The sequence below is a fragment of the Schistocerca serialis genome, chromosome 3 (genome assembly GCF_023864345.2).
Source record: "Schistocerca serialis cubense isolate TAMUIC-IGC-003099 chromosome 3, iqSchSeri2.2, whole genome shotgun sequence".
Taxonomy (NCBI): Eukaryota; Metazoa; Arthropoda; class Insecta; order Orthoptera; family Acrididae; genus Schistocerca; species Schistocerca serialis.
In genome coordinates, this window is record NC_064640.1 from 269,022,601 (window position 1) to 269,166,779 (window position 144,179).

The 144,179-nt window shown below is 43.1% G+C and overlaps 1 protein-coding gene across 1 annotated transcript; it reads right to left on the bottom strand.

The window, feature by feature from the left end:
• Window positions 1-18,226: 18,226 nt before the first annotated feature.
• On the bottom strand, window positions 18,227-101,401 carry LOC126470782 (basic proline-rich protein-like). Its single transcript, XM_050098791.1, has 8 exons — window positions 101,397-101,401; window positions 94,530-94,611; window positions 94,236-94,305; window positions 90,190-90,287; window positions 89,884-89,965; window positions 88,966-89,063; window positions 78,742-78,752; window positions 18,227-19,823 (listed from the first exon to the last, which is right to left on the bottom strand). The coding sequence occupies exons 1-8, from the start codon at window positions 101,399-101,401 to the stop codon at window positions 18,227-18,229; spliced, it is 2,043 nt and encodes a 680-aa protein (XP_049954748.1).
• Between the last annotated feature and the right edge of the window lie 42,778 nt (window positions 101,402-144,179).

Consider the following 144,179-nt stretch of genomic DNA (forward strand, 5'->3'; position numbering starts at 1 on the left):
CAATGTATAAAAAGTGTACTGAATTTATCGCTACCACAAATAATATACAAGGTGTCCGTGGTTAAAGTTCCACTTTCGAAACCCTGTAGAAAGAGAAACGCTGCTCGGAGTGACGTCAGATTTGAACAGCATAATTATTATTGATGAGGGGAAAATTTTATCGAGGAAAAAAAATTAATTGAAATTTGACCAATAGATGGCGCTGTAAGCGTCAGAATATGCACACCAACAGACGCGTGGCACACGGCTGTTCCTCAGTTTGCGTCCGAGAAGTCCAACATCACTGTCTCAGTGAAGGATCACACGCTGCTAGCAAAGCTCGTTTACGAGAAAGGTGACCGTCGGCCTGTAGCCCTGCAGAGGTTCCGGACACTCAAGGGTGTTAAAAAAGCCACTGGTCCGATGTTTGCTGAGCGGCTGGAGAAAATGATTACGAAACTCGAAAACACATGTTATTTCGAAGTGCGGTGTGGTAGACGGAAGAAAGCAGTTGCGCCGACGTCTGTCGAGGTATGGCCACAGCATTGCAGGTGGAATGGAGCAGTGGTGTACAAATATGAAGTGCACGGGGAACTGCCCGAACGTCGGCTATGCCTGCGAACGTGGTGCATAAAATCCTACGAAACATCCTGTATTGCTATCCATACAGAATCACCCACGTCCAGGAGCTGCTTCCGGCCGACCTGCCAGCAAAACAAACTTTCGCTCTGGAATTTCTTGCTTGAATCGAAGCGGACAATGAATGGCCATGGTAGATTCTGTGGACAGACGAAGCCCATTACATCTCCAAGGACATGTCAATACGTATAATTGCAGAACATGAGCTATGGAAAATCCTCGCGTACATCAACTGGTTCCACTTCATACTGCAAAGTTGACTCCGTGGTGCAGGTAGACGGCAACGTTTATCGTAGCGCTGTATTTTTTCGAGGAGGTGAGCCCTGCGGGCCCTGTTACATGTACCACCACTGGTAAGTGCTATGACAGACTTTTGTGGACCAACGTCATTCCAACCGTGGATGTGTGGGTAGGATTATTTTTAAGCAACGCGGTGCTCCTCTGCACATTGCACAGCCACTGAATCGGCAGCTGCAGAGGCATTTTAGCCATAATTCCCCTACAGCTTGGCCGCCCAGATCACCTGATCTTAATCCGTGTAACTTCTGGCTGTGGGGTTATCTGGAAGATGTTCTGTTCAGAGCTCCCTATTTCTCGATTTCAAGTTGTGACAGAAAACGGTGGACAGCATATTGAACATGTGATGCGTTAGTCTCACGTCAGTTAGAAACCGATGTCATTTTGCTTTTTATGTGGTTTTGGGCCGCAAGACAATTAAAACCTAACTTAATTTTGTTTTTTATGACGTTTGTGGCCTCAATACCGTTATTAACTGGTGTTCCCATCTGATGTGGTACGACCTTGCCGTGGAGGATGGGCTTACCTAACTAACTGTGCCGACTGCCGAACTATTGCAGTCATGCATATTGAACAGTAGCATGTGTAATGTGCAACTCAAAACGTAGTCATCATGTTGCGATTAATCTGTCATTTGTAGCCGACCCCATTTTCGTTAAGACGCTTACAGCGCACCTATTTGTAAGATTTTCGTTGATATCTTTCTTGTGTAACGTTTCTCCCTTCGTTAATAATATTCTGTTCAAATCTGACGTCTCTCTGAGCAGTGGTTCTCTTCCTACTGCGTTTTGAAACTGGAACTTTAGTTGGTTGGTTGGTTGGTTTTGGGAATGAAGGGACAAGACTGGGAACTTTAGTGATGGACACCCTACGTAGTGGGGAAAACTGTGTTGTGGTACAATTTGTTAGTGCGGGATGCCTACATCAGGGGCAAGTATGCACTCAGGGGCAAACCTATTGTTCTCCTTTGATTGACAGATCATTAACCTATTGTTTCACCGCCCCCTCCCACCCTTCGCACCCCTCAGAAAACCTCCCACTCACCCCCTCCCCCTCACTGATACAGGTACACTTTCAGGACAGACTTATTCGAAAAGCCCCCTCTCAATCTTATCAATTTGATTAACTATTTCATTAAATTCATCAATTAACTAAACCATCCCCCTCTGGTAACCCCCCCTCCCAGAAACTGGTGGGGAAAAGACCCAGCTGATTGGTCACTTGAAGGGAATTCGATTGCAGTTTATGGAATATTATTTAAACAAGTTAGAAATGTGTAATATATTGCTTAAATATTAATGGCAGTGTATGGAATATAGTTTATTTATTTAGTTAAAGAATTTTTTAGGAAATCGATTGCTGTGTGTGGAATATTGTTTATTAAAACAATTTATGGGATTCAAAGCAGTGTATGGAATATACGGAAACTGGGGGCTCTGTGGTTGAGGGGAAGGATCTCATAACAGGGTATATTGTTTATTTATAAAAAATTCAGTTTTCTGGTCTTGGATTTCTCTTCCTCATCATTCTCTGCTGTTTCGAAAGATGTGGGTCTTGCAAGAAGTAATTACATGGGAGCAAATATGTTGCATAACCTAATGTAGAGCACTATACTCTAGGTGTCTTGAGCTAATGTTTGGCCCTTTGTCAGCACTTAACCTGTTGTTCTGTTAAGTGGTTTTCCATCTCACCACCATCACCTTAATCTACTGTACCACCTTCGATACCAAATTAACTAATTAGTTATGTCCTCCCAACATATCTTGTACGCTTTTCGAATTTCACATGCCTTTGAATGCCACTTCTGGTGCACTCTTCTTTGTCACCCACCCCAACCCACTCAACTATTGTACAGTGTTCTCCATAAAAATTATGCAAATTGACCTACTGTTGTGCATTTAACGTGCTGTTCTGTTCCATGTCACGCACCCACCCACCTCCTCCCCTGAACTATTGTACCTCTAGCACCACATTGATATAAAAATTAATGCAAATTAATTAAATAGATATCCTTCACATGCATGGGGCAGTTCTTTTAGTTCCCAGCGTGCTATTGGTGGGGGATATCGATGGAATATAGTTTAAACAAAAGATCGCTACTAAAGACACATCCCACCACTGGACACCCGACGCCGCCGACTCCGCACACGACCGCGGAACTCAGGATACAGTGGTGGGCCCCTCGAAGTGATGATGCGGCCATCAGCTGCCGAACCACACGTAGATGTCAGTTTGGGCCCTGCAAGGATGAGGCGAAGGCATCTCTTTCTTATATGATACCCGAGGAATAACTGTGGAAACACGTGTTCACCTAGGCACTGTTGCTGGCGCGATGACGCCCAGCTGTGATTCCAGCGCCGACAGAGAGGTTTGCATAGCGGCTCACCCTCGCAGATGCAGCTAAAAGGTTCTAAATGTTATACGGCCATCATATGTCTCCGTAAATAACAGCCAAGTCTCCCTCTGGATGCACTATACAGATCTGTTGCAATGCATCCCAGAATAACACACATTGCATTCTTCCTAGCAATCCTAAAAGGACAGCCCGTCCCGCTGACACATAGTGGCGAGATGTTTGTGTAGCATGACTGGAATTTTCGGTGTCCTACAGCTGCTGGCCTGGAGATGTCCTAATGCCACAATGACAGATGAAGGGGGAGCATCCCGCCAGAGGTGGATGGTCTGCTTCAACTTGCCTCTCAGAACTTTCCATAGATACTTTGCCCTGCATCTTATTCAAACCAGTCTGTAGAGGCTCCTATTTCCAAGCACAAAGGACATCTTGTGAATGAATGGAGTATTTTGATCTGATCTTACTGAATTTACCCGCCAAATTAATGATGCTGCCAGTGTGTGAGCACTGTCCGCCAATTTTTTCAGCAGACGAGACTTCCAGTGACAAAACTATTTTGCACAGATCGCCATATTGCACTGAAATTTAAACCAAGCAAAAGTGGTCCACAGATCATCAAATACATTCCACGTACTCTCCGTGCTGCTGTGTAGCGCCGATGCAGGAAACTGCATCCGTAAACGGGGTCCATGACCGCAGCCATGGAGGCGTGTGTCTGACAGAGAGAGGCCAGACGGCCATGGAACGATCACCCCACTCCATTAGGATCCGAGTGGTAGGAGTTCGAACACTATCATAACTCCCAGCGCAAACACCTGTCGTACTGAATCTAACTCAAATTTCTGCAGAGCATACATGCGACACACACGATCCCAAAGTCAAATAAACGCAAACTGGATATTATTTCACTATTTCCCCGAACAGGGGGAGCCACAAGCCAAATCATCATAAGTCGGAAGCTTCCTCAGACTCTCTGAACCAGTGTACAAAGGATGGGCAAGAGCTAGTTCGGAACAAAGGCGTCTGATGAGATGCTGTTTCCGGTCCCAACCTGCTTGCTTGCTGATGTGCCTTCTATGGCCATCTCCAGACTCACAAGAATATTGGGAATCAGGTACATATTTATCAGTGTAACTACAATTAAATTTTAATATTGCTACTGCGGTCTGACACCGAGAAATGTACTGGAAATGTCTCCTGACAGCCGTGATTCTGGAACGAATCTCAGTGTCTATAGCACACATAATTTTCCACATAAAGAAATCTTTCATTCCCCTGACAGCTTTCCATGTGCTGAATCTATACCTCTCTCACGATAGCACACACAGTAGCGACCTCAAAACACTTGTACATGATTTACACCATGTGACGTCTAGTTTTCTGTGAGGGGCAAAGGTTCAGAATGCGTTAATGTCAGTTTAGAGCCCGACACAGACCTCGAAGTCATGGTTGAAAAAACAAAATATATGGCAGTGTACAAACCGTATTACAACAGAAAAAAAAACAATGTTTCAAACTACGACACAGGGAGCCTCTCTTGCAACTGACAGTGTAGACTGTGCAATACGTCATTCTCCTACAGTGCAGGTATTGACACTTTACTGTGCAATGGATCAATACCCGTGTATTAAATAGGATCGCCACATGTGCTCAATACCAGCACACAGACGATATTTGTTTTCGATATATTGGAGGAGAGAGAGATGTGGTAAACAGCTTATCGAGTTCTGTATTGGAGGAAATTAGTGGAGCTTTTATACACTCCTGGAAATGGAAAAAAGAACACATTGACACCGGTGTGTCAGACCCACCATACTTGCTCCTGACACTGCGAAAGGGCTGTACAAGCAATGATCACACGCACGGCACAGCGGACACACCAGGAACCGCAGTGTTGGCCATCGAATGGCGCTAGCTGCGCAGCATTTGTGCACCGCCGCCGTCAGTGTCAGCCAGTTTGCCGTGGCATACGGAGCTCCATCGCAGTCTTTAACACTGGTAGCATGCCGCGACAGCGTGGACGTGAACCGTATGTGCAGTTGACGGACTTTGAGCGAGGGCGTATAGTGGGCATGCGGGAGGCCGGTGGACGTACCGCCGAATTGCTCAACATGTGGGGCGTGAGGTCTCCACAGTACATCGATGTTGTCGCCAGTGGTCGGCGGAAGGTGCACGTGCCCGTCGACCTGGGACCGGACCGCAGCGACGCACGGATGCACGCCAAGACCGTAGGATCCTACGCAGTGCCGTAGGGGACCGCACCGCCACTTCCCAGCAAATTAGGGACACTGTTGCTCCTGGGGTATCGGCGAGGACCATTCGCAACCGTCTCCATGAAGCTGGGCTACGGTCCCGCACACCGTTAGGCCGTCTTCCGCTCACGCCCCAACATCGTGCAGCCCGGCTCCAGTGGTGTCGCGACAGGCGTGAATGGAGGGACGAATGGAGACGTGTCGTCTTCAGCGATGAGAGTCGCTTCTGTCTTGGTGCCAATGATGGTCGTATGCGTGTTTGGCGCCGTGCAGGTGAGCGCCACAATCAGGACTGCATACGACCGAGGCACACAGGCCCAACACCCGGCATCATGGTGTTGGGAGCGATCTCCTACACTGGCCGTACACCGCTGGTGATCGTCGAGGGGACACTGAATAGTGCACGTTACATCCAAACCGTCATCGAACCCATCGTTCTACCATTCCTAGACCGGCAAGGGAACTTGCTGTTCCAACAGGACAATGCACGTCCGCATGTATCCCGTGCCACCCAACGTGCTCTAGAAGGTGTAAGTCAACTACCCTGGCCAGCAAGATCTCCGGATCTGTCCCCCATTGAGCATGTTTGAGACTGGATGAAGCGTCGTCTCACGCGGTCTGCACGTCCAGCACGAACGCTGGTCCAACTGAGGCGCCAGGTGGAAATGGCATGGCAAGCCGTTCCACAGGACTACATCCAGCATCTCTACGATCGTCTCCATGGGAGAATAGCAGCCTGCATTGCTGCGAAAGGTGGATATACACTGTACTAGTGCCGACATTGTGCATGCTCTGTTGCCTGTGTCTATGTGCCTGTGGTTCTGTCAGTGTGATCATGTGATGTATCTGACCCCAGGAATGTGTCAATAAAGTTTCCCCTTCCTGGGACAATGAATTCACGGTGTTCTTATTTCAATTTCCAGGAGTGTAGTTTGTAACTTTTTCTCTGTTGGATGGTACAGAATAACGATGATAGCATGTTGGGGTGATAGACATAAATGGGCCCTGAGGGACACGGATCTCCTTTTGACTACAGTACCTGTGTGTAGTTTGGAGACACACCACAATGCAGTAGCAAAATCCACGTCCTCCGCCAAGTTCCCATACTATCTTTTATACTACGTCATGTTACAGTAGTGGGCTTCATTTGGCACTGACCTTACACATCGTACACTGTTGGCGGAGCTCAACAACATGTTCCCATTTCCACCGAATGGTCAAAACACGGACCTGTCGCACTAACCCAGCTCACTCTGTTTGTACACATGTTGCAGAAGGTGCTAGATATAGTTCTCTCCATCTTCTGCTCAGTTCTGACTTGAATTGAAACGATCGCATGTGCGTAGCTGCAGGAGTGTCAGCAGGTGCCAGAGGCACAGGGACTGCCTAAAAATCCACGTTGAAATTCTTCTGTAACAGACAGGTTCGAAAAAGGTGACTCCTTTCGCGATATGAGAGTACCAGAAATATGAATCACTAGTGGCTGTAATCATTAAAGGACTTTTCCATAGGATACAACGCAAGTATGTGATGGAATGGAAAGACTTGATTCCGAAACAAAGATAGCATTTCTACCAGAGAGCGTAACACTAGAGATCTGAAAAGCCTGTGCGCATTTCTTATGACCTCAATCAGCACACCATCCTTCTCAATCAACCTTCGCCTATATCCCAGTGGATATACCGCAGAACCTCTGACATGGCATCAAGACAGAATACATTATAAATACTGGAGAAATATCTAGCGGCATGAGGGAGTTCCAAATACCGTTTTCATAATACGTTCCTTAGCCAAATCACTTTCTAAATTCGGTGATTTTATCAAGAGATTGCATCGTCGGCGACGTGTAACCGTAGTGTTAGTCCGATAATATACACTCCAGCGATCTCTGCCTATATTTAGTGTCTGAGTATTTGTCTGGAAAAACCACTTCATTCAGAGGTAATGCCTTACCTCGACTTACGAAGCTAGTATAGCTTTCAACATGGATAATTGTGTGCGCCTGCAGAACCACCACCAATTGTGATAGTAATATAGTTGTTGCGATCGTGTTTTTTTAACATCTGGTGGTTTAAAGACAATTACGCCTCTCTATCTACAGGATAGCGCACGAAATGTGTTACCAAATGTTTCTTTCACAATTTACGACGCACATTAGATATCCCGCTGGGATCTCTACAGCAGTACCAGCAGAGCTTGGAAAAACAAATGAGTTACGAAATGACGTGTAATTCACGATACTGCCGCTAGGACACTAGTAAGCAGCAATGGCTGACAATGGAAGACTGACGACACAGCAACGATCGGCAATTGTGTTACTTTTTCATGAAACGAAAAAGCCTTGTTGTGACTCAGAGGCGTTTTCAACAACAGTTTAACACACGATGGGTTCCTTGCAAGAAGACCATCCATAGGTTGTACGATAAATTTGTACAGGAAGGAAAAGTACTGGAAGCAAAGCGACCTCGGCCTAAGCCTGTTTGTTCGCCGGAGAATACTGAAGCGGTACGAGTTGCTGTACAGAGAAGTCCCGGAAAATTGTGTAGAAAGGCAGCAGTGCAACTGGGAATATCCAGACGCTCTGTTCAACGCATTCTTAAAAGTGACCTCCAAATGTACCCATACAAGATGACCTGTGCACAGAAGCTCACTAAGGAACACAACCAGCAGAGACTACTGTTTGCTCAATGGGCGGAGGATAGGGAAGAAACTCTCAACAACGTTTGGTTTTCAGACGAGGCGCATTTTCATTTAGACGATGTTCAAAAAATGGTTCAAATGGCTCTGAGCACTATGGGACTTAACATCTGTGGTCATCAGTCCCCTAGAACTTAGAACTACTTAAACCTAACTAGTCGGCCGCGGTGGTCTAGCGGTTCTAGGCGCTCAGTCCGGAACTGTGCGACTGCTACGGTCGCAGGTTCGAATCCTGCCTCGGGCATGGATGTGTGTGATGTCCTTAGGTTATTTAGGTTTAAGTAGTTCTAAGTTCTAGGGGACTGATGACCACAGCAGATAAGTCCCATAGTGCTCAGAGCCATTTGAACCATTTTGAACCTAACTAACCTAAGGACATCACACACATCCATGCCCGAGGCCGGATTCGAACCTGCGACCGTAGCAGTCCCGCCGTTCCGGACTGAGCGCCTAGAACCGCTAGACCACCGCGGCCGGCATTTAGACGGTGTGGTTAACAAACAAAATGTACGCTTTTGGGCCACTGAAAACTCACAAGTGCTTCATGAACGACAACATTATGCTCCGAGGATTACAGCGTGGGCAGCAATTTCCGGTCACGGAATTATTGGACCCTTTTTCTTTGAAGAAATTGTGAACAGCGAGCGTTATTTGAGCATGATTCGCAATAGCTTCGTTCCACAGCTTCTTGCTACTGCCTTGCCCTTCAACACGCAAGATGGAGCAAGGCCACATAACTGCAAACACTGTGTTGGAGATTTTACCCGAGCATTTCGATACGCGGATCATTTCACTCAGGTTTCCAGGTCGCTTCAATGACGGATAAAATTGGACCCCCAATAGTCCAGATCTCAATTCATGTGGCTTTTTTCTTTGAGGGTACCTAAAGGAAAAAAATTTCCCGAAACGTCCACGTGATTTAATGGAGCTCAGAAGACTTATTCTTCAAGCTTGCAGTGAAATTAAGGAAGACATGTGCCGTAGGGTAATCACTAACTTCAGTATTCGTTTGAAGTAAGTTAGGAAACGGAATGGTGGACATATTGAGCATATGCTGAGTTAGAACAAACCTCCATGGACGGCTGTTCATTGTAGTATATGTTCCTTTCAGATTGTATTGGCAATAAAGTTGATATTCAAAAACAAAATGGTAACACATTTAGTGCGCCACCCTGTAAGACACAGTGGTACCACTCGCAGGAAAAACTTATGAGACATGTCTGTCCACCCATCGCTGATTTTCGGTCAATATTATTTCACATCGCTAGCAATCAGTTATTGGCAGAGTATTATACTTACTAGTAGGGGATGTGTGATAGGTTCGCCTTGAACATCAGGCTTATGAAGTATGTGTGTGTGTTTTGCGATATGTGCAAAGGAAATGACTTTGTCTAGTCGTAAGGAAGGTATGGATCTGATGTGGAATACTGTGATAGCAAAGGGAAAAATATTTCAAGTCATAAGAATGGTACAGATATTTCTATTTCCAAGTCCACAGCCATCAACAGGGTGTATTTCCGATACTTCGCTCATTGTCGAATGTCGTCCAATTGAGACCGCGATCTTAATATTTAATTGTAAGTATAGCGATCAAATATGCATGTGGCCGGTTTCCTAGGACGATTCTGTTTGGAGGTGCGTGGCGCGTGGCGGCGGTGTCCTGTGGCGTGAATGATTCACGTTCCCGCTAACGGCAGGAGCCGTCCGAATGGAAAGGCCTGTTGAGTTACAGGAATGTAGCTGACTTAACGGTATCGTCCTCTAGACGGCCGAATAGCGAACGAATACGTAGTATGTGTTGGACAGCTTTCGTGATCGCATGGAAATTTGAAAAGATTCAATATGGACGTGTGTTTGCGGTGGGTCATTATTCAAACCCATGTAAATTGTCTGGTTGATTGCTTCTGCACATTTCGCGCCTTTATTTAGTTGCGAGGACACCGATTGTGGTATGTGCATCTAGCAGGTGAAAGATGGGTGGAAGACAAGTTTGCTGGTTCTCTAGACATGAGAAACACCTTAGTTGGCTTTGTAAATTTTGGGGACGATTGGGAATGTGTTACATCATCGACGGCGGTATTTGCGAGTGGAAATATCAGTTTCCTCTATTTTTTTGAGTTTTCACGTAAAGGTCTCCGCAGACAGGATAAGTTTCTAGTTACTCATTGGTTTATACCACGCTCCAGCTCCGTAAAGTTTCGGATTTGTAGATAAATAATTTCCAGCCTATACCTTCGGACTTATACTGTGCAAGTGATACTGCTATGCAAGAGATATTGCTATTTGCTTGATATCGAGAAGTATCGCGTAAAACGTATAATATTCTGGCAAATCACGTGAAAAAAATGTGTTATTGTAATTCCAGAGCCTGTAGATGGGTATAGAAAGCAAGCAAGTGAGCAAACAGGTCGGGGGCCAGAAAGTGACGCCGTTGTGACGAGCGGAACCGACCCAGCCTTTGTAGAACAGTCTTTGCGGTATATGTACAAGTGTCTTGTGGTCGCTACTGTGTGTGCTATCGTGAGGGAGGTGTAGATTCAGCACATCGAAAGTCGCAAGGGGCATGAAAGATTTTTTTGACGGGGAAAATTGTGTGTGCTATAGATATTGAGATTCGTTCCAGAACCACAGCCATCATAAGGAGACATTTCCAGTACATTGCTTGGTGTCAGACCGCAGCAGAAATATTAATATTTAATTGTAGTTACACTGGTAAATATGTGCCTGGTTTCCAATATTCTTGTGAGTCTGGACATGGCCGTAGAAAGCACAGCAGCAAGGAAGTTAGTCAGAACCGGAAACAGAATCTCATCGGACGCCTTTGTTCCAAACTAGCGCTTGCCCATCCTTTGTACACCGGTTCAGAGTGTCCAAGAAAGCTTTCGACTTTTGACGATTTGGCTTGTGGCTCCCCTTGGACACGTAAATAGTGAAATAATACCCAGCTTGCGTTGTGTTACCTTTGGGACCGCGTGTGTTGCGTGTATACTCTGCAGAAATTTGAGTTAGATTCAGTACGACAGGTGTTTGCTCTGGGAGTATTGATAGCGTTAGAACTCTTAAAACTCGGATCCTAATGGGGTGGGCGGATCGTCCATAGCCGACTGGCCTCTCTCTGGCTGACACATGCTTCCACGGCTGCCGTCATAGGCCTCGTTTACGGCGCCAGTTTAATCTGTTGGTGCTGCACAGTGGCAAGGTGAGTACGTGGGATGAATTTGACAATCTATAGACCACTTTCGGAGGGTTTAACTGTCAGTGCAATAGGGCGATCTGTACAAAATAGTTTTGTCGCTTAAAGTCGCGCCTGAAGAAAAAAATGGCAGACAGTGCTCCCACACCAGCAGCATCAGTAATTTGAAGGGGAAATTCAGTAAGAGCCAATCCGAATACTACATTCATTCACAAGATGTCCTTTGTGCTGGGGCATAGGAGCCTCTACAGACTGGTTTGAACAAGATGCAGGGAATGTATCTACGGAAAGTTCTGAGAGGCAAGTTGAAGCAGACCATCCATCTCTGGCAGGATGCTGCCCCTCATCCGTCATTGTGGCATTAGGACATCTCCAGACCAGCAGCTGTAAGACACCAAAAATTCCAGTCACGCTACACAAACATCTCACCACTCTGCGTCAGTGGGATGGGCTGTCATGTTAGGATTGCTAGGAAGAATGCAACTTGTGTTATTCTATGAAGCATTGCATCTGATTTGTGTAGCGCATCCAGAGAGAGACTTGGCTGTTATTTACATAGACATGTGATGTCAGTATAACATTGAGACCCTTTTAGCTGCATCTGCAAGGGTGAGCCGCTATGCAAACATCTCTCTCAGCACCGGACCCTCAGCTATGAGTCACTGCGCCAGCAATGGTGCCTAGGTGAACACGTGTTTCAACTGGTACATCTCAGGTATCGGTATGAAAGAGACGCCGCCACTTCATACTTGCAGGACCCGAAGTGACATCTACGTGTGGTTAGGCAGCTGACAGCTGCATCATCACTTTGCAGGGGCTGCCGATGCATCCCGACTCCTGGGGGCATGTTCAGGATTGGCGCCAGTACTTGTGAATGATATCGATTTAATTAATATGCATAAACTTTTTATATCAATGTGGAGTTAGCAGTAGAATAGTTAAGGGGAGGAGGTGGGTGGGTGGGTGACATGGAGCAGAACAGCAGGTTAATTGCTCAATAGTACATTAATTTGCATAATTTTTATGTAAAACACATCTATCTACATCTACATCTATACTCCGCGAGCCACCTTACGGTGTGTGGCGGAGGGTACTTATTGTACCACTATCTGATCCCCCCTTCCCTGTTCCATTCACGAATTGTGCGTGGGAAGAACGACTGCTTGTAAGTCTCCGTATTTGCTCTAATTTCTCGGATCTTTTCGTTGTGATCATTACGCGAGATATATGTGGGCGGTAGTAATATGTTGCCCATCTCTTCCCGGAATGTGCTCTCTCGTAATTTCGATAATAAACCTCTCCGTATTGCGTAACGCCTTTCTTGAAGTGTCCGCCACTGGAGCTTGTTCAGCATCTCCGTAACGCTCTCGCGCTGACTAAATGTCCCCATGACGAATCGCGCTGCTTTTCGCTGGATCATGTCTATCTCTTCTATTAATCCAACCTGGTAAGGGTCCCATACTGATGAGCAATACTCAAGAATCGGACGAACAAGCGTTTTGTAAGCTACTTCTTTCGTCGATGAGTCACATTTTCTTAGAATTCTTCCTATGAATCTCAACCTGGCGCCTGCTTTTCCCACTATTTGTTTTATGTGATCATTCCACTTCAGATCGCTCCGGATAGTAACTCCTAAGTATTTTACGGTCGTTACCGCTTCCAATGATTTACCACCTATGGCATAATCGTACTGGAATGGATTTCTGCCCCTATGTATGCGCATTATATTACATTTATCTACGTTTAGGGAAAGCTGCCAGCTGTCGCACCATGCATTAATCCTCTGCAGGTCCTCCTGGAGTACGTACGAGTCTTCTGATGTTGCTACTTTCTTGTAGACAACCGTGTCATCTGCAAATAGCCTCACGGAGCTACCGATGTTGTCAACTAAGTCATTTATGTATATTGTAAACAATAAAGGTCCTATCACGCTTCCCTGCGGTACTCCCGAAATTACCTCTACATCTGCAGATTTTGAACCGTTAAGAATGACATGTTGTGTTCTTTCTTCTAGGAAATCCTGAATCCAATCACAAACCTGGTCCGATATTCCGTAAGCTCGTATTTTTTTCACTAAACGTAAGTGCGGAACCGTATCAAATGCCTTCCTGAAGTCCAGGAATACGGCATCAATCTGCTCGCCAGTGTCTACGGCACTGTGAATTTCTTGGGCAAATAGGACGAGCTGAGTTTCACATGATCTCTGTTTGCGGAATCCATGTTGGTTATGATGAAGGAGATTTGTATTATCTAAGAACGTCATAATACGAGAACACAAAACATGTTCCATTATTCTACAACAGATTGACGTAAGCGAAATAGGCCTATAATTATTCGCATCTGATTTATGACCCTTCTTGAAAATGGGAACGACCTGCGCTTTCTTCCAGTCGCTAGGTACTTTACGTTCTTCCAGCGATCTACGATAAATTGCTGATAGAAAGGGGGCAAGTTCTTTAGCATAATCACTGTAGAATCTTAAGGGTATCTCGTCTGGTCCGGATGCTTTTCCGCTACTAAGTGATAGCAGTTGTTTTTCAATTCCGATATCGTTTATTTCAATATTTTCCATTTTGGCGTCCGTGCGACAGCTGAAGTCAGGGACCGTGTTACGATTTTCCGCAGTGAAACAGTTTCGGAACACTGAATTCAGTATTTCTGCCTTTCTTCGGTCGTCCTCTGTTTCGGTGCCATCGTGGTCAACGAGTGACTGAATAGGGGATTTAGATCCGCTTACCGATTTTACATATGACCAAAACTTTTTAGGGTTCTTGTTTAGATTGTTTGCCAATGTTTTATGTTCGAATTCGTTGAATGCTTCTCTCATTGCTCTCTTTACGCTCTTTTTCGCTTCGTTCAGCTTTTCCTTATCAGGTATGATTCGACTACTCTTAAACCTATGATGAAGCTTTCTTTGTTTCCGTAGTACCTTTCGTACATGATTGTTATACCACGGTGGATCTTTCCCCTCGCTTTGGACCTTAGTCGGTACGAACTTATCTAAGGCGTACTGGACGATGTTTCTGAATTTTTTCCATTTTTGTTCCACATCCTCTTCCTCAGAAATGAACGTTTGATGGTGGTCACTCAGATATTCTGCGATTTGTGCCCTATCACTCTTGTTAAGCAAATATATTTTCCTTCCTTTCTTGGCATTTCTTATTACACTTGTAGTCATTGATGCAACCACTGACTTATGATCACTGATACCCTCTTCTACATTCATGGAGTCGAAAAGTTCCGGTCTGTTTGTTGCTATGAGGTCTAAAACGTTAGCTTCACGAGTTGGTTCTCTAACACGGTACAATAGTTAGAGTGGGTGGAGGTGGGTGACAAAGAAGAGTGCACCAGACGTGGCATTCAAAGGCATGTGAAATTCGAAAAAGTGTACAAGATATGTTGGGAGGACATAACTAATATACCCTGTTATAAGATCCTTCCTCTCCTCCACAGAGCCAACAATTCCCATATATTCCATATTCTGCTTTGAATCCCATAAATTTCTTAAATAAACAATATTCCATTCATTGACGAAATTGTTTTAGCAATATCCCACACACAGCAATCGATTTACTGAAAAATTTTTCAACTAAATAAATAAACTATATTCCATACACTGCCATTAATCATTAAACAATATTCTGTACATTGTCTAAATTGTTTAAACAATATTCCATAAACTGCAATCGAATTCCCTCCATATGACCGATCAACTGAGTCTTTTTCCCGCCAATTTCCGGGAGGGGGGGGTACCAGAGGGGGAGGGTTTAGTTAATTGATGAATTTAATTAAATACTTTATCAAATTGATAAGAATGAGAGGCCACTATTTGAATAACTTAGACCCAAAGGTTTGCCTGTATCTGTGAGGGGAAGGGGTGGGTGGTAGGTTTTCTGAGGGGTGGGAAAGGTGGGAGGGGGCAGTGGAACAATAGGTTAAGGATCTGTCAATCAAAAGGAAGGATCCTTTTAGTCGAACAATAGGTTAAGGACCTGTCAATCGAAGGAGAACATTAGGTTTACCCCTGGGTGCCTACCTGCCCCTGATGTAGGCAACCCACACTAGCAAATTGCACCAAAACATAGCTTGTCACACTACTACCCTGTACATAAAATAGGACTAGAATTGCACCAGCTTTTATGTGGTGACATTCGGTAGTTTCTGGGGTTGTTAATTTGATACTTACTCACATCTCATTTTGATTAAGTGTTCAAATTTATCGTTATTCGCCATTAACTATTCAAACCTTATGATAACTACTCACCTACATGTAAGGATTCGAATTTATTAGCCCATACTACCACTATACTTATTTTTCAAACTGTTTAAACTGAAATATGTACTTTAAGGGCAGTTTATGAGGCTAGGAAACAACCTTAAATTGGCCTACAAAGTTACAGCACATGCACACATCACGATATTTTCTGTATCCTCTCTTTGATTGATAGGTTCCTGGGAATTACGCCGGATAATATTGCAGAAACCGCACAATATTCCAGCGAGACAACTGCCTGCCATCTTCAGGTGCTAGTGCTACTGTTGCATCGCTTTTTTTCCCTTGATTGTTATTTTAAACACCTTGTACAAAGGTGGGCTGTCAGCAGCATAATATGCCGCTCTTCAGCCGCGAGTGGTAAAATAAATGACATAAAGTAGGTACAGATAATACAATAAAAATGGCGGGTAAAAACTGTAGACATGAAAAACAAAATACATGAAGCCGTTCACGCTGGACAAGAAAAAAACACTCAAACCTGTTGACACGGTGCACAAAACACGGACGACTGCGACGGCACAGGTGAACGGTGGTGGCGTGGCGGCGAAAGAACACTAAACACAAACACGAAGGCAGGCGCACACACTAGACACTGACAGCGATGATCTCCAGTGCACGAATGTCCACTCAGCGTGTCAGAGTCCGGGGACCTGCCAAGAGAGGAGGGGGGGGGGGGGTGGGAGAGGGAGAGGGGAGAGCAGAGATGCCACAGGCAGGGGAGATTGGGGGGAGGGAGGAAGGGGGAGGGGAAGCCCGGGGGAAGAGGGGTGGAGGAAGGGGGGAAGGGGGAAAAGGAGAGAGAAGGGGGGAGGGTGCCCAAAGGAAAAGACACAGGAAGTAGGAGGGGAGAATCAAAGTTGATAGGAGGGGTAGATGGAGCGGAGGAGGACATCATCGGGGAGGGGGAGCTGGCGGAAGCCACCTTGGGAGACGGTAAGGAGGGTGGAGAGATGGAGACTGGGTGGGACATGGGAATACAGGTGTGGCAGCGGGTGGGGGTGGGAGAGGATGGGTGAGACAAGGGGGTGAGGAGGATCGAGTTTACGGGAGGTGTAGAGGATCCGTATCTGTTCGAGGAAAAGGAGGAGGCTAGAACGGAATTAGGTCATACAGAATCTGTGTGGGGGAGGGGAGGCAGATGCTATATGTGAGTCGGAGAGCATGGCGTTCAAGGATCTGAAGGGATTTATAAAAGTTAGGGAGGTGGCGGAGATCCAGGCCGGATGGGTGTAACAAAGGGTAGGGCGGATGAGGGATTTATAGGTGTGGAGTATGGTGGAGGGGTCCAGACCCCATGTATGGCCGGAAAGGAGCTTGAGGAGACAGAGTCGGGAGTGTGCCTTGGCTTGGACGGTCTGGAGATGGGGGGCCCAGGAGAGGCGACAGTTGAGGGTAACGCCAAGGTACTTAAGGGTGGGGGTGAGGGCGATAGGACGGCCATAGATGGTTAGATAGAAATCGAAATCGAGGAGGCGGAAGGAAGGGGTGGTTTTGCCTACAATGATCGCCTGGGTTTTGGAGGGATTGGCATAGTTAATGGGAAGGGCGAAGGTTTGGAGCTTGAAGAGGAGACCGGAATGCCATACGTTAGAGGTCCAGGGAGAGGAAGATTGCAGAATTAAGCTGTTCGGAAAGGAGATGAGTGAGGTGAAGGAGAAGGTCATCGGAAGAGAACGATGGCCGAAAGCCACACTGGGTAACAGGAAGGAGGCGGTGCTGGCGGAGATGCTGGTTGATGCGTCGGGTGGAGATGGATTTCAGGACCTTGCTGAAGACCGAGGTAAGGCTGATGGGATGGTAGGAGGAGATGGCGGACGGCGGCTTACCAGGTTTAAGGAACATCAGGATATGGGAGGTTTTCCACAGTTTGGGGTAGTAGCCGGTGGACAGGACTACATTGTAGAGCCTGGCCAGGGTGGAGAGGAAAGAGACAGGAGCTTCATGAATGTGGTGGTAGGTGACACGATCATGACCAGGAGCCGTGTTGCGTTTTGTGCGGAGTGTAGCAATGAGATCCTGTGTAGTGATAGGGGCATTGAGTTCCGTGTGTGCAATGTTGTCCAAGTACTGGAAACCAGGTGCGAGGGGAGGGACAGAGGTGTCAGTTCAATCGTGGACATCCGGGAAGAGGGAGTAATCGAACTGGGGATCGTCGGGGATGGAAAAGACATTGGAGAGGTAGGAGGCAAAGTGATTGGCCTTACTAAGGATGTCAGGGAAGGGGCGATCATCATCGGGAAGAGGATAGTAGGGGGAGGGTTTAGTTCCGGTAAGGCGACGGAAGGCTGACCAGAACTTGGACGAGTTTATAGGAAGGGTGGCATTTAAACGGATGCATCTCTGTCGCCAGTCCCGGCGTTTCTTAGCAGCAAGCAAGTTTCGGATGTGTCACTGGAGTTGCCGGTGGCGTCGTAGTGTGTCCGGGTCACGCATGTGGAGGAAGGCATGGTAGAGACGGCAGGATTCATCGAGGAGGAGGACGGTCTGTGGGGGTAAGGTAGGCTGGCAGGGACACCGCTGCTGCCTGCTGCTGGCTGCTGCTAATGCAGGCTGGGACCACTGCTGGCTGGGACGGCTGCTGGCCGGGACGGCTGCTGGCCGGGACGGCTGCTGGCCGGGACGGCTGCTGGCCGGGGCGGCTGCTGGCCGGGGCGGCTGCTGGCCGGGGCGGCTGCTGGCCGGGGCGGCTGCTGGCCGGGGCGGCTGCTGGCCGGGGCGGCTGCTGGCCGGGGCGGCTGCTGGCCGGGGCGGCTGCTGGCCGGGGCGGCTGCTGGCCGGGGCGGCTGCTGGCCGGGGCGGCTGGTGGCCGGGGCGGCTGGTGGCCGGGGCGGCTGGTGGCCGGGGCGGCTGGTGGCCGGGGCGGCTGCTGGCCGGGGCGGCTGCTGGCCGGGGCGGCTGCTGGCCGGGGCGGCTGCTGGCCGGGGCGGCAGCTGGCCGGGGCGGCTGCTGGCCGGGGCGGCTGGTGGCCGGGGCGGCTGGTGGCCGGGGCGGCTGGTGGCCGGGGCGGCTGGTGGCCGGGGCTGCTGGTGGCCGGGGCGGCTGGTGGCCGGGGCTGCTGGTGGCCGGGGCGGCTGGTGGCGGGGGCGGCTGGTGGCCGGGGCGGCTGCTGGCGGGGGCGGCTGCTGGCGGGGGCGGCTGGTGGCCGGGGCGGCTGGTGGCCGGGGCGGCTGCTGGCCGGGGCGGCTGCTGGCCGGGGCGGCTGGTGGCCGGGGCGGCTGGTGGCCGGGGCGGCTGGTGGCCGGGGCGGCTGGTGGCCGGGGCTGCTGGTGGCCGGGGCTGCTGGTGGCCGGGGCGGCTGGTGGCCGGGGCGGCTGGTGGCGGGGGCGGCTGGTGGCCGGGGCGGCTGCTGGCGGGGGCGGCTGGTGGCCGGGGCGGCTGGTGGCGGGGGGGCGGCTGCTGGCGGGGGCGGCTGCTGGCGGGGGCGGCTGCTGGCGGGGGCGGCTGCTGGCGGGGGCGGCTGCTGGCCGGGGCGGCTGCTGGCCGGGGCGGCTGCTGGCCGGGGCGGCTGCTGGCCGGGGCGGCTGCTGGCCGGGGCGGCTGCTGGCCGGGGCGGCTGCTGGCCGGGGCGGCTGCTGGCCGGGGCGGCTGCTGGCCGGGGCGGCTGCTGGCCGGGGCGGCTGCTGGCCGGGGCGGCTGCTGGCCGGGGCGGCTGCTGGCCGGGGCGGCTGCTGGCCGGGGCGGCTGCTGGCCGGGGCGGCTGCTGGCCGGGGCGGCTGGTGGCCGGGGCGGCTGGTGGCCGGGGCGGCTGGTGGCCGGGGCGGCTGGTGGCCGGGGCTGCTGGTGGCCGGGGCGGCTGGTGGCCGGGGCGGCTGCTGGCGGGGGCGGCTGCTGGCGGGGGCGGCTGGTGGCCGGGGCGGCTGGTGGCGGGGGGGGCTGCTGGCCGGGGCGGCTGCTGGCCGGGGCGGCTGCTGGCCGGGGCGGCTGCTGGCCGGGGCGGCTGCTGGCCGGGGCGGCTGCTGGCCGGGGCGGCTGCTGGCCGGGGCGGCTGCTGGCCGGGGCCGCGACCGCTGCTGGCTGCTGGAAGGACCGTTGCTGGCCGGGACCGCTGCTGGCTGCTTGAAGGACCGCTGCTGGCCGGGACCGCTGCTGGCTGCTTGAAGGACCGCTGCTGGCCGGGACTGCTGCTTGCCGGGACCACTGCTGGCGGGGACCGCTGCTGGCTGCTGGCTGCTGGAAAGACCGCTGCTGGCTGCTGGCTGCTGGAAGGACCGCTGCTGGCTGACAAGCTGGCAGGCACCTGTAAAACCTATCAATTCGATTAGTGAACGATGTCACAAATGAAGGGCGGTATCCTTTCGAATTACCGCCGGAGATGTGTCGCGTCGCTGAGAAGCTCGCCAATTGATATGCTGGCTTTTTAGAACAGCGCAGGCGCCAGCGGGGCATAATGTCATCGAAGAGCAATCGTAGACAGCGTCGAATACCAGAGCCCTCTACTGGAGAAATGGGTCGCGGTCTGCGGAAGCGCGCCGCGACGCGGGAAAGTGCGGCCGGGAGCGACGGACCCCGTTCGCGCGCGCGAGGTGTTGGCTTCCCATCTGCGTTGACTCGGTGCGGTTGCTAATCTGCGGCTTGCCATTCCCTAGTGACGCTAAGGCTGGCTCCCAGGCTTTGCTCAGGTGATATCCCGTGTCTCTGTTTAATAGGTCACTGCTTATACGTATTTCGACCGCCTCTTTGATGATGGAGTCCCAGTATGTGGAAGCATGTGAGAGGATCTTAGTTTCTTCATAATTCATGCCGTGTTCCGTGTCAAGGCAGTGTTCAGCAACCGCAGATTTCTCTGGTTGACCCAACCTCGTGTGACGTTTATGTTCGTCGCATCTGTCTTTGACCGTACGACACGTCTGGCCAATATAAGACTTCCCACATTGGCACGGGATTTTATATATTCCTGGTCTCCTCAGGCCGAGGTTGTCTTTAACAGAGCCCAGCATTGATTTCACTCGTGCTGGAGGCCGGAAAACACATTTAATCCGGTATTTCTTGAAAATTATGCCCATCTTAAAAGACATGCCACCGACATACGGTAGAAAAACCAACCCCGTGATGTTCTCTGCTTCTTCAGGCTGTTCTTGAGGCTTGGAGCGTGCTGGTCGAAATGCATTCCGGATCTCCTTCTCGGAGTACCAGTTCTGGGCAAACAGAGCGGAGATGGCTAAGCTCTGTCGATAAGCTCTCCTGATCTGAGATGGCTCTCGCCCTATGCACTAGCGTCCGTAATACACCGCTGCGCTGTGAGGGACAATGACAGCTCGTAGCTTATAAATACAATTCTGTGGTTCGTAGAAAAGGAGACGGCTCCTTGGGTCACAGTGTGTCCCGAACAAGTTAATAAGTGTATGGATTTGAGACCAGGAAAGACGGTCCACGCGAAAATTGCAGCTAATCTCTTGTTTTACTTTGCAATTTAGCTGTCCTGGACACCCCTGTGGTAGTAGGAGACAAACGGATACTGTAGTTCATCGCTAGCTCTGGGATAACGTGACCGCCTGTGAAGTGAAGGCTTCTTTGGATCGCTGGACCGGTCTCGCTGAAGGTCACGTTTTGTAACAGAGCTACAGGCTGCCAGATCGAAAATCAATCTCATTTGTTTTATTTATGAATTGCCACATTTCCATACTACTTGTGAGTGACGAAGGACAGCAACTAAACATAGACCATTTGAAAGTAAAGAGTGAGTAGCATCTTATTAATTCGTGCAAATACAGGCACGTTTGTGTTACAGATACGTTATGTTTTATGCGACAGACTTCCGTCCAATAGTACATATTTTAATAGCGTTTTCCATTGCTTTATTCAACACAACAGTAAACATCAGAGAGAAATTAACCATCTAATTTGTCTACAAGAAGAAAGAAGAAGCTGAATGCTGACGAATACTTCTTTATTTGGGCCAAAGTAGGCAATAACAATTGTAAAATAAAAATTACTGGAGACTGCATATTGTATTACGGACAATAAAAATTCCTTATCTGCTTTCCTAATTCCTTATCTTTTTTTTTTTAAAAAAATCACTTACGTACGCCATTAGCACATGGTTACGCGCTAGGCGTAGTGTGACCTTGAGGCAGCTGATATGTATTGTCTGGTGATGAGGCCTTTGGGCTACCTTAAGAGAGCGGACTTCGCCTCCGGCGCGGCCTGGGCGGCGCGGTCCCTCTAGTATAACTAGGGAGCGCGCGCGCTATTGCTCCGCGACCGAAGTTGATAAGCGGGCTGTAGCTGGCCGAGCAGTCGTTGCTCGGAGGAGGGGGAGCTGATAAACGTCACAGTTCCGGCCTGCCGGGACTGCTCTGCGCCGCAGCACGCGGCATCATTCGCTCTGTGGCTGTCGACGCGTACGGATGCTTTGCTCTTGGGTGTCACTGTGTGTTGGCTTGCAACGTTCACTTGTGTTAACGTACCACTGCAATGCCTTTGCGACGTGGTTATAGTCGCCGTTTGCGGCGCAGTGTTCCTGTGTATAAAATGTTTGACAACACTAAGTACGTTTACCGATTCCACGCCTGTAGAAACCGACTGTATTTGAGTTAAAGATACCGTCAAACCGGACTTTTCGTCCGGAAAGGGTTTTCTTGGCGGTTTTTCGATTAGGACTGGGAAAGGTGAACATGTGAGGGCTTAAGATCGGAAGAAGGATTGCCTGATGGATTACTTCTCAAAGAAAGTCCTTGATAATTTTGTTTGTGAAATCAGCAGAGTGTGTTCTCGTTTAGCAGCAACATGTGATGAAGATATGTAGGTCGGGTTTCTTACGCTGTGCGTGAAAGGTTTCTTAGTCGTTGTCAACAAATGCCAGTAACGAAAGACACGACCCTGGAGGAGGGGGGTGGGGGGTTAGTATTGCACAAAACACCTTTTTAGCCACCAAACGCAAAATATTATGTTCACATTGCACTTTTCTCAAGTATGTGTCATTTTTAGGATTAAGCGATTAATTTATTCATAAGAAGTTAACATAAAGGCATAATGACTCGCCACAGCAAGGGTATTGCACGGGAATTGTCAGTGAGTGAACTGATGACGTTCAAGCAAAAGTGCAGTAATAGTCACTCCCTTGACTTTTGTTGCTTTGAATTAGAGTATGCAGTACTCCTTCTCCCGACTTCCGAATCTTGCTTATTGAATGAAAATATTTCACGATGATTAAATGATCGCAGTTCATCACATTTATCCGCGCGGGATTAGCCGAGCGGTCTCAGGCGCTGCAGTCATGGACTGTGCGGATGGTACCGGCGGAGGTTCGAGTCCTCCCTCGGGCACGGGTGTGTGTGTTTGTCCTTAGGATAATTTAGGTTACGTAGTGCGTAAGCTATGGGACTGATGACCTTAGCAGTTAATTCCCATAAGATTTCACACACATTCATCACATTTATGCTATCGAGACTTCCTGAATGAGGAAAATCATTCATGTCAGAACGTTGAAACAAGTAGCTCATTTCTAATGCGTTTGCACTCCCTCTTACTTATCTTCAGCCGGCCGTGGTGGCCGTGCGGTTCTAAGCGCTGCAGTCCGGAATCACGGGACTGCTACTGTCGCAGGTTCGAATCCTGCCTCGGGCCTGGATGTGTGTGATGTCCTTAGGTTAGTTAGGTTTAAGTAGTTCTAAGTTCTAGGGACTGATGACCTAAGATGTTACGTCTCATAGTGCTCTGAGCCATTTGAACCATTTGAACTTATCTTCAGCTATTACATTACTATCTGAACAGCACAGCAGAAATACTCGTTCTCAACAAAGTAAGATCCTCTAAGTAACAACACACAACACCGTCATGTTTTCTAAATCATTCTCTGTATCCGGAACCCGACTTTGGGACAATCTTCCTCAAAATATCAGAGAAATTAACTCACTTCCAGGCTTCAAAAAGCAGCTAATGGCTCACCTTCTCTCGCAATAGCTATCTCTCCCACATACTGGTCTGCAGCCCACTCTCTTCAATCCCCCTCCCCCTACAACTATTCCCTTCTTCTCGCTTACAGAGTTATTTACTTAAATCAATTCCTCTCCTAACAGCCACTATTACTGTCATTCCAATTTTCGGTCTTCATCCTTTCTTTTTCTGACAATACTAAATATGATTTAAGTTGTTCTAAAATAGTCTATATTATTTTTAATGCACTTTGTATTAATATTACTGTTATTATTGCCATTTATCCTTACTTTCATTATTGTTAACTATTATTATTATTACTATTATTATGCTTATTATCATCTCTACGATCGTTATCATTTTCATGAATGTTTTGGTAATATATCTGTATGTGTTGTTCGTGGTCAGATGTAAGAGAGGGCCTTAAGGCCCTAATCTGGCCAGGCGAAATAAGCAAATAAATAAATAAATAAAACACTCGCCCAAAACACAAAACGAAAGTTCCAAGGTTCCTCTGCTGCTTTCACCGCTCTTTCGAACCCAAAGCGAGTAATATATCGTAAACGACAGACGTTATTCCACTTGCAACTCTATATTAAACCTCTTGAACAACGTTCTCAAGTTTCAAGCATACAAAATCCAGTACATACATGCAAGAGTAATGCTAGAACTTCAAATAAGAAAATGACAGTTGATAAATACACTCACAGTGCCGAGCCGCGTCAGCTGGTCGGACGGCGATCGGCCTCAGGCGGCGGGCAGCGCATTGCCGGTAACCGGTGGCCGCTCTATGGAGAAGAAACCCTCGAGCCTAAACTGTTCTCATCTCGACGCAGGCATGAGCTTTTTCGCGGAATTGTCTCTGGAAATTTTGGTATTACTAGTGGGTTAAAAAGTTACGCGTATTATCTTTAGAGGTTCCGTGAGACTGATAACTTTAGGAGACACCCGAAATGCGATTTACAAAAACTTCTGGAATGGTATGGACTCACACTCGTTAATTTATGTCTACGTTGGACGACCATTACCATTAGATCACGAGCTGATACAGCATTATAACTGTTCGTTAAGAATAACTGCACTTCCTTCATACACTTACGCAATCTACAGTGTTGCCACATCGTTCATATGGCTGTATTTTGAATTCTGGAGGACGGCCGGTTTTATTGGCCGCCTTAAGAGAACGACTCCGCCTTAACCTCCGCAGCGAGATTTATGTATAAGACTGTACACTGGTGCGCAAAACGTAAGGACGAAAGTAGCTTCGTAATTAACTGTCTCTACCGCATGGCACAGCTCGATGAAACTTGGACCATTCATAGGAAAAACTGCTACAGTGTAATACAGAAGGTAATTTAAAATGGCTCTGAGCACCATGGGAGTTAACATCTGAGGTCATCAGTCCCCCAGAACTTAGAACTACTTAAACCTAACTAACCTAAGGACATCACACACATCCATGACCGAGGCAGGATTCGAACCTGCGACCGTAACGGTCGCGCGTTCCAGACTGAAGCGCCTAGAACCGCACGGCCACAACGGCCGGCCAAGGTGATTTAAAGAAATATGCAATGTGACGAAAAAATGACACTTTTACGCAAAGACAATAATTACACCTAATTCACTGCGATTAATGAAGATCTTCTGGACATAACAAAAGGCAGGACAGCGTCCGAACAGGTTGTGTGATCACCGCAGACGTGCCTGATGTGCTCCCACGCTGCTCACAGGGTTGGTAAGGAATTCTTGTGGTGGGGCGTTCCATTGCTGCACAAGTGCGATTGACATTTGTTGGGTGGTTACTGGTGCATGGGGACATGCTGCAATAAGTCTCCCCCGTAAGCATCCCACCTGTGCCCGATTGGGAATGGGCAGGCCAGTCCAATAGCCAAATATCCTCTCATTCTGTCAATTTAACTATTTTTCGTTAGTACTGTAAATCTCTCTTTCGAAGTATTGCAAAAAATGTCGCTTATTTCCCTATCTGTGTATGAGTCACAACAGCGGTAATTTCTTACTTTTCGTGTTGTTGAAGACGACTGTCGACGACGATGTCATTAGAGATGGTTGAACAAGCTTGGAATGGAGAAGGCTGAGGAAGGCAATCGACTGTACCTTTCGAAAGAAACAACCGCGATATTTGCTTTAAGGGAGTTAAAGAAAACTCAGAAAACTTAAATTCCGATGACCTAAAGGGCCATTTGAACCACCGTCCTCCTAACGTTTTACCACTATGCAATATCGTACGGTAAATTTTCTGTGGAGATTCATAATTCCTTCTCCCAAAAAATCGACAGGAAAGCACGGGAATTAAAGCCCAACGGTGATTGACAGATACTAAAGTATGCAATGCAATGTTCGTGCAAATCGTTCATTTACGCAGTACCTTAAGATGCAACGCAGTTCACAAAAACTGATTTTAATGTTCTTCTCGTTCATTAATGACGCGTCTATGCGGCTGCTGCAATTTCCACTCTTCTTGACAATTTCTGCAATGTTTCGGATACTAAATGGAGTTGGGCAAAGTGAAAAATCCGGCTTCTCTAAACCTATGAGTGAGAATAACAGTTAAAAACTTAGTAAACAGTAATGAACTGTAACATTTCTAATATAAGAATAGAAAAAAACATGTATACCTATAATTCTTCAAAAAAAGTAGTTTCAATAATATCAAGTATCATGCATTCGTAGTTTTCAAGAGTTTATACAATGCCGACTGCAGAGTTAATAAAATTTTATTGGAAGTATGAATTAAAAAACGCCTTCAGTCATAACTTTCCGTATTCTATTAAGTACACGATGCATTTCCGACCCCATGGGTCCATCGTCAGGTGTAATTTGCCTTCATACATGCTTTATTTTTTCTCTTGAATGAGGTGAAATCCTTATATTTGTCATGAAAAGGTTTGATATTACGTTATGAATTTCGTAAGTCAAACGGCGAAAATACGTTCGAAATAGTGGAAGAGATGAACAGTGTAAACTTTCCACACAATCCAACAAAGGCGTTCTTCTCTCCATCCTGTTCGTACATATCACTTCACTCAAGAGGCAGATTTGCAACACATGTTTGTAAACAATTTACAGATATTTTTGTACATGGTGTGATCAAAGATGAATTTATTCGTATGCTAAGGACCTAATTATTAAACAATTGCATATGCAGAGAATAACTTTAGAATAGGTTTTTAAATTACTTAAATAACTGTGAAAAATTATGTATGCTGCTGCCTATCCATCACTTGAGCCGTAAATTAAACACGGAATTTAGTATCGTGAGTAAATTTGGCTTGGCGCAAAATTTTTTCTCTATGTAGTGCTTGAACAGCTTAACGTCACCCTGCTTTTTCGAATCCAAATATTACAGACGGTTCTGACCTTATTGACAGTGTCAGTACGTAGCTATGGATTAGTGATCGTGATGTCATCACAGCGGCGATGATTACTAAAGTTCATAAATCCGTCAAGAAAACTACGAGAGTTTTTATGATGGAAAGAGTAGATAAGCAGATGTTAGCATCCTACTTAGACAATGAATGGACATCACTTAGATAAAATATGATGGGCGTAGGAGAATTATGGGCAAAGTTTAAACTGATTATAAGTCACGCTCTGAAGAACTATATGCCCAATAAGTGTGTTAAGAACGGAAAAAAACCCCACCGTGGTTTAATAACAAAATTCTGAAAATGCTGAGGAAGCAGAGATTATTGCACTCTCGATTCAGTGAACGGCGCGGAAATGTTGACAGGTAAAAGTTAGAAATTCGTGTGTCTGCAAAAATATCGATGGAATAAACATACATACAGTCACTTCTACTATCATACTTTAGCGAAAGATCCTGCCGAGGATAACCACGAAGAAGGACAATATAGACCTAACATAGTTTGATCATCGCACAGACACCCGTATGGATGACATAGAAATAGGCGCCCTTGGCGTTGAGAAGCAACTAAAAGAGTTGAAAACAAATAAGTCGCCAGGTCAGGATGGAATCTCAATCCGCTTTTACAGGGAGAGTACCATCCGGCATTAGCCATTTACTTAGTTGGCATTTATCGCGAATATCTCGCCCAGCGTGAAGTCCCAAGCAACTGGAAAAAAGGGCAGGTATCTTTTGCAAGCAGGGCGATTCCGTGACGATTTTATAAATTTTCAGGGGTGACAGAGTAGGGTAACGATATCAGTTTGAGGTAAGGGACGCTAGTCGAAAGGTAGAAGCAAAAATATACTAAAGGTCCACCTTAGCCGCGCGCAGCACTCAAACTAAGGTACCCAACTTCAGAATCCTGATAATAACGTACAGAATTCCCACTAAATATCCCTCATTACCCTCAGATAAATCCAGCTGGTGTGGCCGAGCGGTTGTAGACGTTTCAGTCTGGAACCGCGCGACCGCTACGGTCGCAGGTTCGAATCCTGCCTCGGGCATGGACGTGTGTGATGTCCTTGGGTTAACTAGGTTTAAGTAGTTCTAAGTTCTAGGGGACTGATGACCTCAGATGTTAAGTCCCATAGTGCTAAGAGCCATTTGAACCTCAGATAATTTTCCTCTTTGATAGACTAATAAAGACGCACGTAACTTCACCTCAGGGAGCCCGAAAAGCCTAAGTCTACGGTATAGTAATAATGAATTCCATTTGCCTGCACAACAGTTGTTCGGAATAGCGTCCTCTAGCTTCAAGGCAGGCATGGTATCGCCGCGCAAAGTTCTGTAGTACCCGTTCTAAAATCGCTGGTGTCATTTGAACAGTGACGCAATCAGCGAGAATTCTCGTCAGGAGATCCACTTTAGTCTCTACAGGCGCCTCGCACACAAGACTTTTCACATAGTTCCACAAGAAAAATGAAGTTGGGTGAGAAACGTGCGAATCAGTACCTCCTCTGCTCATCCACTTTTCAGGTGATGTCTGACCCAGGTGTTTACGAATCCTCAGTGCAACGTGAGGTGGAGCTCCACCACGTTGGAACATATCCGTTGAGGAATGTACAACAGAGATGTACAAAGAGATAGTCTGCTGCTGAAAACGCGAAGTCGACAACGAGTTTGTTGACTCTGACACCACAATCGAGCTACAATCAGCGACTATGGCCGTATACGGGACACTCAAGACGTGTGTGATCGCCCACATCGTTGAAATGCCCGAGAAGAAGACATCAGCACAACAGCGTGACAAGGCGATCAATGCGCTCCTCCGTGATCTGCCTCGGATTTACGGTGAGGTGGCAGTCTAAGACAGGCTGTTGTGTGCTGGTTTTCTAGGATGCAGCATTCAAGCTGCATCGCAGCCCAAACACGATGAAGCCATCGCTGTTTGCCGTAGCCTTGCAAATGGAAGACGATATCTTCCCGCTGAGGAAGCCCACTTCCCGCTGAGGAAGCCCCTAGGCTTTCTGATCCAAGTAGAAGCTCTTCCACTAAGCTTGGACCCTAAGCCCTAGTGCCTCGGATACCAAGAAGAGGGCCATGTGGCTAAGTTTTATCGCAATGCTCTGAGATGAGTCAAGTGTGATAGGCATGACAGCCGCGCCTGTGACAGAAGAAGAGGCTCCGACATGTGCTCACTGCGGTGGGTCACATGGCGCAAATTGGCTCGGCTGTCCGGTCATTTCTGATCACAGCCGACCCACGGACAAGAATACCAGAACGTAGAAGAAATGCCACCGAAGGGGAAGACGCCGACAGAAGACGACAGCATAACCAAGAGGCGAGCAGATGATCGCCGTTTTCGTCGATTGCGATAGGCCGGAATATCCCACAAGTGGCAATAACGGGGCGACCCGGCCACAAGCGGAAAAAAGGACAGTGCTGCCAACACCTGAGACCACCGACCGCGATCGCCCGGAACACCCAACCGGTGTCAGTTGTGGAAGGGGGAGGCGATCGCAAGCGCAAGGGAGTACAGTGCTGCCACCACCTAAAAAGGAGGAGGAGATGAAGGCAACGACCATCCTATTTCCAAGATTGGTCGAGACAGCAATTGCGCACCTCAAAGACACCATGGCAGAAGAGAAGGACTCATACAAAAGCCCTTCGCCACAGAGGCTGAAGAAGGCTCCCGCCAGTGCGGAAACAGCACGCGGCACTTGCGGACGACTTCCGTATCACAACAGACGGAATCTACCTGCAAATAGGCGAACGACTCGACGGGAAGCAAAGCTGAGCCAGTGGAGCTCCTCCTTCAATGGTCAACAACGTGCAGGAGCGGGGGCAGTCGCAGCACGTGGCACAACCTGAAGAGATGCTCGGGAACGAGCTGCAACCGCGAGGGACCTGCTGCTGTGCCCAGTCAGCACACTGAAGTAGTGGTAACAGAGCGCCGCAATGATGTCACCTACAGCAGCTATAGTGCTGCAGCGCAGATTCAGACTGATCTCTTTGCGACTAACAGAGGCTATGACACGACTATAGAGCTGCATGATACCCGCTACTAACATGACCTATCCTTGCGTGATTTGTCGCAGAAAGGAAGAAAGACCACTACTGCCATTATTACGTGTCCAGTCTATCGCTTAGGCTTTCTTCCGATGGCAATTACCATGCCAGTTTTTTCCCTCTGCCCTGGAACCCATTATTCTTCGAACATTTCCGTCCATTTTCTATCTCCTGATTGGCCCGTATTAGTAAGTAATCGTACCCAGACGTACGGACTACATCACGGTGCTGCATCCTGTAATAACCTCTCGATTCAAATGCAGAGATCACAGTAGAACATTTGTGCCGAGTGGCTTCACTAAAAAAAAAAAAAAAAAAAAAAAAGTATTAGGCGAAACATTCATTTCACATGGAGCTGATCGAGCAATGATTGCAGGCGCTTCATCCACTCGCACAGGCATTGTATCTTCTTCGGTCGTTGAACTGTGATATCAGTTGCCCTGTTTCACTTAATTATTGGAATAGTATTGGAAACATGGTGTGAGCCGGATGTCTTCTACATAAATATTTTGTCCTGTTCAACCTTTCTGCTTCTCTATTGCACCCATTTTATTGTCCATGTCTGTAAGTACCGTCATCGGTACAACTCCATTTGGTTAGGCTGATAAACGTTAGTACTACAACTTGTAATCTCGGATTGCCGTCTACTACACTACAGACACTGTACATCAGGACTGCTCATAACAGTACACATTACGACATCTGCATTGACTTAGTTATCGTCCAAACCCCTACACCTAAGTGTTCATCGGTATTGCCTACTCTACAATCTTATCATCATCAGTACCGGTAAATGTATTTCACAGTTAGAGGCATAAGAAAGACTTACGCTTACAGCTACTGACTCGGTTGTTTCCGGACCAGGGTCCCTTAAGCCAAATTGATACATTTATCCTTGTCCATTATCACTGAAAGTTTGTAACATCATCACGGAATCACCGTACATAGGAAGGGTAACAGAAAGGACCCACAAAATTACAGGCCAACATCTTTAACATCCATTTGCTGCAGAATTAACGAGCATTTTCTAAGTTAGAATATAATAAATTTATTCAAAGCAGAAAATATTCTGTCCTCATGTCAGCACGGGTTTAGAAAGCATCTCTCGAGAAATTCAGCTTGCCCTTTCCTCACACGACGTTCTGCCAACCATAGATGAAGGGTAACAGGCAGATACCAGATTCCTAGATTTTCGAAAGCGTTTTATACAGTGCCCCATGTAACACCTACAACGCCTCTCGGTGTTAATAAACCAAAATAGCTCCCAAATGAGCTCCCATGCCCTCGAAATATAAATTCAGAAAATGTCCCAAGCCCCTCCGCAAGTAGTAATTTACGAAATAGAAATAAGAGACAAATAGAGGGAAATCTATAGTAGAAAAATAATAGAAAAAGAAAAGAATTTTAATCATAAATTTTGGAAGCATGGGAGGGGGGAAAAACGATAGAAATGGTTAAATTATTAGTTATTTTTATATATGCGAAAATCAATATTATAGTCACAGAACGTAGGTCTTGAACACCAAAGATAGCGTTTACTAAAGTATAAATAGACATACAATGCAATTATGATACTCTATCCTCTAGTCTGTTCGAAGTCAATTAGGACGTACAGCTTTAGGAAGCACCAATAGGAGCTTTATTAAACTAGGGCGCAAGAATAAATCGCGGCGAGATTGTTTTTTGGGAAACATTAATTTCAGATCAGAATTAGAACTTTTGTCGTATTAGAGGAACGGGGAGGTGATCAATAGTCTCTCTGACTTTAACGTCACTTCGTGTGAAGATTTAAATATTTTGCGGAATTAACGATTTTTAGACAGATTCGGACTTTGTATGGTGATAGTGGAAAAGCTTTACTTCACGCGACTAGTAATCATAATTCGTGACAGTTTATGAATATTAAACGGGAACAATCTTTTTATCGAAGGTGACAGAACATTGTTTAGTATCTCTGATATTGACTGGATTCCAGATTAGATACTTATTCAAAGTACCCCTTTGAATGCGATCGTGTGAATGAACTGATTTATTAATAATTATTGTTAAATAAAATAACGTGTTAATTTGAAACTGACTATTCGTCTTGAACTTTGCTTCGATTTAGGTTCGTAAATAATTAGGTTACGTGATTTTCACCAAGAATAAACTGCAGACTAGTAACTGAAACAAGTGAACGAGAATCTATTGAAAACACTAGTATTAATTTACTAGTGGTATTTTTTCCTTCAGAACTGGGAAGACAATACGTGTAGTGACCCACTGGGGTTAATTTAAGAACTAGCCGGGATAAAACAAAACCCCTCAACACCAGTCAATGTATAGATAAATTAACATTCCTACTTTCATGCAAGATACGGAAGTCGGGATAGAAAAAAGGGTCGCTACACCCACTGCGGAGTGCTAACGAAGAGACAAGAATGCGGAATTAGTTCTCAGAAGCGTGAGTGGCTAGAAGACTTCTTAAGTAATGGAACCCAGTAAGTTGTCCTGGACTACAAGTGTTAATCAAATACAAGGGAATCGTCAAGAGTGCCCCAGGGAAATGAGATAGAATCGCTACTATTTTCAATATACGTAAATGATTTGATGAATAGGTTGAGCAGCAGTCTGCGACTATTTGCTGATGACACTATAGTATACGGAAAAGTATTGTGTGACTGTACGAGGATATAGGATGACTTAGATGAAAATGCTCTAAATGCAGAAAAATGTAAGTTCATGTAGATGAGTAAGAAAAACAATCATGTAACGATCGAATTCAATATTTGTGGTGTGATGTGTGACACAGTCACGATGATTAAATATCTAGGCGTAACGTTACATAGAGGTATGAAATGGAACGAGTATGTAAGGTCGGTAGAAGGGAAGACCAATGGTCGACTTCTCTTTATTGAGAGAATTTTAGGGAGATGTAGCACATTAATAAAAGAGATGGCGTGTAGAACACTAGTACGACCCATTTTTGAGTACTGCCCGAATGTTTAGGAACACGATCGCATTTAAGGAAGACATTGAAGCAATTCAGAGGCGTGCCGCTGGATCCGTTACCAGTGGGTTCGATCATCACATAAGTATTATGAAAATGCTCCCTGAACACAAATAGGGATCCCTGGAGGGAAGAGGACGTTCTTTTCGCGAAACACTATAAAGAAAATTTAGAGAACTGGCACTTGCGGATGACTGCAGGACGATTCTACTGTCGCCAATGTTCATTGCGCGTTAGAACAAGATCAGAGAAATTAGAACTAGTACGGAGGAAGTAGACAGCCGTTTTTCCCTCATCTGTTTACGAGTGGAACAGGAAAGGGAAGGACTAGTAATGGCCATGCGACGTATGGTGACTTGCGGAATGTGTACGTTAATGTAGATTCAATGGTTATTCGCCTGACTTGTCTATGGACACACTCGCAAAGCCCTTTACTACACCCACTCCCCAATGAATTGCGGGATATTGATGTCGCTTGAAATCTCCAAGGCAGAATGCATGCTCCTTAGTATTGTTCAAACACATCCACAAGGTGGGTTACATCTCTGTCTATAGCCTGTGCGTTCCCCAAAATAGAGGATTTTCATTTTAATTCTTACGTGTTTGGATTTCCTCATTCGTTATGTCGTTGCCTGTGAGTCTATTGAGAAACGCGGAGATACTGAATCATTCTGCAGAGTTTCTACCGCAAATACAAATATTTGTTTGAAATTAATTCACCGAATGAGAATTCCTTGACGACAACTGTATTACACTCCTGGAAATTGAAATAAGAACACCGTGAATTCATTGTCCCAGGTAGGGGAAACTTTATTGACACATTCCTGGAGTCAGATACATCACATGATCACACTGACAGAACCACAGGCACATAGACGCAGGCAACAGAGCATGCACAATGTCGGCACTAGTACAGTGTATATCCACCTTTCGCAGCAATGCAGGCTGCTATTCTCCCATGGAGACGATCGTAGAGATGCTGGATGTAGTCCTGTGGAACGGCTTGCCATGCCATTTCCACCTGGCGCCTCAGTTGGACCAGCGTTCGTGGTGGACGTGCAGACCGCGTGAGACGACGCTTCATCCAGTCCCAAACATGCTCAATGGGGGACTGATCCGGAGATCTTGCTGGCCAGGGTAGTTGACTTACACCTTCTAGAGCACGTTGGGTGGCACGGGATACATGCGGACGTGCATTGTCCTGTTGGAACAGCAAGTTCCCTTGCCGGTCTAGGAATGGTAGAACGATGGGTTCGATGACGGTTTGGATGTACCGTGCAGTATTCAGTGTCCCCTCGACGATCACCAGTGGTGTACGGCCAGTGTAGGAGATCGCTCCCCACACCATGATGCCGGGTGTTGGCCCTGTGTGGCTCGGTCGTATGCAGTCCTGATTGTGGCGCTCACCTGCACGGCGCCAAACACGCATACGACCATCATTGGCACCAAGGCAGAAGCGACTCTCATCGCTGAAGACGACACGTCTCCATTCGTCCCTCCATTCACGCCTGTCGCGACACCACTGGAGGCGGGCTGCACGATGTTGGGGCGTGGGCGGAAGACGGCCTAACGGTGTGCGGGACCGTACCCCAGCTTCATGGAGACGGTTGCGAATGGTCCTCGCCGAAACCCCAGGAGCAACAGTGTCCCTAATTTGCTGGGAAGTGGCGGTGCGGTCCCCTACGGCACTGCGTAGGATCCTACGGTCTTGGCGTGCATCCGTGCGTCGCTGCGGTCCGGTCCCAGGTCGACGGGCAAGTGCACCTTCCGCCGACCACTGGCGACAACATCGATGTACTGTGGAGACCTCACGCCCCACGTGTTGAGCAATTCGGCGGTACGTCCACCCGGCCTCCCGCATGCCCACTATACGCCCTCGCTCAAAGTCCGTCAACTGCACATACGGTTCACGTCCACGCTGTCGCGGCTTGCTTCCAGTGTTAAAGACTGCGATGGAGCTCCGTATGCCACGGCAAACTGGCTGACACTGACGGCGGCGGTGCACAAATGCTGCGCAGCTAGCGCCATTCGACGGCCAACACCGCGGTTCCTGGTGTGTCCGCTGTGCCGTGCGTGTGATCATTGCTTGTACAGCCCTCTCGCAGTGTCCGGAGCAAGTATGGTGGGTCTGACACACCGGTGTCAATGTGTTCTTTTTTCCATTTCCAGGAGTGTAGATACACGGGGTGAGTCATTAACTATTTCCACCAACAATAACTCCGAAAGTATGATAGGAGCTGAAAAGTATGTCGGACAAAAGTTGCACAGGACAACGGGGGCCATAATATATCATTGGTTTTTTGTTGCTAGGTGGGGTCGCTTCAGTGATATGAAGGTCAACTTTTTTTTTTTTAAATGGGATGCTGTTGTTTGGTACTTATTTTCAGATAGCGACTATCGAGACGAATCCAATGATCTGTAGCAGTAAGGTCTTTGAAGGTCAACGAAGGTCAAAAAGGTGGCATGAACGTCCATTTACAGAACGTGTTCGAAGTGATGACTACTGGTATCAATGCAGTGCTGCAATCTTCTTATTATGGATTGAGTGGTATTCCTCATCACATCGGCACTTATCAAAGCACATGTTCTGACGATTCTCTCTCGTATATCGTGCAAATAGTAAATATTCCTCGAATACGGCGTCTCCATCTAACGTGCCTTTGACATGTAAACACCATTCGACTGTTTCGCAATACGACACTAATAGGAATGGTAAAACTAGTATCGACGAATCAAGCGAATGTGAATGATGTATTCCTTCGAAGAACAAGTCGATATGCTTCTCATTTACGGAGAATGCCAAAGAAATTCAGTGAGAGCTAGAGACTTATACGCTGTAATATATCCTCAACGTACTCACGCTGCACGTCGTACATTTAAATACGTGTATGATAAATGGAGATCAACGGGATCTTTAACGCATCGGAAACAGTAGTGACATATGAAAAGTAGTGTTCGACCGGGACTGAAACCCAGATTTGTCACTTAACGGGAATGGTCGCTTTAATTACTTTGGATATTCTTGCACGCTCTCCGGACTGATTAAAACCTCAATATGTTAACATGGTATTCTCCTCGTTACAGGATTTGAAATAATTGTTGCCAGAATAAATAGAGCGTATTAGCTGATACGGTACACCTAATGATACATGTAGTTTGAGACTATGGTGTGGGAGGAAGTGGAATCACCTTCACAGGAACGAGGAGTCATTTAAAGTCGGCAATGTCTGCGAATCTAAAACGATCCTTGCATATTAAAGAAACTTAAATAATATATCTTCATAACTAGTTATATCAATGCATACAACATCATGGCTCAGATTACATGAATGGCCGACAGATAGGCACCAACAAAGACAGTGTGACAAGAAAATAAACAAGTAACTTCTCAACAAGTGAAATCATTTAGATGGATGCGTCTCGGGATACATTATTGAACTAACAGTAATGTTTACTATTTGAATGCTTATTAAAGATCAGTGACCAGTCTGCTTCAAAACAATGATTTTCAAACGAAGTTAACTTGAATAGTTGCTTGAGGAAAGAAGATTTGTGAACCATAGGAGTTTGAGAGATATGAGAGAAGGAATAGGTTGGTAATTTCAAAAGATGTGGAGATTGTCATAACCATAGTAGATCAGATTCCCAAATGATAAACGACGTGCTGCGACAGTAAGGGGCACTGCTACCATCTGACCCACACTGAGTTGCCATCGTTTACCCTGCATGTATTGTACGCCGTATTCACGTGAACAGACCACATAAAACAGCAAGAAAGCAACAGAACATCGCCGGCCGCTATGGCCGAGCGGTTCTAGGCGCTTCAGTCCGGAACCGCGCTGCTGCTACGGTCGTAGGTTTGAATCCTGCCTCGGGCATGGATGTGTGTGATGTCCTTCGGTTAGTTAAGTTTAAGTAGTTCTAAGTCTAGGGGACCGATGACCTCAGATATTAAGTCTCATAGTGCTTAGAGCCATTTGAACCAACAGAACATCTGCTTTTCACGTGACCGTCAGAAGGACGTAATACACTTCCGGACAATTTCTTTTCTTTGCAGTAATTCTACAATCAAACAGCTACTTCAAATAGGCGCAGAGTTCTGGGGAAGGTTTAGATATCCTTTACATACAAGACCGTGGTGAAAAGTAATGGCTTCAATATTTTTGTGTGAAAACCCTTAAAGCTTTTTAAGCAAAAAACGTTAACATTCTCATCATCATCATCAGCCAACTCAATCATTAAATGATGTGGCCGCTTCGAGTCGTGGATTCAGGTAGGCTTTCGGCAGTCCTCTCCAAGTGGAACGGTCTTGGGCAGTTTTCTGCCAGGTGCTACCAGCGATCTTCTTGATATCTTTGTTCTATCTGTCCGGTGGTCTTCCTCTAGGCCTCCGATGCTCTCTCGAACTCATTTCCAGTACTAGCTTCGTCCATCTGCCGTCATTTCTTCACGCGACGTGGCCAGCCCACTGCCATTTCAAGGAGCCTCCTGTCTCTAAGATGTCCTTAACTTTCGTCACAGACCGATATCATCAGCCCTTTTCCTATCCTTTCTTGTATAGCCCAGCAGTGATCTTTCCATGGCTCTCTGTGGTGTCCTAAGTTTCCCTTTTGTAAATGAGTTCTGTGTCCATGTCTCGCAACCATACGTGATACTGCAAATATGTAGGCATCAGGAATAAAGATTTAGGATGTTAATAAAGTTGGCTTTATTTAAAAGGCCTTAAGAATTTTCACGCCCGTGCATAAAGATTTTAAACCATCTGTGCATTTACAAAAATGTGAGATGACAAAAATGGTTCAAATGGCTCTGAGCACTATGAGACTTAACATCTGAGATCATCAGTCCCCTAGAACTTAGAACTACTTAAACCTAACTAACCTAAGGACATCACACACATCCATGCCCGGGGCAGGATTCGAACCTGCGACCGTAGCAGTAGCGCGGTTCCGGACTGAAGCGCCTAGAACCGCTCGGCCACAAACGGCCGGCGTGAGATGACATTTGAGGTCTCCGAGGATATGGTCACCTCACAGTTCATGTACCCAATTAGTAAAGAATAAAGAATCTTTCTTGGAGGTCAGCAATTTTTGAGTTGTGCCCACAGTCAGTTACATCATGCCAGCATAATGTTATAGAAAGTAACGGTTTTGAATGAGTTTGTTCTAGATCCTAATTTAACAAGAAATTTATTAATGAAACAACTAATTGGAATGCTATCAAAGACCCAAGACACTTTTTGGATTTTAGTTTTTTTAAAAAAAAACTGGCACATAGAGTACATAAAAAAATTGTGTCGTATGTCTGCAAATTTCTGCTGTCTAATTGCAGTGCTATTATAAAAATGAACTGAAGAACAAAGAACGCTGATATACTGCAATCTAAAATCACCAGTGAAGTGTATTTAACTGGCGTTAATAGTAGACATTTTTTTTTAAATAGAGACTTTTTGAAAGAGGAATTCTGGACTTGTGTTACAGGAAATAATGAGCACGTTAGTTCATGTCCACTTTCATAGACAGTTTCATGTAGATATGTACAAGATATTATCAGAAATGTTGAAACACCACTAAATCCTGTGCTAAAATATCAATCGGCGAGTGATACATTTTGATTCATGTAGCCAATAATAGCTAGTTAGTAACTACAGATTAAATGCCAACCACCTGTCTAAGTATCTTCCGTACAGAAACGAATTAAACTTTGTTAAACACCATTTCCAACTGAAATGAATCAAGCACCCATATTAGAAAAGCAGAATAAAAATTATATATTTCATGTGATCAGGTGATAGCATTCATGTCCTGCGTTACATCAGAACAGGTTTTCACATATACAGTATTTTTACGACATCGTTACCTAAGAAAATCCAATAATTTTAATATGACAAACAGCAATAAAATGATTTGAGTACTGATCAAGAACTAATAAAGTTAATACTGTCAGTAGGCTACTTCCAATAGCGCTGTTTCCGCCCCTAATAATGATAATGATAGTATTAATAATAATGTTAACGGAAGACGTAAAAAGTGTCTGTAGGTGTACAAAATCGACGGTTTCTGATATAGCGAGTTCTAGGTAAATAAAATTTAAGTAAACTGGACCAGCTAAGGACACTGGGAAACGAAGAAGATCTGCTTGAAAAGAAGGCTGTAATAGGGTAACGAGCGCGTCCGGGCACAAAGTTAGACATTGTTTTTGCTCCAATAGATATGGCACTAACTGTCACCTGATTGTCTCAAAAGGTGCGCATCGTTCTCGGGCAGACCACGGGCCTTACTCCGATCGCCTGTAAAAAGTTGAGGAAGGTTAGTAATATGAGCGGGAAAAACAGAACAGTTGAACACGTTGTGTTTCGATTAAAAAACAACAACTGTTGTGGGCTCAAAGTAAAAGAACATAATGTAAACTTGGTATTGTAAGACGTAGAAGAATGATTGTCTTGAAACCAATTTATTTTTGTGCAAAACCACATATAACTTCTTAAATTACGTGATTACTGTGTTTGGCCGTCACAGGCGATCATCAGATCATAAGACAGATGCCTTACTTCACTTCATCTATTGAGGAAGCCAGTGGTTGAGATGAATTAAACTGTATGTGATATGCCGGAAAGTGAATTATTTTCAAAATAACCATTCGGACAATCACTGGCGTCTCAGATACGAGTAAAATGTTCTTTCCCAGTTGAGACATGTGTTTAATTGTATAGATTAAAGGATTGTGTTTTCTTTGAAAGCGGAACATATGTGAATTTCAAATCACCGGTCAATTTAAAGTTACAAATAACTAACAGCTTACTGCATGAGAGTCACAAACTGCTGCTGTCAGTCTGGCTTATTACTTCCGAAGCTATCGCCACGGAGCGGCGTAATCTCAGAACGTACCAGCAGGCCAGGCGCTTAGTTCCAGAAGAATGCCAGTGGCTTCGGCTGGGCGCCGATATCACGGCCGTGGTATTCTAGCAATGGAGAACCGGGGCAGTGCACATTGTCTGCGTCTGGCGGCCAGGAATACCTCGATCACATCCGCAGATGGCGGAACACGTGGCACAACTGAGTAGTGATGAAAAGCTAAATACCAGCATGGAAATCCGGTCAAGTACGGGGAGTCACCAGGCGCTCTACAGTGCACCAAATAAGAAGTTATCGATTGTAATTGGTGGATTTCTTCCTTGTTTTCTAATAGTTCCTTCATATACAGGGTGAATCAGGAGAAAATGTACATACTTTGAGGAGCGACAAAATACTTGAAATGGACATATGCCCTATAACAAATGGATTAGGAGATAGACCACATTTAATATCACTTTTGTCCGTTTTTCTTGAATAACTCGAAAACTGCACCCTCCAGCGAAAACCTGTCGCAGTACAGTATTAATTAACATTAAATTTGTGGTGTCACCGCCAGACACCACACTTGCTAGGTGGTAGATTTAAATCGGCCGCGGTCCATTAGTACATGTCGGACCCGCGTGTCGCCACTGTCAGGGATCGCAGACCGAGCGCCACCACAAGGCAGGTCTCGAGAGACTGACGAGCACTCGCCCCAGTTGTACGGACGACTTTGCTAGCGACTACATGGACGAAGCATTGCTCATTAGCCGAGCCAATAGTTAGAATAGCCTTCAGCTAAGTCAATGGCTACGACCTAGCAAGGCGCCATAGCAATTGATAGTTATCGTATGAATTGTCTCATCAAGAACGCTGTATACAAATGATGGATTAAAGTTAAGTATTCCAGCAGCTACGTACTTTTCTTTATAGCATTCATTACTTCTCCTGTTTCAGACCTCAATCGCCTGCTTGCCTAATGGCCGCCTCCCTTAAAAAATGTGCGTAGTGTTGGCAAACTGCCAACACTACAAAATTTCTTGCAAAAGAGATCCTATTCACTTTTTCTCTGAGACTAATAGTTTGTGCGAGAATACTGAAAACTTCAAGCGCCGCATATGCGCTGGAGCTTAGGTAATTTTTGTAGGCCAGTCTGGACGCGGCAAGATTACCGAGAATGTTTTACAAATAAGTGCCGTCGAAAAATCTTCGTTCCCAGTCTGAAGTAATTTGCCGCTCAGATAGGCCACAAGTATCCTGTATGAAACTGTTCGTCTCGACTCCCTCTGGGCTACTGTGGTACGTTGGAAACAATGAGAATGTTTGAGTAATACAGACAATAAATAACAACGCACATTAATCGTGTTCTGTCTCGGAAACCATTTGGAAAAATTTGGTTATTTGTGGTAAGTTCTGTAGGACCAAACTGCTGAGGTCAACGGTCCCTAAGCTTACACCCTGCTTAATGTAACTTAAACTAACTTACGCTAAGGACAACACACACACCCATGCCCGAGGGAGGATTCGAACCTCTGACGGGTGTAGCCGCGCGAACCGTGACATGGCGCCAAAGACCGCGCGGCTATATGTTCACACGAAGTTTTTTTTATTCAGGATCACTAATACTATCAAGCGTGTACCTTTCCTCCAGACTCACGCTTTATTTTACCTTCTGCTCTCGTGTCTCTCCACTATGCATCTGTAATGCATCTATCTACCTTTTGGTTCCATTAGTCTTTAATGTGAACACCTTTCGAACCAAACGTGGAAATTAGTACACCTCTGAGGTTAAGTTTATCTTGTAAAATGTAGCAACACAGTTTACATTCAGATTCGTCAGTATCAATATATGAAACACGCTTTTCCGGTAGCTTTCAAAGTGTAGGCGTCCGGGACGATGTGCAAAGACTGAAACTAAGGAGCTGAGATAATTATTACTGTTAGTCGTTAATCGTCCTGACTGATTGATGGGTTGGCCACAAAGTTCCTGTGCATTTCTGCGGGGTAACTGCAACTTGAATTTCTCAAACATAGGGAAGAAACATGAAGTGCAACAGCTACGTAAAGTACAAGTCAATATACAAGGAACAACTATAATTTCTCGTTTATTGTGTGTGAAATCTTATGGGACTTGACTGCTAAGGTCATCAGTCCCTAAGCTTACACCCCTAAATTATCCTAAGGACAAACACACACACATCCATGCCCGAGGGAGGACTTGAACCTCCATCGGGACCAGCCGTCTCGTTTATTACATCCCACATGAAACCAACAAAGGGTGGAGAAGACAAACGATAATAATGGCAGATTGGGAGATGGGACGTCAACTAAGTATAAGTCGGAAATGTTCCATTTCGGAGCTACGCCCATAAAACTATAGCCAGTCAACGAAGAGCCCTCCGAAGTTTGTCCTGTAAGCGAATGGTTTTGGGTGTGGCTAGTTGTCCGATTTCGTCCTACTACTCAGCAGCTATAGTATGTTACCAATGTCAAATTTATAGGATACCAGAGGCAGGAATTACGAACATTTGATATAAAAATTGTGTTGCGGAAGATTTTTGGTCCAATGTTGGACTCAGAGACGAGTGAATGGAGGAACTGTCATGACTATGAGATAGATAAACTGTATCGAGATGCCAATATAGCAAGAATCATTAGAAATCAGCCGGCCGGAGTGGCCGTGCGGTTCTAGGCGCTACAGTCTGGAACCGAGCGACCGCTACGCTCGCAGGTTCGACTCCTGCCTCGGGCATGGATGTGTGTGATGTCCTCAGGTTAGTTAGGTTTACTTAGTTCTAAGTTCTAGGCGACTGATGACCTCAGAAGTTAAGTCGCATAGTGCTCAGAGCCATTTGAACCATTAGAAATAAACGACTACTGTGGTATGAAAATGTGGTTCGGACGGAAGGCAACAGGTGGCCACGAAAGCTAGTAGACTGTATCTCCACAGGTAGAGGTCTCCCGGAAAGGGCAAGGAAGATATACAGGGATATTTTCCTGAATACCTATAATAGTCAGCGATAGATGAGGACGGATGGCGGGTGGCAGCTATTGACAGAAGACGATGGAGAAGGAAACTTGGTTCAGCGTGTGGTCCTTTGGGCCTGATGGCGTAAAACTAAAAAGAATTTTTGCTTTTCCACCATTGTCTTTATTTACAATTACTGGTATAGGCCTCTACCGTACTTGTTAGAATGAACGTTCATCCATGTCCTTTGTATGTTACTACTTTACTGTCCTTCAAAGTAGTCACCGTCGTTCTGTATAGCCCGTTGCCAGCGATGTGGAACGCGTAGTATACCGTTAGCAGAGCCTGTTCTGTTGATGGTGCGAATGGAGCATTCTACTACCTGTCGAATCTCTGGAAGAGTTCTGAAGCGAATGCCACGAAGTGGTTCCTTCATCTTCGGAATCAAATCAAAGTCACAAGGACCTAAGTCCGGTGGAGTATGGTACATGGTACAGTACTTCCAAGTCCCATCGACCGATCAGAGCAGCCGTAGCTCGTGCTGTATGCGCACACGCATTGTCGTGCAAACTGATGTGTGAGTTGAGCAGAAAGTGTCGCCACTTCTTTCGCTAAGCTGGTCGCAGGTGGTGCTCCAAAAACGAACAGTAATACTGTGCATTGACGGTCTGCCGTGGAGGAATGTAATGTGTTATGATAACACCATCACATCGTACACGAAAATCACCATAACTTTAGACCGCTCCATTCGCACCATCGACAGAACGGGCTCAACTAACGGTATACTACGCCTGGCAACGGGGTCTACGCAACGCTGGTGACTACTTTGAAGGACAGTAACAGGTGCAAACATGTAACCCCGTTTGTATCGGTTGTGAATAAATAGTTGCCACTATTTAAATTCCAACCCTCGTATGTCTGTTATACCCGGTCCAGTCGCATTAACACCGTTTATGTTCGACATCAGCTGGAAATAACCACTCCAATACGGCAGATGCCAGTACCAGTAGTGAAGTATATACACTCCTGGAAATGGAAAAAAGAACACATTGACACCGGTGTGTCAGACCCACCATACTTGCTCCGGACACTGCGAGACGGCTGTACAAGCAATGATCACACGCACGGCACAGCGGACACACCAGGAACCGCGGTGTTGGCCGTCGAATGCGCAGCATTTGTGCACCGCCGCCGTCAGTGTCAGCCAGTTTGCCGTGGCATACGGAGCTCCATCGCAGTTTTTAACACTGGTAGCATGCCGCGACAGTGTGGACGTGAACCGTATGTGCAGTTGATGGACTTTGAGCAAGGGCGTATAGTGGGCATGCGGGAGGCCGGGTGGACATACCGCCGAATTGCTCAACACGTGGGGCGTGAGGTCTCCACAGTACATCGATGTTGTCGGGAGTGGTCGGCGGAAGGTGCACGTGCCCGTCGACCTGGGACCGGACCGCAGTGACGCACGGATGCACGCCACGACCGTAGGATCCTACACAGTGCCATAGGAGACCGCACCGCCACTTCCCAGCAAATTAGGGACACTGTTGCTCCTGGGGTATCGGCGAGGACCATTCGCAACCGTCTCCATGAAGCTGGGCTACGGTCCCGCACACCGTTAGGCCGTCTTCCGCTCACGCCCCAACATCGTGCAGCCCGCCTCCAGTGGTGTCGCGACAGGCGTGAATGGAGGGACGAATGGAGACGTGTCGTCTTCAGCGAAGAGAGTCGCTTCTGCCTTGGTGCCAATGATGGTCGTATGCGTGTTTGGCGCCGTGCAGGTGAGCGCCACAATCAGGACTGCATACGACCGAGGCACACAGGGCCAACACCCGGCATCATGGTGTGGGGAGCGATCTCCTACACTGGCCGTACACCACTGGTGATCGTCGAGGGGACACTGAATAGTTCACGGTAGATCCAAACCGTCATCGAACCCATCGTTCTACCATTCCTAGACCGGCAAGGGAACTTGCTGTTCCAACAGGACAATGCACGTCCGCATGTATCCCGTGCCACCCAACGTGCTCTAGAAGGTGTACGTCAACTACCCTGGCCAGCAAGATCTCCGAATCTGTCCCCCATTGAGCATGTTTGGGACTGGATGAAGCGTCGTCTCACGCGGTCTGCACGTCCAGCACGAACGCTGGTCCAACTGAGGCGCCAGGTGGAAATGGCATGGCAAGCCGTTCCACAGGACTACATCCAGCATCTCTACGATCGTCTCCATGGGAGAATAGCAGCCTGCATTGCTGCGAAAGGTGGATATACACTGTACTATTGCCGACATTGTGCATGCTCTGTTGCCTGTGTCTATGTGCCTGTGGTTCTGTCAGTGTGATCATGTGATGTATCTGACCCCAGGAATGTGTCAATAAAGTTTCCCCTTCCTGGGACAATGAATTCACGGTGTTCTTATTTCAATTTCCGGGAGTGTATAAAGCGTGTCAGGAGGACGTGGAAAATAGTGAAGTAGTTGGCGAGAGAGCATGTCATTGGCTTTCGAGCCAAGAGTGGAAGTATTTCCGAAATGGCTAAGTTTATAAACTGTTCACGTTTCGTCGTGGTTAAAATACACTATGCGTGACATAATGGCGCTATCCAAAACTGGCGCCGAGGCGACTGTGGTGCACCATGGGCCATAGATGACAGGGGTCAACGACAGCCTAAGGGATGTGTACGGGTGAATAGACGTGCAACTGTTGAGCAACTGACCACCAAGATGAACCATGGGGCTACGAATGGTGTCTCCTCAACAAACGTTCAGCGAACAGTGCTGCGTATCGGCCTCTGCGCAGTCACCTGGTTCATGCACCCATGTTGACCACTGTTCTGCCTTGGGCATGAATGTGTGTGATGTCCTTAGGTTAGTTAGGTTTAATTAGTTCTAAGTCTAGGGGACTGATGACCTCAGGTGTTAAGTCCCATAGTGCTTGCAGCCATTTGAACCATTTGAACCACTGTTCCTAAACGACGAAAGCTGAATTCTGCACGCCAATACCGCAACTGGCCGTCCACGGAGTGGTTACAGGTGGCGTTTCCAGATGAATCACATCTTATGCCTCATTGGACAGATGATCGTTGGAGTGTACAGCCCCTTAATAGGCATCGGAAGGGTTCAGGCCGGTGAAGGTATCGTTAAGTCTGGGGAATGTTTTCGTGGCATTCCCGTGGTGATTTCGTCATCTGGGAAGAGAAAATGGATCAACATAAATATGCATCTGTCCTTGGAGACCATGTCTACCCTACATGCAGTTTGTTTTTTCCTCGGCACGATGAGATCTACCAGCAGAACTATGCAACGTGTCCCACAGTTCGCAGCGTATGTGCGTGGTTGAGAGAGCGCGAGGATGAGTTTACCATGCTCCTCTGACTACCAAACTCCCTGGATTTAAATCCAATCGAGAATCTGTGGGACCACCTGGATCAGGCTGTTCGCGGCATGGATTCTCACCGAGAAATCTGGCGCAGCTGCCCACGGCAATGGAGTCGGCATGGCTCCATATTCCTGTCGGCACCTTCAAGGACCCCACTGACTCTTATCCTGCACGTCGCACTGCTAAATATGGTTATGCAGTCTTTGACCGCTGGTTACATTAGTGGAATTAGCTGAAGTTTAAACTGGATATTGTAATGGAAGAGCTGACTGAAATATTGCAGCAGTTACGTGTAGACGACTATTACCTTTTAGATGTGGACATGATTATTAACAAAACGGAGATATGTGACTACTTAATATTAAACCACAACTTCTGCATGGTAGAAGACCGTCAGGGAAGCCGCACTGTGATTATGAATAACGATAAGATATTTGGAATAGATTGCTTAACGTGGATTACATCTAATTGCAGAGTAAAGATAAATAATAAATTTATGTCAGTTTACAAGCCCAGGTGTGAATAAAGTTATCGGTAACAACCTTACAATTTTTATAAGATGTCCAAACATGCGACTACGAGAACCCTTTACGTCCTCTTTGGCAAAGGATCGTGGTATTATCAGATTGGAGGCTACAATATACAACTGCAGGACTGATCGTGTGTTTGATCTTGTTTAAGTGTATTACACTATAACAAAGAGTACTTACACTGTGCTCCACAGTACTCTGTGCCAATCACATACATGTGGCGTCAGTTAGCTACTAACGTACAGAACAGCTGCTGTGTGGTGTTTAACAACGTTCTGTAGTTTGTCTAGTGGTGCAACAAGAACACCCATAAATTGACTGTTTTACAAGTTAGTCTGCCAGACACTCAAGAATGGGAACAATTACAAGTTACATTCCGTCTGCATACAGTTATAACTGTCTAAGTGTGAACTATGTGGAGATTCTTAACACTGACTCCAACAAAGATTATGTAAGTGTTACACAGAACTGTTATATTAAAGCAGGTGATACATATTTTTCACACTCTAGGACACTGTTCCCCACTATACCATAAATTTACGTATTGCCGAATTGGGTCTGGTTCCCACAAGTGTTATAGAAAAGAAATAATATGTCGAACAGATTTAAACCATTCCCTGTTATGGAAATCACTTCCCTAAGCACAGTTGATGTGTTATGTGCATAAAAAAGAAAACGACATCGAAGTGAAGAAACGAAAAGTGGAGTATATGGCGAAGACAACCGCCATAAAGGAAGTGCATAAACTGCAACTGGAAAAAGATATATCTATTTCAGAGGTGCAAGCAAGGTTTAAAAATTGCTTTAAACACACTGTATGGAGAAATCTGGCTACGCTGGGAGTATAAAATATCGGTATTTACAGTAGACAGCGCTGGAAATTTGTCACTTGTTGGAGCGCTGACCGAAATCAATGGAAACGAGAATGTTTACTGCATTAAAGGATACACGACATTTTTTTTATAGATGTACATTTCCATTTGGTTACAGTATATCTAAATGTGGCACTGAATGTTGTGCACCTAGCAACAAAACAGCCATTTGCGGAGTTGAAAACCGATGGAATATCCATATATAATGGGCAATCCTTTGCAAAAGTTATAAGTTTCAAATTCCATACAGTAATTCCGCCAGGATATATAGGACAAGAACGGTTGGCGTACACACAAGATGTGGAGCGCTTTAACAATAATGTCAAGGAGGAAATAACAGATAAAATTAAAATCCCCGAAGCTCTCGTCTAAAAGAACTGCAATAAGAAACAGAGCTAATTGTTAGAGCCATAAAAGAGATAGTTTACAGAAACAAAAATAGATATGTTATAGAATTCGAAAACATACCTACTACGCACCTGTCAAATTACTGGCTGGAGAAAGATATATCTGATTCAGATGTGGATTTAAGCTATAAGACAAAAATTAAGCTCGATGTTATTAAAACTACACCCAACAAACCTAAATAAAGAATTGTTTTCTGTATGTAAATGTATATGCAGATATTAATAAAGATTTTGTACTAGAATGTTTCCTTGTTTTATTTGCTAACCAGCTAAAACTCCTAAGACATTTCCTATTTACAGTGATTTACGTGCATGTATTTCGTGTGGGAGAAGTGTGTTGCTGGATGACATTGAAGTGTAGCAAAAGCTAGTTAGCTGAAAGCGTAGCGACCCCCTTTCCATACCTATAAGTGGCCACTTCCAGCTGCTGTTCCGACATTAACATGCATACATCCGCTTGTTGTTAAACGATATGTCGTGATGATCAGTAAGATCGATTCGACAGCTCAACACGACATAGTCGCTTCCCTTCAATCATGCGAGCCCATGTCTTTTCGGTTTACGTGGCTGATACGCAACGCAAAATCATTATGTGGATGCTTCTAGGATCGTGTAGGTTAGCGTACTCCATTCGAATATGTAACGGAAAAAAGGCGCTGGGAGAGACAATATAGCCCTCCAAAAAATATAAGGCTGAATTTGGATATGTATGGAAGTGTATAGACAACCATTGTTTTACTCGATCAGAGCATGAGGTTCGGATGGAAGGGTAGAAGATATTACTGATGCGGTGTACCCTCCATCAAGCACTGTATAGAGGCTTCCAGCGTATTTGTTTTACATGTAGAATGTTCGCAGGCGATAGAGTTGCCTGCAAGCAGACGGGAAGATTTATGGTGGGGTAGGTAGTTGACCTGAACCTAACTAAACCAGTTCTACACTAATGAGACTAGATATCCAATACGCTGTCATCGAAAGTGTTAACTGCAGTATAATACCTAGCAGTAAGCATCTGAAGCGAGATGAAGCATCTGAAGCGAGATGAAGAGGAATGCATATGTCGGGATCGGATTTATATGCTGGAATCTTAAGAGAAGCAACCCAAGCATTAAGAATTGTCAAGTCGGTGAGTTAAAGCAGAAGAATATGTCACACTCATATTCATTTCCATGGGTTATTAAGGGGGAGGGGGATGTAATTCGCCCACTAAGAAACGGCACTGCAGGAGACGAGTGACTGCAAATCCCATCCATATGTCACCTGTCTACACTTCTGATTGAGGTGTAAGCAGTACTAAGTTGTCTACTATTGCTAGAGGAAACAGTGACATTCCTTTGGTTTGGCTTGTACTTGTTGGTTAATTGCCGCTTGGTGTACGATATGTGGATAAGCGTGTGAGTACTGGGTTGGCTTCTAAACGAATAACTACCACAATGCATATGCGTACTACCGGGGAGGGGGTAAAAATGAGCTAAGCTGTGATTAAGTCCCGAATCTGCCCCTACTCTCGCAGTAGCTCTGAATAACGGGTGCAGGTGTGGGGCTGCTGCTACAATGTAAATGATTCAATGGTTAGTGTATTGGAAGCTCTGTGATACTGTCAGATATATTAAGGAGGAACGTGCAATTAGAAAATGAGATGATGTCATTCTCACGAAACGCTATGTTGTCAACAAAGACTCTGACACCGTTACACTGTCGTATTTTTAGCGTAGTAATCATAGGAAGACGATAAATGAGATTAGGACACGTACCGTGTGATATTTATTGACAGTCATTCGATATCAATGAATTGTAGGTATTATGTTTTTGAATTTCGTTGCGCAATCCTCGTTTATTCAGTATGGGTGTGAATTTCATACTATACGTTCGAGTGCTATTTTCTCGTTGTGACAGCTCTCTACCTAGTCGGTGATGGATGTGGGAGTAGACAGCCTTTTAACTAATGGAACAGTGCTGTCGGAACGTGCTGGAATTTCGAGAGATTTAGCAAGGATCTGTGACTTGGCGGGTGACATCTCGTAGTCATCAAAATCAGGCAGATTCAAATGCTTTATATCAAAGACTGGAAGGTTCGTGAGAATATAGCGGGTACTGATACTTTGACAAAAGGGGAGTTTAGGGGAGAAGTCTTACTGCTTCTTCTAAGTGTTGTAGGCAAACAAAAGTGGTTCAAATGGCTCTGAGCACTATGCGACTTAACTTCTGAGGTCATCAGTCGCCTAGAACTTAGAACTAATTAAACCTAACTAACCTAAGGACATCACACACATCCATGCCCGAAGCAGGATTCGAACCTGCGACCGTAGCGGTCGCTCGGCTCCAGACTGTAGCGCCCAGAACCGCACGGCCACTCCGGCCGTCTGTAGGCAAACATATTGCAGCCTCTCACACACGTCTTGCGAAGTGACTGCAGTGAGAAAACTAGAGGTTAGTACGAAGGTTCTTACTGAGGGACGATCAGGAGCAAAAGTTCCGTCTTTTGTTTTCTCGATAAATAAGAGACAACATTCTCCAGTGAGTTTTGTGTACCTACAAATAGATGGGCTGACATCTTAATAGGTAGACTATATTTACAACTACATTTATATGCATACTTCAGTCGTTTCCTTTTCTGTTTCACTCACAAATAAAGCGAGGGAAGAAAATACTGCCTATTTATGCCTCCATATAAGCGCTGATTTCTCGTATCTCGTCTTCATTGTCCTTACGTGAAATGTATACTGGCGGCAGTGGAATCCTTCTGCGAAAAGTTTCAAATGTGGGTTCTCAAAATTTTCTGAGAAGTGTTCGAAAGGAATATCGCCTTCCCTTCAGAGATTCCCATTTGAGTTCTTGAAGCATCCGCCCACCAATTTGGTGGGAGCCACTAGGAACACTACCACAGGACTGTATTCTGAGGGAAACCCTGGTCTGAAGTATCATGCACTTTTGGGATTGGATGGTCAGCCGACAGGTATTTTGCTATTGTTCCCTGGGTCAGCCTTTCCGGCATATCTCGAAAATACACCTCAGAACAACTCAGCTTGCAGATGGGAGGAGCAGAAGCATATTGTTCAAAATATTGGTATTTAACTCAGCGACGTTTAATATGCCTGTCCCTCTGAGCAAGATAGGACAGTTCCTGTGAATCTGGAATCATTAACGGTTGTCCGGCACGGTTAGTGGTGGCTTGTCGTCTGCGAGCAGTACAGCCCTGACATGTGGGCAGAGGTTCGCATCCCGGTGTCAGTGTTGACTGTTCACATGTGATCCGCTGGCGGTGGTGGGGGCGTGGCTGGAGGCGCAGCAGGGGCGGGGAAGGGAGAGAAACATCCTGCTGACCCCATAGACCGGCAGGTCTCAGCAGGATTGATTCGGGAGCAGTATACCACCATTCTAAATGTCTCACTTCCAGCAGTATGAAAGGAAACCGACAGACAGACTGTAATTAGCGTTGGATATCTTGAGAGATTGCAGGGCACCCTCACTTTTGATTCAGTGTTATGCCGCGTCATGTTCTTAGGGAATATGATCTATATTGCAGTTTCACTTCATACATCATGATGAAATGATGGGCAGTAGTTAATGCTCTTGCTTGCATGCTCTAGGGAAGGAATGACGGTAAGCTTTACCTGCGTTCAAAGGAATAAGGTGCCGATTTAAACGACTGCAGTAGAAGCACAGTGGCGGTGGGCCCAGGGAAGCGCGTTTTTTCTGCAGAACCTTGGTGGAAACATTTCTGGAAGGCCGAGTTTCGTGGTCTCATTGTGCAGACACGTTGGTTGGCGCTGGACGGTAGGCATCAACCTCCAGGTAGACTGACTAGCGCCGAGAAGTCGCAGCAGCAATGGCCAGCGCATTGTAGACTGGCAGTAAAGCAGAGGATGGGCCCTTGTTAGGCAGGAAGCCGACAAGACAACTGTGAGCGTTCTGTGAATTTCCTTCGGACGGGTCACTGAAACCCAGACCGAGTACTTTCATTTTTCAGGCGCGCGCCATTACTTATAGATTGCGGCCGTCCATGACTTCAGTCGCCTAACGTATCGTGGTGTGCCGCCCCGACCAGCAGAAGGGTAAAGTATTTGCTTCCAATATATGTTTCTGAGCACCCTGTTTTATCGAACCATATTTTTATATTTTGGAATAGTAGAGAATAGATGCTTGATGGTGGGGTAGTTTTTGTGCCATAGCCCGGATTTATGTATATGAAGTCAGATAAAGCGATTAGTGTTCCTGTCAGTGTCGTGTGTCGATCCTAAGCTGATCACTTTTTCCACCATAAACTCCACGTTAGTGAAAGCGCTTGTCAAATAAAAATGTTTGTGTGACGTTTCTTCAGTCATTTTTGTTGTCTTGGGATGTTAATGATGAATAAATCTACTGTCATTTAGATCTCAACTTCTCCCTGTGTTCTGATTAACAGTACCTTGCCTTTTTCGTTAAAGTCCAGATTCTAAAGGAGAGTCGCAAGCTTGCAATCTTCAGCTGTCTGACGACCATACCACCCATTTTTGTTTCGGAGGAAGTGACTACCTAGCCTGTGGGAACTCCCCAGAGACGTCACAGAAGTGACTATAGTGGCTACCTGGCGAGTGTAATCCGACTGCAGGAAAAAAAATTACTTAGCATGCAAACGGACTCACATGCTGAATTTAATTCAGTCTGATATCAATGGTGTGTTGCCGGCTGGATGGAAGTGAGGGCAAGAGTGTCACACATATGGTCTGAAAGTTGGAGCGGTAATCAGGTGTAATTTTTCGTTCTGGGGAGATCTTTTAACGAAATTTCAATCTGCCACCTACACAGAGAGATGTGGCTATCGTTGTAAAAATCACCTGTTTACCGAATCCATGAAGTGTTACGTAGTATTAACCTAATATTTACAACTTAACTAAGCTGCAATTTGGTCACCTTAAGAGATTTTGTAGATGACGAGGCATTTGACTAACTTAAGAGAGTTCGAAACTGAACATGCTCTTAGCACTTTGTCATGAGCCAAAAATCTGATTAATAATCTAGTCCTGTGATGCAGGACATTACACTTGTTAAACTGATAATAACAGATTTTTTTGCCGAATGAGGGGTACTTAGAGAAAATGTAGCCTATGTCAGGATTTTCACACTAAAAATTAACAAGTAACGATATTTCAGCGATGTGAAAATGCTCCGATTTCTTCCGTCTTCAAAAGCAACGTGCGTAAAAGAAAGGAAGCTAAATTCTCATCTTTCATTGGGTAAAGTGGATTTTTTAAACTGGGGAGATAATGTCGAGGATGGCATTAAAGTTAGAACTCTATGTCCAAGCCACATCTTCTTGTAATGCAGTGTGCTAACAGTTAGCGACGCCGGTGCCGGGCCCTTCAGGTACACAATACGCTCGGTAGATGGCGTTGGACTAGACTGGAGGTGACTGACCAGTTTTTCGTCTTGAGCCACTGTGTTCAAGTAAGGTAATGAGCACTACACTCACAAAAAATATTGCACGATGTGTTTCTTACGTTTCTGTTGTCTAGGATGCGACTTATGACTCATAAAAAGGTATAAGTGCGTTTCAAACCTCAGTGCTGTTGCTACATGATAGGGAATACGGATGTAGAACAACGCTGGGACCCTAGGTTGCTGTCGTAATATTATTGCTCGTATTTATGGCCTTCCGAGCAGCTACTCAGTTGTAGATCAGTGGAAGAATAATCTACCAAGAAAAATATAATTAACGTTATTCACTGGCTGATACAACTTTCTTATTACTTTTTATGTTAGACTTACCTGTAGCTATGTTCTACTAGCATTTTTGTCGACTAACGCAACATTTTCCAATTGTTCTTTTGATGTGATCTTTAATGAGTCGTATCACTTCAACTGTGTATTTTAGTAACACACAAGTATCTTATGAAATGCACCAAATACAGTATATAGTCACGACACGCTACAAGTGGGCTATTGTATTATAGTATTGGCTTACCATGGGGATCGGACTCTCTAAACTCTGGTTTGGTGAAACTGTGCTTCATTACAAACAAATTCATGACCAAATAAACAATTTCGTAATGCAGTCTACTTTGAAAATGAATAAGGGATTATTCGGTTGCTCACAATTACAAAAAATTGCCAACTAATAAAATATATGCAAATGTTGTATAACTGAACATCAGTCACGGCAAAAAACCACTCAAAAGATCGTATAAAAATTACAACAGCGTAATAGCGACCAACTTAAAGGTGAACACTCTGCAGTGGGGATCTTGGCCGCTGTTTGTAGTCACAGAACTTAGGTATGGAACTGAGTAATTGCTGATAACAATCCTGTGAGTTATTTGGAAAATTATGTGATTCACAACAACTCAACCTACAAGAATTATTATGGAATACAGAACACATCCATGTAATACATTGTGCAAGTCTTTTGTGTAAGATAAACACACACTGTAGAAAATCTGCTAAAACAAATCTGCTTTGAGCAATCATCGACAAAACTTGCCTTCACACCTGAAAATGGGCACACAAAGAACGCAGTATTTATCACTCTTAATGTGGAAAACTATGTTAAATCCGAATTACTTCATCGTCTGCACGGTTTGCAATTATTACTAGACAAAAGGACGAGCTTTGCATCATGTCTGCACAAGGGACTTAAGAAAGTATTCAATAAATGACTTACGAAACTAGAAATGAATAACAGCAAATGCAAGTAAACGAACTACATTGACTTCAAATTAAGTATACAAGGGACATGAGGCTCTTGGCATCCAAGGTAAATGCGAAACATAAGCTGACAATGTCATTAATCACACATATTCAAATTTATATACATGACTCCATGCAAAATGTAGACTGATTGCTTCAGACTGAATGACTAGAGCATAACTAGCTTCAAGCTCACTAGAAACATAAGGACTTTGAACTTCTGTAACATCTTGTGCCTAATTAAGAGCTCGTCTTCGCAAATCCTTTATTGTATGATTATATGATAGCGGAACAAACACTGGTAGCAGTTACTTCTGTAAAATATCTGGGAGTATGGGTGCGGAACGATTTGAAGTGGAATGATCATATAAAATTAATTGTTGGTAAGGCGGGTACCAGGTTGAGATTCATTGCGAGAGTCCTTAGAAAATGTAGTCCATCAACAAAGGAGGTGGCTTACAAAACACTCGTTCGACCTATACTTGAGTATTGCTCATCAGTGTGGGATCCGTACCAGATCTGGTTGACAGAGGAGATAGAGAAGATCCAAAGAAGAGCGGCGCGTTTCGTCACAGTGTTATTTGGTAACCGTGATAGCGTTACGGAGATGTTTAACAAACACAAGTGGCAGACTCTGCAAGAGAGGCGCTCTGCATCGCGGTGTAGCTTGCTCGCCAGGTTTCGAGAGGGCGCGTTTCTGGATGAGGTATCGAATATATTGCTTCCCCCTACTTATACCTCCCGAGGAGATCACGAATGTAAAATTAGAGAGATTAGAGCGCGCACGGAGGCTTTCAGACAGTCGTTCTTCCCGCGAACCATACGCGACTGGAACAGGAAAGGGAGGTAATGACAGTGGCACATAAAGTGCCCTCCGCCACACACCGTTGGGTGGCTTGCGGAGTATAAATGTAGATGTAGATGTAGATGAAATTGTCACAAGTTTGGCTGGCTCTGAGCACTATGCGACTTCACTTCTGAGGTCATCAGTCGCCTAGAACTTAGAACTAATGAAACCTAACTAACCTAAGGACATCACACACATCCATGCCTGAGGCAGGATTCGAACCTACTACCGTAGCGGTCGCTCGGCTCCAGACTGTAGCGCCTAGAACCGCACGGCCACTCAGGCTGGCTGTCACAAGTTCACCACGCGAAACTGATAGAAAACAAAACCATGCGATACGAGTTCTACATGACTTAATTTAACACCTGGCCTATCAGCAACCATTTAAAAATATGGCACTTTATCGCCAAAACGTCTGACTGCTGCTCCCTCCACCGACATGTGTAGACCCGACTCCCATAGACAATTTGTTTTGAAACATCTACCACTACATGATTACTCTGAAATTCACAATTCAGTGTCTGACAGAGGGTTCATCGAACACCTTCAAGCTATATATCTACTGTTCCATTCTTTAACAATGCGCGGGAAAATCGAACACTAAAATCTTTCCGTATGAGCCCTGATTTCTCCGGTTTTATTGTGATAATGATATCTCCCCATGTAGGTGGGTGCAAAAAAAGAAAAAGAAAAAAATATACCGTACAGATGAAAAATTTGGAGACTGAAATTTCATGGGAAGATCCCGTTGCAACGAAAAATGCCTTTGTTTTAATGACTGCCATTGCAATTCGTGTATATGTCCGTGGCCCTTAACATTAAAAAAACGATCAAATCTATTTTTTGTGGTCAGTAAATTCAGCATTATATTCTGCAAATAAAGATCTACAAAGGATTAGTAAACATAAAAGTTTTGGACTTTTTATTGGTCAAATGTTGAAAATTTATGATTTCCAATTGTCATTGATAATATTAAAAAAGGTCAGATTTAAATTAATGTATCTAATAATCTTTACTTATGTTATGAAAAATTTCTAGTATATCCATTGCAAATAACTCACTGTAAACAAGATTAGTATATTAATCTGTTATATCTTAAAGATGAACACATTTCACATTATTTTTGGATTATAAATTTATCAGGACTTGTTCAAACCAAATTACGAATAATGAGCATGCAAAATTTATTTGTGGGATGTGTTTACTATATTTCAGTGATAAAGAAAAATTGGATGTTGACATTCTGAACTGTTTCAGTTAGTAAAAAATTAAAATCTGAAGGTTGTAAATTTTCAACATGCAGTGACAGTTCTATTAGTTATTTATGCTGATTATGAAAGCTTGCTTTTAAAATCTATAACTGTAGACTAGATCTGGAAAAATCAAACACAATAAAAGGTAAAAAAAACCTGAGCCAGATTGTTTTGGTAGTTATATTAAATATATAAATTACAAAAAGCCATTTATAAATTAAGGATGAAATTGAATAAGATATATATCTATGGATGAAAAAAATTTTAAAAACTGGAAAAATATATTCTGAAATTGAAGAAATAATACTACTAACAAAAGAAAAATGTCAAGATATTATTAATCAGAATCAGAATCAGTAATATCATTAATCACAAAACGCTAAGATGTTCATCCTCATGATCATTGAACTGGAAAATATGTAAATTCATTATGTAGTAATTGAAATTTACAACTAAAATATCTAAATTTTGTATCTGTTTATTTAGATAATTTATCATAGTATATTTCACATTTCTTCTAAATCAACTTAGTTCTGATGAAAAAGTAATAGATAGCAAATAATGAAGATAAATTTGAAAATGATATCTATTCATAGATTTAAGTGTTTGGTTTCAAGTTACGATAAACATTAAACAAATTTGAGAATAGATTCAATGTTAAATACCAGAAATTGTTTTCTAGGTAATTTAGTAAATTTAGTAATTCAAAAGGAGTTTATCCTTGTGATTATATAGATAGTTGAAAAATCTGAAGGAACATCTTCATACAAAAGGTAAATTTTATGATAAATTAAATGAATAAGTTATTAGTGATGATGATTATAAATATGCAAAACTAGTAGTTTGGGATTAATTTCATATAAAAAGACTTGGTGAAAATGATTGGTTTATATCTTAAAACTGATGTTTTGTTATCTGATGTGTTGTAGAAACTCTTGGAAAAATTCTTATGATCTAGCTCTATCATGGTGTTTTAAGGTGACAAGTTTAAGTTTGGATTTGTTGTTAAAAATGAGTAAAGCTAAATTACAATTATTAGATGATTGTGATATGATTCTAAAAGAATTAGAAGTGATACTTCTGAATGTTGTGAAAGCTATATCAAAGCAAATGAGATTAATATTGAACAAAGAAATCAAATGAATAAGGTATTAAAAGCAAATAACTGACATGAGTGGGCTAAAAATCAGTATTTGCCATATAATGTGTTTGAATGGGAAAGTCCAGACAATTCAGCTCCATGCGCTCTCTCTCGCACACTCAAGGTCACGCGCCACTAGGTCACGTGACTCACTGTGCTGCCATCTATTGAGCTCCCAGAGAACCCAGAGAGCATCCCAGGGTGCCCCAGAGAGCTACAACACCAAGAAGAATCGCTTCTCGGCTTTTGGCAAGATCAATGTGTAGTATTGTGGCCCTTAAAAGGGCCTTTTTTTGAGAACTGCTTCAATGGTTATATAGAGTACAGTCACCCACAATACGACAATCTTCCAAAGAGGAAGAACCATGAGCCTTAACCCATAAGTGAATGTTAGAATCAGAATTTATCTTAACACGTCTACGACAAGTCAATGATAAACTCCCATGTGGCATAAGACACAATGTTGCTCGTATACAAAACACTTGTAAATGTGGACGGCACTCTTGGTGCTGCTGCATCTACAGGTAAGGGGAAGAATGTTCTTAGGGGCGTAGGTAAAACTGCTCAATTTGTTCTTTTGAATGGGCCTACCTTATTTTGTGGCGCGAGATTTAATTTTTCTTTGATGAAAAGTACTACCTCTTCCAGCTTGGGTAATGGTTGGATTACTGTTGCTTTTGTTGCATGTAACAGTGCAGGGAGACCTGGTTTGGAGTCCTTTGAGACTCGTGAAATCTTGGCTTACCGTACTATACCTGTTTCAGAGATTATTATCTCTGGTGAGGGTTCTTATCTTATGCCACATGGGAGTTTATCATTGACTTGTCGTAGACGTGTTAAGATAAATTCTGATTCTAATATTCACTTATGGGTTAAGGCTCATGGTTCTTCCTCTTTGGAAGATTGTCGTATTGTGGGTGACTGTACTCTATATAACCATTGAAGCAGTTCTCAAAAAAAGGCCCTTTTAAGGGCCACAATACTACACATTGATCTTGCCAAAAGCCGAGAAGCGATTCTTCTTGGTGTTGTAGCTCTCTGGGGCACCCTGGGATGCTCTCTGGGTTCTCTGGGAGCTCAATATTTCAAATAATTCTGAACATAGATATATTTTTGTATATTTAGTATATCAAAAATATTGATGTTGTGCATATAAAGATATACCACTAACCCCTGAAAATAACAGTTTGTCTGAAAGTAAAGAAAACATTATAAACAATTTGAGTGAGAAACAAAGTTATGTCATTCACTACAGAAATCTTAAACAATATTTATCTCAAAGAATGAAGATAGCAAAAATATATAGGGTTTAAAATTTAAGCAGTCTGATTGGTTGAAGAAGTGTATTGATTTAATTATGGAGATAAGTACTACAGCAAATAATGAATTAAAAAAAATTCTACAGGTCATTGAATAAGTCAGTATGTGGAAAAACGGTGTTACATATTAGGAACAGAGTGGATACGAGTTTAGTTCAAAACGCAAAACCAAATTTCAAAGGAAGAAAAATCTTCCTGCAATTTACACAAATAAGACAAGTATTATATTTCTTTAAAAAATTCATATATAATTTTCACTATCATGTTACGGAGAAAAATAGGATTTTGTTATCAAAATACTGACACATTTATAATATAGAAACAAAAGATTTTTATGGAGATATGAAGAAAATTCTTGATAAATTTTATATGAGTGATTATGCAAAAGATAATATTTACAACATTCCTCAAGTAAATAAAATGTATTAAAACATTAAAATGAAACATGAATGTAATGGAGAAATAGTGGAAGGATTTTATGGTTTAACATCAAATATGTATGATTATGAAACTGGTGATATTTAGGAGGAAAAATCAAAGGAAATTAAGAAATATTTTGTTAAAAAATAAAAAGCTTTCAAGATTATAAAGACTGTTTAATAATACTCAACAGTACATAACTATGAATTCTTATTCAAAGTAATAAATATGTAATTTATTCTGTTGAGCTTCATAAAGAAACATTAAGTTCATATGATGTTAAAAGATATATTTTGGACACTAAAGTAGACAGATAATCATATGGACATTATAAAGTTGTATAAATACATAAAAATTAGACTTACTGCAATTTTAATTTTTACAAAATTGACATGTAATATAGCTATGTATTCCATTGCAAAACATGTCAATGATATCTCCTTTGATTCTTAAGCTATATTCTCTGCTGATATAATCATTTTTCAACGCATAATGTCAATAATGCTTTAAAAAACATTTTAACGTAATTTTCAATAGAGAATGTCTATGTGATAGTTAACATCTCCTTAGATTTATCACATGACACTTTCGATGTTTCTTTTAAAATACAATTAATTTTAAAATTTCCTAAATCTTTGATTATATTGAAGAGATCCATTTATACTGAATAAATTCTTTTTAATATAAAATTTTTAATGGTGTGAGTTTGAGAAATCGGAAAAATTATTTGTAGTTTTACTGAATTTTTACAATTTCCTATTAATATATTCAACAAAGAAAGATTTACAAATGAGAATATGATTTGAAACTCTTGTATCAAGAACATATGGTAAAAATTTTAAGATTTGGAAAATAAACTGAACATTCAAAATTATTGGTGGAAATGTACCAACAATAAACAAGATGTTTTAAACACACAAGAAACTTTAAAATGTCACAAAAACTGATGATTGTCGTTCTGTTTGGACTTTTTTGTTACAAAAATCAATTTTGGCACAATAATGTATTTTGCTTGAAATCTCACGATTTTCTGTAGTTTCTCCTTAATTTTTAAAAAAATTACATTTTTGAGAAATTGTGCAAGAAGAGAAGTAATATATTTACTCTCAAGTTATGCTCAAGATACCTGCAAAAACATCCTGACGAAAATTCGTCTAGTTATTTTAGAGAAGCATGTTCAGACAGACAAACACATAGACTTAAGCTGCTTCACTGTACTGAGTGTATCTTCTTCTAAGTTACCCATGATGGCAGTTGTTCTTGATTCGAAATCTGGAATATTTACTTTATCTTCTTTAGTGGAGGGATTTCAGACAACATGTTTGCTAACTGCGTTAGTAGCACTGTCAATACATTATGAGTACAATTGCTATCGCACAGTAAAGGTATTGACTACCTCTTGCCGCTGATGTGTTGTACATATGACCAGATCTCTTTACATTTTTTGCCAGATTTCGAGATAGAGACACTATTAAAAGTATCTCACATTGAAGATTACACTTATTTTTAGCTTCTGTGAAACATCACAAATCTTGGAGATTTTGTGTACTTCTTAATTTAGCATGATTTTTTCATTGCTGTTATAGTGTCCTTACCTGTTTTGTGCACCATGGTGGATCACTACCATCTCTTATTAATTTACTTGGTATATAAAATGTGTTGACAGAAGTCATGGGATATCTCCAAATATTGTGTTGGATCTCCTTTTGCCAGCATAGTGCAGCAACTCGACTGGCATGGACTTAACAAGTCGTTGGAATTCCTCTGCAGAAATGTTGAGCCGTGTTGTCTCCATAGCCGTCTATAATTGCGAATGTGTTTCTGGTGCATGATGTCGTGCACAACTGACCTCTAGAATATGTTCCATAAATAGGTATAGTGTCCTTACCTGTTTTGTGTACCATGGTGGATCACTACTGTCTCTTATTAATTTACTTGGTATATAAAATGTGTTGACAGAAGTCATGGGATATCTCCAAATATTGTGTTGGATCTCCTTTTGCCAGCATAGTGCAGCAACTCGACTGGCATGGACTTAACAAGTCGTTGGAATTCCTCTGCAGAAATGTTGAGCCATGTTGTCTCCATAGCCGTCTATAATTGCGAATGTGTTTCTGGCGCAGGATGTCGTGCACAACTGACCTCTAGAATATGTTCCATAAATAGTTACAGTGTCCTTACCTGTTTTGTGTACCATGGTGGATCACTACCGTCTCTTATTAATTTACCTGGTATATAAAATGTGTTGACAGAAGTCATGGGATATCTCCAAATATTGTGTTGGATCTCCTTTTGCCAGCATAGTGCAGCAACTCGACTGGCATGGACTTAACAAGTCGTTGGAATTCCTCTGCAGAAATGTTGAGCCATGTTGTCTCCATAGCCGTCTATAATTTCGAATGTGTTTCTGGTGCAGGATGTCGTGCACAACTGACCTCTAGAATATGTTCCATCAATGCTCGATGGCATTCATGTCAGGCGATCAGGGTGGCAAAAAATTTCCTCGAATTGTCCATAATGTTCTTCAATCGTATTACGAACAGTTGTGGCCAGATAACATGACAATGGTGTTTGGGAACATGAAGCCCAGGAATGGCTGCAAATGATCACCAAGTAGCCAAGCATTACCATTTCCAGTCAATGATCGATTCAGTTGGACGAGAGGACCCAGTCCATCAGATTTTAAAAGAGACCACGTCATTATGAAGCCACCAACAGCTTGCACAGCGCTTTGCAGGAAACTTGGGTCCATAACTTCGTGGGGTCTGCACCACACTCGAACCGTACTGTTAGCTCTTACCAACTGAAGTCTACACTCATCTGAGGAGGCCACGGTTTTCCAGTCGTCTAGGGTCCCACTGATATGGTCCCAAGCCCAACAGGGGCACTGCAAACGATGTCATTGGTTAGCATAGGCACTCGGATAGGTCATCTGCTGCCATAGTCCATTAACGCAAAATTTAGCCCTATTGCCTTATCGGATACGTTCGTCGTACATCCCACACAGATTTCTGCTGTTTTTTCACGGAGTGTTAGTTGTCTGTTAGCACTGACAACAGTACGCTAAAGCTGCTGCTGTCGATCATCAAGTGTCTTCGGTTACAGATAATGCTCCAAATCTGGTATTCTCGGCACGCTGTTGACACTGTGGATTTCGAAATATTGATTTCTCCAACGATTTGCGAAATAGAATGTCCTATGCGCCTAACTCCAATTACCAAACCGCATTTTAAGTCTGTTAATTTCCGTCATGCGGCCATAATCATGTCGGAAGCCTTTTCAAATGAATCACCTGAGTACAAATGACGGCTCCGTCAATGCACTGCCCTTTTATACCTTGTGTACGCGACACTATCGGCATCTGTATATGTACATATCGCTATGCAATGAATTTGTCGTCTCAGTGTATCTCTCAATTGCCGTCGATACTATTTCTTTGAATTTAAGCCACTTCTGGTCTACACTTACATAGCCAAATTTGTAGAAGTGCAAACTGTCTCTTAGGAAGATGTCAGACTACTTAAAAAAAATAGATGTACCACGAGTTTGTTTATGATGCATGTGGGTGTTACAGTATTCAGACTTGATACAACTCCGTTGTTGTCACTCATCCCTACATCCATCATGATGCTACCTATTTGCTCAGGATTATATGTATATATAATCAACTATATTTTCGCAACCATTTACGTATAGAATGTGCTCCTGAACTTGAAGTTCACGATTTCAGACAACTTTTTATGCCTACCACCCACTTTAAACATGTATTTTCGCCAACAAGTGGAGAGTAGATTAAAGTCACCGACAACTGCAATTGCATGACGGGGGTTCCTATTGAAATGAGTTCCACGTTTTCTGTGAACACTTCATCAACGGTATCATCTGTGGCGGGAGGGGGGGGGGGGCGGGGTCGGTAAAAGGAAGTAGTCAAATATATAATCTACCCATACCAACTCAAAGGAACTATCTACTTCAATTTCACTACAAGGTAAACTACTTCAGACAGCAATACACACTCCAATAGCAACTGTATTTAGTCTAGTCTTTCTGGACACGGGTAGGACTTTTGTAAAGCTTCGGTTAAAATTATCTCTGACTTTAGCCATAATTCTGTACCTATAACGATACGAACTTCCGTGCTTTCTATTAACGTTTGGAGCTGTGGTTCTTTCCCAACACGGCTGTTTACAGCTACAGCTACTTACAACTACAATACCGATTGTTCCTAGGAAATTTGGTCAACATCAAATTGTGTGGAAAAATATGAACTTCCTGCCTTTTTCAAATAGCAGAATTGGGGATCAGCACCAACAGTAATGTCTCAATGCGACTACAAGGCCGCAAGATGTGAAAACATTGATGATGCAGATGTCAGCTACGACACAGTTTCAGCATAAGAATCATACTGATGCTGACAGACAGCAATTTCCAAGTCTCTTGTCAGCACTAAAACTGCACTGTCATTGATTAAGCTGAACCGAGTACGTACGATTTGAACAAACCATGAAAGGGAGCAAATAAGATCCAGTAAAATTTCGGGTGAACTGCCTGATGTCTGCAACTTACTATCACGATATTCTCGTGCAGAGTCTTTTGGCAGTCTTCATATAAACAGTAATGGAAATGCGCTGAGCTCACGTATTTAAAACTCCGCTGGTACATGCGTGTTGTATCCAGTTCACGTTGCGTAAATAGTGAACTTCGTCAGTTCCACTGAAGAGTCTGTCTGTCCTGGTGGCAAATCTTTTTATGGAAGATTTTGAGGAGCGAGCATTCGCCTCAGCTATTTTGAAATCAACAGTATTTTGGCGATACGTTGTTGACACTTTTATAATTTGGTCTAATGGTTTAGATGGCCTCCGAAATTTCCTTCACCATCTAAAACCCGTACGTGAAAACATGAAGTTTACTATAGAGATGGAAAAAGACAATTCCTTGTCGTTTTTAGACGTTGTGGTGCGACGTAAGAGCAGTGGCAGACTTTGACATTGGAAGTCTCGAAAGCTCACTCAGACCTACACTCCTGGAAATTGAAATAAGAACACCGTGAATTCATTGTCCCAGGAAGGGGAAACTTTATTGACACATTCCTGGGGTCAGATACATCACATGATCACACTGACAGAACCACAGGCACATAGACACAGGCAACAGAGCATGCACAATGTCGGCACTAGTACAGTGTATATCCACCTTTCGCAACAATGCAGGCTGCTATTCTCCCATGGAGACTATCGTAGAGATGCTGGATGTAGTCCTGTGGAACGGCTTGCCATGCCATTTCCACCTGGCGCCTCAGTTGGACCAGCGTTCGTGCTGGACGTGCAGACCGCGTGAGACGACGCTTCATCCGGTCCCAAACATGCTCAATGGGGGACAGATCCAGAGATCTTGCTGGCCAGGGTAGTTGACTTACACCTTCTAGAGCACGTTGGGTGGCACGGGATACATGCGGACGTGCATTGTCCTGTTGGAACAGCAAGTTCCCTTGCCGGTCTAGGAATGGTAGAACGATGGGTTCGATGACGGTTTGGATGTACCGTGCACTATTCAGTGTCCCCTCGACGATCACCAATGGTGTACGGCCAGTGTAGGAGATCGCTCCCCACACCATGATGCCGGGTGTTGGCCCTGTGTGCCTCGGTCGTATGCAGTCCTGATTGTGGCGCTCACCTGCACGGCGCCAAACAGGCATACGACCATCATTGGCACCAAGGCAGAAGTGACTCTCATCGCTGAAGACGACACGTCTCCATTCGTCCCTCCATTCACGCCTGTCGCGACACCACTGGAGGCGGGCTGCACGATGTTGGGGCGTGAGCGGAAGACGGCCTAACGGTGTGCGGGACCCGTAGCCCAGCTTCATGGAGACGGTAGCGAATGGTCCTTGCCGATACCCCAGGAGCAACAGTGTCCCTAATTTGCTGGGAAGTGGCGGTGTGGTCCCCTACGGCACTGCGTAGGATCCTACGGTCTTGGCGTGCATCCGCGCGTCGCTGCGGTCCGGTCCCAGGTCGACGGGCACGTGCACCTTCCGCCGACCACTGGCGACAACATCGACGTACTGTGGAGACCTCACGCCCCACGTGTTGAGCAATTCGGCGGTACGTCCACCCGGCCTCCCGCATGCCCACTATACGCCCTCGCTCAAAGTCCGTCAACTGCACATACGGTTCACGTCCACGCTGTCGCGGCATGCTACCAGTGTTAAAGACTGCGATGGAGCTCCGTATGCCACGGCAAACTGGCTGACACTGACGGCGGCGGTGCACAAATGCTGCGCAGCTAGCACCATTCGACGGCCAACACCGCGGTTCCTGGTGTGTCCGCTGTGCCGTGCGTGTGATCATTGCTTGTACAGCCCTCTCGCAGTGTCCGGAGCAAGTATGGTGGGTCTGACACACCGGTGTCAATGTGTTCTTTTTTCCATTTCCAGGAGTGTATAATTACAAGCTACTAGTTGCAGTCATCCGGTACAAACAATGGGCGTTTTAAAGATCTTAATCCGCCGGGCCCATACCTTCTTGGATGCCGATATCTGGAAACGAAACTGGAACACCTGCTAATTGTGTTCCTGAACAAGTGCAGTGAGCGTTACAGACTTACAAATGAAAGAGCAAGGAAGAGGATGAGGACTTAAAAACGATTGCTTATCTATCACAAGCATTATGTGATCAAAAGTATCCGGACACGCCCTAAAACATACGTTTTTCATATTAGATGCATTGTGCTGCCACATGATGCCAGGTACTCCACATCAGCGGCCTCAGTAGTCATTCGACATCGTGAAAGACCAGAATGGGGCTCTCCGCGGAACTCACGGACTACGAACGTGGTAAGGTGATTGGGTGTCACTTGTGTCATACGTCTGTACGCGAGATTTACACACTCCTAAACATCCCTAGGTCCACTGTTTCCAATGAGATAGTGAAGTGGAAACGTGAAGGGACACGTACAGAGCAAAAGCGTACAGGACGATCTCTTCTGTTGGCTAACAGAGACCGCTGACAGTTGAAGAGAGTCGCAATGTGTAATAGGAAGACATCTATCCAGACCATTACACAGGAATTCCAAACTGCATCAGTATTCATTGCAAGTACTATGACAGGCGGGAGTTGAGAAAACTTGGATTTCATGGTCGAGCGGATGCTCATAAGCCACACATCACGCAATAAATGCCAAACGACGCCTCGCTTGGTGTAAGGAGCGTAAACACTGGACGATTGAACAGTGGAAAAACATTGTGTGGAGTGACGCGGTACACAATGTGGCGATTCGATGTCAGGATGTGGGTACGGCGAATGCCCTGTGAACGTCGTCTGCCAACGTGTGTAATGCCAACAGTAAAATTCGGAGGCGATAGTGTTATTATATGGTCGTGTTTTTGATGGAGGGGCAGGCTCCCCTTGTTGTTTTGCGTTGCACTATCAAAGCACAGGCCTACAATGACATTTTCAGCATCTTCTTGCTTCCCACTCTTGAAGAGCAATTCGGGGATGGCGCTTGCATATTTCAACACGATCGAGAACCTGTTCATAATGCACGACCTGTAGCGGAGTGGTTACACGAGAATAACATTACTGTAATGAATGATGACTAACTAAAAACCTCAGCTGCCGACAGGTGTTGTTGATATACCTCGATGTGGACAGTTGAAAATGTGTGCCCCGACCGGGTCTGCCAAGTAAGCAGGAGATCTCGGGTTCAAGTCCCGGTCAGGGCACACATTTTCAACTGTCCACATCGAGGTATATCAACAACACCTGTCGGCAGCTGGGGGTTTCAGTTAGTCATCATTTATTCCAAGGAAAAGCTGCACGGTCATCAACAGTATTCTGTTCTTTCGAGAACACGTATATTACTGTAATGGACTGGCCTGCACAGAGTCATGACCTGAATTCTATAGAACGCCTTTGGGATGTTTAGAAACGCCAACTTTGTGCCAGACCTCACCGACCCACATCGATACCTCTCCTCAGTGCAGCACTCCGTGAAGAATGGGCTGCCATTCCCAAGGAAGCCAAACAGCAAGTGATTGAACGTATTCCTGCGAGAGTGGAAGCTGTTATCAAGGCAAAGGGTGGGCCAACACCATACTGAATTTCAGCATCACCGATGGAGGGCGCCACGAACTTGTAAGTCATTATCAGCCAGGTGAAAATATTAGGAAGGCATATAGTTAAAGTAATCTTTCGTCCTCCTTCCAAATTCTCTACGCTACTGGGATCTGTCATATGCGACATACAGTTCGCAAGGCAAGTGTTTACACGATTCGGTGCGAATGCGGCAGATCCTATACAGGAAAATCGACAGGCACTGTGCGGGATCGCACTAAGTAACAAAAAAATGTTCAAATGTGTGTGAAATCTTATGGGACTTAACAGCTAAGGTCATCAGTCCCTAAGCTTACACACTACTTAACCTAAACTATCTTGAAGACAAGCACACACACCCATGCCCGAGGGAGGACTGGAACCTCCGCCGGGACCAGCCACACAGTCCATGACTGCAGCGCCCGAGACCGCTCGGTTAATCCCGCGAGGCGCACTAAGTAACATCAACGGCATACTTGCCTCCTCCAAGCCAATACGTCCACTATCACCACACAGTATCTTTCCACTGATAATTTGATGAAGTACAATGGAACAAAAATTGTGGCCAATACGTCGAATGTTTAGAAATCAAACGTTAATGAATCAGTGGAATCCCGACCGTCTGAGTACCTTATTAATCGAGACGGTGGCATCCAGTTAAATTCTGCGCGGAATCCTGTGTTAGAAAAACTTTGTGGTCTGCGTCTCCTGCGTTGTTCTGCGATTTTGCTATACGAAGACAATCGCTTTTATATCGAAGAGGCGAGCTTTCACCACGGTGGGAGCGCGGCTCAGCGCACAGAGTTGCGGTAGGCACATGCACTCAAGCAGTGCATGCGCACCGCAAACTGAATACAACACACGTATCGGTATGGTATTAAATACATGAGTTCGGTGCATTTCCGTCGGTATTCATGTAAAGATGACCAGAAGATGCAGCGCCGAAATATAGTGGCAGCAAGTTGCAGTCATCCTTCAGTTCGTCCGAAATATTACGGAACAATCTGTACACAGGGAAAATTTAAATTTCACAAGATTCAGTGAGTCATCATTCAGTTTATCGCATTTTATATGACAGTCGTTTGCATTTCGTTCCCGACTTGAACATAGTGAAGTAGGAGTAATTGAGAAATAGTGCTGTCAATGTGGAAAAACCGTTTGCCATTTTATTAACACATGGCTGCTGCAGGGCCTGGCATGAACAGCCTTCACATTATTAACAACGTGGCTCAACAGCCACTGAAAGGTAAGAACGTATTGCGATAAGATGTCCATGAGTTTGTTTACAAACATTTGGTTTTTATAACAGTGGTTCAAATGGCTCTGAGCACTATGGGGTTAAGTGCTGTGGTCATCACGCCCCTAGAACTTAGAACTACTTAAACCTAACTAACCTAAGAACATCACACACATTCATGCCCGAGGCAGGATTCTAACCGGCGACCGTAGCGTTTATAACAATGATTTGTCAGTTATGACAGTCTCTGTGCAAGAGTATAGAAGCAATATTTCTTTTGCCAGACGGCTTTTGCTTGAATTTGTTAGAACGTCGTAGTGGACGGAGATACACATACGTTTTCATTTGTATGCAGCACTTTCAGCTCGCATATTACGCTTTTGTACATCTCAGGTCAGTGATGACTCTCTAATAAATTGAGGCAAATCATATCTGAAAACAAACATTGCCTTTATTCAGTTGCAAACATTCATAACATAAAAATCATTAATATAATATTTACAGAAACTGAAGACTGGCAGATCAACAACACTAAACAAGCCGCATACACGAGGATCAGGATTAATATGGTACCTTAAGATGAATTTTCGATTACTATGGACCTGTGCTGTTATCGCCGCGATACTACTGGATGTATTAGAACATCAGTTCTGCGCTACTGCGCCCCTTATAACTAAGTGCGTCCAGAGAATTAAGTAAGGTGGGATGCAAGGTATTATTCAGGAAGGTCAATATCCTAGCAGATAGTACTCGCAAAGAACTGTTGGGTGGAAGCAGTAATGGATATGTTAAGTCCAGCGTTTATAACAATGATTTGTCAGTTATGACAGTCTCTGTGCAAGAGTATAGAAGCAATATTTCTTTTGCCAGACGGCTTTTGCTTGAATTTGTTAGAACGTCGTAGTGGACGGAGATACACATACGTTTTCATTTGTATGCAGCACTTTCAGCTCGCATATTACACTTTTGTACATCTCAGGTCAGTGATGACTCTCTAATAAATTGAGGCAAATCATATCTGAAAACAAACATTGCCTTTATTCAGTTGCAAACATTCATAACATAAAAATCATTAATATAATATTTACAGAAACTGAAGACTGGCAGATCAACAACACTAAACAAGCCGCATACACGAGGATCAGGATTAATATGGTACCTTAAGATGAATTTTCGATTACTATGGACCTGTGCTGTTATCGCCGCGATACTACTGGATGTATTAGAACATCAGTTCTGCGCTACTGCGCCCCTTATAACTAAGTGCGTCCAGAGAATTAAGTAAGGTGGGATGCAAGGTATTATTCAGGAAGGTCAATATCCTAGCAGATAGTACTCGCAAAGAACTGTTGGGTGGAAGCAGTAATGGATATGTTAAGTCCAGCGTTTATAACAATGATTTGTCAGTTATGACAGTCTCTGTGCAAGAGCATAGAAGCAATATTTATTTTGCCAGACTGCTTTTGCTTGAATTTGTTAGAACGTCGTAGTGGACGGAGATACACATACATTTTCATTTGTATGCAGCACTTTCAGCTCACATATTACGCTTTTGTACATCTCAGGTCAGTGATGACCCTCTAATAAATTGAGGCAAATCATATCTGAAAACAAACATTGCCTTTATTCAGTTGCAAACATTCATAACAAAAAAATCATTAATATAATATTTACAGAAACTGAAGACTGGCAGATCAACAACACTAAACAAGCCGCATACACGAGGATCAGGATTAAGATGGTACCTTAAGATGAATTTTCGATTACTATGGACCTGTGCTGTTATCGCCGCGATACTACTGGATGTATTAGAACATCAGTTCTGCGCTACTGCGCCCCTTATAACTAAGTGCGTCCAGAGAATTAAGTAAGGTGGGATGCAAGGTATTATTCAGGAAGGTCAATATCCTAGCAGATAGTACTCGCAAAGAACTGTTGGGTGGAAGCAGTAATGGATATGTTAAGTCCAGCGTTTATAACAATGATTTGTCAGTTATGACAGTCTCTGTGCAAGAGTATAGAAGCAATATTTCTTTTGCCAGACGGCTTTTGCTTGAATTTGTTAGAACGTCGTAGTGGACGGAGATACACATACGTTTTCATTTGTATGCAGCACTTTCAGCTCGCATATTACACTTTTGTACATCTCAGGTCAGTGATGACTCTCTAATAAATTGAGGCAAATCATATCTGAAAACAAACATTGCCTTTATTCAGTTGCAAACATTCATAACATAAAAATCATTAATATAATATTTACAGAAACTGAAGACTGGCAGATCAACAACACTAAACAAGCCGCATACACGAGGATCAGGATTAAGATGGTACCTTAAGATGAATTTTCGATTACTATGGACCTGTGCTGTTATCGCCGCGATACTACTGGATGTATTAGAACATCAGTTCTGCGCTACTGCGCCCCTTATAACTAAGTGCGTCCAGAGAATTAAGTAAGGTGGGATGCAAGGTATTATTCAGGAAGGTCAATATCCTAGCAGATAGTACTCGCAAAGAACTGTTGGGTGGAAGCAGTAATGGATATGTTAAGTCCAGCGTTTATAACAATGATTTGTCAGTTATGACAGTCTCTGTGCAAGAGCATAGAAGCAATATTTATTTTGCCAGACTGCTTTTGCTTGAATTTGTTAGAACGTCGTAGTGGACGGAGATACACATACATTTTCATTTGTATGCAGCACTTTCAGCTCACATATTACGCTTTTGTACATCTCAGGTCAGTGATGACCCTCTAATAAATTGAGGCAAATCATATCTGAAAACAAACATTGCCTTTATTCAGTTGCAAACATTCATAACATAAAAATCATTAATATAATATTTACAGAAACTGAAGACTGGCAGATCAACAACACTAAACAAGCCGCATACACGAGGATCAGGATTAAGATGGTACCTTAAGATGAATTTTCGATTACTATGGACCTGTGCTGTTATCGCCGCGATACTACTGGATGTATTAGAACATCAGTTCTGCGCTACTGCGCCCCTTATAACTAAGTGCGTCCAGAGAATTAAGTAAGGTGGGATGCAAGGTATTATTCAGGAAGGTCAATATCCTAGCAGATAGTACTCGCAAAGAACTGTTGGGTGGAAGCAGTAATGGATATGTTAAGTCCAGCGTTTATAACAATGATTTGTCAGTTATGACAGTCTCTGTGCAAGAGCATAGAAGCAATATTTATTTTGCCAGACTGCTTTTGCTTGAATTTGTTAGAACGTCGTAGTGGACGGAGATACACATACATTTTCATTTGTATGCAGCACTTTCAGCTCACATATTACGCTTTTGTACATCTCAGGTCAGTGATGACCCTCTAATAAATTGAGGCAAATCATATCTGAAAACAAACATTGCCTTTATTCAGTTGCAAACATTCATAACAAAAAAATCATTAATATAATATTTACAGAAACTGAAGACTGGCAGATCAACAACACTAAACAAGCCGCATACACAAGGATCAGGATTAAGATGGTACCTTAAGATGAATTTTCGATTACTATGAACCTGTGCTGTTATCGCCGCGATACTACTGGATGTATTAGAACATCAGTTCTGCGCTACTGCGCCCCTTATAACTAAGTGCGTCCAGAGAACTAAGTAAGGTGGGATGCAAGGTATTATTCAGGAAGGTCAATATCCTAGCAGATAGTACTCGCAAAGGACTGTTGGGTGGAGGCAGTAATTGTTATGTTAAGTCCAGAGCTGTAACCCATGTAATGGTTGCTGGAAGGAGAAAAGTCAGTTCTGAGGTGTTGCACTTTGCACCATTCAGCATTGTCCCACTGTCCCATAATTCCTAACATTCTGTATCTTTTGACTGTTCCTGCTCGAAGCAAGTGGCGATAACAGCAGCTGGGTCCTATACTGAGTACCCAGTAAGGTCATGACTTCTGAAAGTATGTCGTGGGGGGTTGCCACACGGTCTGAGGCCCCTTGTCACGATCTGGGCAGCTCCCCCCGTCGAAGGTTCGAGTCCTCCCTTGGGCATGAATGTGTGTGTTGTCCTTACCGTAAGTTAGTGAAAGTTAGAATAAGTAGTGCGTAAGCTTAGGGACCGATGACCTCAGCAATTTGGTCCTATGAGACCTTACCACAAATTTCCAATTTTTTACTTTTGGAAATAAGCTGGCGTTGTGAGGATGTCACATAGGCATCCATCTGCACCAATCCCTTCTAAAAACAACTCTATCTCGAACGTTCCTGTGACAATCTAGATCACCATGGAAGGGCGTACCATAATACACTCTCTTTGATGTTGTTGCACCTTGTTTGCTTACAAGTTAATAATAAAGTTCTGTTTCCTCTCCACCGTATCCCCTGATGAACATGTGCAGAAACTACATCACATGAAACCCATTCACCTGCCACAATCTCTTCAACACTAGATTCAAAAAGATAAATTAATTCAAATAAACAACCTACATGGTTTCCACCCAATTAACTATTAGCATACCCGAAGAATGAAACTCGTCCACACTTAAGAACTGGCAAATTAATACCTGAAGCAAAATAAACAAAAACAAAATTCCTTCACCTTCCATACGTCATACACTTCACATATCCCATGCTCCAAGTCTTTGGCACACTCTCATGCAAAATGCATATACGTGTTGGGAAAACAATACCCCTCATAAAAGAATGCACATGAGAAAACTCATAAAAATTCATAATATGCTATCCTCTTTACATCAGTCTAACCTTGTGTCTTAACACATAAGACAATGCCCATGTAGAATGCGCAGGTGGTGTCTGCTCCTCCTTCTGCATTGCCTTTCCGTTCCAAACATCGGCCTCCTTTTTTGGAACTGGATCTGGTAATGGTGGTAAGGAGTTCAGACACCACAAAAGGGACAAATTCACCTAATGCGGACTACCATAGTATGTGTAGTTCGTTATAACCTTATGAAAATTCCTGGCAGATTAAAACTGTGTGCCGAGTTCGAGTCTCGATCCACACACAGTTTTCTTCTGACAGGAAGTTTCTTATCAGAGTACACTCCACTGCAGAGTTTAAATTTCATTTTTAACTTAATGCTCACTGTTGAGCTCATTTCAATCACTTGATGAGGACCCCAATAGCGACTGAAGAACTTCCTTACCTTCCCCTTCTTGGTATAGGGGCTCATCAACATCATCCACTGCTCTATAGGATATTCAAGTAGCTTTAGATTCCATTGTTCCATCTGTTGCTGATGTTAAAGGGCCTTCGTATTAGCATTTTGTACTTGCTTCCATATTTCCTGTAAAGTCTTTGTTAAATTCAGTACTGACTCTCCATTCTTTCCTGCTTTAGGCTTGACTATCTCAAATGCTGATGGCATTTTCCAGTCATTTACTACTTCAGATGATGATAGACCCATAATTCTGTGAAACTTGTAATTATATTATATTATGACAATATATGGTAACTGGATATCTGTGTCGTTATGATGATTATTTACATAATAGCTTAACATCTCCCTATTGTCCAATGAACTCGGTTTGTTCTTCCATTTACCTGTGGACACAGTGCACTCATCCTTACCTTATGAGTATGAAGTAAATGATGAAGCTGTTTCTTAAAATCTGACGATAAATCGGTGCCCTGCTCTGTAATTAACATCTGTGGATCACTGAACCTCAACAATCAGTTATTTACCATGGCCTGAGCCACAGTGTCAGCTCTGTGATTTGGAATAGCTGCTGTTCCCATATACCACGAATCTGAGAAAGGTCCTCAGATGGCCCTACCAATAATTTCAAATGGGTTATTAGGCTCTGGCAATCTATGCAGTGGGGCACTGGGTACAAGGCACTCAGTTGTTCACACATTGTTCCACATCCTGTCTAGGAGGACATCACAAGTACTGCTAGACTGTTACACCATTATGTGGTTTTATACCAACTGCAGCCTGATCATACTTGATCATGTACCTGTCCTAATATTTCCTCATGCATCATTGCTGCAACTACAAAATGAGTTTTGTTTTCTTGCATAACACCTAGTTAAAAACGAGTTGCAGCTATACTGCAGATAGTTTACAGTACTTACCTGTTGCTTGTGCTTTCTGGCATTCTGCAGTGGTGTGACACAAAGACCTCCCTACTGAGACTATCTACATTCCTGTTATTCTTGCCAGGTTTATGGCTTACCTGAAAATCATATTCATTAAGCTTCAGTGCCAAACACATTAACCAGCTTGGTTGATCTTTCAGTCCTAGTAGCCACTTCAATGTAGCTTGATCTTTTATTACTTTAACTTTTCTTCAATACTGATAACATTAAATGTCCTTTACTCCATATTTGCGGCTCAGCATTTCTTTCCCATAGTAAAATAATTCCTTTCAACGTTATGCAACTAAGGTGAGGCATAGACTACTGGATGTACCACTCTGTTTACTTCTTGACATAACACACAACCACGCTTGTGATTGATTGAATCTCAAAGAATTACAAACTCCTCATAAATTTGGAAAATTGACATCATACTAGTGATCAAGAATTTTTTTTAATTTGCCAAATACATCTTCACACTATGCTGTCCACTGGAATTTTATGCCTCTTTTGAAAAAGAAAATGGGTGGTTGTCTTATTTCTCCAAATTTTGGGACAAACTTTCTGTAATAATTCGCTAATCCCAAGAAAGACTGTAATATCTTCTCCATATGAGGCACTGGAAAATCATGTATGGCCTTCAGTAATCTTGGGTCTGTCTGAACTCTCTCACAGTTAATCACCTGGCCTGTCATTCTTGTAACACAAACCAAGCGCAAATGTCATACTTCGTGTAAAACAGTCACTTTTCTGTATTTAGTGTTTTCTATATATAGTGGTTTATGACATACAGGTGGCACATTCTTGGTTAAGCTTCTGTGTCGTGTTACTGTAGCCACTGAGAAAGACCTATGAGGATTACATAGGTCTTCAAATTCTAGCAACGACTCCTCAGTTCCTTTAAGTGTGATACACATACATCTTAAACACCTCCTTTAATCATAGCATATATTCTTACATATAGTTTGCAAAGACAATTATATCATCCAAATGCCTTTGTTTTAACCCTCCTGAGACTCAATCTAAGAGATGCTAAAATATGGCTGGCACATTTTTCTACCCATATGGCATATGACGATATTAATAGTGTCACAAAGAAACCATAAATGGCATTTTTCGGCGGTCCTCCAACTGATGATAGCCCCTCCATGAGTATCTGAACTGCCACAAATTGTCCAAAGCCTCTGTCAATATCAGATCAGTGTCCTTAGTTGTATGGCTGTTCAAGTATGTGTAGTCACAGCAAAAATGGTAAGCTTTAGTTGCATCCATACTTTTTGCAGCAGAAGAACAACTGGTGCCCCCGTGGAATGGTACATTCCCACTTGGTCCTTCCACGTTATTCGAGGATGGATCTCAGGCACTGCGTGTAGAAAGCATTAAGGTTACGTTCTTGTTTGGCATAAGTAGTCCATGTTTCCAATGCATACAAAAGGATGCTGAGGACGCAAGTTTGATTTACAAGAATTCTGGTGGTCGAAGAAAGTTTGTTGTTTTTCCAAAGACATGCAGAAAGCTTGTCAAAAGTTGTCGCAGTTCTTCCAATGCTTGCATCAGTCTCCTTTTCAACAGACATTATTGATTCTCTAGTGGATCCAGGATAGCAGAGGTTATCCACAACTTGCGGAATAGTTCCTTTTAATGTGATATTTGCCTATATATTAGCACCCTGAACCATAACTACAGTCTTATTGCTGTTTACACTTATTGAGAACAGGTGAAATGCGTGACTAAATCTTGATACTAGATGATACAGCTCTTCTGCAGAGTTCGCAATAACTGCAGCGTCATCGTCATATAGGAGCTCACGAGCGATTATGTCGTAGCGCTTTGTCTTACTCTTCAGAAGACTGACGTTCAAAAGCGCTTCTGTATTTCCTAGTATGCATGTGGAAACCAACATTGCAGTTCTCAAAAGCCACTTGGAGCAGAGCCGAGAAGAAAATTCCGAAAAGTATAGGTGCGAACGCACAGCCTTGTCTTACACCACAGTTCATGTAGAATGGTTTAGATGTGCTACTATCGAAGATTACAGAGCCATGCATATTGTCATGAAAATATCTTATTAAGGACAACAAAGTTGGTGTATATCAAATTTTTCCCAATATTCTGTAGAGTCTCCCCCACTGACGGCGTCAAAGGTTTTGAGATCGACAAAAGCCACATATAATGGCACTCTATGTTTGCGGCACTTTTCTTGTAGCTGGTGCAACATATATATAATGTCACTTGTGGATCTGCCAGCTCAACTCAGGGTGAATCCGAGCAGCCAAAGTTTCCAGTCTTTTCAGGTTTATCCTCACATAAACCTTCCAGCAATGCTGAAGTGAGAGAGATATTTCTCTATAGTTGTTACAATCACCTTTGTCGCCTTTTCCCTTATAGATTGTTACTGTGATTGAGTCCCGCATGTCTTGAGGTATTGTGCATTCTTCCCAGCACTTCAGTGGGATTTGATACAATGTCGTCGAAATACAGTCAAGTTTGATGATTTCAGCCAGCAGGTTAACACAACCTGTACTCTTGCCTAGTGTTAGACTTTTGTTAAGGGCCAGTTTTAATTCGTCGAGGGTAGAACGATCATCAGGCTCAGACATAAGAGGATAAGTCGGTAAAGTATCCAAGGCTTCTGAAGAAATGTTGACCTCTTCTGAGTATAGGTTAGCACAATTTTGCACCCACCTATCTAGCTGCTGGGTTTTATCATTGATTGGGCCACCATTAACATCTTTTATAGCAACGTACTTCCTGCTTCTTCGTCCAATGGCCGTTTTGATGCCTCGATGCATGCCACGGTAAACTCCTTTGTCTCGGCAGATCTGAATTGATTAGCAAGGCCTGGTCCAACATCTACCTGCACAATGGCGAAAAACTCGTTGCAGATATGCTTTGCAGGCCTTGTACTCGGCTATTGTTTATTGCTATTTATGATTATTCGTAACCTGTATAATGGCATTATGTTTCTTGTCTACATATGGGCGCAACTCACTTTCACATTCAACAAACCAGTTGCTTTGAGCCTTACCCTGCTTCCCAAGTGTTCTAATAGCTGTCTGCACAATATTTTCTTTCGCTAGATGCCACATATCTTCTGCACTATACGCAGTTATCAGTTGCTCAGGATTCAGTTTCATCCCAATACCTTCTCTGAACTTTTTATATAGCGCATCATCTTGGACGACTTTGATGTTGATCTTCACTCTAACACAAGTGCTCTCAGCTGAATGAATCTTCTTTGGTGTGAACCGTGATTTGGTCATAACTAAAGAGTAATCAGTATCACACTCAACACTGTGCAATGTACGGTAGTTAAGGACATGACGTAGGTCTCACCTTCTGGTATGATGAAGTCGAGCTGACGCCAATAGCCTGAACGTGGGTGTTTCTATGTTACTATGTGCATGACTCTGTTCTGGAAGTAAGTATCAGTGATGCAGAGAGAAAGAGAGGTGCAAATTTACAGCAGTCGCAGACCATTCTCGTTCATATTTCCAGTGCCATGTGGGCCAATGCAGTCAGGCCGGTTGTTCCATGGATTCCCAATCCTGGTATTGAAGCCTCCCAGTAACATGAGTTACTGTTATAATAACCATTGCATATATCAGGCCAACGTTCCATACATCTACGGAAATGTTATTCCCCTACATAAAAACTCAATATTCCCAATGGAGCAAATTCATGACACTACCAACCATTGCTAATAACTTATATCGTGGTGTCGTGGTGTGCTTACTCTTTTCTTCCCTGTAACGTAGAAACATACATGTGTCTGACACTCTCTGTTCTGCTTCCTGAAAAACAACCTTATTAAAGTGATCTCTTTCTCCTTATTCCTACAAATCCACATCAAGCTTCCTAACTCTGTCCACAAACATGTGCACACATGTATGCAATAAAAATTCTGTATCCTTTCATCCAATAAACGAATTAAACAACATTCTACCTGTGCACACATTTCAGCTGTCCTAAAATTTACTGAGATCGCCTGTTGGGGGTCAGGGTGGCCCCCCACTGTAGTTTAATAGCAGTTTACAAATTTCATTCCATGGTTCCCCATCATGTCCCCTATTCTGCCTATAATCCTTTTCCCAATCCCTGTTCTTCCACATTTTCTACACTGTGACTAACGATAATCTCATCGTATGAGGTCTGATCGACCACATGGTTAACATTTGACGTCAGTGTAAGAAATTCCCTTTCTATTATGTACTCGAATCGCTGTCTCTGTCTCTTCCAAAGTCGTTGCAATCCCTATGGGTCTTGCTATGTCTTTCGGAAATTCCACCCATACCTGCCTCGATACATTGGGAGGTAAATCCTTCATAAATGTGTCTGACACTCTCTGTTCTGCTTCCTGAAAAACAACCTTATTAGAGTGATCTCTTTCTCCTATTTCGTACAAATCCACATCAAGCTTCCTAACTCTTTCCACAAAACTCTCTATGGACTCACCCTGTCTTTCTGATAAATACGCCTTGAAATACCTACAACTATTATTCCTCCCATACCGCAGAAGCAAGTCTTTCTTCAGAATTACGAATGTATGAACATTTATTAAGTCCTCGTGGTTTATCACATATGACTCAGCATACCCCACCAAGCATAACTTGGCCGAATGTAACATTTCTCCTTCTGACCAAAAACCCAGATATGCAGTTATTAACAGTTTATCGACAAATGCTGGTACATCTTTCCCTGCTTTACTCGAAAAAGGGCAGCAGTACTAGCATCTAGCTCAGGTACTGACGTACTTTGCGAGGATCTAGCCTCTCTTAATGCATTTGACTGGCTCTGTAAACCCGTATAATCCAGCGACATTGGAGACATTTGGTCTAGCAAAACATAAATTGCCTCAGTAGTGATAACTCTTTGTTCCCCTGATATGTTGTTTGTAAAACCTGTGTCAATACCAATAGGAAAAAAACAATAAGAGAAATACCACGTGGTTAATATCACAGAAACATACCATAAGGAAACCCTTGATAATAATAACTGTGTCACACTCTTGACCACAAAGACGCTGAATCCTCACTCCTGAGAGCTAACGCTGCTCATTCTTGGCACTCTCTGGCGCAATGCCCTGGCATGCCAAATTTAGAACAGATCAGAAATGAACACTGGCTGAATGGGCTTATATTGCCCAAATCTAAATGGAAGTAAACCTCCATCAGTCTCTTTAGTGTTCCCCTGAAATCACTTAAATCACTGCCAGAGTACATATTCACGAACTGAACACTTAAATCAACCCTCCAAACCAAGCGCGCTGTCATTTCGAGTTACTAAAATGGAAAGTAGTCAAAAACCCGTTTTTTTCACTCATGACTTTGTGATGACGATACTGAATGCTGGCCAACGTTGTTGCTCGTTCTCACTTAATCTCTTCTAACACCATTGTAATTGAGAGGTGGTGTGAACCTCAATTAATTCACAAGATGGCTGTCTTTTAACTCGCGATGCAGGACGATGGGCTGTGTAACACCAGAAACTCGGCCTACGTAATATCAGTAGACTTAAGGAGAAATATACATTTTTTATTAAGCAAGATCGTCGTAGAGTGGTTCACGGTGATGAATCTAAGGTGTGCATTGACACCAGGCAGCTGGGTCTGTCTCAGCAAAGCACAAGGCAGTGTGTCTTGCTGTGGTGCTGTGCAATCGCCGGACAGGCAAGCGACTTGGCGAAGTAGCGGCATTAGTGAACTTTCAGAAGCAGGACAATCATGAGGACTTTCTAAACCCGCAGGAGTGTGTGCGCCACACAACTGGCATTTCCAGCAGTGCGTCGGGTGTGAGGTGTGCAAAAGCAGGAAACATCGAACTCAAGACTGTTTTAGACACCCAGAGACTGGATGAAGCCACATTGGAGGTGAATTCCTCTTAGCTGCTCTGGTTTGAGCCCTGGAATCATCAGACCTTGCAGCAGCACAGAGAACAGCAGTATCAGATGGAGCTGCTAGATGTAGATGACGCTTCTTGGACCACATGAGACGTCGGCTGGCATGGGGTATGTCTCTGTGTCGGTAGTAGTTGAAGACAAGATACTGATAGTCGACTAAAGAAATATCCGAGATTTAGTTGCAGACCGGGAGCCGAATCCGGATTCCCCACTTTACACGAGTGGCTGCCATAACCGCCTCACCTATCCTCGCACATCCCCATCCAACCCAAATCCGCATATGCCACATGCTACAGAGTAGCACCTCCTGTCCATTAATCCATTTGCTCACAGCCTAACCGTCTTCCCATAAGCATTCGAATACTGTCGTGCATCTGCACCAGAATATCGTAATGCTGTCTGGCATGTATTTATTAGTTATTTGGTCTGTAGCTGTATTCAGTACATGATGAAAGAAATATCCGACATTTAGCTGGACTGGGGCGCAGAGCGAACTCAATGACGGCAGATGAAATTTGTGCCGGACGAGGAGTCGAACTCAGATTTCCCTCTTTACGTGAGCGGAAATACATGTCGAAAATAACAGACACCATTCCTACACAATGAATATACACCAGACGACATTACGAAGTTTCAGTGCCGACACACAACGCTATCTGGACTCTTACAGGGATTCAGTTAGGCTGTGAGCAAGTGGATTAGTACATAGGGGGCGTTACTCTGTAGCATGCGACATGTGGAAATTTGGATCAGATGGGTGGACATGCCCAGACAGCCGAGGCGGTTAAGATGAGCTGCAGGTATTTGCAGTAGATTCACACAGTTTTTGTGAGTGAGCCTTCCCTTAGGTAAAATAGGGGCCGAGGAAGCGCATCGTCAGGTCACTGCATGAGGCAGTTGACCATGACACTGCAATAGACTAGCCGACTACTGTGGCCGAAAGGTTATAGGCGCTTCAGACCGGAACCGCGCTGCTGCTACGGTCGCAGGTTCGAATCCTGACTCGGGCATCCTGTGGTTAGTTAGGTTTAAGTAGTTCTATGTCTAGGGGACTGATGACATCAGATGTTACGTTCCATAGTGCTTAGAGCCATTTGAACGATTATTTGCAATAGACTGCAGCCTCATGAATGTTCTCACCCTGGCAACAGGATGTCATAGGCAGCTAGCTTATGTTGTAAAGTTACCAACACATTCAGTTGTATGTTGACTGAAACTACACTCCTGGAAATTGAAATAAGAACACCGTGAATTCATTGTCCCAGGAAGGGGAAACTTTATTGACACATTCTTGGGGTCAGATACATCACATGATCACACTGACAGAACCACAGGCACATAGACACAGGCAACAGAGCATGCACAATGTCGGCACTAGTACAGTGTATATCCACCTTTCGCAGCAATGCAGGCTGCTATTCTCACATGGAGACGATCGTAGAGATGCTGGATGTAGTCCTGTGGAACGGCTTGCCATGCCATTTCCACCTGGCGCCTCAGTTGGACCAGCGTTCGTGCTGGACGTGCAGACCGCGTGAGACGACGCTTCATCCAGTCCCAAACATGCTCAATGGGGGACAGATCCGGAGATCTTGCTGGCCTTCTAGAGCACGTTGGGTGGCACGGGATACATGCGGACGTGCATTGTCCTGTTGGAACAGCAAGTTCCCTTGCCGGTCTAGGAATGGTAGAACGATGGGTTCGATGACGGTTTGGATGTACCGTGCACTATTCAGTGTCCCCTCGACGATCACCAGTGGTGTACGGCCAGTGTAGGAGATCGCTCCCCACACCATGATGCCGGGTGTTGGCCCTGTGTGCCTCGGTCGTATGCAGTCCTGATTGTAGCGCTCACCTGCACGGCGCCAAACACGCATACGACCATCATTGGCACCAAGGCAGAAGCGACTCTCATTGCTGAAGACGACACGTCTCCATTCGTCCCTCCATTCACGCCTGTCGCGACACCACTGGAGGCGGGCTGCACGATGTTGGGGCGTGAGCGGAAGACGGCCTAACGGTGTGCGGGACCGTAGCCCAGCTTCATGGAGACGGTTGCGAATGGTCCTCGCCGATACCCCAGGAGCAACAGTGTCCCTAATTTGCTGGGAAGTGGCGGTGCGGTCCCCTACGCCACTGCGTAGGATCCTACGGTCTTGGCGTGCATCCGTGCGTCGCTGCGGTCCGGTCCCAGGTCGTGCAGCTTCCGCCGACCACTGGCGACAACATCGATGTACTGTGGAGACCTCACGCCCCACGTGTTGAGCAATTCGGCGGTACGTCCACCCGGCCTCCCGCATGCCCACTATACGCCCTCGCTCAAAGTCCGTCAACTGCACATACGGTTCACGTCCACGCTGTCGCGGCATGCTACCAGTGTTAAAGACTGCGATGGAGCTCCGTATGCCACGGCAAACTGGCTGACACTGACGGCGGCGGTGCACAAATGCTGCGCAGCTAGCGCCATTCGACGGCCAACACCGCGGTTCCTGGTGTGTCCGCTGTGCCGTGCGTGTGATCATTGCTTGTACAGCCCTCTCGCAGTGTCCGGAGCAAGTATGGTGGGTCTGACACACCGGTGTCAATGTGTTCTTTTTTCCATTTCCAGGAGTGTATGTTATTTGTTATCAAATGGGATCTTAATCACTGATTTGGTCTCATAACAATGGTATCACTTCTGCAGTTCTAGGTATATGGATGTAATTTGCTGTTTAATTACAAGGCTAAGGAAATGATTTCTAATAGTGTGTATAAAAGGTGGGACTTTTATAACAGCAACACAAGCTAAGGCCTTTTCATATAAACTAGTGTTAATTCATAGCCTGTACACTGAGTGTGACTATGTTATTAAATAACAAATGTGGTTTTATTTTTGTGATATGCTGCCACACAAATGGTGTTCATTGTAAAGCTCTAATTATACACATGTAGTTTGCTCTCATAAGTACACTGTTTAGGGCATATGTCGCATACAAAATATGAAAAGCAAATAGCATGGCAACATTCACTATTAAACTTTTTTAATGATGTTGCAGTTAGTAATTTTAATTGCATACCTTCAAATCTTCAAAGGCGGAATTTGTACAGTGTTCAAAACATAAACAAAAAGTTGGTGTTGTACGCAGTGTGGAGTCATTTTAAAAAGTTAGTTTGTTTTCATTATTAATTGCTTCATACCTTTCCAGTTTTATCTTTTTCTTTATTATCTTTGCATGTACACATTTTTTCCCTCAATACTAAATATTCTGTCATATCTTTTTCCTTACACTCATATTTTACAAAGCTCTATTAATCACTTCTATAATACACACATCAAAAAAAGTTTTGCATTCTCCCAGTTCCCAGAATTCCTGAAGATAGACGTTGACTGTGGATATAGTATCACAGACACAGTCCCTAGGCTGTTCAGAGATGTCACTACTCAAACTGTGCGCAGTAAGCTGCATGATGTGCAAATTCACTCCCGACGTCCATGGCGAGGTCCATCTCTGCAACCGCGACACCATGCAGCGGGGTACAGATGGGCCCAACAACGTGCAGCGCGAACTGCTCTGGATTGACATCACGATCTCTTCACCGATGTGTATCTCATATGCTTTCAACCAGACAATCGTCGGAGACGTGTTTGGAAGCAACCTGCTCAGGCTGAACGTCTTAGGCACACCGTCCAGCGAGTGCAGCAAGGTGGACGTTCCCTGCTGTTTTGGGGTGGCATTATGTGGGGCCGACGTTCGCCGCTGGTGGTCATGGAAGGCGCCGTAACGGCTGTACGAAGCGTGAATTCCATCCTCCGACCAATAGTGCAACCAACCCGGCAGCGTATTAGCGAGGCATTCGTCTTCATGGACGACAATCCGCGCCCCCATTGTGAATGTGTTGTGAATGACTTCCTTCAGGATAACGACATCGCTCGACAAGAATGGCCAGCATGTTCTCCAGACATGAACCGTATCGAACATGCCTGGGACAGTTTGAAAAGGGTTGTTTATGGACGACGTGACCCACCAACCACTCGGAGCGATACACGCCGAATCGTTGTTGAGGAGTGGGACAATCTGGACCAACAGTGCCTTGATGAAATTGTGGATAGTGTGCCACGACGAATACAGGCTTGCATCAATGCAAGAGGACGTGCTACTGGGTATTAGAGGTACCAGTGTGTACAGCAATCTGGACCACTACCTCTGAAAGTCTCACTGTATGGTGGTGTGGTTTTTATGAGCAACAAAAATGACGGAAATGATGTTTATATTGATCCCTATTTTAATTTTCTGTACAGGTTTCAGAAGTCTCGGAACCAAGGTGATGCAAAACGTTTTTTGATGTGTGTATTATAAATAGTGTCCTCTGAATAATCACGTAAATCAAACTTATCTTTAGTTATTGTAGTGTAATAATCACGTAAATCAAACTTATCTTTAGTTATTGTAGTGTACACAAATGGATTTTTGTCACAGTTAACTGTCATCTCCAGAGTCTAATTTAGTAGTATTTCATTGTTAATCATACTTTAGTATTCTAGATGGTTTCAGGATGGCGTTCCTACATTAATTTGGATTATCAAATACGGTAAATGTCAGTGGCATATGCATAGCTCCACTATTTTCAGCACATATTCCTCGACATTTAAAATATGACCTAGAAAAGAGTTTTTTACTTTTTCCAATTAGCTCCATCTTATATTTGATCTATTTCTTGTGTTTTGCAAAGTTGTTTCCAATTATAGAATTGTTAAATTACTTTTAGAGATCTATTTCAGTATCAGTTGCCGTTTTTTCTCGAATCTTTGTATTAAAGTCAATATATTTCTTAAACCAGTCATGAGTGATTGAACTTGGAAACTCTATACCCCATTATCAATTTCGTTTTTAATGATAAATGTTGATTAACATTTCTGTAATGAAGGTCATATTTCGTTTTATTGGATGAAGTTTTCAGTAACTTTTATTCATTTATTGCTGGAATAGTGATTTTCTGGTCGAAGTCACAGATATCTGTGTGAATCAAGAAATTTATTTTAGGCATTCTAAATCTACCTCAAGGAAGTACCTATGATCAGAATCACTCTTTTCCAGAAACAACACTGGTGTATGTGCAATTCACTCATTAGAAACCACTGTAGAAGGAAGACAGCATACTGACACTGTCCAGCAATACAACAATATCGCGTCTAGGTATGTTACATAGTTTTGAGTCTTTACTCATATTAAAGTTTTAATGCATTTTATTCTGATTTATCATTTATTGTGAATATTCACAAATTCTTCCCTCTTACTAGTTTCAGAGTATTTGAATAACGTAGTCATAATAATACAAATTGGTGTTAATCAATATTCAGCATTCCGTCTAAGAACAAGTCAAACGCTGTATAAAACGATGTGGGATCCAGTCGACATGATTTCATACAAGATTTTCTAAAATTCTTAAACATGTCAGCTAATAACTGAACATCAGTTTTGGGATCTAATACCTGACATGTACAAGGTTTCTGTGCATTAAAATGCTTCTACATAAGTTTGGCACGAACATAAACTTTTATTACTTATATCAAATTTGTTTAGTCTGCTGCAAAATTTACACATCAATTGAAGCTGTGATTCTTCACAGCTCTCCCAGTTATATGTATGTCGGCTCCTATCCTTATAACTATATATACACTATCATGTGGTAAGAATTTTTAACGTTACAGCTCTATCAGTTTTTTGATTTGCAGAATGATACAACCAACACCTAAGAGACTCTATAAACTACTTCATGAAATTTTCTATTTTCTAAAATTTAAGTACTTTTTCATTGTTTGGAATCAAATCTATTTTTCTTTCATTGTACTCTATCACTATGAAAAGACCACATGTATCATATCCAGGTAGTTTGTGCTTAATTACTCAAAACACAATCTGGTAATTAAAAGTATGAATTGCTATAATCATGTGTAGCACATTAAAATTTCTCTGTTCTAAGCTACATTTAGATATATAGACCGCAACCCACTGTACGCTGTATGCAGACGATACAACCATCACCTTTCTTGTTGAATTTTCATGCTGACAGCAAGAAAAACGACTATGTATATGACTCCATGTGCTCCCTAATCGCACTTATCTTATTCTCACGATCTCTTTGCGAGTTACGCGTTGGTGGCACGATGACTATCACCCAGTGTTCTTCGAATACACGTTTCCTAAATTTTTCCAACAGGGTTTCACAAGAACTACGTCCTAATTTCTATAAGGATGCCCATTTAAGCTCTCTGAGAGTTTCTGTTATATTTTCCTACGGAATACAACGACCTGTTACGGTCCTAGCAGTGAATCTCTGAATCCGTGTGACTTCTGTTGTGAATCCAACTTGGTAAGGATTTCAGACGCTGGAACATTAGTCTAGATTCGGATGCACTGGCGTTCTGTACGCGATTTCCTATACATACGCATTACGTTTTCCCAAAATCCTTCCAACAAATCTTGGTCTTCCGTTCTCCTTCCCTAACACTAATTTTACTTTTTTTCAGATTTCATATTGGTCCCTAGTATTACTCCTAATTACTCATAAAATGTGACGTGCTCAGGGTGTTCACCACTATCGGATACCTTTGGGCTCTTTCAGTTTGGTATAAACATTATCTTGTTTTTATCTATATTTAAAGTGAGCTGCTACTCATTGCACCAAGTGGAAATTATGTCTAGGTCTTTTCGAACTTGCTAGTATAGCTACCCAGGGATAAATGGGTCCGCTATGGTGCAGAGGTTGTGGAGTCGGGTTTTGTGGCGGCAGAACTGTTGGTCTAGGGTGGCTAGGAAAACTCCACTGGAAGATACAACGTACTTTATTCGTCTTAGATTACATCACAGTACTGTGGCTCCCGCAGATACACCCTCCGCAGGCGCGTGGTCCACAGTTGATGTAGATGACGTCGGAGAGCCGTGGCTGTGTGACGGCCGACTGATGTCCGCGTTCTACTTTGCTGACACTGTTTACCTCAATCGGCAGCACGTGCCTAATTTAACAGCATGCGGCCACGAGTGAGTAGTGCCAGTGACGCCTACTTCCGTTAAATTCCTATAGGCAGCCACAGTAACTGGGTTAGGACCACGCCCTAGTGTGGAGGGACTGTGGCAGCAGCGCCCTGGCTGCGAACAGCTGCCCTCCAAGGCAAAAGTTCGGTTCTGCCGTGGCCCAAGAGGACTGACTCCCCATTGTCGCCCTGAGTATGCGGTGGTGGACTTAGAATGTTGAGCTGGTCTGGTGGAGCTGGCTGCCCAGACCGGCTTCGGCTGCTGGCTGGCTCGTAGCGTGCTGGGAACCGACATGAACCCAATGTAGTGGAGCGTGGTGCCAGACAGTGCATAAATTTACTAAAATCAGAGAGTGTTTTATTGTCATTAGTAACCCAATTCTCGTGCCGTTACACTGCTTCCAGGCACGTGCAGATGAATACCTCAATGTCCAAATGGTGCGGAAATATAGCACAGGCTGGTTCGTCATTGCAAAGCCTTAGTGGGCTGTCACCTTTGTTGCACGTCTCAACCCGGCCGCCTCATGGCTTTCAAACAGGCTCGCTTCTAAAATTAGATATTAGCGCCTCTTTGCCTACCTGCTTGCCTCACACACGTCTACCATTGTGCTTCTATAATTTATTAACTCCCAAAATATAATGACGGCGTTACATACCTCCTCTGTATACGAAGACCTGGGCCCTGGGTCTGAACCCGTGCCCAGTCTCAAACAGAAAACTTTACCACAAAGTTAAGACGTAGGCTCTTTATAGTGCTTCCTCATTCATCATACAATAAAACCATGAATGCGGGGCACACTCAAGCTACAACTCTCAGCGATTGCTCCTCTGGTACTTAAGCTAGTGCTTAAAATCTTCCTACTAACCTCATTCACCCCTTAAACGTTAAGCAAATATTTACATGAATATTCCTTTATCGCACCCCTGTGTTAGCTAGTACTGCGAGCAACAATGCTCATTTCAACAGTACCCAAGACTTCTACTCTTTCAAATCACAGTTAATTTCATTTTACAATAACTCTTATTATTATATCTAGTATTTGCACTCACCACACCTTTACTTGCACGAGCAGATAAACAGTCCAAATGTATCTGTTGTGCTAGAGCATCGCCCAGACGAGCGGCCTTCGACATAAGGCAGACAAATGCTGCACAAAAATGTTACCATTTACTCATAATATTATATCTAGTATTTTGCACTCACCACACCTTTACTTGAACGAGCAGTTAAACAGTCCAACAGTATCTGATGTGCTAGAGCATCAACAACACGCGAGGTCCTCCACCTAAGGCAGGCAAATGCTGCCCAAAACAGTTACCATTAACTCTTATAATTGTATCTAGTATTTGCACTCACCACACCTTTACTTGCACGACCAGTTAAACAGTCCAACGGTATCTGAAATGCTAGAGCATCGCCCTCACGCGAGGTCCTCCACCTAAGGCAGACAAATGCTGCCCAAAACAGTTACCATTAACTATTTTTATTACATCTAGTATTTGCATTACCACACCTTCACTTGTACGAGCAGTTAAAAAGTCCAACTGTATCTGATGTGCTAGAGTAACGCCCCGATGAGTTGTCCACCACCTAAGGCAGACAAATGTTGCACAAAACAGTTACCATTAATTCTTATTATTATATGTTGTTTTTGCACTCATTACATCTTTACCTGCACGAGCAGTTAAATAGTCCAACAGTATCTGATGTGGTAGAGCATCGCCCAGACGAGCGGTTCTCCACCTAAGGCAGAAAAATGATGCCCAAAACAGTTATCATTAACTCTTATTACTATATCTAGTATTTGCACTCACCAAACCTTTACTTGCACGAGCAGTTAAACAGTCCAACAGTATCTGATGTGCTAGATCATTGCCCTGACGAACGATTCTCCACCTAAGGCAGACAAATGCTGCACAAAACAGTTACCAAAACCCCTTATTATGATATCTAGTATTTGCACTCACCACACCTGTCCTTGCACGAGCAGTTCAGCAGTCCAATAGTATCTGATGTGCTAGAGCATAACCCTGTCGAGAGGTCCACCACCTAAGGCAGAAAAATGTTACACAAAACAGTTACCATTAACTCTTATTATTTTATCTAGTATTTGCACTGACCACACCTTTACTTGCATGAGCAGTTAAACAGTCCAAGAGTATGTGATGTGCAAGACCATCGCGCTGACTAGCGGTTCGTTATGTATGGCAGACAAATGCTGCACAAAACAGTTATCATTAACTCTTATTATTATATCTAGTATTTGCACTCACCACACCATGACTTGCACGAGCACTTATACAGTCAAACAGTGTCTGATGTACTAGAGGATCTGCCAGACAGGCGGTCCTCCAACTAGGGCAAACAAATGCTGCACAAATCATTTGTCATTAACTCTTATAATTATATCTAGTATTTGCACTCACCACACATTGCATGAGCAGTTAAACAGTCCAACAGTAACTGATGTGCCAGAGCATCGACCTGACGAGCGGTTCTCCACATAAGACAGACAAATGCATCACGAAACAGTTACCATTAAGTCTTATTATTATATCTACAACTTGCACTAACCACACCTTTACTTGCACGAGCAGTCAAACAGTCCAACAGTATCTGATGTGTTAGGGGATCGCTCTGACGAGCGGTTCTCGACCTAAGGTAGACAAATGTTGCACAAAACAGTAACCATTAACACTTATTATTATATCTAGTATTTGCACTCACCACACCTTTACTTGCACGAGCAGTTAAACAGTGCAACAGTATCTGATGTGCTAGAGCATCGCCCTGACGAGCGGTTCTAAACCTAAGGCAGACAAATGCTGCACAAAACAGTTTCCATTAACAATTGTTATTATATCTAGTATTTGCACTTATCACAACTTTACTTGCACGAACAGTTAAACAGTCCTACAGTATCTGATGTGATAGAGCATCGCCTTACGAGCGGTTCACCACCTTAGGCAGACAAATGCTGCACAAACAGTTGCCATTATCTCCTTTTATTATTTCTAGTATTTGCAATCACCACACTTTTACTTGCCAGAGCAGTTAAACTGTCCAACAGTATCAGATGTGCTAGAGGATCGCCCTGACGAGCAGTCCTCTAGCTAAGGCAGACAAATGCTGCAGAAAATAGTTACTATTAACTCTTATTATTATATCAATTATTTGCACTCACCACACCTTTACTTGCACGACCAGTTAAACAGTCCAACATTATCTGATGTGCTAGAGCATCGCCCTGACGAGCGGCTCTCCACCTAACGCAAGCAAATGCTGCACAAAACATTTACCATTACTTCTAATTATTATATCTAGTATTTGCACTCACCACACCTTTAGTTGCACGGGCAGTTAAACAGTCCCACAATATCTTATGTGCTAGGACATCGCCCTGACGAGAGGTTCTCTACCTAAGGCAGACAAATGCTGCACAAAATAGTTACCATTAACTCTTACTATTATATCTAGTATTTGCACTCACCACACTCTTACTTGCAAGAGCAGTTAAACAGACCAACAGTATCAGATGTGCTAGAGCATCGTCCTGACGAGCGGTTCTCCGCCTAGGCAGACAAATGCTTCACAAAACGGTTACCATCAACTCATGTTATTATACCTAGTATTTGCACTCATCACACCTTTACTTGCACGACCATTTAAGCAGTCCAACTGTATCTGATGTGCTAGAGCATCGCCCTAACGAGCGTTCCTCCACCTAAGACACACAAATGCTGCACAAACAGTTACCATTAACTCTTTTTATTATATCTAGTATTTGCATTCACCACACCTTTGGTTGCATGAGCAGTAAAACAGTCCAACAGTATCAGATGTGCTAGAGCATCATCCTGACGAGCGGTTCTAAACCTAAGGCAGACAAATGCTGCACAAAACAGTTACCATTAACACTTGTTATTATATCTAGTATTTGCACTTATCACAACTTTACTTGCACGAACAGTTAAACAGTCCTACAGTATCTGATGTGATAGAGCATCGCCTTACGAGCGGTTCACCACCTTAGGCAGACAAATGCTGCACAAACAGTTGCCATTATCTCCTTTTATTATTTCTAGTATTTGCAATCACCACACTTTTACTTGCCAGAGCAGTTAAACTGTCCAACAGTATCAGATGTGCTAGAGGATCGCCCTGACGAGCAGTCCTCTAGCTAAGGCAGACAAATGCTGCAGAAAATAGTTACTATTAACTCTTATTATTATATCAATTATTTGCACTCACCACACCTTTACTTGCACGAGCAGTTAAACAGTCCAACATTATCTGATGTGCTAGAGCATCGCCCTGACGAGCGGCCCTCCACCTAACGCAGACAAATGCTGCACAAAACATTTACCATTACTTCTTATTATTATATCTAGTATTTGCACTCACCACACCTTTAGTTGCACGAGCAGTTAAACAGTCCCACAATAACCTATGTGCTAGGACATCGCCCTGACGAGAGGTTCTCTACCTAAGGCAGACAAATGCTGCACAAAACAGTTACCATTAACTCTTATTGTTATAGCTAGTATTGGCACTCACCACACTTTTACTTGCACGAGCAGGTTAATAGTGTAATCGTATCTGATGTGCTAGAGTATCGCCCAGACGAGCGGTTTTCCACCTAAGGCAGACAAATGCTGCACAGAAATGTTGCCATTAACTCTTAATATTATACCTAGTATTTGCACTCACCACACCTTTTCTTGCACGAGCAGTTAAACAGTCCAACTGTATCTGATATGCTAGAGCATCGCCCTGACGAGCGGTCCTCCACCTAAGGAAGACAAATGCTGCACAAAATAGTTACCATTAACTCTTACTATTATATCTAGTATTTGCACCCACCACACCTGTACTTGCACGAGCAGTTAAACAGTCCAACAGTGTCTGATGTGCTAAAGCATCGACATATCGACCGGTCCTCCACCTAAGGCAGACAAAAGCTGCACAAAACAGTTACCACTAACTCTTATTATTATATAGAAAGAACGATCCTTTATTGTATGCTTATATGATAGTGGAACAAACACTGGTAGCTGTTACTTCTGTAAAATATCTGGGAGTATATGTGCGGTACGATTTGAAGTGGAATAATCATATAAAATTAATTGTTGGTAAGGCGGGTACCAGGTGGAAATTCATTGGGAGAGTGCTTAGAAAATGTAGTTCATCAACAAAGGAGGTGGCTTACAAAACTCTCGTTCGACCTAAACTTGAGTATTGCTCATCAGTGTGGGATCCGTACCAGATCGGTTTGACGGAGGAGATAGAGAAGATTCAAAGAAGAGCGGCGCGTTTCGTCACAGGGTTATTTGGTAACCGTGATAGCGTTACGGAGATGTTTAATAAACTCAAGTGGCAGACTCTACAAGAGAGGCGCTCTGCATCGCGGTGTAGATTGCTCGCCAGGTTTCGAGAGGGTGCGTTTCTGGATGAGGTATCGAATATATTGCTTCCCCCTACTTATACCTCCCGAGGAGATCACGAATGTAAAATTAGAGAGATTAGAGCGCGCACGGAGGCTTTCAGACAGTCGTTCTTCCCGCGAACCATACGCGACTGGAACAGGAAAGGGAGGTAATGACAGTGGCACGTAAAATACCCTCCGCCACACACCTTTGGGTGGCTTGCGGAGTATAAAAGTAGATGTAGATGTAGATATATCTAGTATTTGCACTCACCACACCTTTACTTGCAAGGGCTGTTAAACAGTCCAACAGTATCAGATGTGCTAGAGCATCGCCCTGACGAGCGGTCCTCCACCCAAGGCAGACAAATGCTGCCCAAAACAGTTACCAATAACTCTTATTATTATATCCAGTATTTGCACACACCACACCTTTACTTGCACGAGCACATAAACAGTCCTACCGAATCTGATGTGCTAGAGCATCACCCTGACGAGCATTCCTCCACCTAAGGCAGACAAATGCTGAACAAAACAGTTACTATTAACTCTTATTATTATATCTAGTATCTGCACTCACCACACCTTTACTTGCACGAGCAGTTAAACAGTCCAACAGTATCTGATGTGCTAGAGAAACGCCCTGACGCGCGGTTCTCAACTAAGGCAGACAAATACTGCACAAAACAGTTACCATTAACTCAGGTTATTATATCTAGTATTTGCACTCACCACACCTTTACTTGCACGAGCAGTTAAACAGCCCAAACATTATCTAAACTAGAGCATCGACCTGACGAGCGGTTCTCCACCCAAGACAGACAAATGCTGCACAAAACTGTTACCTTTAACTCTTATTATTATATTTATTTTTGGCACTCATCACACCTTTACTTGCACGAGCAGTTGACAGTCCAACAGTATCTGGTGTGCTAGAGCATCGCACAGACGAGAGGTTCTCCACCTAAGGCAGACAAATGTTGCACAAAACAGTTACCATTAACTCATGTTATTATATCTAGAATTTGCACTCACCACACCTTTACTTGCACAAGCAGTTAAAGAGCCCAACAGTATCTGATGTGCTAGAGCATCGCCCTGACGAGGGGTCCTCCAACTGAGGCAGACAAATGTTGCACCAAACAGTTACCATTAACTATTACTATTATATCTAGTACTTGCACTCACCACACCTTTACTTGCACGAGGAGTTACACCGTCCAACTGTTTCTGATTTGCTACAGCATCGTCCAGTCGAGTGGTCCTCCACCTAAGACAGACAAATGCTGCACAAAAACTGTACCATTAACTCTTAATATTATATCTAGTATATTGCACTCACCACAATTTTACTTGCACGAGCAGTTAAACAGAGCAACAGTATCTAATGTGCTAGAGCATCGCCCTGACGAGCGGTTCTCCACCTAAGGCAGACAAGTGCTGCACAAAACAGATACCATTAAAACTTGTTATTGTATCTAGTATTTGCACTCATCACAACTTTACTTGCTCGTGCAGTTAAACAGTCCAAGAGTATCTGATGTGTTAGGGCATCGCCCTGAGGAGTGGATCTCCACTTAAGGCAGACAAATGCTGCACAAAACAGTTACCATTAACACTTATTATGATATCTAGTATTTGCACTCTCCACACCTTTACTTGCTCGAGCAATTAAACAATGCAACAGTATCTGATGTACTAGAGCATACCCTGACGAGCGGTTCTCCGCCTAAGGCAGACAAAAGCTGCACAAAACAGTTACCAGTAACTCTTATTATATCTGATATTTGCACTCACCACACTTTTACTTGCAAGAGCAGTTAAACAGACCAACAGTATCAGATGTGCTAGAGCATCGCCCTGACGAACGGTCCTCCACCTAATGCAGACAAATGCTGCTCAAAACACTTACCATTAACTCTTATTATTATATCTAGTATTTGCATAAACCACACCATTACTTTGCACGAGCACTTAAACAGTCCTACCGAATCTGATGTGCTAGAGCATCGCCCTTACGAGCATTCCTCCGCCTAATGCAGACAAATGCTATACAAAACAATTACCATTAACTATTATTATTATATCTAGTACCTGTACTCACCACACTTTACTTGCACGAGCAGTTAAACAGTCCAACAGTATCTGATGTGCTAGAAAAACGAACTGACGAGCTGTACTCCACCTAAGGCCGACTAATGCTGCACATAACACTTACCATTATCTCTTAATCTTATGTCTTGTTTTTCCACTCACCACATCATTACATGCACGACAAGTTAAACAGTCCAACAGTATCTGATGTACTAGAGGATCGGCCAGACGAGCGGTTCTCCAACTAAGTCTGACAAATGCTGCACAAATCATTTACCATTAACTCTTATTATTATATCTAGTATTTGCACTCACCACACCTTTATTTCCATGAGCAGTTAAACAGTCCAACAGTATCTGATGTGCTACAGTATCGCCCTGACGAGCAGTCCTCCACCTAAGGCAGACAAATGCTGCACAAAACAGTTACCATTAACTCTTATTATTATATCTAGTATTTGCACACACCACACCTTTACTCGCACGAGCACTTAAACAGTCCAACAGTATCTGATTTGCTAGAGCATCGCCCTGACGAGCGGTCCTCCAACTAAGGCAGACTAATGTTGCACCAAACAGTTAGCATTAACTCTTATTATTATATCTGAGATTTGCACTCACCACACTTTTACTTGAAAGAGTAGTTAAACAGACCAACAGTATCAGATGTGCTAGAGCATCGCCGTGACGAGCGGTTCCCCAACTAAGGCAGACAAATGCTGCACAAAACAGTTACCATTAACTCAGGTTATGATATCTAGTATTTACACTCACCACACCTTTACTTGCACAAGCAGCTAAATAGTCCAACATTATCTGAGCTAGAGCATCGATCTGACAAGCGGTCTTCACCTAAGGCAGACAAATGCTGCACAAAACAGTTACCATCAACTCTTATTATTATATCCAGTTTTTGCACTCATCACACCTTTACTTGCACAAGCAGTTAAACAGTCCAACAGTATCTGATGTGCTAGAGCATCGCCCAGACGAGTGGTTCCCCACATAAGGCAGACAAATGTCGCACATAACAGTTACCATTAACTCATGTTATTATATCTAGTATTTGCACTCACCACACCTTTACTTGCACGAGCAGTTAAACAGTCCTACAGTATATGATTTGCTAGAGCATCGCCCTGACGAGCGGTTCTCCACCTAATGCAAATAAATGCTGCACAAAACTGTTACCATTAATGCTTATTATTGTATCTAGTGTTTCCACTCATCACACCTTTACTTGCACGAGCAGTTAATGAGTCAACAATATCTGATGTGCTAGAGGTTCGCCCTGACTAGCGGTCCTCCACCTAAGGTAGACAAACGCTGCACAAAACAGTTACCAGTAACTCTTATTATATCTGATATTTGCACTCACCACACTTTTACTTGCAAGAGCAGTTAAACAGACCAACAGTATCAGATGTGCTAGAGCATCGCCCTGACGAACGGTCCTCCACCTAATGCAGACAAATGCTGCTCAAAACACTTACCATTAACTCTTATTATTATATCTAGTATTTGCATAAACCACACCTTTACTTTGCACGAGCACTTAAACAGTCCTACCGAATCTGATGTGCTAGAGCATCGCCCTTACGAGCATTCCTCCGCCTAATGCAGACAAATGCTATACAAAACAATTACCATTAACTATTATTATTATATCTAGTACCTGTACTCACCACACTTTACTTGCACGAGCAGTTAAACAGTCCAACAGTATCTGATGTGCTAGAAAAACGAACTGACGAGCTGTACTCCACCTAAGGCCGACTAATGCTGCACATAACACTTACCATTATCTCTTAATCTTATGTCTTGTTTTTCCACTCACCACATCATTACATGCACGAGAAGTTAAACAGTCCAACAGTATCTGATGTACTAGAGGATCGGCCAGACGAGCGGTTCTCCAACTAAGTCTGACAAATGCTGCACAAATCATTTACCATTAACTCTTATTATTATATCTAGTATTTGCACTCACCACACCTTTATTTCCATGAGCAGTTAAACAGTCCAACAGTATCTGATGTGCTACAGTATCGCCCTGACGAGCAGTCCTCCACCTAAGGCAGACAAATGCTGCACAAAACAGTTACCATTAACTCTTATTATTATATCTAGTATTTGCACACACCACACCTTTACTCGCACGAGCACTTAAACAGTCCAACAGTATCTGATTTGCTAGAGCATCGCCCTGACGAGCGGTCCTCCAACTAAGGCAGACTAATGTTGCACCAAACAGTTAGCATTAACTCTTATTATTATATCTGAGATTTGCACTCACCACACTTTTACTTGAAAGAGTAGTTAAACAGACCAACAGTATCAGATGTGCTAGAGCATCGCCGTGACGAGCGGTTCCCCAACTAAGGCAGACAAATGCTGCACAAAACAGTTACCATTAACTCAGGTTATGATATCTAGTATATACACTCACCACACCTTTACTTGCACAAGCAGCTAAATAGTCCAACATTATCTGAGCTAGAGCATCGATCTGACAAGCGGTCTTCACCTAAGGCAGACAAATGCTGCACAAAACAGTTACCATCAACTCTTATTATTATATCCAGTTTTTGCACTCACCACACCTTTACTTGCACGAGCAGTTAAACAGTCCTACAGTATCTGATTTGCTAGAGCATCGCCCTGACGAGCGGTTCTCCACCTAATGCAAATAAATGCTGCACAAAACTGTTACCATTAATGCTTATTATTGTATCTAGTGTTTCCACTCATCACACCTTTACTTGCACGAGCAGTTAATGAGTCAACAATATCTGATGTGCTAGAGGTTCGCCCTGACTAGCGGTCCTCCACCTAAGGTAGACAAACGCTGCACAAAATAGTTACCATTAACTCTTGCTATTATATCTAGTATTTGCACTTACCACCCTTTTACTTGCACGAGCAGTAAAACAGACCAACAGTATTGGATATGATAGAGCATCGCCTTGACGAGCGATTCTCCACCTAAGGCAGACAAATGCTGCACAAAACAGTTACCATTAACTCTTATTATTATATCTAATATTTGCGGTCACCTCACATTTACTTGAACGAGCAGCTAAAGAGTCGAACAGGATCTGACTTGCTAGAGCATCACCCTGACGAGCGGTCCTCAACATGGGGCAGACAAATGCTGCACAAAACAGTTACCAATAACTCTTATTAATATTTCTAGTATTTGTACTCACCACACCTTTACTTGCACGACCAGTTAAACAGTCCAACTGTATCTGCTGTGGTAGAACAACGCAGAGACGGGCGGTCCTCCACCTAAGCCTGACAAATGCTGCACAAAAATGTTACCATTAACTCTTAATATTATATCTAGTATATTGCACTCACCACACCTTTACTTGCAAGAGCAGTTAAACAGTCCAACAGTATCTGATGTGCTAGAGCATCGCCCTGACGACCGGTACTCCACCTGAGGCAGACAAATTCTGCACAAACAGTTGCCATTATCTCTTTTTACTATATCTAGTATTTGCATTCACCACACATTTACTTGCACGAGCAGTTAAACAGTCAACAGTATCTGATGTGCTAGAGCATCGCCCTGACGAGCGGTTCTCCACTAAATGCAGACAAATGCTTCAGAAAACAGTTATCATTAAATCTTATTATTATATATAATACTTGCACTCACCACACCTTTAGTGGACCGTCCAGTTAAATAGTCCAACAGTATCTAATGTGCTAGAGCATCGCCCTAACGAGCGGTTCTCTATCTAAGGCGGACATATGCTGCACAAAATAGTTACTATTAACTTTCATAATCATATCAGATATGTACACTCACCACACCTTTACTTGCACGAGCAGTTAAACAGTCCAACAGTATCTGATGTGCTAGTGCATCGCCCTGACGAGCGGTTCTCCACCTAATGGAGACTAATGCTTCAGAAAACAGTTACTATTAACTCTTGTTATTATATCCAGTACTTGCACTCACCACACCTTTACTTGCAAGAGCAGTTAAACAGTCCAACAGTATCAGAAGTGCTAGAACATCGACCTGACGAGTGGTCCTCAACCTAACGCAGACAAATGCTGCCCAAAAATGTTACCATTAACTCTTATTATTATATCTAGTATTTGCACACACCACACCTTTACATGCACGAGCACTTAAGTGGTCCAACTGTATTTGATGTGCTACAGCATCGCCCAGACGAGCGGTCCTCCCCCTCAGGCAGACAAATGCTGCGCAAAAATTTTACCATTAACTCTTAATATTATATCTAGTATATTGCACTCACCACACCTTTACTTGCACGAGCACGTAAACATTCCTACCTAATCTGATGTGCTAGAGCGTCGCCCTGACGAGCATTCCTCCACCTAATGCTGACTAATGCTGCACAAAACAGTTACCATTACCTCTTATTATTATATCTAGTATCTGCACTCACCACACCTTTACTTGCACAAGCAGTTAAACAGTCCAACAGTATCTGATGTGCTAGAGCATCGCTCTGACGAGCTGTACTCCACCTAAGGCCGACTAATGCTGCACAAAACAGTTACCATAAACTCTTATTCTTATGTCTTGTATTTGCACTCATCACATCATTACTTGCACGAGCAGTTAAACAGTCCAACAGTATCTGATGTGCTAGAGCATCGCCCTGACGAGCTGTACTCCACCTAAGGCCGACTAATGCTGCACAAAACAGTTACCATAAACTCTTATTCTTATGTCTTGTATTTGCACTCACCACATCATTACTTGCACGAGCAGTTAAACAGTCCAACAGTATCTGATGTACTAGAGGATCGGCCAGACGAGCGGTTCTCCAACTAAGTCAGACAAATCTGCACAAATCATTTACCATTAACTATTTTTATTATATCTAGTATTTGCACTCACCGCACCTTTATTTGCATGAGCAGTTAAACAGTCCAACAGTATCTGATGTGCTAGTGCATCGCCCTGACTAGCGGTTCTCCACCTAAGGGAGTTAAATGCTGCACAAAGTTGTTAACATTAACTCTTATTATTAAATCTATTATTTGCACTCACCACACATTTACTTGCACGAGCAATTAAACAGTCCGACAGTATCTGATGTCCTAGAGCATCACCCAGACGAGCGGTTCTCCACCTAAGGCAGACAATTGCTGCACAAAACAGTTACCATTATAACTTTTTATTATATGTAGTATTTGCACTCATCACACCTTTACTTGCACGAGCAGTGAAGCAGTCCAACAGTATCTGATGTGCTAGAGCATCGCCCTAACGAGCGTTCTTCCACATAAGGCACACATATGCTGCACATACAGTTATCATTAACTCTTTTTATATTATCTAGTACTTGCATTCACCACACCTTTAGTTGCACGAGCAGTTAAACAGTTCAACAGTATCAGGTGTGCTAGAGCTTCGCCCTGACGAGCGGTCATCTAGCTAAGGCATACAAATACTGCACTAAATAGTTTCTATTAGCTCTTATTTTTATATCAATTATTTGCAGTCACCACGGCTTTACTAGCACGAGCAGTAAAACCATCCAACAGTATCTGATGTGCTAGAGCATCGCCCTGCCCAGCAGTTCTCCACCTAAGGCTCAGAAATGCTGCACAAAACAGTTACCATTATGTCTTATTATTATATTTAGTATATGAGCTCACCACACCATTTCTTGCAGGAGCCGTTGAACAGTCCAACAGTATCTGATATGTCTGGGCCTCGCTCTGACGAGCGGTCTTCCACCTAAGGCAGACATATGCTGCACAAAGTAGTTAGCATTAACACTTATCAACATATCGAGCATTTGCAATCACCACACCTTTACTTGCACGAGCAGTTAAACAGTACATCTGTATCTGATGTGCTAGAGCATCACCCAGACTAGCGGTCCTCTACCTAAGGCTGAGAAATGCTGCACAAAATAGTTACCAATAACTGTTATTATTATATCTAGTATTTGCACTCACCTCATCCTTACTTGCACGAGTAGTTAAACAGTCCAACAGTATCTGATGTGCTAGAGCATCGCCCTGACGAGCGGTCCTCCATCTAAGGCAGTCAAATGCTGCACAAAAATGTTACAATTAACTCTTAACATTATATCCAGTATTTGCATTCACCACACCTTTAGTTGCACGAGCAGTTAAACAGTCTAACAGTATCAGATGCGCTAGTGCATCGCCCTGACGAGCGGTCCATAGCTAAGGCAGACAAATGTTGCACAAAATAGTGACTATTAACTCTTATTATTATATCAATTATTTGCACTCACCACACCTTTACTTGAACGAGCAGTTAAACAGTCCAACAGTATCTGATGTGTTGGAGCATCACCCTGACGAGCGGTTATCCACCTAACGCAAACAAATGCTGCACAAAACAGTTACCATTAATTCTTATTATTGTATCTAGTATTTTCACTCACCATACATTTAGTTGCACGAGCAGTAAAACAGTCCAACAGTATCTGATGTGCTAGAACATCGCCGTGGCTAGCAGTTCTCCACCTAAGGCAGTTAAATGCTGCAAAAAATTGTTACCATTATCTCTTATGATTAAATCTATTTATTGCACTCATCCAACCTTTACTTGCACGAGCAGTTAAATAGTCAAACAATATCTGGTGTGCTAGAGCATCCCCTGACGAGCGGTTCTCCACCTAAGGCAGACAAATGCTGCACAAAACTGTTACCATTATCTCTTATTATTAAATCTAGTACTTGCACACACCACACCTTTACTTGCACGAGCACTTAAACAGTCCAACAGTATCTGATGTTCTTGAGCATCGCCCTGACGATCATTTCTCCACCTAACGCAAACAAATGCTCCACAAAACAGTTACCATTAATTCTTCTTATTATATTTAGTATTTGCACTCATCACACCCTTACTTGCACGACCAGTTAAAGAGTCCAACAGTATCTGATGTGCTAGAGCATCGGCCTGACGACCAGTTCTCCACCTAAGGCGGACAAATGCTTCGGAAAACAGTTACCTTTAACTCTTATTACTATATCTAGAATTTGCACTCAACACACCTTCACATGCACGAGCAGTTAAAAAGTCCAACAGTATCTGATGTGCTAGAGCATCGCCCTGACGAGCGTTCTTCCACCTAAGGCAGACAAATGCTGCACAAAGATGTTACCATTAACTCTTAATACTATATCTAGTATTTGCACTCACCACACCTTCACGTGCATGATCAGTTAAACAGTCCAACAGTATCTGATATACTAGAGCATCGCCCTGATGATCGATTCTCCGCCTAAGGCAGACAAAAGCTACACAAAACGGTTACCATCAACTCATGTTATTATATCTAGTATTTGTACTCATCACACCTTTACTTCCACGAGCCTGTGATCAGTACAACCGTATCTGATGAGTCTGGGCATAGCCCTGTCGAACGGTCCTCCACCTAAGGCAGACAAATACTGCACAAAATAGTTACCATTAACTCTTATTATTATATCTAGTATTTGCACTGACCACACCTTAACGTGCATGATCAGTTAAACAGTCCAACAGTATCTGATATGCTACAGCATCGCCCTGATGAGCGGTTCTCCACCTAAGGCTGACAAATGCTGCACAAAACAGTTACCATTAACTCTTAATACTATATCTAGTATTTCCACTCACCACAGCTTTACTTAACGAACAGTTAAACAGTCCAACAGCATCTGATGTGCTAGAGCATCGACCTGACGAGAGGTTCTTCACCTTAGGCAGACAAATGCTGCACAAAAAAGTTACCATTTACTCTTATTATTGTATCTAGCATTTGCACTCACCACACCTTTATTTGCACGAGAAGTTAAACAGTACAGCCGTATATGATGTGCTAGAGCAACGTCCTAATCGCCCTGACGAGCGGTTCTCCACCTAAGGGCGGAAAAACTTCGCAAAACAGTTACTACTAACTATTATTATTATATCTGGTATGTGCTCTCACCACACATGTACTTGCACGAGAAGTTAAACAGTCCAACATTATCTGATGTGCTAGGGTATCGCCCTGACGTGCGGTTCTCCACCTTAAGGCAGACAAATGCTGCACAAAACAGTTACCATTAACTCTAATTATTATATCTAGTATTTGCACTCACCACACATTTACTTGCACAAGCAGTTAAACAATCCAACAATATCTGATGTGCTAGAGCATCGACTTGACGAGCGGTTCTCCACCCAAGGCAGACAAATGCTGCCGAAAACAGTTACCATTTACTCTTATTTTTGTATCTAGTATCTGCAAACACCACACCTTTACATGCACGAGCAGTTAAACATCCAACAGTATATGATGTGGTAGAGCATCGCCCTGACGAGCGGTTCTCCACCTAACGAAAACAAATGCTGCACAAAACTGTTACCATTAATTCTTATTATTATATCTAGTATTTGCACTCACCACACCTTTACTTGCATGAGCAGTTAAAGTGTCCAACAGTATCTGATCTGCTGGAGCATCTCCCTGACGTGTGGCTCTCCACCTAAGGCAGACAAATGCTTCGGAAAACAGTTACCATTAACTCTTATTATTGTATGTAGTATTTGCATTCACCACACCTTTAGTTGCACGAGAAGTTAAACGGTCCAACAATATCTTATGTGCTAGAGCATCACCCCGTCGAGCGGTTCTCTACCTAAGGCAACCAAAGGTAGCACAAAACAATTACCATTAACTCTTATTATTATATCTAGTATTTGCACTCACCACACCTTTACTTGCACGAGCACTTAAACAGTCCAACAGTATCTGATGTGCTAGAGCATCGCCCTGACGAGCGGTTCTGCACCTAAGTCTGACAAATGCTGCACAAAACAGTTACCATACACACTTATTATTATATCCAGTATTTGCACTCCACACACCTTGACTTGCCCGAGCAGTTAAACAATCCAACAGTATCAGATGTTCTAGAGCATCACCCTGACTAGCGGTTCTCCACCTAAGTCAGTTAAATGCTGCAGAAAATTGTTACCATCAACTCTTGTTATTAAATCTATTAATATCACTCACCACACCATCACTTGCAAGAGCAATTAAACAGTCCAACAGTATCTGATGTGCTAGAGCATCGCTCTTATGAGCGGTTCCTCAACTAAGGCAGACAAATGCTGCACAAAACAGTTACCATTAACTCGATTTATTATATCTAGTATTTGCACGCACCACACCTTTACTGGCACTAGCAGTTGAACAGTCCAACATTATCTGAGCTAGAACATCGACCTGACGAGCGGTCTTTACCTAAGGCAGAAAAATGCTGCACGAAACAGTTACCATTAACTATTATTCTGATATCTAGTTTTTTCACTCACCTCAACTTAAGTTGCACGAGCAGTTAAACTGTTCTACTGTATCTGATGTGCTAGAGCATCGCCCTGACGAGCCATCCTGCACCTAAGGCAGACAAATACTGCACAAAAATGTTACCATTAACTCTAAATATTATATTTAGTATATTGCACTCACCACACCTTTACTTGCACGAGCAGTTAAAGAGTCCAACAGTATCTGATGTGCTAGATCATCGCCCAGATGAGCGGTTCTCCAGCTAAGGCAGACAAATGCTGCACAAAGCAGTTACCATTAACTCTTATTATTATATCTAATATTTGCACTCACCTCAACTTAAGTTGCAAGAGCAGTTAAACTGTCCTACTGTACCTGATGTGCTACAGCATCGCCCTGACGAGCGATCCTGCTCCTACGGCATACAAATGCTGCACAAAAATGTCACCATTAACTCTTAATATTATATCTAGTATTTGCACTCACCACACGTTTACTTGCACGAGCAGTTAAACAGTCCAACAGTATCTGATGTGCTACAGCATCGCCCTGACGAGCGGTCCTCCACCTAAGGCAGACAAATGCGGCTCAAAATAGTTACCATTAACTCTTATTATTATACCTAGTACATGTACTCACCACACCTTTACTTGCACGAGAACTTAAACAGTCCAACAGTATCTGATGTGCTAGGGCATCGCTGTGACGAGCGGTTCTCCACCTAAGGCAGACAAATGCTGCACAAAATAGTTACCATTAACTCTTATTATTGTATCTAGTATTTGCACTCACCACACCTTTACTTGCACGAGCAGTTAAACAGTCCAACAACCACTGATGTGCTAGAGCATCGCCCTGACGAGTGGTCCTCCACCTAAGGTAGACAAATGCTGCACAATTTAGTTACCATTAACTCTTATTATTATATCTAGTATTTGCACTCACCCCACCTTTACTTGCACGAGCAGTGAAACAGTCCAACAGTATCATATGTGCTAGAGCATCGCCTTGAGGAGCGGTCCTCCACTTAAGGCAGACAAATACTGCACAAAAATAATACCATTAACTCTTAATATTATATCTGGTATTTGCGGTCACCACACCTTTACTTGCACGAGCAGTTAAACAGTCCAACAGTATCTGACGTGCAAGAGCATCGCCCTGACGCGCGGTTTCTCCACCTAAGGCAGAGAAATGCTGCACAAATCAATTACCATTTACTATTATCATTATTTCTAGTATTTGCACTCACGACACCTTGACTTGTAGGAGCAGTTAAGCAGTCCAACAGTATCTGATGTGCTGGAGCATCGCCCTGACGAGCGGTTCTCCACCTAAGGTAAACAAATGCTGTAAAAAACAATTACCATTAACTCTTATTATTATATCTAGTATTTGCCATCACCACACCTTTACTTGCATAAGCAGTTAATCAGTCTCACAGTATTTGATGTTTTAGGGCATCGCGCAGGCTATCGGTTCCCCACCTAAGGCAGACAAATGCTGCACAAAACAGTTCCCATTAACTATTATTATTATATCTAGTATTTCCACCCACCACACCTTTACTTGCACAAGCAGATAAAATGTCCAACTTTATCTGATGTGCTAGAGCATTGCCCTGACGAGCGGAACTCCGCCTAAGGCAGACAAATGCTGCAGAAAACAGTTACCATTAACTTTTATTATTATATCTAGTATTTGCACTCACCACACCTTTACATGCACGGGCCGTTCAACGGTCCAATAGTATCAGATGTGTTAGGGCATCACCCTGACGAGCGGTCCTCCACCTAAGGCAGACAAATGCTGCACAAAACAGTTACCATTAACCCTTATTATTATATCTAGTATATGCATTCACCACACCTTTACTCGCACAAGCAGTTAAACAGGCCAACGGTATCTGATGTGCTAGAGAATCGCCCAGACGAGCGGTTCTCTACCTAATGCAGACAAATGCTTCAGAAAACAGTTAGCATTAACCCTTATTATTATATCTAGTATATGCACCTACCACGCCTTTACCCGCACAAGCAGTTAAACAGGCCAACTGCATCTGATGTGCTAGAGCATCGCTCTGACGAGCGGGTCTCTCCCTAATGCAGGCAAATGCTTCAGAAAAAATTTAGCATTAACTGTTATTATTATATCTAGTATCTGCACTCACCACACCCTTAGTTGCACGAGCAGGTAAATAGTCCAACCTTATCTGATGTGCTAGTGCATCGCCCAGACGAGCAGTCTTCCACCTAAGGCAGACAAATGCTGCACAAAACAGTTACCATACACACTTATTATTATATCTAGTATTTGCACTCCACACACCTCGACTTGCCCGAGCAGTTAAACAGTCCAACAGTATCTGATGTTCCAGAGCATCGAACTGACTAGCGGTTCTCCACCTAAGGGAGTTAAATGCTGCAGAAATTGTTACCATTAATTCTTGTTACTAAATCTACTAATTTCACTCATCACACCATTACTTGCACGAGCAGTTAAACAGTCCAACAGTATCTGGTGCGCTAGAGCATAGCCCTGACGAGCGGTTCACCACCTAAGGCAGACAAATGTTGCACAAAATTGTTACCATTAACTCTTATTATTATATCTATTATTTGCACTCACCACACCTTTACTTGCAAGAGCAATTAAACAGTCCAACAGTATCTGATGTGCAAGAGCATCACACTGTCGAGTGGTTCTCCACCTAAGGCAGACAAATGCTGCACAAAACAGTTACCATTAAAAGCTTGTTATTATATCTAGTATTTGCACTCACCACACCTTTACTTGCACGAGAAGTTAAAAAGTCCAAGAATATCTGATGTGCTATAGCATCGCCCTGACGAGCGGTTCTCCACCTATGGCAGACAAATACTGCACAAAGATGTTACCATTAAGTCTTAAAATTATATCTAGTATTTGCGCTCACCACACCTTTACTTGCAAGAGCCGTTGAACAGTCCAACAGTGTCTGATGTGTCAGGGCCTCGCCCTGACGGGCGGTCCTCCACCTAAGGCACACAAATGCTGCACAAAATTGTTAGCATTAACTCTTATCAACATATCTAGCTTTTGCAATCACCACACCCTTACTTGCACGAGCAGTTAAACAGTCCATCTGTATCTGATGTGCTAGAGCATCGCCCTGACGAGCGGTTCTCTACCTAAGGCAGACAAATACTGCACAAAACAGTTACCACTAACTCTTAGTATTATATCTAGTATTTGCACTCACAACACCTTTACTTGTACAATCAGTTAAACAGTCCAACAGTGTCTGATGTGGTAGAGCATAGCCCTGATTGACGGTTCTCCACCTAACGCAGACAAATGCTGCACAAAACTTTTACCATCAACTCTTATTGTTATATCTAGTATTTCACACACCACACATTTACTTGCACAAGCACATAAACAGTCCAACAGTATCTGATGTGCAACAGCATCGCCCTGACGAATGGTTCGCCACCTAAGGCAGACAAATGCTGCACAAAACATTTACCATTAACTCTTATTATTAAATCTAGTAATTGGACTCACAACACCTTTACTTGCACGAGCAGTTAAATAGTCCAATAGTATCAGATGTGCTAGAGCATCGCCCTGATGAGCGGTTGTCCAACTAAGGCTGACAAATGCTGCACAAAACAGATACCATTAACTCTTATTTTTATATCTAGTATTAGCACAAACCACACATTTACTTGCACGAGCAGTTAAACATATCTACAGTATCTGATGTGCTACAGCATCGCCCAGACGAGTGATCCTCCACCTAAGGCTGACAAATGCTTGACAAAAATGTTACCATTAACACTTAATATTATATCTAGTATAGTGCACTCACCCCACCTTTACTTGCATGAGCAGTTAAACAGTCAAACAGTATCTGATGTGCTACAGCATCGCCCTGACGAGCGTTCCTCCTCTTAAGTCGGACAAATGCTGCGCAAAAATGTTACCATTAACGCTTAATATTATATCTAGTATTTGCGCACACCACAACTTTACTTGCACGAGCAGTTAAGCAGTCCAACCGTATCTGATGTGCTAGAGCATCGCCCTGACGAGGGGTTCTCGACCTAACGCAGACAAATGCTGCACAAAACAGTTACCATTAACTCTTATTATTATATCTAGTATTTGCACTACCCACACCTTTACTGGCGCGACCAGTTAAACAGTCCAACAGTATCTGATATGCTAGTGCATTGCCCTGACTAGCGGTTTTCCACCTAAGGCAGTTAAATGCTGCATAAAATAGTTAACATTAACTCTTATATTAAATCTATTATTTTCACTCACCACACCTTTACTTGCACGAGCAGTTAAACACCCCAACAGTATTTGATCTGCTAGAGCATCGCCCTAACGAGCGTTCCTCCACCTAAGGCAAACAAATGCTGCACAAACAGTTACCATTAACTCTTTTTATTATATCTAGTACTTGCATTCACCACACCTTTAGTTGCACGAGCAGTTAAAGAGTTCAACAGTATCAGGTGTGCTAGAGCATCGCCCTAACGAGCGGTCCTCTAGCTAAGGCATACAAATGCTGCACAAAATAGTTTCTATTGACTCTTATTATTATATCAATTATTCGCACCCCCCACAGCTTTACTTGCACGAGCAGTTAAACTTTCCAACAGAATCTGATGTGCTAGAGCATCGCCCTGACATGCAGTTCTCCACCTAAGGCAGACAAATGCTGCGCAAAACAGTTACCATTATCTCTTATTATTATATCTAGTATTTGCACTCACCACACCTTTACTTGCATGAGCAGTTAAACAGACCAACAGTATCTGATGTGCTAGAGCATCGCCCTGACGAGCGGTTTCCACCTAAGGCACACAATCACAGCCCAAAACAGTTATAACTAACTCTTATTATTATATCTAGTATTTGCACTCTCCACACCTTTACTTACACGAGCAGTTATACAGTCCAACTGTATCTGATGTGCTAGAGCACCGCCATGACAGGCGGTCCTCCGCCTAACGCGGACATATGCTGCACAAAACAGTTACCAATAACTCTTATTACTATATCTAGTATTTGCACTCCCCACACCTTTAGTTGCATGAGCAGTTCAACGGACCAACAGTATCTCATGTGCTACAGCATCGCCCAGACGAGCGGTTTTCCACGTATGGCAGACAAATGCTGCACAAAACAGTTACCATCACCTCTTATTATTATAACTAGTATTTGCACTCACCACACCTTTTGGTCCATGAGCAGTTACGCAGTCCAACATAATCTGATGTGCTACAGCAACGCCCTGACATGCGGTTCTCCACTTAAGGCAGACAAATGCTGCACAAAACAGTTACCATTAACCCTAATTATTATATCTAGTATTTGCACTTACCACACCTTTAGTTGCACGATCAGTTAAACAATCCAACAGTATCTGATGTGCTAGAGCATCACCCTGCCGAGCGGTTCTCGACCTAATGCAGACAAATGCATCCCCAAAACAGTTACCAATAACTCTTAATATAATATCTAGTATATGGACTCACCACGCCTTTACTTGCACGAGCAGTTGAACAGTCCAACAGTATCTGATGTGATAGGGCATCGCCCTGACGAGCCGGACACCACATAAGGCAGACAAATGCTGCACAAAACAGTTACCATTAACTCTTATTATTATATCTAGTATTTGCACTCACCATACCTTTAGTTGCTTGAGCAGTTAATCAGACCAGCAGTATCTGATGTGCTAGAGAATCGCCCAGACGAGGGGTTCTCCACCTAAGGCAGACAAATGCTGCACAAAACAGTTACCTTTAACTCTTATTATTATATGTAGTATTTGCACTCACCACACTTTTACTTGCACGAGCAAATAAACAGTCCAACAGTATCTGATGTGCTAGAGCATCGCCCAGACGAGGGGTTCTCCACCTAAATCAGACAAATGCTGCCCAATACATTAACCGTTAAGTCTCATTATTATATCTAGTAATTGCACTCTCCACGCCTTTACTTGCACGAGCAGTTAAACAGTGCAACAGTATCTGATGTGCTAGAGCATCGCCCTGACGATCGGTTCTCCACTGAAGGCAGAAAAATGCTCACAAAACAGTTACCATTTACTCTTATTATTATATCTAGTATTTGCACTCACCACACCTTCACTTGCACGAGCATTTAAACAGTCCAACAGTACCTGAAGTGCTAGAGCATCGCCCAGACGAGTGGTTCTTAACCTAAGGCAGACAAAAGCTGCACAAAACAGTCACCATTAACTCTTATCATTATATCTAGAATTTGCACCCACCACACCTTTACTTGCATGAGCAGTTAAACAGTCCAACTGTATCTGATATGCTAGAGCATCGACCTGATGAGCGGTTTCCCGGCTAAGGCAGACAAATGCTGCACAAACCAGTACCATTAACTCTTATTATTATATCTAGTATTTGCACTCACCACACCTTTACTTGCACGAGCAGTTAAACAGTCCAACTGTATCTGATGAGCTACAGCATCGCCCTGACGAGCGTTCCTCTGAATAAGGCAGACAAATGCTGCACAAAACAGTTACCATTAACTCTTAATTTTACATCTAATATATGCACGCTCCACACCTATACATGCATGAGGAGTTAAACAGTCCAACAGTATTTGATGTGGTAGAGCATCGCCCTGACGAGCGATTCTCCACCTAATGCAGACAAATGCTTTCCAAAACAGGTACCATTAACTCTTTTTATTACATCTAGTATTTGCACTCACTTCACCTTTACTTGCTCGAGCAGTTAAACAGTCCAACTGTATCTGATGTGCTAGAGCATCGCCCTGACGAGCGATCATCCACCTAAGGCTGACAAATGCTGCTAAAAATAGTTACCATTATCTATTATTAGTAAATCTAGTATATGCAGTCACCACGCCCCTACTTACAAGAGCAATTAAACAGCCCAACAGTATCTGGTGTGCTAGAGCATCGCCCTGACGTGCGGTTCTCCACCTAAGGCAGACAAATGCTGCCCAAAAACAGTTACTATTAACTCTTAACATAATATCTAGTATATGCGCTCACCACGCCTTTACTTGTTCGAGCAGTTAAATATTCCAACAGTATCTGATGTGCTAGAGTATCGCCTTGACTAGCGGTCCTCCGCTTAAGGCAGACAAATGCTGCACAAAACAGTTACCATTTACTCTTATTATTATATCTAGTATTTGCACTCACCACACCTTTACTTGCACGAGCATTTAAACAGTCCAACAGTATCTGAAGTGCTAGAACATCGCCCAGACGAGTATTTCTTAACCTAAGGCATACAAATGCTACACAAAATAGTTACCATTAAATCTTATTATTATATCTAGTATTGGCACTCACCACACCTTTACTTGCACGAGCAGTTAAATAGTCCAACAATATCTGATGTGCTAGAGCACCGCCCTCACGTGCGGTTCTCCACCTAAGGCAGACAAATGCAGCCCAAAACAGTTACCATTAACTCTTATTATTATATCTACTATTTGCACTCCCCACACCTTTAGTTGCATGAGCAGTTCAACAGACCAACAGTATCTCACGTGCTACAGCATCGCCCAGACGAGCGGTTTCCCACCTAAGGCAGACAAAAACAGCACAAAATAGTTACCATTAACTTTTATAATATTATCTGGTACTTGCACTCACCACCCTTAAATTGCCCGAGCAGTTAAACAGTCCAACAGTATCTGATTTGCTAGAGCATCGCCCAGACGAGGGGTTCTCCACCTAAATCAGACAAATGCTGCCCAATACATTAACCGTTAAGTCTCATTATTATATCTAGTAATTGCACTCTCCACGCCTTTACTTGCACGAGCAGTTAAACAGTGCAACAGTATCTGATGTGCTAGAGCATCGCCCTGACGATCGGTTCTCCACTGAAGGCAGAAAAATGCTCACAAAACAGTTACCATTTACTCTTATTATTATATCTAGTATTTGCACTCACCACACCTTCACTTGCACGAGCATTTAAACAGTCCAACAGTACCTGAAGTGCTAGAGCATCGCCCAGACGAGTGGTTCTTAACCTAAGGCAGACAAAAGCTGCACAAAACAGTCACCATTAACTCTTATCATTATATCTAGAATTTGCACCCACCACACCTTTACTTGCATGAGCAGTTAAACAGTCCAACTGTATCTGATATGCTAGAGCATCGACCTGATGAGCGGTTTCCCGGCTAAGGCAGACAAATGCTGCACAAACCAGTACCATTAACTCTTATTATTATATCTAGTATTTGCACTCACCACACCTTTACTTGCACGAGCAGTTAAACAGTCCAACTGTATCTGATGAGCTACAGCATCGCCCTGACGAGCGTTCCTCTGAATAAGGCAGACAAATGCTGCACAAAACAGTTACCATTAACTCTTAATTTTACATCTAATATATGCACGCTCCACACCTATACATGCATGAGGAGTTAAACAGTCCAACAGTATTTGATGTGGTAGAGCATCGCCCTGACGAGCGATTCTCCACCTAATGCAGACAAATGCTTTCCAAAACAGGTACCATTAACTCTTTTTATTACATCTAGTATTTGCACTCACTTCACCTTTACTTGCTCGAGCAGTTAAACAGTCCAACTGTATCTGATGTGCTAGAGCATCGCCCTGACGAGCGATCATCCACCTAAGGCTGACAAATGCTGCTAAAAATAGTTACCATTATCTATTATTAGTAAATCTAGTATATGCAGTCACCACGCCCCTACTTACAAGAGCAATTAAACAGCCCAACAGTATCTGGTGTGCTAGAGCATCGCCCTGACGTGCGGTTCTCCACCTAAGGCAGACAAATGCTGCCCAAAAACAGTTACTATTAACTCTTAACATAATATCTAGTATATGCGCTCACCACGCCTTTACTTGTTCGAGCAGTTAAATATTCCAACAGTATCTGATGTGCTAGAGTATCGCCTTGACTAGCGGTCCTCCGCTTAAGGCAGACAAATGCTGCACAAAACAGTTACCATTTACTCTTATTATTATATCTAGTATTTGCACTCACCACACCTTTACTTGCACGAGCATTTAAACAGTCCAACAGTATCTGAAGTGCTAGAACATCGCCCAGACGAGTATTTCTTAACCTAAGGCATACAAATGCTACACAAAATAGTTACCATTAAATCTTATTATTATATCTAGTATTGGCACTCACCACACCTTTACTTGCACGAGCAGTTAAATAGTCCAACAATATCTGATGTGCTAGAGCACCGCCCTCACGTGCGGTTCTCCACCTAAGGCAGACAAATGCAGCCCAAAACAGTTACCATTAACTCTTATTATTATATCTACTATTTGCACTCCCCACACCTTTAGTTGCATGAGCAGTTCAACAGACCAACAGTATCTCACGTGCTACAGCATCGCCCAGACGAGCGGTTTCCCACCTAAGGCAGACAAAAACAGCACAAAATAGTTACCATTAACTTTTATAATATTATCTGGTACTTGCACTCACCACCCTTAAATTGCCCGCGCAGTTAAACAGTCCAACAGTATCTGATTTGCTAGAGCATCGCCCTGACGACCGATGCTCCACCTAAGGCAGACAAATGCTGCACAAAACAGTTTCCAATAACTCTTAGTATTATATCTAGTATATGCACTCACCATGCCTTTACTTACACGAGCAGTTAAACAGTCCGGCAGTATCTGATGTGCTAGAGCATCGCCCTGACGAGCGGTTCTCCACCTAACGCAGACAAATGCTGCACAAAACAGTTACCATTAACTCTTATTATTATAACTAGTATTTGAACTCACCACACCTTTTGTTCCACGAGCAGTTAAACAGTCCAACATAATCTGATGTGCTAGAGCATCTCCCTGACATGCGGTTCTCTACTTAAGGCAGACAAATGCTGCACAAGACAGTTACCATTAACCCTAATTATTATATCTAGTATTTGCACTCACCACACCTTTAGTTGTATGAGCTGTTAAACAATCCAACAGTATCTGATGTGCTAGAGCATCACCCTGCCGAGCGGTTATCGACCTATTGCAGACAAATGCATCCCCAAAACAGTTACCAATAACTCTTAATATTATATCTAGTATATGGACTCACCACGCCTTTACTTGCACGAGCAGTTAGACAGTCCAACAGTATCTGATGTACTAGAGCATCGCCCTGACGAGCGGTACACCACATAAGGCAGACAAATGTTGCACAAAACAGTTACCATTAACTCTCATTATTATATCTAGTATTTGCACTCACCATACCTTTAGTTGCATGAGCAGTTAAACAGACCAGCAGTATCTGATGTGCTAGAGAATCTCCCAGACAAGGGGGTTCTCCACCTAAGGCAGACAAATGCTGCACAAAAGAGTTACCATTAACTCTTAATATTACATCTAATATATGCACGCTCCACACCTATACATGCATGAGGAGTTAAACAGTCCAACAGTATTTGATGTGGTAGAGCATCGCCCTGACGAGCGATTCTCCACCTAACGCAGACAAATGCTGCACAAAAGAGTTACCATTAACTCTTTTTATTACATCTAGTATTTGCACTCACTTCACCTTTACTTGCTCCAGCAGTTAAACAGTCCAACTGTATCTGATGTGCCAGAGCATCGCCCTCACGTGCGGTTCTCCACCTAAGGCAGAGAAATGCTGCTAAAAATAGTTACCACTAACTATTATTATCAAATCTAGTATATGCAGTCACCACGCCCCTACTTACAAGAGCAATTAAACAGTCCAACAGTATCTGGTGTGCTAGTGCATCGCCCTGACGTGCGGTTCTCCACCTAAGGCAGACAAATGCTGCCCAAAAACAGTTACTATTAACTGTTAACATAATATCTAGTAAATGCTCTCACCACGCCTTTACTTGTTCGAGCAGTTAAATATTCCAACAGTATCTGATGTGCTAGAGTATCGCCCTGACGAGCGGTCCTCCGCTTAAGGCAGACAAATGCTGCACAAAACAGTTACCATTTACTCTTATTATTATATCTAGTATTTGCACTCACCACACCTTTACTTGCATGAGCATTTAAACAGTCCAACAGTATCTGAAGTGCTAGAGCATCGCCCAGACGAGTGGTTCTTAACCTAAGGCAGAAAAATGCTACACAAAACATTTACTATTAAATCTTATTATTATATCTAGTATTGGCACTCACCACACCTTTACTTGCACGAGCAGTTAAATAGTCCAACAGAATCTGATACGCTAGAGCATCGCTCTGACGAGCGGTTCTCCACCTAAGGCAGGCAAATGCTGCACAAAACAGTTACCATTTACTCTTATTATTATATCTAGTATTTGCACTCACCACACCTTAACTTGCCCGAGCAGTTAAACAGTCCAACAGTATCTGATGTGTTAGAGCATCGCCCTGACGACCGGTTCTCCACCTAAGGAAGACAAATGCTGCACAAAACGGTCACCATTAACTCATATTATTATATCTAGTATTTGCACTCACCATGCCTTTACCTGCACGATCAGTTAATTAGCCTAACAGTATCTGATGTGCTAGAACATCGCCCTGACGAGCGGTTCTCCACCTAAGGCAGACAAATGCTGCACAAATCAGTTACCATTAACTCTTTTTAGTATATCTAGTATTTGCACTCATTACACCTTTAGTTGCACGAGCAGTTAAACAGTCCAACATTGTCTGATGTGCTAGAGCACCGTCCTGGCAAGCGGTTCTCCACCTAAGGCAGGCAAATGCTGCCCAAAGCAGTTACCATTAACTCTTATTATTATATCTAGTATATGCACTCACCACGCCTTTACTTGCACGAGCAGTTAAATAGTCCAACAGAATCTGATGCGCTAGAGCATCGCTCTGACGAGCGGTTCTCCACCTAAGACAGAAAAATGCTGCACAAAACAGATACCATTAACTCTTGTTACTATATCTAGTATATGCACTCACTACGCCTTTACTTGCACGAGCAGTTAAACAGTCAAACAGTATCTCATGTGCTAGAGCATCGCCCTGACGAGCGGTTCTCCACCTAACGCAGACAAATCCTGCACAAAGCGTTACCATTAACTCTTATTATTATATCTACTATTTGCACTCACCACACCTTAACTTGCACGAGCAGTTAAACAGTCCAACTGTATCTGATGTGCTAGAGCATCACCAAGACGAGCGATCCTCCGCCTAAGGCACACAAATGCTGCATAAAGCAGTTACCATTAACTCTTATTATTATACCTAGTATTTGCACTCACCACACCTTTAGTTGCATGAGCAGCTCAACAGACCAACAGTATTGGATGCGCTACAGCATCGCCGAGACGAGCGGTTCTCCAAGTAAGGCAAACAAAAGCAGCACAAAACAGTTACCATTAACATTTATAATTTTATCTAGTATTTGCAATCACCACACCTTAACTTGCACGAGCAGTTAAACAGTCCAACAGTACCTGATGTGCCAGAGCATAGCCCAGACCAGCAGTTCTCCACCTAAGGCAGACAAATGCTGCACAAAGCAGTTACCACTAACCCTTATTATTATATCTAGTATTTGCACTCACTAAACCTTAACTTGCACGAGCAGTTAAACACTCCAACAGTATCTGCTGTGCTAGAGCATTGTCCTGACAAGCGGTTCTCCACCTAAGGCAGACAAATGCTGCAAAAAACAGTTACCATTAACCCTTATAATTATATCTAGTATATACACTCACCACGCTTTTACTTGCACGAGCAGTTAAACAGTCCAACAGTATCTGATGTGCTAGAGCATCGCCCAGATGAGCGGTTTTTCACCTAAGGCAGACAAATGCTGTACAAAACAGTTACCATTAACTCCTATTATTATATCTAGTATTTGCACTCACCACACCTTAACTCGCACGAGCAGTTAAACAGTCCAACTGTATCTGATGTGCTGGAGCATCGTCAAGAGAGAGGTTCTCCACCTAAGGCATGCAAATACTCCACAAAATAGTTACCATTAACTCTTTTTATTATATCTAGTATTTGCACTTACCACACCTTTACTTGCACGAGCAGTTAAATAGTCCATCAGTATCTGATGTGCTAGGGCATCACCCTTATGAGCGGTTCTGCAGCTAAGGAGACAGATGCTGCACAAAACAGTTACCATTAACTCTTATTATTATATCTAGTATTTGCACTCACCACACCTTTAATTGCACGAGCAGTTAAATAGTACAACAGAATCTGATGTGCTAGAGCATCGCCCTGACAAGCGGTTCTCCACCCAAGGCAGACAAATGCAGCCCAAAACAGTTACCATTAACTCTTATTATTATATCTAGTATATGCACTCACCACGCCTTTACTTGCACGAGCAGTTAAACAGTCCAACAGAATCTGATGCGCTAGAGCATCGCTCTGACGAGCGGTTCTCAACATAACGCAGACAAATGCTGCACAAAACAGTTACCATTAACTTTTAATACTATATCTAGTATAGGCACTCACCACACCTTTACTTGCACGAGCAGTTATACAGGCCAACTGTATCTGATGTGCTAGAGCCTCGCCCTGACGAGCGATGCTCCGCCTAAGGCAGACAAATGCTGCACAAAACAGTTACCATTGACTCTTATTATTATATCTAGTATTTGCACTCACCACAACTTAACTTGCATGAGCAGTTAAACATCCAACAGTATCTGATGTGCTAGAGCATCGCCCAGATGAGCGGTTTTCCACCTAAGGCAGACAAATGCCGCACAAAACAGTTACCATTAACGCCTATTACTATATCTAGTATTTGCACTCACCACACCTTAACTCGCACGAGCAGTTAAACAGTCCAACTGTATCTGATGTGCTGGAGCATCGTCAAGACGAGAGGTTCTAGACCAAAGGCATGCAAATGCTCCACAAAATAGTTTCCATTAACTCTTTTAATTATATCTAGTATTTGCACTTACCACACCTTTACTTGCACGAGCAGTTAAATAGTCCATCAGTATCTGATGTGCTAGAGCATCACCCTTATGAGCGGTTCTGCACCTGAGGCAGACAAATGCTGCACAAAACAGTTACCATTAACTATTATTATTATATCTAGTATTTGCACTCACCACACCATTAATTGCACGAGCAGTTAAATAGTACATCAGAATCTGATGTGCTAGAGCATCGCCCTGACGTGCGGTTCCCCACCTAAGGCAGACAAATGCAGCCCAAAACAGTTACCATTAACTCTTATTATTATATCTAGTATATGCACTCACCACGCCTTTACTATCACGAGCAGTTAATCAGTCCAACAGAATCCGATGCGCTAGAGCATCGCTCTGACGAGCGGTTCTCCACATAAGGCAGAGAAATGCTGCACAAAACAGTTGCCATTAACTTTTAATATTATATCTAGTATATGCACTCACCCTACCTTTACTTGCACGAGCAGTTAAACAGTCCAACTGTATCTGATGTGCTAGAGCTTCGCCCTGACGAGCGAACCTCCGCCTAAGGCAGAAAAATGCTGCACAAATCATTTAACATTAACTCTTATTATTATACCTAGTATTTGCACTCACCTCACCTTTAGCTTCATGAGCAGTTAAACAGACCAACTGTATCTGATGTGCTAGAGCATCGCCCGGACGAGCGTTTCTCCAAGTAAGGCAAACAAAAGCAGCACAAAACAGTTACCATTAACTTTTATAATTTTATCTAGTATTTGCACTCACCACACCTTAACTTGGACGAGCAGTTAATCAGTCCAACAGAATCTGATGCGCTAGAGCATCGTTCTGGCGAGCGGTTCTCCACCAAAGGCAAACAAATGCTGCACAAAACAGTTACCATTAACTCTTATTATTATATCTAGTATTTGCACTCACCACACCCTTACTTAGACGAGCAGTTAAATAGTCCATCAGTATCTGATGTGCTAGAGCATCACCTTTACGAGCGGTTCTCCACCTAAAGCAGACAAATTCTGCACAAAACAGTTACCATAAACTCTTATTATTATATACAGAATTTGCACTCAACACACCTTTTCTTGCATGAGCAGGTAAACTGTCCAACAATATCTGATGTGCTGGAGCATCGCCCTGACGTGCGGTTCTCCACCTAAGGCAGACAAATGCAGCCCAAAACAGTTACCATTAACTCTTATTATTATATATAGAATATGCACTCACCACACCTTTACTTGCACGACCAGTTAAACAGTCCAACTGTATCTGATGTACTAGAGCATCGACCTGACGAGCGATCCTCCGCCTAAGGCAGACAAATGCTGCACAAAACAGTTACCATTAACTTTTAATATTATATCTAGTATATGCACTCACCACACCTTCACTTGCACGAGCAGTTAAACAGTCCAACTGTATCTGATGTGCTAGAGCATCGCCCTGACGAGCGATCCTCCGCCTAAGGCAGACAAATGCTGCACAAAACAGTTACCATTAACTCTTATTATTATATCTAGTATTTGCACTGACCTCATCTTTAGTTGCATGAGCAGTTAAACAGACCAACAGTATCTGTTGTGCTAGAGCATCGCCCAGACGAGCGGTTCTCCACCTAAGGCATGTAAATGCTCCACAAAATAGTTACCATATAACTCTTACTATTATATCTAGTATTTGCACTCACTAAACCTTTACTTGCACCAGCAGTTAAACAGTCCAACAGTATCTGCTGTGCTAGAGCATTGTCCTGACAGGCGGTTCTCCACCTAAGGCAGACAAATGCTGCCCAAAACAGTTACCATTAACACTTATTATTATATCTAGTATAAACACTCACCACGCCTTTACTTGCACGAGCAGTTAAACAGTCCAAAAGTATCTGATGTTCTAGAGCATCGCCCTGACGAGCGGTTCTCCACCTAAGGCAGACAAATGCTGCAAAAAACAGTTACCATTAACTCTTATTATTATATCTAGTATTTGCACTCACCACACCTTAACTTGCATGACCAGTTAAACATTCGAACAGTATCTGATGTGCTAGAGCATCGCGCAGATGAGCGGTTTTCCACCTAAGGCAGACAAATGCAGCGCAAAACAGTTACCATTAACTCCTATTATTATATCTAGTATTTGCACTCACCACACCTTAACTCGCACCAGCAGTTTAACAGTCCAACTGTATCTGATGTGCTAGAGTATCGCCAAGACGAGAGTTTCTCCACCTAAGGCATGCAAATGCTCCACAAAGTAGTTACCACTAACTCTTTTTATTATATCTAGTATTTGCACTCACCACACCTTTACTTGCACGAGCAATTAAACAGTCCGACAGTATCTGATTTGCTAGAGCATCGCCCTGACGAGCGATGCTCCACCTAAGGCAGACAAGTGCTGCACAAAACAGTTACCAATACTCTTATTATTATATCTAGTATATGCACTCACCACGCCTTTGCTTTCACGAGCAGTTAAACAGTCCAAAGGTATCTGATGTGTTGGAGCATCGCCCTGACGAGATGTTCACCACCTAAGGCATTCAATGCTGCAGAAAAAAGTTACCATTAACTCTTATTATTATATCTGGTATTTGCACTCACCACGCCTTTGCTTACACGAGCAATGAAACTGTGCAACAGTATCTGAGGTGTTGGAGCATCACCCTGACGAGCGGTTCTCCACCTAAGGCATACAAATGCTGCACAAAAAAGGTACCATTAACTCTTATTATTATATCTAGTATTTGCACTCACCACACCTTTACCTGCACGAGCAGTTAATCAGTCCAACAGTATCTGATGTGTTAGAGCATCGCCCTGACGAACGGTTCTCCACCTAAGGCATACAAATGCTGACACAAAAAAGTTACCATTAACTCTTATTATTATATCTAGTATATCCACTCTCCACACCTTTAGTTGCACGAGCAGCTAAACAGTCAAATAATATCTGATGTGCTAGAGCATTGCCCTGACGAGAGGTTCTCCACCTAAGGCTGACAAATGCTGCACAAAACAGTTACCATTCACTATTATTATTATATCTAGTATTTGCACTCAGCACACCTTTACTTGCACCAGCAGATAAATAGTCCATCAGTATCTGATGTGCTAGAGCATCGCCCTGACGTGCGGTTCTCCACCTAAGGCAGACAAATGCAGCCCAAAACAGTTACCATTAACTCTTAATTTTATATCTAGTATATGCACTCACCACGCCTTTACTTGCACGAGCAGTTAAACGGTCCAACAGAATCTGATGCGATAGAGCATCGATCTGACGAGCGGTTCTCCACATAAGGCAGACAAATGCTGCACAAAACAGTTACCATTAACTTTTAATACTATATCTAGTATAGGCACTCACCACACCTTTACTTGCACGAGCAGTTATACAGGCCAACTGTATGTGATGTGCTAGAGCTTCGCCCTAACGAGCGATCCTCCGCCTAAGGCAGACAAATGCTGCACAAAACAGTTACCATTGACTCTTATTATTATATCTAGTATTTGCACTCACCACACCTTAACTTGCATGAACAGTTAAACATCCAACAGTATCTGATGTGCTAGAGCATCGCCCAGATGAGCGGTTTTCCACCTAAGGCAGACAAATGCAGCACAAAACAGTTACCATTAACTCCTATTATTATATCTAGTATTTGCACTCACCACACCTTAACTCGCACGAGCAGTTAAACAATCCAACTGTATCTGATGTGCTGGAGCATCGTCAAGACGAGAGGTTCTCCACCAAAGGCATGAAAATGCTCCACAAAATAGTTTCCATTAACTCTTTTAATTATATCTAGTATTTGCACTTACCACACCTTTAATTGCACGAGCAGTTAAATAGTACATCAGAATCTGATGTGCTAGAGCATCGCCCTGACGTGCGATTCTCCACCTAAGGCAGACAAATGCAGCCCAAAACAGTTACCATTAACTCTTATTATTATATCTAGTATATGCACTCACCACGCCTTTACTTGCACGAGCAGTTAAACAGTCCAATAGAATCAGATGCGCTAGAGCATCGCTCTGACGAGCGGTTCTCTACATAAGGCAGACAAATGCTGCACAAAACAGTTACCATTAACTTTTAATATTATATCTAGTATATGCACTCACCACACCTTTACTTGCACGTGCAGTTAAACAGTCCAACTGTATCTGATGTGCTAGATCTTCGCCCTGACGAGCGAACCTCCGCCTAAGGCATACATATGCTGCCCAAAACAGTTACCATTAACTCTTATTATTATACCTAGTATTTGCACTCACCACACCTTTAGTTTCATGAGCAGTTAAACAGACCAACTGTATCAATTGTGCTAGAACATCGCCCTGACGAGCGTTTCTCCAAGTAAGGCAAACAAAAGTGCACAAAACAGTTACCATTAAGTTTTATAATTTTATCTAGTATTAGCACTCACCACACCTTAACTAGCACGAGCAGTTAAACAGTCCAACAGAATCTGATGCGCTAGAGCATCGCTCTGGCAAGCGGTTCTCCACCTAAGGCAGACAAATGCTGCACAAAACAGTTACCATTAACTCTTATTATTATATCTAGTATTTGCACTCACCACACCCTTACTTCCACGAGCAGATAAATAGTCCATCAGTATCTGATGTGCTAGAGCATCACCTTTACGAGCGGCTCTCCACCTTACGCAGACAAATTCTGCACAAAACAGTTACCATTAACTCTAATTATTATATCTAGTATTTGCACTCATCACCCTTTTACTTGAACGAGCAGGTAAACAGTCCAACTGTATCTGATGTGCTAGAGCATCGACCTGACGAGCGATCCTCCGCCTATGGCAGACAAATGCTGCACAAAACAGTTACCATTAACTTTTAATATTATATCTAGTATATGCACTCACCACACCTTTACTTGCACGAGCAGTTAAACAGTCCAACTGTATCTGATGTGCTAGAGCATCGCCCTGACGAGCGATCCTCCGCCTAAGGCAGACAAATGCTGCACAAAACAGTTACCATTAACTCTTATTATTATATCTAGTATTTGCACTGACCTCACCTTTAGTTGCATGAGCAGTTAAACAGACCAACAGTATCTGTTGTGCTAGAGCATCGCCCAGACGAGCGGTTCTCCACCTAAGGCAAACAAAAGCAGCACAAAACAGTTACCTTTAACTCTAATAATTTTATCTAGTATTTGCACTCACCACACCTTAACTAGCACGAGCAGTTAAACAGTCCAACAGTATCTGATGTGACAGAGCATAGCCCAGACGAGCTGTTCTCCACCTAAGGCAGACAAATGCTGCACAAAACAGTTACCATTATCTCTTACTATTATATCTAGTAGAGAGACTCACCACGCCCTTACTTACACGAGCAATTAAACAGTCCAACTGTATCTGATGTGCTAGAGCATCGCCCTGACAAGCGGTTCTCCACCTAAGGCAGACAAATGCTGCTTAAAACAGTTACCATTAACTCTAATTACTATATCTAGTATTTGCACTCATCACCCTTTTACTTGAACGAGCAGGTAAACAGTCCAACGGTAACTGATGTGCTAGAGCATCGCCCTGACGAGTGGTCCTCCGCCTAAGGTAGACAATTTCTGCACAAAACAGTTACCAATCACTCTTAATATTATATCTAGTATTTGCACTCGCCACACCATTACATGCATGAGCAGTTAAACAGTCCAAAAGTATCTGATGTGGTCGAGCATCGCCCTGACGAGCGTTCTTCCACTTAACGCAGAAAATTGCTGCACAAAAGAGTTATCATTAACTCTTATTATTACATCTAGTAATTGCACTCACCTCACCTTTACTTGCACGAGCAGTTAAGCAGTCCAAAATTATCTGATGTGCTAGAGCATCGCCCTGACGTGCGGTTCTCCACCTAAGGCAGACAAATGCAGCCCAAAACAGTTACCATTAACTCTTATTATTATATCTAGTATATGCACTCACCACACGTTTGCTTGCACGACCAGTTAAACAGTCCAACTGTATCTGATGTGCTAGAGCATCGACCTGACGAGCGATCCTCCGCCTAAGGCAGACAAATGCTGCACAAAATAGTTACCATTAACTTTTAATATTATATCTAGTATATGCACTCACCACACCTTTACTTGCACGAGCAGTTAAACAGTCCAACTGTATCTGATGTGCTAGAGCATCGCCCTGACGAGCGATCCTCCGCCTAAGGCAGACAAATGCTGCAAAAAACAGTTACCATTAACTCTTATTATTATATCTAGTATTTGCACTCACCACACCTTTACTTGCACGAGCAGTTAAACAGCCCAACTGTATCTGATGTGCAAGAGCATCACCCTGCCGAGCGGTTCTCCACCAAATGCAGACTATTTCAGCCCAAAACAGTTACCGATAACTCTTATTATTAAATCTAGTATATGCACTCACCACGCCTTTGTTACGCGAGCAATTAAACAGTCCGACAGTATCTGATTTGCTAGAGCATCGCCCTGACGCGCGATGCTCCACCTAAGGCAGAGAAGTGCTGCACAAAACAGTTACCAATACTCTTATTATTATAACTAGTATATGCACTCACCACGCCTTTGCTTACACGAGCAATTAAACAGTCCAAAGGTATCTGATGTGTTGGAGCATCGCCCTGACGAGCGGTTCTCCACTCTAGGCGTTCAATGCTGCACAAAAAAGTTACCATTAACTCTTATTATTATATCTGGTATTTGCACTCAACACGCCTTTGCTTACACGAGCAATTAAACAGTCCAACAGTATCTGATGTGTTGGAGCATCGCCGTGACGAGCGGTTCTCCACCTAAGGCATACAAATGCTGCACAAAAAAGTTACCATTATCTCTTATTATTATATCTAGTATTTGCACTCACCACACCTTTACCTGCACGAGCAGTTAATCAGTCCAACAGTATCTGATGTGTTAGAGCATCGCCCTGACGAACGGTTCTCCACCTAAGGCATACAAATGCTGACACAAAAAAGTTACCATTAACTTTTATTATTATATCTAGTATATCCACTCTCCACGCCTTTAGTTGCACGAGCAGCTAAACCGTCCAATAGTATCTGATGTGCTAGATCATTGCCCTGACGAGAGGATCTCCACCTAAGGCTGACAAATGCTGCACAAAACAGTTACCATTCACTCTTATTATTATATCTAGTATTTGCACTCACCACACCTTTACTTGCACCACCAGTTAAATAGTCCATCAGTATCTGATGTGCTAGAGCATCGCCCTGACGTGCAGTTATCCACCTAAGGCAGACAAATGCAGCCCAAATCAGTTACCATTAACTCTTAATTTTATATCTAGTATATGCACTCACCACGCCTTTGCTTACACGAGCAATTAAACAGTCCAAATGTATCTGATGTGTTGGAGCATCGCCCTGACGAGCGGTTCTCCACTTGAGGCATTCAATGCTGCACAAAAAAGTTACCATTAACTCTTATTATTATATCTGGTATTTGCACTCACCACGCCTTTGCTTACACGAGCAATTAAACAGTCCAACAGTATCTGATGTGTTGGAGCATCGCCCTGACGAGCGGTTCTCCACCTAAGGCATACAAATGTGCACAAAAAAGTTATCATTAACTCTTATTATTATATCTAGTATTTGCACTCACCACACCTTTACCTGCACGAGCAGTTAATCAGTCCAACAGTATCTGATGTGTTAGAGCATCGCCCTGACGAGCGGTTCTCCACCTAAGGCATACAAATGCTGACACAAAAAAGTTACCATTAACTTTTATTATTATATCTAGTATATCCACTCTCCACGCCTTTAGTTGCACGAGCAGCTAAACAGTCCAATAGTATCTGATGTGATATAGCATTGCCCTGACGAGAGGATCTCCACCTAAGGCTGACAAATGATGCACAAAACAGTTACCATTAACTCTTATTATAATATCTAGTATTTGCACTCACCACACCCTTACTTGCACGAGCAGTTAAATAGTCCATCAGTATCTGATGTGATAGAGCATCACCTTTACGAGCGGTTCTCCACCTAAATCAGACAAATTCTGCACAAAACACTTACCATTAACTCTTATTATTATATACAGAATTTGCACTCACCACACCTTTTCTTGCATGAGCAGGTAAACTGTCCAACAGTATCTGATGTGCTAGAGCAACGCCCTGACGTGCGGTTCTCCACCTAAGGCAGACAAATGCAGCCCAAAACAGTTACCATTAACTCTTATTATTATATCTAGTATATGCACTCTCCACACCTTTACTTGCACGAGCAGTTAAACAGTTCAACTGTTACTGATGTGCTAGAGCATCGACCTGACGAGCGATCCTCCGCCTAAGGCAGACAAATGCTGCACAAAACAGTTACCATTAACTCTTATTATTATATCTAGTATTTGCACTAACCTCACCTTTAGTTGCATGAGCAGTTAAACAGACCAACAGTATCTGTTGTGCTAGAGCATCGCCCAGACGAGCGGTTCTCCAAGTAAGGCAAACAAAAGCAGCACAAAACAGTTACCATTTACTTTTATAATTTTATCTAGTATTTGCACTCACCACACCTTAACTTGCACGAGCAGTTAAACAGTCCAACAGTATCTGATGTGCCAGAGCCTATCCCAGACGAGCAGTTCTCCACCTAAGGCAGAGAAATGCAGCACAAAACAGTTACCATTAACTCTTATTATTATATCTAGTATTTGCACTCACTATACCTTTACTTGCACGAGCAGTTAAAAAGTCCATTAGTATCTGCTGTGCTAGAGCATTGTCCTGACAAGCGGTTCTCCACCTAAGGCAGACAAATGCTGCCCAAAACAGTTACCATTAACACTTATTATTATATCTAGTATATACACTCACCATGCCTTTACTTTCACAAGTAGTTAATCAGTCCAAAAGTATCTGATGTTCTAGAGCATCGCCCAGACGAGCGGTTCTCCACCTAAGGCAGACAAATGCTGCACAAAACAGTTACCATTAACTCTTATTATTATATCTAGTATTTGCACTCACCACACCTTAACTTGCATGACCAGTTAAACATTCCAACAGTATCTGATGTGCTAGAGCATCGCCCAGATGAGCGGTTTTCCAAGTAAGGCAGACAAACGCTGCACAAAACAGTTACCATTCACTCTTATTATTATATCTAGTATTTGCACTCACCACACCTCAACTTCCACGAGCACTTATACAGTCCAACTGTATTGATGTGCGAGAGCATAGGCCTGATGAGCGGCCCTCCGCATAAGGCAGACAAATGCTGCACAAAACAGTTACCATTAACTCTTATTATTATATCTAGTCTTTGCACTCACCAAGCCTTTACTTGCACCAGCAGTTAAACAGTCCAACAGTATCTGATGTGCTAGAGCAATGCTCAGACGAGCGGTTCTCCACCAATGGCAGACAAATGCTGCACAAAACAGTTACCATTAACTCTTATAATTTTATCTAGTATTTGCGCTCACCACACCTTTACTTGCACGAGCAGTTAAAAAGTCTAACAGTATCTGATGTGCTAGAGCATCCCCCTGACGAACGGCTCTCCACCTAAGGCAGACAAATGCAACACAAAACAATTACCATTAACTCTTATTATTATATCAACCATTTGCACTCACCACACGTTTACTTGCACAAACAGTTAAACAGTCCAAATGTATCTGATGTGCTAGAGCATCGCCCTGACGAGCGGTTCTCCACCTAAGGCAGACAAGTGCTGTACAAACCAGTAACCATTAACTCTTGTTTTTATATCTAGTATTTGCACACACCACACCTTTACTTTCATGGGCAGTTAAACAATCCAACAGTATCTGATGTGCTAGAGCATTGCCCTGACGAGCGGTTCTCCACCTAAGGCAGACAAATGCTGCACAAAACAGTTACCAGTACCTCTTCTTATTATATCAAGTATTTGCACTCACCACACCTTTACTTGTACAAGCTGTTAAACATTCCAACAGATTCTTATGTGCTAGAGCATTGCCCAGACGAGCAGTTCTCCACCTAAGGCTGACAATTGCTGCCCAAAACAGTTACCATTAACTCTAATTACTATATCTAGTATTTGCACTCACCACATTTTTACTTGAACGAGCAGTTATACAGTCGAAATGTATCTGATGTGCTAGAGCATCGCCCTGACGAGTGGTCCTCCGCCTAAGGTAGACAAATGCTGCACAAAATAGTTTCCATTAACTCTTAATACTATATCTAGTACTGGCACTCACCACACCTTTACATGCAGGTGCAGTTAAACAGTCCAACAGTATCTGATGTGCTAGAGCATCGTCCTGACGAGCGATCCTCCACCTAAGGCAGACAAACGCTGCACAAAACAGTTACCATTAACTCTTATTATTATATGTAGTATGTGCACTTACCAGGCCTTTACATACAAGAGCAGTTGAACAGTCCAACAGTATCTGATGTTCTAGAGCATCGCCCTGACGAGCGGTTCTCCACCTAAGGCAGAATAATGCTTCCCAAAACAGTTACCATTATCTCTTATTATTATATGTAGAATTTGCACTTACCACACCTTTACTTGCACGAGCAGTTAAACAGTCCAACCGTATCTGATGTGCTAGAGCATCGCCCCGACGCGCAGTCCTCCGCCTAAGTCAGACAAATGCTGCACAAAACAGTTGCCACTAACTCTTATTATTATATCTAGTATTTGCACTCACCACACCTTTACTTGCACGAGCACTAAAACAGTCCAACAGTATCTGATGTGCTAGAGTATCGCCCTGACGAGCGGTTCTACATTTAACTGAGACGAATACTGCACAAAACAGTTACCATTAACTCATACTATTATATCTAGTATTTGCATTCACCACACCTTTACTTGCACTAGCAGTTAAACTGTCCAACAGTATCTGATATGCTAGAGCGTGCCCCTGACTAACGGTTCTCCACCTAAGGCAGACAAATGCTGCACAAAACAGTTAAAATTAACTCTTTTTATTATATCAAGTATTTGCACTCACCACACCTTTACTTGCACGATCAGATAAACAGTCCAACTGTATTTGATGTGCTAGAGTATCGCCCTGACAGGCGGTCCTCCGTCTAAGGTAGACAAATGCTGCACAAAACAGTTACCATTAACTCTTAATATTATATCTAGTATTCGCACTCACCGAACCATTACATGCATGAGCAGTTAAACAGTCCAAAAGTATCTGATGTGGTCGAGCATCGCCCTGACGAGCGATCTTCCACCTAACGCAGACAAATGCTGCACAAAAGAGTTATCATTAACTCTTAAATATTACACCTAGTATTTGCACTCACCTCACTTGCACGAGCAGTTAAGCAGTCCAAAATTATCTGATGTGCTAGAGCATCGCCCTGACGAGCGATCCTCCACCTAAGGCACACAAATGCTGCACAAAACATTTACCATTAAGTCTTATTATTATATCTACTATATGCACTCTCCACGCCTTTACTTGGTTGAGCACATATACAGTCCAACAGTATCTGATGTGCTAGGGCATCAACCTGACGAGCGGTTCTCCACCTAAGCAGAGAAATGCTGCACAAAACCGTTACCAGTAAGTCATTATTATATCTAGTATTTGCACTCACCACACCTTTAGTTGCACGAGCAGTTGAACAGTCCAGCAATATCTGATGTGCTAGAGCATCACCCAGACGAGCGGTGCACCACCTAATTCAGGCATATGCTGCACAAAACAGTTATAATTAACTCTTAATATTATATCTAGCATTTGCACTCACCACACCTTTACATGCACTTGCAGTTAAATAGTCCAACAGTATCTGATGTGCTACAGTACCACCCTGACGACCGATCCTCCACCTAAGACAGACAAATGCTGCACAAAACAGTTACCATTAACTCTTATTGTTACATCTAGTATATGCACTCATCACACCTTTACTTACACGAGCAGTTAAACAGTCCAACAGTATTTAATGTGCTAAAGCAATGCTCTGACGAGCGGTTCTCCACCTAAGGCAGACAAATGCTGCACAAAACTGTTACCATTAACTCATATTATTATATCTAGTATTTGCACTCAGCACACCTTTACTGGCACGAGCAGTTAAACAGTCCAACAGTATCTGATGTGCTGGAGCATCTCCGAGACGAGCGGTTCTCCACATAAGGCAGACAAATGTGCCCAAAACAGTTACCATTAACTCTTATTATTATATCTAGTATTTGCACTCACTACACCTTTACTTGCGCATGCAGTTAAACAGTCCAACAGTATCTGATGTGCTAGAGCATCGCCCTGACGAGAGGTTCTCCACCTATGGCAGACAAATGCTGCCCAAAACAGTTACCATTAACTCTCATTATTATATCTAGTATATCCACTCACCACGCCTTTAGTTGCACGAGCAGTTTAATAGTCCAACAGTATCTGATGTGCTACAGTATCGCCCTGACGACCGATCCTCCACCTAAGACAGACAAATGCTGCACAAAACAGTTACCATTAACTCAGATTGTTACATCTAGTATATGCACTCACCACACCTTTACTTCCACGAGTAGTTAAACAGTCGGACAGTATTGGATGTGCTAAAGCAATGCCCTGACGAGTGGTTCTCCACCTAAGGCAGACAAATGCTGCAGAAAACTGTTACCATTAACTCATATTATTATATCTAGTATTTGCACTCAGCACACCTTTACTGGCACGAGCATTTAAACAGTCCAACAGTATCTGATGTGCTAGAGCATCTCCCAGACGAGCGGTTCTCCACATAAGGCAGACAAATGTGCCCAAAACAGTTACCATTAACTCTTATTATTATATCTAGTATTTGCACTCACTACACCTTTACTTGCACGTGCAGTTCAACAGTCCAACAGTATCTGATGTGCTAGAGCATCGTCCTGACGAGAAGTTCTCCACCTATGGCAGACAAATGCTGCCCAAAACAGTTACCATTAACTCTCATTATTATATCTAGCATATCCACTCACCACACCTTTAGTTGCACGAGCAGTTTAATAGTCCAACAGTATCTGATGTGCTAGAGTATCGCCCTGACGAGCGGTTCTCCACCTAAGGAAGACAAATCCTGCCCAAAATGGTTACCATTAACACTTATTATTATATCTATTATATGCACTCACTACTCCTTTACTTGATCGAGCAGTTATACAGTCCTACAGTATCTGATGTGCTAGAGCATCGACCGGATTAGCGGTTCTCCACCTAATGCAGACAAATGCTGCACAAAAGAGTTACCATTAAGTCTTATTATTATATCTAGTATTTGTACTCACCACACCTTTAGTTGCACGAGCAGTTGAACAGTCCAGCAGTATCTGATGTGCTAGAGTATCACCCAGACGAGCGGTGCACCACCTAAGGCAGACAAATGCTGTACAAACCAGTTACCATTAACTCTTGTTTTTATATCTAGCATTTGCACACACCACACCTTTATTTTCATGGGCAGTTAAACAGTCCAACAGTATCTGATGTGCTAAAGCAATGCCCTGACGAGCGGTTCTCCACCTAAGGCAGACAAATGCTGCACAAAACAGTTACCATTAACTCTTATTATTATATCTAGTCTTTGAACTCACCACACCTTTACTTGCACCAGCAGATAAACAGTCCAACAGTATCAGATGTGCTAGAGCATTGCTCAAACGTGCAGTTGTCCACCAATGGCAGACCAATGCTGCACAAAACAGTTACCATTAATCTTATAATTTTATCTAGTAATTGCGCTCACCACACCTTTACTGGCACAAGCAGTTAAAAAGTCTAACAGTATCTGATGTGCTAGAGCATCTCCCTGATGAACGGATCTCCACCTAAGGAAGACAACTGCTACACAAAACAATTACCATTAACTCTTATTATTATATCAACCATTTGCACTCACCACACTTTTACTTGCACAAACAGTTAAACAGTCCAAATGTATTTGATGTGCTAGAGCATCGCCCTGACGAGCGGTTCTCCACCTAAGGCAGACAAATGCTGCACAAACCAGTTACCATTAACTCTTGTATTTATATCTAGTATTTGCACTCACCACACCTTTACTTGCATGAGCAGTTAAACAGTCCAACAGTATCTGATGTGCTATAGCATCCCCCTGACGAATGGTTCTCCACCTAAGGTAGACAAATGCTACACAAAACAGTTACCATTACCTCTTATTATTATATCAACTAATTGGACTCACCACACCTTTACTTGCACAAGCAGTTGAACAGTCTAAGAGTTTCTGATGTGCTAGAGCATTGCCCAGACGAGCAGTTCTCCACCCAAGGCTGACAAATGCTGTACAAACCAGTTACCATTAACTCTCATTATTATATCAACTATTTGCACTCACCAGACCTTTACTTGCACAAGCAGTTAAACAGTCCAACAGTATGTGATGTGCTAGAGCATCGCCCAGACGAGCGGTTCTCCACCTAAGGTAGACAAATGTTACAGAAATCTGTTACCACTAACAATTACTATTACAACTAGTATTTGCACTCACCACACCCTTACTTCCACGAGCAGTTAAACAGTCCAACTGTATCTGATGTGCTAGAGCATCGCCCCGACGCGCGGTCCTCCGCCTAAGGCAGACAAATGCTGCACAAAACAGTTGCCACTAACTCTTATTATTATATCTAGTATTTCCACTCACCACACCTTTACTTGCACGAGCACTAAAACAGTCCAACAGTATCTGATGTGCGAGAGTATCGCCCTGACGAGCGGTTCTACATTTAAGGCAGATGAATACTGCACAAAACAGTTACCATTAACTCATACTATTATATCTAGTATTTGCATTCACCACACCTTTACTTGCACTAGCAGTTAAACTGTCCAACAGTATCTGATATGCTAGAGCGTGCCCCTGACGAACGGTTCTCCACCTAAGGCAGACAAATGCTGCACAAGACAGTTAGAATTAACTCTTATTATTATATCAAGTATTTGCACTCACCACACCTTTACTTGCACGATCAGATAAACAGTCCAACTGTATCTGATGTGCTAGAGTATCGCCCTGACAGGCAGTCCTCCGTCTAAGGTAGACAAATGCTGCACAAAGCAGTGACCATTAACTCTTAATATTATATCTAGTATTTGCACTCACCGAACCATTACATGCATGAGCAGTTAAACAGTCCAAAAGTATCTGATGTGGTCGAGCATCGCCCTGACGAGCGATCTTCCACCTAACGCAGACAAATGCTGCACAAAAGAGTTATCATTAACTCTTATTATTACATCTAGTATTTGCACTTACCTCACCTTTACTTGCACGAGCATTTAAGCAGTCCAAAATTATCTGATGTGCTAGAGCATCGCCCTGACGAGCGATCCTCCACCTAAGGCACACAAATGCTGCACAAAACATTTACCATTAACTCTTATTATTATATCTACTATATGCACTCTCCACGCCTTTGCTTGGTTGAGCACATATACGGTCCAACAGTATCTGATGTGCTAGGGCATCAACCTGACGAGCGGTTCTCCACCTAAGGCAGACAAATGCTGCACAATACCGTTACCATTAAGTCTTATTATTATATCTAGTATTTGCACTGACCACATCTTTAGTTGCACGAGCAGTTGAACAGTCCAGCAGTATCTGATGTGCAAGAGCATCACCCAGACGAGCGGTGCACCACCTAAGGCAGACATATGCTGCACAAAACAGTTACAATTAACTCTTAATATTATATCTAGTATTTGAACTCACCACACCTTTACATGCACTTGCAGATAAATAGTCCAACAGTATCTGATGTGCTACAGTATCGCCCTGACGTCCGATCCTCCACCTAAGACAGACAAATGCTGCACAAAACAGTTACCATTAACTTTTATTATTACATCTAGTATATGCACTCACCACACCTTTACTTACACGAGCAGTTAAACAGTCCAACAGTAATTGATGTGCTAAAGCAATGCCCTGACGAGCGGTTCCCCACCTAAGGCAGACAAATGCTGCACAATACAGTTACCAGTACCTCTTATTGTTATATGTAGTATGTGCACTTACCAGGCCTTTACACACACGAGCAGTTAAACAGTCCAACAGGATCTGACGTTCTAGAGCATCGCCCTGACGAGCGGTTCTCCACCTAAGGCAGACAAATGCTTCCCAAAACAGTTACCATTATCTCTTATTATTATATCTAGAAATTGCATATACCACACCTTTACTTGCACGAGCAGTTAAACAGTCCAACAGTATCTGATGTGCTAGAGCATCGCCCAGACGAGCGGTTCTCCACCTAAGGTAGACAAATGCTACACATGTCTGTTACCACTAACTCTTATTATTACAACTAGTATTTGCACTCACCACACCTTTACTTGCACGAGCAGCTAAACAGTCCAACTCTATCTGATGTGCTAGAACATCGCCCCGACGCGCGGTCCTCCGCCTAAGTCAGACAAATGCTGCACAAAACAGTTGCCATTAACTCTTATTATTATATCTAGTATTTGCACTCACCACACCTTTACTTGCACAAGCAGTTAAACAGTCCAACAGTATCCGATGTGCTATAGCATCCCCCTGACGAATGGTTCTCCACCTAAGGTAGACAAATGCTACACAAAACAGTTACCATTAACTCTTATTATTATATCAACTATTTGGACTCACCGCACCTTTACTTGCAGAAGCAGTTGAACAGTCCAACAGTATCTGATGTGCTAGAGCATCGTCCTGACGAGCGGTTCTCCACCTAAGGCAGACAAATGCTTCCCAAAACAGTTACCATTATCTCTTATTATTATATCTAGAAATTGCATATACCACACCTTTACTTGCACGAGCAGTTAAACAGTCCAACAGTTTCTGATGTGCTAGAGCATTGCCCAGACGAGCAGTTCTCCACCCAAGGCAGAAAAATGCTGTACAAACCAGTTACCATTAACTCTTATTATTATATCAAGTATTTGCACTCACCACACCTTTATTTGCACGATCAGATAAACAGTCCAACAGTATCTGATGGGCTAGATCATCGCCCAGGCGAGCGGTTCTCCACCTAAGGCAGACAAATGCTGCACAAAACAGTTAGCATTAACTTTTATTATTATATCTAGTATTTGCACAGACCACACCTTTACTTGCATGATAATTTAAACAGTCCAACAGTATGTAATGTGCTGGAGCATCGCCCAGACGAGCGGTTCGCCACCTAAGGCAGACAAATGCTGCCCAAAACAGTTACCATCAACTGTCATTATTACATCTAGTATATGCACTCACCACGCCATTACTTGCATGAGCAGTTAAACAGTCCAACAGTATCTGATGTGCTAGAGCATCGCCCTGACGAGCGGTTCTCCACCTAAGGCAGACAAATGCTGCACAACCTACTTACCATTAACTCTTGTTTTTATATCTAGTATTTGCACTCACCACACTTTTACTTGCATTACCAGTTAAACAGTCGAACAGTATCTGATGTGCCAGAGCATTGCCCTGACGAGCGGTTCTCCACCTAAGGCAGACAAATGCTGCACAAAACAGTTACCATTAAATCTTAGTATTATTTCAAGTATTTACACTCACCACACCTTTACTTGCACAAGCAGTTAAACATTCCAACAGTTTCTGATGTGCTAGAGCATTGCCCAGACGAGCAGTTCTCCACCTAAGGCAGACAAATGCTGCACAAAACAATTACCATTAACTCTTGTTATTATATCAAGTATTTGCACTCACCACACCTTTACTTGCACGATTAGTTAAACAGTCCAACAGCATCTGATGTGCTAGAGCATCGCCTAAACGAGCGGATCTCACCTAAGGCAGACAAATGCTGCACAAAACAGTTACAATTAACTCTTATTATTATATCTAGTATTTGAACTCACCACACCTTTACTTCCACAAGAAGTTAAACAGTCCAACAGTATCTGATGTGCTAGAGCATCGACCAGACGAGTGGTTCTCCATCTAAGGCAGACAAATGCTGCAAAAAACAGCTACCATTAACTCTTATTATTTTATCTAGTATTTGCACTCACCACACCTTAACTTGCACGAGCAGTTACACAGTCCAACTGTATCTGATGTGCTAGAGCATCGCCCTGACGAGCGGTCCTCTGCCTGTGGCAGAAAAATGCTGTACAAAACAGTTACCATTAACTCTTAATATTATATCTAGTACTAGCACTCACCGCACCTTTACATGCAGGTGCAGTTAAACAGTCCAACAGTATCTGATGTGCTAGAGCATCGTCCTGACGTGCGATACTCCACCTAAGGCAGACAAATGCTGCACAAAACTGTTACCATTAACTCTTATTATTAAATGTAGTATATGCACTTACCAGGCCTTTACATACACGAGCAGTTAAACAGTCCAACAGGATCTGATGTGCTAGAGTACGCCCTGACGAGCGGTTCTCCACCTAAGGCAGACAAATGCTTCCCAAAACAGTTACCATTATCTCTTATTATTATATCTCGAATTTGCACATACCACACCTTTACTTGCACGAGCAGTTAAACAGTCCAACAGTATCTGATGTGCTAGAGCATCGTCCAGACGAGCGGTTCTCCACCTAAGGCAGACAAATGCTACATAAAACACTTACCATTTACTCTTATTATTACATCTAGTATTTGCACTCACCACACCTTTACTTGCACAAGCAGTTAAACAGTCCAACTGTATCTAATGTGCTAGAGCATCGCCCTGACGTGCGGTTCTCCACCTAAGGCAGACAAATGCTTCCCAAAACAGTTACCATTATCTCTTATTATTATATCTAGAAATTGCACTTACCACACCTTTACTTGCACGAGCCGTTAAACAGTCCAACAGTATCTGATGTGCTAGTGCATCGCCCAGACGAGCGGTTCTCCACCTAAGGTAGACATATGCTACAGATATCTGTTACCACTAACTGTTATTATTACAACTAGTATTTGCACTCACCACATCTTTACTTGCACGAGCAGTTAAACAGTGCAACTGTATCTGATGTGCTAGAACATCGCCCCGACGCGCGGTCCTCCGCCTAAGGCAGACAAATGCTGCACAAAACAGTTGCCATTAACTCTTATTATTATATCTAGTATTTGCACTCACCACAACTTTACTTGCACGAGCACTAAAACAGTCCAACAGTATCTGATGGGCTAGAGTATCGCCTTGACGAGCGATTCTACATTTAAGGCAGACGCATACTGCACAAAACAGTTACCATTAACTCATGCTATTATTATATCTAGTATTTGCATTCACCACACCTTTACTTGCACTAGCAGTTAAACTGTCCAACAGAATCTGATATGCTAGAGCGTGCCCCTGACGAACGGTTCTCCACCTAAGAGAGATAAATGCTACACAAAACAGTGACCATTAACTCTTATTATTATATCAACTATTTGCACTCACCACACCTTTACTTGCACAAGCTGTTAAACAGTCCAACTGTATCTGATGTGCTACAGCATCGCCCTGACGAGCGGTTTTCCACCCAAGGCTGACAAATGCTGGACAAAGCAGTTACTATCAACTCTTATTATTTTATCTAGTATATGCACTCACCACGCCTTTACTTGCATGAGCAGTTAAACAGTCCAACAGTATCTGATGTGCTATAGCATCCCCCTGACGAACGGTTCTCCACCCAAGGCAGAAAAATGCTGTACAAACCAGTTACCATTAACTCTTATTATTATATCAAGTATTTGCACTCTCCACACCTTTACTTGCACGATCAGATAAACAGTCCAACAGTATCTGATGGGCTAGATCATCGCCCAGGCGAGCGGTTCTCCACCTAAGGCAGACAAATGCTGCAAAAACATTTACCATTAACTCTTATTATTATATCAAGTATTTGCACACACCACACCTTTACTTGCATGACAATTTAAACAGTCCAACAGTATGTGATGTGCTGGAGCATCGCCCAGACGAGCGGTTCGCCACCTAAGGCAGACAAATGCTGCCCAAAACAGTTACCATCAACTGTCATTATTACATCTAGGATATGCACTCACCACGCCTTTACTTGCATGAGCAGTTAAACAGTCCAACAGTATCTGATGTGCTAGAGCATCGCCCTGACGAGCGGTTCTCCACCTAAGGCAGACAAATGCTGCACAACCTACTTACCATTAACTCTTGTTTTTATATCTAGTATTTGCACTCACCACACTTTTACTTGCATTACCAGTTAAACAGTCGAACAGTATCTGATGTGCCAGAGCATTGCCCTGACGAGCGGTTCTCCACCTAAGGCAGACAAATGCTGCACAAAACAGTTACCATTAAATCTTAGTATTATTTCAAGTATTTACACTCACCACACCTTTACTTGCACAAGCAGTTATGTAACGTCCCCTTTGAACAATTTATACACGACTGTCCTTAACCTGACACACAATACTTTGTTAGCGCAACGCAATCTGACTTTCAAAATTCCCTACAAAAGAATGGCCCTGACTAACATTAAACTAAACCTTTCACAAATCACTTACCTCACAAAAATCTTCGCTGCTCAAGCTACTGCAATACAGCAAGCGCCACTACTGCCAGCTAAATAAAAGATTCAAACTATGGCAGGCACTAACTACTGATAGGGATAGTTAGCAAATGAAAGATATTAATAGAGAACAAACAATGTATTTACCTTGATATCATCACAAGTCATAATATATATATCAGTTCATTACAAATCTCCGCCGTCTCTCTCCCCACATCCACCACTGCTGGCGGCTCACCTCCAACTGCGCAACGCTACGCGCTGTTCACAGCCAGCTGCCGCTGCCCAACACTACAATGGCAGACAACAATGCAAACTAGCCACAGACTGCACACAGCACAGCCAGTGATTTTCAGATTGAGCGCTACGTAACGTTGCCAATAAGAAAACATAAACAGCCTACTTACATAGAGAAAACATAAACAGCCTACTTACATAGCCCCCATGCTCCCCACAAAAATTTTTACAAATGGTGTTGGGCACTGGCCAATACAGATTTGACAAAAATTTTTGACAATTACAGTAACAGAGATATAAAATGCACACACTTATTGATACATTGTTGGTCAAAAGCTAAAAATTTCTCACAGTCCATAAAGACAGTCCACATTGTTCATCACAGTGAAACTGCCGTTTCTTTTCTCAAAGTCTGAGCAGTAAAAGACAATGCACACAGAAGTAGTGGATTTCCATGCAGTCTTGAAGAAGTAGTGTTGTCCTTCCAATGGAAAGACAGTGCTGACTCTTGACATGCTGACAGGTAATGGGCCACAATGGAGCAAACCCACAGCAGAGTCATTCGAAATTTTGAAGAATATAGGTGGGTAGGTCTTCACAGAGCAGACCCACTGGAGTCCTGGTAGAGATTGTGGTATTCGTGGGCCACCAGAGGTGCAGACCCACTGCAGTCCTTGTAGAAATAATGGTATTGGTGGGCCATCAAAGACGCAGACCCACTGTAGTCCTGGTAGAGATTACGATATTGGTGGGCCATCAAAGATGCAGACCAACTGTAGTCCTTGTAGAGATGGCCAGCAGCCATCTGTTGTGACTGTGCAGGTGCACAATCACCATTGAAGAGTCTTGCGGATAATATAGCAAGTCCATAAACCACCACTTGTGCACTCACAAAGTTTTTGAAATTGTCCTTAGAACCAGCAATGCTGTTATCCAGTCCCTTGCTGAGTTATTAACACACGTGCAAACACGAACAGTCCCTACTTCTCACATATTGTCCATATACTATGACCAACAGAAACGTGTGCAGTGAAATGTAACTAACAAGTTAATAATATTATGAACTGGTGACAATTACAATTTTATAACATAAGAATACAATTACAAAGGTACAAAATACATCATTAAAAACATAATAATACAGATAACATTTGTAGTACAGGCTTTACAAAAGAATAGAAATAGACATATACATCAGTGTTACAGGAATAGTGACATAAGTACATACATAAAATAATGAGAATAGTTTTCGAAACATTAATTTCACACATGAACATTGAAACAGAACAGAATTGTAAACAACTTTACAAAGAAAATAACATATTATTAATGCAACTTATATTTGAGGATAACAGTATTCCTCCTCATAGTGAATATAGCTTAGTATTAGAAGAGAAAAAAATTCTATGAAACAGTACACAGAGACAGGAAGAAAACAAATATACAAGGGTACACAAACTCATAGTGGGATAACACCAATAGGAAAGGACAGGGTTCGTTTTCAGTGTAACATTTGGTACTGCAGTCCAACCCAAAACGTCATATATCTTTCCTCTTATTTCATCCTTTGTTTCCACCAAAAAAAATTCTATCTAAGCATGCTTTCTGTGTTTATATGTTCACACATTTCTTACCTCATTTTTATTTTCCATTATCTTACCTCATCATTTATTTCCAAGAAAATCCTACCTAAACCTGTTTTCTCAATGCATTTCTTCCAATTCATCGCAACTCATTCTCTTAGAGGCTACCCCCTCTTAAGCTAACTTAAATCTACTGAGCTCAGATGCTAAACTAAGGGACGAGGCAATGCAGCAGCACATAAAACAATTAATATAAACAGCAATGAAAAAATGGAAAATTGCAAAGCAAGCTACAGTATAAATTAGCAAAAGTCAAATTCAATAACACTATGCCTGGCAAACAGCAGCAACTTATACCTAAACATGACATAGCGCAAGCAGAAAAAATAGTACACTAAAGATAACAATGCAGATAAGGCAAATGTATAATCACATCTTAATGTCTAAGTAATTAAAGTGGTGCACCACAACAACTGATTGTAAAGAGAAATATTACCATGTACTTGAAAAGAAAATTATGTGTTACTGTTACTAGATCCTTCTTATTGTTCTTTCCTTTCCAAGTGCTCCTTTTTTAAAGAATGTGGATCATAAAATAATTATTTAATAGATCTGTTGACAGAAAGTGTTCACATTAGCAAATGCATTTCATTTTATAAAAGCAATGCTGCAACACAGCTGGAAACCAGATATCAAATGAAATAAGCAATTACGCAAACCAAAGCATAAAAACATCATTCAATAGTCATGTGGCATTTCGTAAGTCAGTAGCTCTCAACTCTCATAGAAAAACACTTGTCATTATCAGGTTTGCAGATGTACGAATATTTCCCATCAATTCATAAGCATTTCAGCAATTAGCACAAAGTGCGAGTAATCATATGTTTTCAAGTAACAAGGGTGTCGCATTAGCGATGAAAGGCACACCCTAATGGCTTGTTCTCCAGGTGTTTTCCTGTGCTCTGAAAGGCACGCGCTAATGGCTTTTTCTCCAGGCGTCTGACACAGCTGGGTGCCCGCGACACATTACGTGCAGGTGGTCACTTAACTTTCTTACGGAAATATTTACCGCTACAGTGACAGCCTCACATAAAAATATTTCACAGGTCAAGAATTAGCGTTGCAAATCTGTAGAAACAAAATCCTATGAATATAACAGTGTCCAAAAAATGTTCAGTGGCATTGTGATACATTCACACATGATTCACACATGTCATAACTCTTAAAGTACGATTCTTGGTTTCCAACATCCTTTTTCACAAGTCAAGAGTCCCTACCCACTATTCATTACTCCTTACCTTATTACACATATACGTATCCATCGACACTCGTCAATATTTCGTCATTATAAATATGAAGCATAATCAAATAACTCATATAGCCTCAGCCTATTAATCGTAAACATACCTCAGCAGCATAATACACATCGTCGACGTAAAAATAACATCATAAAACTTCAGTCAAATCTCAAAATCGTCGTAACTTCCTCCAATAATTAAAAACATTCTCTGCTCATGTCAAAAGTGTCATCTGCCTCAAACGTACTTTAAAATCATGCTCCCTTACCAAATATATCATTCAAAGCTCTCATAGTATCACAATGGTTCCGAAAAAATATGAACAGTTTACAAAGTACAGACAAAATACAGTTTCATAAGTGTGAAGTTATCCAACGGTGTAATTACGTAAACATCTGTCACTGACGTAGTAAAAAGATGTTTGTTTCTCTGTTACATGATCAGATAGCCATGTAATTTGTGTGTTAGAGAAATATGGTACCGATGTGTAAAGTTGTATAAGCAAATACCATATTAGCTAGGGTTCCTTGTGGTTGCCACACACATGGTACACAAAGTAAGCGTGTACCCCCCTGAGGATAAATGTAATTATACCCTCAGGTGTTACAGATTACACCAATGGAATGAAATATATCACGGAAAACTTTCTTTGTAATTCAAAAATCTTTAAAAATAAATGTTTTAAGTATAAAATTGATCACTGAAATGCGTGTCCTGTAGCGCTAAATGTGCATCTTGTTGTAAGATAATCTCTGTGGAAGTGTCGTAGTTATTTTCCTCCAAAAGCTAAGTTCTGCAGAAGCCAATGTACTTACCTCATGATAAACAAAAGTGAAATGCTTTGCGTATAGATATCTTAGTTATTACGCTTATTGTTGTGATGATGAAAGTACTGTGCTGTAACGTATTGTTGTGCTATGGAAAAGGCTGTCTCCTTGTAGCTATACCACAAAAGTTACTACTAAAACATGTTTTTCTTTCCAGAAGAATTCAGAAAACTGTGCAGATATAAAACAGATACACCGCAAAAGCAACATTGTAAATTGTCACTCATTAGTAGCGTCGTGATAAAAATCGTGTAGCTGTCACATAAACTAACCTCTGTGTCATCTGGTATCTCTCAGAAAGCACTTTAAATACACAATGTATTTTCAGGTAACCAAAATGTTGCATTAAAATCTCATTAGCAGTACTGGTAAATGTTCTAAGTATGTGAGCCTTATAGTCGTTACGTAATCGTGCAACTAACAAGCAAGAATGTACACACACAAAAACACTGTCGTCTGTTCACAATAACAATGCATTCGTAATTTCTGTTTAAATAAGTTCTCTTGGTTCTTGACTGGGTATTTCACTTCAAACATTGTTGCATGGTAACAGTTTCTAAAGCATACTAGTAACGTGAAGTGAAACGTTTTATGGCAAAGACAAAGTTAAAATCAGATTATCTTTCAATAAACGGTTTAACATGTGAAATGTGGTGTAAACCTTTACCTCTTCTCAATACGCAGAGTTTCAACTTGAATGCAATTATCATGCGGTATTCGTCCGTAAAGAATACGGGAATTTTGCTCAAGGTTAGCGTCAATGTTATTTTTCCCTGAGCCACCTGGCGCACGCGGCTGCCTGCTGTGCGAGTCATTGTCTGTCTCTTTGTTGGCGCGCGTCGTTAATGGGATTAGGAGGTCTAACTTCCACAAATTCGCCTTGCCGAGAGGGCCCAGCTCTGTTTAAAGCTCGCCAGTTCTGATAGAATTCAGGTCTGTCGTTTTGTCGGTAGTTTACACAGTTTCTTTCTTGTCGGTCACGTGGTGGAGAATTTCTCCCTGAATCGTAACTGCGCGCTGAACTGTTGCGTCTGAAATTATT

Coding starts and splice junctions, on each gene's coding strand:
- LOC126470782 (XM_050098791.1), bottom strand. Junction 90,288..94,235: donor ACTGTCAACTGCTCGTGCAA/GTAAAGGTGTGA, acceptor TGATTTGTGCAG/CATTTGTTTGCCCTAGTTGG. Junction 89,064..89,883: donor CTCGTGCAAGGACAGGTGTG/GTGAGTGCAAAT, acceptor ATTTTTGTGCAG/CATTTGTCTGCCTTATGTCG.